The sequence below is a fragment of the Esox lucius genome, chromosome 7 (genome assembly GCF_011004845.1).
Source record: "Esox lucius isolate fEsoLuc1 chromosome 7, fEsoLuc1.pri, whole genome shotgun sequence".
Taxonomy (NCBI): domain Eukaryota; kingdom Metazoa; phylum Chordata; class Actinopteri; order Esociformes; family Esocidae; genus Esox; species Esox lucius.
In genome coordinates, this window is record NC_047575.1 from 19484311 (window position 1) to 19612015 (window position 127705).

At 41.9% G+C, this 127705-nt stretch overlaps 9 protein-coding genes across 12 annotated transcripts; 4 read left to right on the plus strand and 5 right to left on the minus strand.

The window, feature by feature from the left end:
- Positions 1 to 208: 208 nt before the first annotated feature.
- Positions 209 to 38134, minus strand: nectin3b (nectin cell adhesion molecule 3b). The gene is made up of 7 exons (XM_020047985.2): positions 38107 to 38134; positions 37671 to 37721; positions 8344 to 8691; positions 5538 to 5837; positions 5260 to 5377; positions 5020 to 5171; positions 209 to 2743 (listed from the first exon to the last, which is right to left on the minus strand). The coding sequence occupies exons 1-7, from the start codon at positions 38132 to 38134 to the stop codon at positions 2058 to 2060; spliced, it is 1683 nt and encodes a 560-aa protein (XP_019903544.1). The 3' UTR covers positions 209 to 2057.
- A 7862-nt stretch (positions 38135 to 45996) lies between these two features.
- On the minus strand, positions 45997 to 55271 carry diablob (diablo, IAP-binding mitochondrial protein b). The gene is given in 6 exon segments (NM_001304015.2): positions 45997 to 46435; positions 48279 to 48375; positions 49001 to 49111; positions 52831 to 52956; positions 54762 to 54897; positions 55223 to 55271. Coding segments are annotated over 6 exon segments (705 nt in total). The 5' UTR covers positions 55264 to 55271; the 3' UTR covers positions 45997 to 46241.
- Positions 55272 to 77517: 22246 nt separating this feature from the next.
- LOC105006236 (odorant receptor 131-2-like) lies at positions 77518 to 78471 on the plus strand. Its single transcript, XM_010864671.2, has one exon. The coding sequence runs from the start codon at positions 77518 to 77520 to the stop codon at positions 78469 to 78471; it is 954 nt and encodes a 317-aa protein (XP_010862973.2).
- Positions 78472 to 80337: 1866 nt separating this feature from the next.
- LOC109615917 (odorant receptor 131-2-like) lies at positions 80338 to 81237 on the plus strand. Its single transcript, XM_020047986.2, has one exon. The coding sequence runs from the start codon at positions 80338 to 80340 to the stop codon at positions 81235 to 81237; it is 900 nt and encodes a 299-aa protein (XP_019903545.2).
- A 152-nt stretch (positions 81238 to 81389) lies between these two features.
- ppme1 (protein phosphatase methylesterase 1) lies at positions 81390 to 88644 on the minus strand. The gene is made up of 14 exons (XM_010864666.4): positions 88393 to 88644; positions 87568 to 87661; positions 87022 to 87114; positions 86803 to 86860; positions 86653 to 86704; positions 86028 to 86182; positions 85820 to 85910; positions 85658 to 85723; positions 85046 to 85169; positions 83237 to 83363; positions 83090 to 83134; positions 82902 to 82966; positions 82665 to 82732; positions 81390 to 82404 (listed from the first exon to the last, which is right to left on the minus strand). Exons 1-14 carry the CDS (start codon positions 88482 to 88484, stop codon positions 82401 to 82403), a joined length of 1134 nt encoding a protein of 377 aa, XP_010862968.2. The 5' UTR covers positions 88485 to 88644; the 3' UTR covers positions 81390 to 82400.
- A 13751-nt stretch (positions 88645 to 102395) lies between these two features.
- On the plus strand, positions 102396 to 105689 carry LOC105006230 (mitochondrial uncoupling protein 2). Of its 3 annotated transcripts, none has more exons than XM_010864663.4 (8): positions 102396 to 102844; positions 103177 to 103285; positions 103531 to 103681; positions 103810 to 104011; positions 104120 to 104317; positions 104429 to 104530; positions 104619 to 104799; positions 104915 to 105689. In XM_010864663.4, exons 3-8 carry the CDS (start codon positions 103556 to 103558, stop codon positions 105027 to 105029), a joined length of 924 nt encoding a protein of 307 aa, XP_010862965.1. In that variant the 5' UTR covers positions 102396 to 102844; positions 103177 to 103285; positions 103531 to 103555; the 3' UTR covers positions 105030 to 105689. The 3 variants fall into 3 exon arrangements, with proteins under 3 accessions (XP_010862965.1, XP_010862966.1, XP_019904072.1); XM_020048513.3 differs by having other exon boundaries at positions 102397 to 102844; positions 103177 to 103299; XM_010864664.4 differs by lacking the exon at positions 103177 to 103285.
- A 3310-nt stretch (positions 105690 to 108999) lies between these two features.
- LOC105006232 (mitochondrial uncoupling protein 2) lies at positions 109000 to 115898 on the plus strand. Its single transcript, XM_010864665.4, has 8 exons — positions 109000 to 109119; positions 109222 to 109375; positions 109940 to 110135; positions 111610 to 111826; positions 111927 to 112124; positions 115059 to 115160; positions 115248 to 115428; positions 115600 to 115898. The coding sequence occupies exons 3-8, from the start codon at positions 110010 to 110012 to the stop codon at positions 115697 to 115699; spliced, it is 924 nt and encodes a 307-aa protein (XP_010862967.1). The 5' UTR covers positions 109000 to 109119; positions 109222 to 109375; positions 109940 to 110009; the 3' UTR covers positions 115700 to 115898.
- A 42-nt stretch (positions 115899 to 115940) lies between these two features.
- Positions 115941 to 118076, minus strand: dnajb13 (DnaJ heat shock protein family (Hsp40) member B13). The gene is made up of 8 exons (XM_010864660.3): positions 117894 to 118076; positions 117663 to 117766; positions 117406 to 117567; positions 117157 to 117311; positions 116805 to 116918; positions 116537 to 116650; positions 116367 to 116443; positions 115941 to 116115 (listed from the first exon to the last, which is right to left on the minus strand). The coding sequence occupies exons 1-8, from the start codon at positions 117959 to 117961 to the stop codon at positions 115953 to 115955; spliced, it is 957 nt and encodes a 318-aa protein (XP_010862962.2). The 5' UTR covers positions 117962 to 118076; the 3' UTR covers positions 115941 to 115952.
- Positions 118077 to 119161: 1085 nt separating this feature from the next.
- mrpl48 (mitochondrial ribosomal protein L48) lies at positions 119162 to 124978 on the minus strand. 2 transcript variants are annotated; one of them, NM_001303995.1, is given in 9 exon segments: positions 119164 to 119330; positions 119333 to 119399; positions 120125 to 120214; positions 123717 to 123819; positions 123976 to 124145; positions 124241 to 124329; positions 124465 to 124493; positions 124619 to 124677; positions 124792 to 124945. In NM_001303995.1, coding segments are annotated over 9 exon segments (660 nt in total). In that variant the 5' UTR covers positions 124813 to 124945; the 3' UTR covers positions 119164 to 119298.
- Between the last annotated feature and the right edge of the window lie 2727 nt (positions 124979 to 127705).

Here is a 127705-nt window from a genome sequence, read left to right on the forward strand (position 1 = left end):
TGTGATAGCGGCAGGGGCGTGATTGAGACGAGCGGGAGCTTGCTCACTCTACATGTGCACACGGATTCAACACAGCTCCCGCTGTACAGTGAGGGAGCTAACGATGATGTCACCTTGAAGTGCACAGAGAGGAGAATTATCCTTTTGGGAATGCAGTAGCTGGCGGAGGGGCTTCGTGTAAGAGCTCAGATCAGTCAGGATAAGCAACTCACAGAAAAAAGGTGCTTTATTTAAAACAAAGAATCTCAAAAAAGATTTCCAAAACAATGCATGTTGTCATTGATGATACAGCATGTGATTTTTATTTTCTCTTGCATTAAAACATTTTTTTTTTAAAGATACATTAGTTCATCCCCTACGTACAAAACAAGCATGAGATGAACACGACATGACAATGCTTGAGAGGAGAAAAGTCAAATGCGATTGAAGTTAGACCTTGGTGAGGTGATGGGGTAATCTACTCCTCATGTTTAGACTTTGTACAAAGAAAACCTAAAATCTGGTAATCCCTTGAAAAAATGAAAAACAATGTAGGAACTGCACCGTACGATAATATCATATTTTAGCTCAGGATAGCTTTGTTCAGGTGTTTTGCAACCACGACGCTGCAAATGTCATTCAAGGTGTGAGCAAAGAAAATGCTACTGTCAAACTTCTTGGCTAAAAAAACATGAGACAGAGAACAGGATGTGACAAAGAGAATCACAATATAGGGAAGAAAAAAAAAACTCATCATTCAGTGAACCTAAGAGACCTTGCACTTCTGTCAGCAAGAATAACAATGTTATCATACTGTCTTTTTTAATGACTTCACTAGTCACTTTACTGCTCTTCTGGGATAAGGCACCGTTTCATAACTGAACCCAGAACAGTGAGAGAGGACTTCTCACTAGACAACAGAGAACATGATCATTCTCTATTTACTTCACAGTATCACAGATGAAATAACAAAACTCAAGTAGAACTATTATGCCCCATTCACCTTTACCAGATGGCTTTCCAAATGGAAAGGCCCTATAAACAGTATGCTGTTACTATGGGCATTTCAGATATATTTCACATAACAACAAATAGAAAAGCACAAATAAATAGACGAGACGGTGCTCATACAGAACGCATGGGGCTCCTGAACATATCGTACATCCATTCCCACATCTGGGAACAGGGAGCTCTAGTCTCATATTTTTCCAAATCTCCGTATGAAAATGTGATACACAAGGAATACTTTGTTTTACCTAGTTAGTTATCATTACTGCTAGTGTTTCCACACCAACACAGAACATTGCAGACATAGTTCTACCAATGACATCTTGCTGCAATGACAGCATACAATGCTATCTGACAACACTAGTGACATCTAATGCTATCTGACAACACTAATAAGTTGGCAATGGCACCAATAATACACTTCCACACAGATACGAAGAAAAGGACATAACATTCAAATTTGATGTGTATTCATGCTATCAACTTACTGCAACAAATAATTCCCTGTGTGCCAGAAATCTGCCTATCCATTTCCCCTTGTGTACAAAACAAATGTATTTTCTTCAAAACGCTTAACAGAAAGTGGATACTAGACAGGTTATTAGAAATATCAAACTCTACAAGAAGTAAAAGAAATTCATCGGATTCTCTTAAAAGTATTTGACTTAATTTCAAGAATTGTGAACTGAAATAGCGCAGGAGGGCCTTCTTTGCATGCTTGCAATCAAAACAATACCAGAAGGCAGGCCTAGCAGAGTGTGTGTGCACGCAGTGAGCGGTGACCCAACCCTACATTAACCAGTTAACACAAAGTTGTCCTCTAGTGCAGAAGGAAAGCAGGGCCACAGAGTGACGGGGCCTCCACACATCTTCCACGAGAACCAGCACCCTGTTACCAAATGACAAACAGTGTTGGAAAAAAAGAGAGGGATCCACATGTCCAGACTGACGACAGCGTCAGGGGAAGACGGACAGAGTGGCAGAACGTTCTCGATTCCTCTGGTGATTGGTGCACTGTGGTCTCCTCCCCGTTCCCAGCAGTCTGCTGTCAGCGCAGCGCTCCTACGGCCTCAGACGTACCACTCCCGGCGTGAGATCACTGAGCCGTCCGTATGGGAAACGTAGTCCCCCTCAGCGCCGCTCTCGTAGCAGTCATCCGACAGGTAGGGGGAGCCGTTACTGAGGGGGCGTGACGGGGCGGTGTATCTGGCGCGGCCCGTCTGGTGGGGGCTGGGGTAGCCGTGCAGGTGTTCGTGACCGAGGTGATCGCCGTTCCTCAGCGCCCTCGTGCGGCCACCCGGCTCTCTGTGGTTGCTGACGACCGCCGGCGGCGTCTGATGCATGTGGAGGCGCTCGCGGTCTCGCTCGTGGTTGCGCTCGCGGTCGCCCCATTCTTCGCGGTCCTTGTCCACGTAGACGGCGTTGGCAGGCTTCGGGGAGTGAAGACGGGGCTGTGGGGGTGGAGCCTTCTGCATGTCCGAAGGCCCTATGTACTGCTTAGTGTAGTAGTCCCCGCGGAAAGTCTGCCGTTGTCGTAGGTAACAGACCCCGCCCAGCACCAGCAGCAGCAGGAGGAACATGGCTCCTCCCACAGCCCCACCCACGATGGTGCCAAGGTGGTTGTCAGGCGGCAGGGCAGCAAGGGTGGGGGAGGTGAAGTGGACCCGTCGCTTGTCTCCCACAGAGGTGGAGGAGGAGGCAGAACCCGTTAAAACAGGAGCAGGGGAGGTGGAAGGCATGGAGGTGGTGGGAGGATCTAATGGAGGGAAGCGGAGGGAGGAGAGGGGGGCGGGTAGAGGGGTCAGGGAGGGAGGGATGTACAGACAGACAGAAAAGTAGAGAATGTCAATGCCAACTACATCAGCATATTACTGAAAGGGGATAGGTTGACATGAAAAAACTATCAACATTTCTACATCTAAAACGACAAGCTGATAACAGCTTCAGGTCTGCGTCGACTTGATGTTGTCGGAACACAGTATGTGGTTGTTAGGTCTGGAAAACATAGGAAAGGCTGAGGAATGTTGATGTTACTAGTCCAGGATCCAGAAAGGGCTGAACAAGAACTACAGTAAGTCTTCTACAAAACACTTCTTTTAAAACCCTCACCAATTAAAAGTCAATGCTGACTGGCTTATATGAAGTGGCATGAGATGTTCATAATCCCTACTTGACAACTGGAGGCACTGCATGAGAGACACACAGTCAGCAGTCAGCCAGTCATGGAGGCTCTACATAATTGTCCTGACCTGGAACATCTATGCAAGAAGGAAGAGAAGACATTCCAGATGGCACAGATCTACGGTTGATGGCCAGTCACATGATCAGAGGTGGAACTATCAGAGGGGATGACTACTGAGGTGTAGACAGTCAGAACCAATGGAGGGGATGACTACTGGGGTGTAGAAAGTAAGGACCAATGGAGGGGATGACTACTGGGGTGTAGAGAGTCAGGACTAATTGAGGGGATGACTACTGAGTAGACAGTGACAGGTACAGGGAAGGTAAAGACATGGGCAATCCAGACCAACGCTTCTTCACAAGTCAGCCAGTCAGAGAGTTTGAACCACGGTTGTGGGTCCTCCCGGTATATGACCATGTGTTAATGGCTAATCCAAATCTTCACACGATGCTTATTATGTTCACGAGGCCAGACAAACCACAATCAACAGCTTAGCATCACAGAAGGGACATGATGTCACGTCTTCTGCTCAATCTGCTCTCCTCATTCCATCTGGAGGATTTCTGTCCCCTCGTGCCGAGTCAGGATTTCCCCGTTGAGGTTGTGATTGGGCTAGGACTGACTGATGTGTCTGTTGCCTGTGTGAAAGTGTTGTTGTTCCGACAGGTAGATAACTGGCCACTCTGGTCCTAGTTCCCAGTTACAGGTCAGACGCCTGTAGAGACATCAGACCCTGACGTCAAACCGGATGAAGTCAAACCGGATGAAGTCAAACCGGATGACGTCATGGACCCCACCATATCACTTGAATCAGATTAATTATGCGAAACCATGCAGAGACGCTGCATAAACGTGTGGGCGCACGCACGCGCACCCACGCACACGCACACAGCCAGAGGCACGCACAGAGAACACACACACACAGTACAAAACCACAGATCTCCTCTCAGAGGGAAAAGCAAAAAGGTTAAATAAATAATGAAGAAGAGTTGAAAAGAGCTGCTGAATGTTTTATGAATCTGGGACATGATCATCTCTCAGTCAAGGCTGCAGGCTTCTGCCTTTCACCGCCTGACAGAGAGAGAGACAGCGAGAGAGAGAGAGCGAGAGAGAGAGACAGAGAGAGACACAGAGAGAGACAGAGAGACACAGAGAGAGACAGAGAGAGACAGAGAGAGACAGAGAGAGACAGAGAGAGACACAGATAGATAGAGAGAGCATAAGAAAGAGAAAGAGACAGAACACAAAGAGAGTTCAGAGAGACAACAGAGAGACAGAGTAAAAGAGAGGGAGAGCAAGTGAGAGAGTACAGTAGACAAAGCTTCATTTAGGAAGAGCTGAGAGGTTGATGGGTGGAAAACAGGGGAGGGGATGGCCTGGCAAACAGCCAGGGAAAGACAGAGGGGTGAATGAGTGGACTGAGAAAAGGTGTTGGAGACGAACGGACAGATGGGATTTCCAGATAACCAGGCAGCTCTCCCTCTTTCTCTGGCTGAACATCTGGATACCTAATCACAACTAATCAGGCCCAAATTAAAACTCTTACACTGGAGTACCAGAAATAATCTGCACTAATACTCTCATTCAAAGCCCGACAAGCTGGGCTATGGAATTATGGAATGCAATAAAACGTGTGTTGTCTGAGCGGTTTCAAATCTACTGTAAGAACAACATAAAAAGCAGGACGCCACGTCTTTAGCAGCGCAGGACACTCCGGCCTCATCTCTACGTTATTAAGTGGATGCTGAAAGCTTCCCAGCAAGGATCCGTTTAAACGCCTCCCTCGGAGGTCCAGGGAGCCGGCACGTGGAACAGCTGTGTGCACAGTGGTCAGGGTTTCTCCCGCTCACCATTAACGCGGACGCGCAGGTCCTTAAAGCGTAGGCTGATGTCGTTGGCGACCTCACACCTGTAGACACCAGAGTCATTCCGCTGCAGGGGCCTCAGAAACAGCAGCGTGTTGTTGACATCGTCCACCCCCTCCGGCATGTCCCGGTCGAGCCTGGGATGATGACGCCAAGGACACAGTCAGACATAACCTCCCATCCGTACATGCGGAGAAGCGGCGAGCGGCGGACAAGCCCACAAACCTGATCCATTTGAAGTGGCGGGCCGGCGGGTTGGCATTGGCTTTGCAGGTCAGCTGGACGTTCTCCCGGCCGACGTACCAGTCCCCGTCGTAGCCGAGCACCGTGATGTCTGGGGCGTCTGCGCACAACAGAGGAAACACACATGACTGGCCCGGCCCATATCGCCCCGGCCCACCCAAAACCTCTGGTAGAACGAATGATTCCAACTGAATGAAACACGACTCCTCCGGGAGGGAATGAACAGGATACGGCCGTGTGCAGGAGACCGACAGACTCACACTGCACGTTGAGCTGGTAGGGGATCCTGAACTGGGTGTTCAGGGCGGGGTGGCGCACCACGCAGGTCAGCGTGTGGCCCTGGACGTGACGAGTGGGCTGCCACAGGTAGCGCACCTGGGTGCTGGTGGTGCCGTTGGCCTCTTCCTGCAGCGTCACCTCCGATTGGCCAAACAGGTCCGTCTCCCAGGAGACCTCAGCGGGGGGGCGGGCCCGCTCAGCGATGCAGGTGGCCACTACGGTTTCATTGCCCTCGTCGATTAGAGCCATCGACCCGGCCGACACGTACACCTTGGGCTCCACTGAGAGAGAGGAGGACAGACAGGGAGGAGACGGGATGAGGAAACGGGATGAGTGTTTAGTCACAGTTCCACTACCCTGTAGGGAAGTAGCCCTGTTTCTGAGGACGCTCTGGGAGAGGTGCCAACCAACACCCCCCCCCCCCCCCCCCCCCCCCCATTCCAGGCATTCATTCACCAAGGTCTTGTTCCCGCCTCTTTCCATCTCCCTCGTCTCTCCTGTCCTACTACGTAGCAGCAGCTCAGGGACTTTAACCTTTCAAACAGGGTGTGCCATGGCCTGGAATAATAAATCCATCTAACCCTGACCCCTGTTCCCCACTCTCTGGGGCACTCTTTAAAATTCTGGGGCACAGACGTGCGCACACACAGTACATTCCTCTCACTCCAATTATAGAAGCATGTTCCTATCCAGCAATTCCTTGTTCCCATTCCTTCAGCCTCTTAAATGTACCCAACTACTCATCAACTTTTATACTGTCATACTGTTTTACCTTACTGCCAGGCCACATCATCCACTGTCATACTGTTTTACCTAACTGCAAGGCCACATCATCCACTGTCATACTGTTTTACCTAACTGCAAGGCCCCATAATCCACTGTCATACTGTTTTACCTAACTGCAAGGCCACATCATCCACTGTCATACTGTTTTACCTAACTGCAAGGCCCCATAATCCACTGTCATACTGTTTTACCTAACTGCAAGGCCACATCATCCACTGTCATACTGTTTTACCTTACTGCAAGGCCCCATAATCAACTGTCATACTGTTTTATCTAACTGCAAGGCCCCATAATCTACAGTCATACTGTTTTACCTAACTGCAAGGCCACATCATCCACTGTCATACTGTTTTACCTAACTGCAAGGCCCCATAATCCACTGTCATACTGTTTTACCTAACTGCAAGGCCCCATAATCCACTGTCATACAGTTTTACCTAACTGCAAGGCCCCATCATCCACTGTCATAATGTTTTACCTAACTGCAAGGCCCCATAATCCACTGTCATACTGTTTTACCTAACTGCAAGGCCACATCATCCACTGTCATACTGTTTTACCTTACTGCAAGGCCCCATAATCAACTGTCATACTGTTTTACCTAACTGCAAGGCCACATCACCCACTGTCATACTGTTTTACCTAACTGCAAGGCCACATCATCCACTGTCATACTGTTTTACCTAACTGTAAGGCCACATCACCCACTGTCATACTGTTTTACCTAACTGCAAGGCCACATCATCCTGTCATACTGTTTTACCTAACTGCAAGGCCACATCATCCACTGTCATACTGTTTTACCTAACTGTAAGGCCACATCACCCACTGTCATACTGTTTTACCTAACTGCAAGGCCCCATAATCCACTGTCATAATGTTTTACCTAACTGCAAGGCCCCATAATCCACTGTCATACTGTTTTACCTAACTGCAAGGCCACATCATCCACTGTCATACTGTTTTACCTTACTGCAAGGCCCCATAATCAACTGTCATACTGTTTTACCTAACTGCAAGGCCACATCACCCACTGTCATACTGTTTTACCTAACTGCAAGGCCACATCATCCTGTCATACTGTTTTACCTAACTGCAAGGCCATTTTCATCATGTGTCATTCTGTTTACATCACAGCAGGGCCCCATCATCACCTAACCTTTGCCCTTCCCTCCTCCTGCTCTTCCTCTCCCCTCCTCCTGCTCTTCCTCTCCCCTCCTCCTGCTCTTCCTCTCCCCTCCTCCTGCTCTTCCTCTCCCCTCCTCCTGCTCTTCCTCTCCCCTCCTCCTGCTCTTCCTCTCCCCTCCTACAACTGTCCCTCTGGCCCAGTGACGTGAGAAGGATGTCTCCCTCATAATATAGTTATACATTATTAATTCAAGGCACTTTTCTAAGACACATCATTATACCATTTCAGAAACATACACGCACACTATCAACCCATTCCCATTCACACGCACGCACACTATCAACCCCTTCACACGCACGCACACTATCAACCCCTTCACACGCACGCACACTATCAACCCCTTCACACGCACGCACACTATCAACCCCTTCACACGCACGCACACTATCAACCCCTTCACACGCACGCACACAATCAACCCCTTCACACGCACGCACACTATCAACCCCTTCACACGCACGCACACTATCAACCCCTTCACACGCACGCACACTATCAACCCCTTCACACGCACGCACACTATCAACCCCTTCACACGCACGCACACTATCAACCCCTTCACACGCACGCACACTATCAACCCCTTCACACGCACGCACACTATCAACCCCTTCACACGCACGCACACAATCAACCCCTTCACACGCACGCACACTATCAACCCCTTCACACGCACGCACACTATCAACCCCTTCACACGCACGCACACAATCAACCCATACCCATTCATACGCACGCACGCTATCAACCCATACCCATACATGCACACTCTCCACACACACGTGCTCACACACACGCACGCACCACCTTACCGAGCACGCTGACCGTGGTGGAGGCCTGTGTGTTTCCCAGGGGGAAGGTGGCCACTTTGCAGGTGTACACTCCAATGTCTGCGAAGCCCACGTCCTCCAGAATGACGGTGGCATCATGGGAGGACGGTGAGCGGAAGGACAGGCGCCGTGTGTACTCCGCGTTGACGGAGATGCCAAACACAGGGTTGTACACCGCCAGCGTCAACGGGCCGGTGGACAGCTGCCGTTCCCAGGTACTCTGGGTGAGACTAAGGTTGGCGCCCACCTCCACGTTACAGGCCAACGTCACATTCTTCCCCAACACAGCACTCACCTTCCGGGGCACAATTACCTGACTTCCCCACGCCCCTGGAGAAAGGACGAGGGAGGGGTGAGATGAAGAGAAAACAATTAGTTTTACTAGCAACTACCATGTCATTCAAATCAATTCGGAAGTAGGAAAAAGGTATCATCAGAATAGTTCTAACTGGGCTGTAAACCAGAAACCTGTAAGCAGGTCCGCAAATGCAGAGGGCCGTAAATGCAATATGACAGCTGATGACGACAAAAAATGGCAAAATGAGGCCAACCTTCAAGGAAGACACTAAAGAACCTAGCAAAACAACAACTGCAGTATGTCTGCAAAACACACGCACGCGCCACTGTGGCTGGCATACTTTGTGTTAAGTTCTTAACGCAGGGGCTTCCTGTCAACAATTGACTCAAGGTGACCTCATCCATGGGATATCTTCACTTGGACTCAAGGTGACCTCATCCACTAGTTCTTTTCAATTCCAGTGTGCCATCAAAAGATAATCAGACTCCACTTTTCTGGGGAACAATCAATAAACATCAATCATGCCTGGTGTGTTTGTGTGTGTGTGTGTGTGTGTGTGTGTGTGTGTGTCTGTGTGTTGTGGGTGTATGCGTATGTGTGCGGGTGGTCGGGTGAGAGACAGCATTCTGTGAACAGAATTTAGTTGAAAGAGCATTGACGTCAGCTCTGCTAAAACATTTCCAAACCAAACAAGCTTAGTCGATGCCATCTAACTAAGCATTTACAGACATGTGGACAGTTGCTCATGAATCCACAGCAACAGCAGGAATGGTTCTCCGTCGACTTCATACACAGGCCAGTGTGTGTGTGTTCTGAAGAGCAGAGGGTATTCTGCTACAATAGTTGCCTGCCCTACTCCTGACCTGAATACAGGAATTAAAAGCAGACCTTTGTGAAACCTCCCTGTCTGTGTCCAATCAGAACTCCTCCCTAAAGTTTCCACTCTAGTCACTACATGGCCCGTCCACACTGTCCACACACACACACACACACACACACACACACACACGACATTAAGATCAGTAGTGCTCTAGGGACCTAGGGGTTAGAAGGAGGAAGGGAGGAGAAAGACGGAGACAGAAACCAGGAGGAAGTGAAGAGGAGACGGGGAGGAGATCTGCCAATATGATGAAAGTGCTAGTGGAGAAGAAACAGGCTGAAGGACAGAGGAGCATATGAAACACAGATGAGAGGAAACTAATGGATCTCTAAGACATTCTCCTGGGAAAGAGATCCAGTAAAAGGAATGGTGGCCACAGATAGATGCATAAATGAGAAACATCATAATACCAGCATGCTGCACCCCCCCCCCCCCCCCGCCCCACAGCCCCCTCAACCACATCACTAATTACAACAAGCTGCCAGTGGGAAGACGTCATTGTAAAATTAAAACCCGCCACATTGCTTGGCAACAGAGTCCAAACATTCCGCTTGTTGTTGTCGTGCCAACAACCATCCCAGCCAATCTACAGCCCCCACCCCAACAGAAAACATAAGCCGTTTTCTAAGTAGCCCAATGAAGGCCTGAGTACAGAGGGTGACATGAGAATGACAGCATAGAGAGGAGCAAAAAAAACATCAAGAGGACATGGACATTTTAAGGAAGCAACTTTTACTGAAGATTATTTGACCTGCCTGATTCAGGGAAGAACGCTCCCACTGCAGAACTGTGAACTGCAATGAGCACAGTTTAGTTTTGAAGCTTACCGTCTATAACACTGAGTTTACTGTTAGACATCTGTTGACTCTTGTTAAGCATGTCAATGATCACAGGCAGCTGCGTCACCTTCTGGTGGTGTCATTGGTTAGCAGGCTGACAGTGATGGAGGTAGAGAGTAACATATAGCGACTGCATTCCCAGCCAGGACTTGCAATAATTCACTCCAAACAGGAGACAGGGTTTTAATGAGGGGACAGACAGTGGGCCAACAGGATGTGTGTTCTAATGAGGGGACAGACTGCGGGCCAACAGGACATGGGTTCTAATGAGGGGACAAGCAGTGGGCCAACAGGACATGGGTTCTGATGAGGGGACAAGCAGTGGGCCAACAGGACATGGGTTCTGATGAGGGGACAAGCAGTGGGCCAACAGGATGTGGGTTCTAATTTGGGGACAGAGTGGGCCAAAAGGACGTGGGTTCTAATGAGGGGCAGACCGTGGCCCTACAGGACATGGGTTCTAATGAGGAGACGGACAGTGAGCTTGCTGCAGAACAGAGGCATTCTCTGTGGTCTAGGATAGGGCTGTGTGGGTGCTGCTCAGTACTGGAACTTTAAGATGGTGATTTTTATCATGGGATGAAGCAGGTTAAATTGCCATAGATATTAATAACCACATCACTACAGATCCGCTCGATCAAAGCTTTCATGTACTGTTATTTTAAGGCTCCTCTCAGAAGCATAGAGAAGGGGAGAAAACAAAGACATGACCTTCAATATAATCACCAAGCTAACCATCAGCAGAAACAGAAAGACCTCGCCCCGGAACACCAGCTGAAATAAACAGTCAAAGTATTGAAATGCCATTTTGTACTGTATCAAAATGAATCCACCACGAAGAATAGCTAACAGCTACACAAAGAAAAACTACAGTAGTGCCTGACACACACCCACTTATCCTCTCTCCCTCAAACCCCCCACGTCTCTCTAGCTCTCTCTCTCCTGGCAGCAAGAACACATTGTTCCCAGAGGAGACTCCAGGGCTCAGTCTTCCCTTCGTCAGCGGTACCTTCACACGCACCACGCATGTTGCAGCAGGTGTGTGGCTGGCTGGCTCTCAGTGTTCCAGTGGGAAGGAACTATGGAGAGCTCATGGCTGTGATGGTCGGTTTGGATCAGGAAGTGGGCCTGTGACATGCAGACATTCTGGCGTCATCACAATACTTTCGTGACTGTAGGTTATGGCACAGAGTTGACTCAGTAACCCCTGGTTGATGATTACACATGAACCAGGCACCTAATCACACACATCATGTCAACTATCATATGCAAGTAGACAGTTAAGAGTCATTAGGAGTCATATCAAACGGGTGTCATTAGTTAACGGTATCACTACGGTGAAGAAAAGGGGCGAGTGGCAGTCAGTGTGGTGTGATGAACATGGAGACATGATTGGTAAACCACTTCTGCCAGTGTGGAAAGCAGGTGTTCTTGACAGACTGGGATTTAACATGTGAGCATGTCAAACAGTAACCACACACAGTTCTGAACATGAAACAGAAGGTTTAGTCATTGCCGTGTAGAAGGAAGTGGATGCTTTTACACACCAGGTCAAAGGTTAGATCATTACTGTTAACCCAGTAGCAGCGCTATGGGTATCACATTTCAGAATCACACACACACCTCAGCTGCCTGTGTTCTGAGCAGGAATGCACCAGGAACTAAAATAGCAGCCTCCTGTTTGGGGGAGGAGAAAGGAGGAGAAATCCCCACTGTCCGAAGGTGGTGGACTATGTCCGGGGGAGGAGGAAGGGGACATTCCCCACAGGCCTCCAATACCAGATAGGAGAACCTCTCTCTGCTGGGCAATGGAGGAACCAGGCCTGCTAATGCCAAGGTTATGCCAAGGCTGTAATAACTCAGGGTTCATACTGTGGTAGCTAGCTAGCGCTTTGCTAATGGGGTCATAATGCCTTCCTAATGTTGTAATAACAACTTGCGGTAACAAAAGGAAAACCATGACATAATGTCTAAAAGGTTGGTCCTTCTGAGGTAAAACTGCCAGGGGAGAAATGAGTCATCCTCACAATAAATGTTGGACTGAAGATGCCCAATCAACCCATATAGAGAAGAGTACTGTATGTCCAATTCACAGTCCTTTAATGGAATGTCAGGACTCTGCCAAGACAACACGCCTAAAAGCACACAATGCTAAGCCCATATTAGACAATGGACTCACTCAAAGGACACAAAAGTGTTAAAGCATTGTCTGGCAAAACAGAAAGTGGAAAGAAAATCCCCTTTCAAAGACCATTCCCAGTTCCCATAAACTCTCACAGAGACACAAACACTGAAATATTCTGTGGAAAAATTTTGTGCCAAAGGATAGTCAGACAAATATGTTCGCTCTGTGAAGAGTTTAAAGGAAGAGTATGACCTAAAATTGTGATGGGGTGAATTCCCTTGGTGTCTGATTGCCAATAGTGCCATTTGACCTACGATGTCACAAAAAGAGATTCTTAACTTACCTCCCAGCCTTAAGGTAGCATCCTTAAATTTGTCCAAATTCATAAAATGAAAACATGCGACCCAATCTAGCAAAAGCTGCACAGCAAGCATGGAATTGAAATCACTTCAAATTGCGTTGGGTAGCGTCATCTACCTAAAAAAAATAATAATGATAAGATGGATAAAAGAACAACGCATGCGCCGATACCAGTTTTGAGTATCTGAACTTTGAGTATCAGCCTACACAGAGTACTGATCCGATACTGTCATGTTAAAAGAACATTTTCCACAACACAATTGTTTGCCATACAACGTTATTAACAACTTTCTCAAAATGTAAGAATATCGAAGTTACACCATTATAACAATAAAATCTTATTAATTAAAAGATACTCCAAGGTAGAGCAAGTCATTTGTGTAAATTCTAAAGCAATGTTGAATGGGAAAGTGGATATGTATTGAACAAATAGTCACTGCAAGGAAAACTAGGCATGTGACAATTTCAACAGTACAAAGGCATCACATTACACACAGACAGCAGTCAGTTAGATAGTTAGCTCATTTGCAATCTAAGGAGGCAATTACATAAAGGTAATTTTTATTTTAGGCTATGACAAAAATTCATAGCCTACAGTGGAATTCTCCAAAATGGTCAATATATGCAGTACCAAGGCAATGGCGTATAGAGCAGGGGGATAGGAGGAGGCTGTCAGTGGTATAATCAAAGCCCTGATCTAACAAAGTGGTTTATTCTTGAAATTTCCAAAGAAAATAGACCAAGTTTTCAACAAAAAAATGTATCGGCCTCCGTGTAATTGTTTTCCACTGAGCAACAGATACTGTAGCTACAGGGAAAATAGTGCCAGTTTGGAGTAATCAAATTCCAGCAGTTATTTCTGCAGTATGCAATAATAAAAAAATTAATACAGTGCTAGAATGACATAGATTGGAGTGAGAGTTTCCACTTGCAATGCAGCTTTTACTAGATTTGGCTGGGTGGTTTCGGTTCATAAATTTGGTCGATGCTAACTATAGGCAGGGAAAGAGGGGAAAAAACTGCGTATCATGGAATATGACACCATGGGCAAAACAACCCCAGGTAAGGCGAATTTCAACCAAATATTATTTTAGGTTGAACTATCCCTTTAAATAGCAAGAAAGAAAATGCTCTGTCCGTGTCTGTATAAGAGTTTTAAGACTGAGGCAAACGCAACATCCATCTCTGTAAAGGACGTTTAAAAAGTGAGAAAGCAGACGGTCTCTGTAAAGATAGTTTAAAGATTGAAGGGGAACAAAACAAAGTTTACTGGTAGGGGGACAAAACAATGCACAACTCAAAGTTTGATGATTAACCCAGGCAAAGGTCTCCACTAATGAGGAAGGCTTTTTCATATATTTCTCCATCTGATTCCTGCTTCAAACAGCAGTAGGTAGTGCATAAAGCCCTGGCACTGTGTGTGTGTCTGGGGAGGGGGGTTGGTGAAAAGCGGGGGGAGGCCCCTTGTGGATAATTACATCTTTCTCTTACCTTCCGCTTCCACATTCAGATCGGTTTCATCTAATACACACCGATTGCACACACACACACGCACGCACATACACGCACCTAACATTAATGACTCACATCTATTTAAGACAACATTTCTAGTTGAAATCCAAAGCTAGTCTAAATGTGAATAAATAAATGGGCTCGTACAGAGAAATTACAAATGTGGCACAACACCAGTCAGCATTATGTAGGTCTGACAGATTCCTTCCACCACACTGACTCCCTCCCTCAAACCGACCTACAACAGGCTTGGTTGGCAAGGCTGACAATAGTGACGGATTCAATGTGAGTAAAAAAAGCTGAACATAACTTGAACTAGTAATAATATTTCAAGACCCAAGGATCTGAGCATCTCGGTTCTGTGAGAATGAGATGTTTGGAACTGGGGCTACTCCTGATCCACACCACCCACTGAGAAACATTTTCCTTCTCAATTTTCAGTTTTGTTTGTACATTTCAAATACAGTATTATTGTAACCATCCTTGGAGCCTCCAGAAAGAATTGTTATAAAGAGTTATTTCCTCTGCGTGTTAAGCAATACAGTATGTCCATCCTCCTCCTCTGACTTGGCCTTATGTTTAACTGGAGAACTCCTAGAATCTCATAATCTGTAATAAACGGAGTACAGGCAACCCCTCTACAATCTGTTCCAGCATACGTGGTAAAACACACTAACATGCTGTGTACACAGACCTGATACCAGGCTTTAGGCTAGTCCTACGGTGCCATGAGCTCATTAAAGCCTTCCAGAGCCTGGGCAGACACAAAGAGGGTCAGGAAGGAGAGGGAACCCCCCCACCCCCCTTGTCCTGATGGTCAGCCCCCGTCCGATTCTCAGTGTCATTAACTGACTGCAAAGAAACAACACAGGGAATGAACAAACACTGCAGGACATGAAATCACAGAGGAGCGCCACATAGTGCTCCAATAGAAACAGCTGAGCCGTGGGAGTGTCATAACTAAATAAAAAAAATGTATAAAAGACTAACAAATGTTACCAAGTTCAGTGCATTCATAATTGATGGGTGGCTGTTATGGAACAGTGTGTTCTCCACACACATTGGCTGTGACACACAGGAGGACACTGTACTCAGCCCATCAGCAGGACAGTACTCATCCGTCAGGTCTTCTAGTTGCCCTGACAAATAGGCTCAACCCTAAACAGTTTGGCCTACCAGCCACTTGCTTTCCAAACACATTCCCTTAGCAGTGATCATCTACACTCACATACTGTAGCCATAACTCCTATATGAACAAGCGGGATCTGAAGTACCTCATGTCCTGTTAGGGAGTTGTGTGGAGAAGCCATTCACAAAACTGTCCACAGAGCCCGGTTAGAGTAGTGAATGACAGTTGTCTCCAGGTCTAAAGTCTACAGAAACCTTGATGAAAAAGGTTCTCTGGAACATACACTTATGGAACATAAGTGGATTTTTCTATCCCTCCTCCCTGGCATGTTGTGTTGACTAAGAAGGTACATGAAGAGGAGAGGCAAGGCCAGTGGGGCCAGGCAGTCTAAAGTATTCTCCTCAGCAAGACTGTGGAGGGAGGCCAGGGTGAAGAAGTCACTGACTACAGCCCAGCATCAGACCAACGCCCCACTGATGCATAATACATTACAAATTATGTTACGGGCCATCGGCATTGCAGGTCGTGTACAAGGAGTGTGACACGGTGTGAAAACGTGTGTCATGTATAAAGAAAAACATTGTGCACAATATACATACTGGCAGTTTAAAACTGCAAGCAAACTATCTAAAAGAACAGTTAAATAACCTTTTCATAAACCATCACACAACGGGCGTATAGAGACCGGTGGGTTCCAAACATTTATCAAAAGAATAGACACCCATAATGCCATTAAAACACCACCCGAAAGATAACTATAGATATTCATCAATGGTGACTTCCAACGGATGTGCCTATGGGGCTTGTGTGACTAAAATCAGGCATTTTTATGCATACAAGCATTATATTCCGTTCATATTTCCAGTTTCAGAACAGTTCCTATGCAATATCTACAGGAGGTCCTGGCTAATACATTTGTTAGATAACATATTGAGCTCCTTGGCCACATACCAGTGGTGGGTTTGGCAGGAAATTAGAATGCATGAGCAAAAAAAGATCCCTATAGCTACTGGAAAATATGGAGACGGACCTGAGAATAGGGTAGTCAAAAGTGCATGTCTTATTTCACAGAGTAAAAACATGTAATTCATGGGATTTGTTACATCATATTATACTCTGGCTTGCCTAAACAAATAGTTAAATATTATGCAACTCCTATTAGGTATACATTTTGTATTAATGATCAATGAGTCAAATGTTAGACGTTTAATTAGATTTTCATTGACCGAATACTGTGTTGGTCAATCTTAAAAACGCAGAATTAAATCAATTTCAATCACACATTCTAACAAAATGAGCCATTTGACATCTTTTCAGCTCATAACTCTGTAAATGTACTGGTTTCAAAAAGACTACAACTGTGATGGGGAAGTGCTTCCTGCTTCGGCCCAACATGGCGGAGATTACCCATGAGATCTGTTCTAGCTACATAAGGGGACCATCTCTACCAGGAAAACAAAACAGGAAACGGCAATGAAACATGAAAAATTCTAATAAGTACTCACAGAAAACCCTATAGGCATGATCAATGTTAGAGTTTCAAAGATAGATAGTCTTAAAAGGCTTATATTATGGTCTTCCAGTATTTCTATCATATTTACACACTGTCAATTTGTTAGGGTGGCGTATCTATGATCGCTATGAAGGCTGGATCAAGTCTAAAATAGTCCATAGGACGTCTATGATTAAGTTCTCTCAACTATTTGGACAATAAACGTAAACATTTGACACCTTTTGTGTCTAATGGGGAAGAACCATAAAAATGTTGCCTTTACATTGTAACAGTTGAAACTTGTCTATAAACATATAATAAACATGTTAACAATGACAAAAATCTATTTGTGACAATCCATTGTTGAGGAGATTGTCCCAATTATCAGAAATCCCTAAAATATTAAGGAGGCCTCTAACAACTTTCTCCATTTTATGTAACATCCATAACACTTCTAACTTCATGATGCATCATCTTCATGTCAATTCAAAGGGGTTCTTTGTAAGCAAATGTAAAATCCATGTTACATTTCTGTCACCATTCTTATCCAGAGTGACTAATCGTGAGAGCATTCATCTTAAGACAGCTAGGTTGGACAACCACCCATTTCAGTAGCTATCAGCAAATAGGAAGAAAAATATATACCTTAACTTCAATCATTGTTTAATGTGATTGTTAGTATTTAACTTTTCATTTTTGTTCATCTTTATCAACAATGTACAAACTCACTCCACAGTACAATTACATTAAAGATTATCCAGACGCAGACTCAACTGGTAGCACATTCTTTGCTCAGGATGAAGATGTCCTTTATCACATCTTCCAATTAAAATGCCTATGGAGGTCAAGAATGACATTAGTTTAAACCAACTTAAATAATACATGTCGCTTAAAGTACAAAGGCAAATCTCAGTTTTCATAACCACAAAATACATAAGCAGAAAGAGCATATACAATGCATTTTAGACATGTTAAACCAAGCAGCAAAGACATACAGTGGGGCAATAAAGTATTTAGTCAGCCACCAATTGTGCAAGTTCTCCCACTTAAAAAGATGAGGCCTGTAATTCTCATCATAGGTACACTTCAAATATGAGAGACAAAATAAGAAAAATAAATCCAGAAAATGACATTGTAGGATTTTTTATGAATTTATTGGTAAATTATGGTGGAAAATAAGTATTGGGTCAATAACAAAAGTGAATCTCAATACTTCGTTATATACCCTTTGTTGGCAATGACAGAGGTCAAACGTTTTCTATGAGTCTTCACAAGGTTTTCACACACTGTTGCTGGTATTTTGGCCCATTCCTCCATGCAGATCTCCTCTAGAGCAGTGATGTTTTGGGGTTGTCGCTGGGCAACACAGATTTTCCACTCCCTCCAAAGATTTTCTATGGGGTTGAGATCTGGTGACTGGCTAGGCCACTCCAGGACCTTGAAAAGCTTCTTACGAAGCCACTCCTTCGTTGCCCGGGCGGTGTGTTTGGGATCATTGTCATACTGAAAGACCCACGTTTAATCTTCAATGCCCTTGCTGATGGAAGGAGGTTCTCTCAATATCTCATGATACATGGCCCCATTCATTCTTTTCCTTTACACTGATCAGTCATCCTGGTCCCTTTGCAGAAAAACAGCCCCAAAGCATGATGTTTCCACCCCCATGCTTCACAGTAGGTATGGTGCAACTCAGCATTCTTTCTCCTCCAAATACGACAAGTTGAGTTTTTACCAAAAAGTAATATTTTGGTTTCATCTGACCATATGGCATTCTCCCAATCCTCTTCTGGACCATCCAAATGCTCTCTAGCAAACCTCAGACGGGCCTGGACATGTACTGGCTTAAGCAGGGGGACACGTCTGGCACTGCAGAATTTGAGTCCCTGGCGGTGGTGTGTGTTACTGATGGTAGCCTTTGTTACTTTGGTCCCAGCTCTCTGGAGGTCATTCACTAGGTCCCCCTGTGTGGTTCTGGGATTTTTGCTCACCGTTCTTGTGATCATTTTGACCCCACGGGGTGAGATCTTGCGTGGAGCCCTGGATCGAGGGAGATTATCAGAGGTCTTGTATGTTTTCCATTTTCTTATAATTGCTCCCACAGATTTCTTCACACCAAGCTGCTTACCTATTGCAGATTCAGTCTTCCCAGCCTGGTGCAGGTCTACAATTCTGTTTTGGGTGTCCTTTCACAGCTCTTTGGTCTTGGCCATAGTGGAGTTTGGAGTGTGACTGTTTGAGGTTGTGGACAGGTGTCTTTTATACTGATAAGTTCAGGTTCCATTAATACAGGTAACAAGTGGAGGACAGAGGAGCCTCTTAAAGAAGTTGTTACAGGTCTGTGAGAGCCAGAAATCTTGCTTGTTTGTATTATCAACAAAGTATTACAAATGAAAATTGTATTTGTGATTGTATTAATTTGTCCAATTACATTTGAACTCCTGAAATAAGGGCAGGGTGTATGAAAATGGTTGCAATTCTTAAACGTTTCATATGATATTTTTGTTCAACCCCTTGAATTAAAGCTGAAAGTCTGCACTTCAATTGCATCTCTGTTGTTTCATCTGAAATCCATTGTGATGGCATACAGAGTCAAAATTATTAAAATTGTGTAAGTGTCCAAATATTCCCGAACCTAACAGAAGATAAATCTTCCTTAAGGTTTTTAAAAAAGACAGTTAAAAACAAATGCATCTGGTAGTAGTTTGTCTCACTAAAATGCTTTAAGAATAAATAACAGGGATACTTCAGAAAAAGAGTCTGGCTAATTATCATCCCTATTGTCCCTATTAGCATACATGTTCTCCTCCGCAGCATCACCATCCAGCCAGAGAATCAGTTCATCTACTGGGTTGTCATCAAACCATAGAGAGTGGTCCAAAAATGATGAATTACAGAAAGTTTGTTTTAAATGGTAAATAAATTTGAAAAATACTAGGTGTATTTTCCGATTGATCAACAATTAAGAATACGAAGAACGATTATTTCTAAGAACACAGGCTATTTTCATTTATTTATTAGGCCTTACAAATGTACAAAATTAAAATTACACAACACTTAAATTATTCAAAAGATAAATCCATTAGAATTTAGTTCTCATTTTCATGATGTAACAAGGTAAAATGAGACATTATCGACCAGTTTGTGACGATCAAAGGCATGAATAGCCATACATAGGCCTAAAGCACGGCTGCTTGATAAACACGATCAATTTCAAATAATGAATAGCACATACGCTACAGCCCATTCATAGAAATAAAATGTATAGATCCAAGGATGTGTAGCCTCTCCAAGTAAAAACATCGCCCTGTAAATTCGATTAGCAGAGTAAAAGGATGATCAAAGGATGATTTACAGTAGCCTACACTGTCTTGGTGCCTCACGTGATCACACCTCCCTCTGGGGAAGATCAACTACATTGCTCCCTGTCGCCGGCCTATTAGCCACTACCGTCCATTCTTACGGCTGCTATACCGCATTCACGGAACACCCTGAACTCTCAATAATGCATCAACCGTTCCTCATCACATCTCCCCGGACCTCCCATCGTTTCGCCCACCGGATCCTCACTACTACAGCCTATAACACAGGTAAAGCCTCTAAATTTGTGAGTTTAGAATTACAAAACAATGTAATTAACGCCTATTGAGAAAAAGTTATGGGAGGAGGGTGTATGTTTCAAAATGGCATTTATTTTAATTACTAACTCAAACGCCAATTCCGTAGGCATTTGACAGTCCCAGTGTAAAGTTTGTGCTGGTTCACCCCATAACCCCTAAAACATGTACGCATGATTTAAAAGGTTTGGCTACAGGGTTTTAAATGTATTAATGTGCTGGCAGAGCAACACGATGTATCAGCATGTCTGAGAATTCTAACTGGCAGAACTCCCTCAGTTTTGATGCTAGAGACTTCCTGTTTTTTAATAGTGACTGTATCCTTATATGCAGCATTCATGCCTGGCACTGAAGAGAGGTCAAGAATCAGTGTTAAAATATCAAGACCACTGCATAACACTGAGCAGAATGGGAGGGTGTCATGTAAGAAGCCCGAACTCAAAAAGTAGCATCTGAAATGACTTCTGAGGTTTGCCAAAAAGCAAGAAAGCGGTTTTGTTGTCAGATGGGTCCAAGATAATTTTTTATTTGTGTGTGGTGCAAACCTAACCCTGCCCTTGCCTCAACACACCATCCCTAGTATTAAGTACGGTGGCGGCAGCATGCTGTGGGGATGCTTTTCATTAGTAGTGACTAGACATTTTGTTAGAATGGAAGGAAGAATGGATTGAGTAAAACACTGGAAAAAACTGCAAGAGAACCCCTTTCAATATTTTAAACTGAAACTTGGGAGACAAGCAACATATCAGCAACTAAATGTTGTTTTTTATACTTCTTACATTTGCTTAAAATGTAACTGTTCAAATACCTATGGTGAAATAAAATAGGGGGATGGAAATGTGACAGCACTGTTATTCTTAATTGGTAAAAGATAACTGTTGAAACCAACCAAAATAAAAGGTGACAGTCTGTCCTTTTGCCTCATATCTATCTTTTAACCATATTTTCAAATGGGTATAGTATACAGCAAAAATAAAAAATTTGACTTTACTGTCCCAGTACAAATGTTTTGAAGTTGTAGGCCTAGATTTCCAGTCCTCTAATCATTAAAATGTTAAATGCAAGTTTATATTTCTCCTAATTCACCAATTAAATTAAAACATATGGCATTCCAGGTGCAGCAGCATTGTTCTAGCTCTGTTCTAGCAACAAGGTTACTAGTATGGGGCTATCAGAGGGTATGGGGAAACTGTGGGTGGTGCAAATTGGCAAGCATTTCCACTTAAATAGATTTTAAGGGGCAATGTAAGATTTTTACTGTATTACTAGCATAAAAATAAGCAAAAATGAACAATATACATTTGCACTTAATGTATTGAGTTAATAAATAATAATATTTTTCTACCAAATTAAATAGAGTGACTGACATATTAACCATTTAAACCTTCTTACTTGTCTGTCTATCAGTTTGCAATGACTTGTAATCTCACAGTACAATCCTTCCCACCCTGGACTAGATTTTACTATACCGGTCTCTTTCGGTAAAAGAAGACAAGGAGACAAGTTGTGTTATCTTTTAGAGGCAGGATTCTACACAGTGCCCCTAGATTCAACCTAAAACATTTTGCATTGAAAACAAATGTTTCTATATGTGCCATCTTGTTTCAGTCTATTTGGCTCTATGCGGTTTGTGGTGAATAAACCTTTGGTCACAATTAAAACAATCCCATTTGAAATGAAAATACTTAACCAGTGCTTGACTTGGGCAGAATTTAACTGTAAAAGCTCAAATAGGTCAGAAGTATTTCAGAGTTCCAGCTCCAAACAATAAACAGTAACAATACTACCGCCACCCATAATGAGTAGTGGCATCTGCTGCATCCCAAGTAAAGCCCTGCTACAAACAGTTTGGCACTAACCTAGTCAGAACACTTCCCATTTTATTTACTGTGGCAAAGATATACTTTTCTGGGGAGATTTTCTGGGGATATCCCTGATCTCCACTTTGTTTTGCAAAAAACAAAAGGCGTTCTCCTGACCTCAGAAGTGGTATTTTGACATGGTTTAGGTATTGCTGTGAATGTCTATAACTTCTATGAATAGTGATAGAGCACACAGCAAAAAAAAAAATTTTTAAAGAGCACACAGCCAACAAAAATCTAAATCTAAGTGGGCACAACATAGATTTTAGAGAGGGTCCTCCCAGGACCCACATGGGTGGTTGTTCCTGTACAAACAGTCCTGTTGCGACAGTCCGCCCTCCCCAGAGACAGGGGAAGCATGCTTAAGATGCATCCTCCCGCTTCCCCTCTCCCTGTTCAGTCGGGGTGAAGGTCGGGTCAGAAGCAACAGCGTAGAGTAAAAAGTAGCAGAGACAGAGGGAGGCTGAAGAGAGCAGCCTTGCTGAGTTTACACTTCGGCCAATCATGACATTGTAGTGGCATTGAGCAATGGCCTGGGGATTACCAGAGAATACAAATGTGCTAGCCAGGTGTCTGTGTTAGTAATGTGATGAAATGGCATCCTGGGGACACAAAGACCCTGGGGAAACCCGGCCTGAGGGGCGAGTAGGGCAGAGATAATTCATTTCACCTGTTGTCAATTAAATGTTGTCTTGTCTCAGCCCTATTCACGCACCCTCAGGAACCCAACAGCTTTGTGCTCACTTTCGGAAGCAGTGAGGAGGGAGAACAGATGCTCCAATTTAGTAGTATCAGCTGATATTCTCCTGACTTTTTCGACTAACAAGCATAGATTCCAGAGAGCTAATTTTCCTGTTTGGTTGGAGATAGCCAGAACAGTATTAGTTTGTGTAGTTCTGATTTCCTTTGTTTTACAAAGTCCAGGAGAGGATGATTTAATTTTTCTTTGTTCATTTTGTGTGATACTCTTAGTTTTGACAAAGAAAAACAACACCAATACTTGTGGTAATATCTCTGGTGCCGTTATTTTCAGCCGTCCCGCTTTATTTCGTTTTTTGTTAATGACTATCTGAGGGTATGGGAAGTTCCAACACATTACAGTATATGTGCTTTACATATACCACCAAGATGAGCCTGGCCACATCTGACAAAAGGATCACAGAAAGGCAGAAACAACTCACGATCAACTGCAGTGGTAACTCATCTGACCATTCAACAATTCAGCCACAATAATTGCAGAGAAAAACTAACTTTTTGCCACCGTTGCAATGAATCAGACTAAGCGGGCATGTCTACCGAAGACCTAAAGCTAACTAAATTAGGCCTATTGCATTTGTGAATCTTATAGAACTAATCAAACAATACATTTGTAACATCAGTACAGCTACTTTATTATTACCTTTAACATTGACTATTTTCCCATAAACGGGTCACGCATTACCAAAAGCATCAACTTCAATTTCACTTTTTCCTGATAGGGCCCAATGGGTTATGTATCGCGATGAACGATATTAGTAAAATGTCAAAAGTGGTTGGTTAGTCAATGTTGATAGTGTCAGTTTTCATATAGAATGGCATCATCCCTTTTGCACTTGGTCAGGTTAAGATTTATTTTCAGGTTCAGGGTTTGATTGGTTTAACAAAGGTAAGCAGTGGAGTCTAATGAGTTTAACACAGGTAAGCAGCAGAGTTTAATGACTTTAGCACCGTCTGTCAGGAGCAGTTGGTTCCTGCTCTATCGCTCTGCAGCTCTCGCTTTCTGCATCTCCCCCCCCCCACTTCCCTTTCTCTCTCTCCCTTTCTCTCTAAGGCAACCACACACCCATGTTTGTTGTCTTTGGTAGCTATAGTACAACTTCACTAGGAGACTGGAGATTGTGGTGTGGTGTGTGAATCTGGGGCTTTAACTGAACAACAAAAAGATGCCCTGCATTTGGAACTGATACAATCCCCCCCCTTCAAGGGGACCACCCTGATCCCATGTCTCTAATTTTAGAGTACTGTCAAGATGCACATGGCTTAATAAGACCAACCTGGGAGATACCATATGAGAAAAGCATTATTTGAATATAAAGTATCAGCGAATTGACAGATTGCAATGATGAAATGAGTCCTGCATATGACAATAGTATTGTGCAGAAGTCGCATAAGCTTTCAGAAGCAAGCATTTTCAAAACGCAGACCCTTCAAAAATGTATTCTTTCAAATTTTAACAGTGTTCTAATTTAACAAACATGGTGCACTCCGTGCTCTAGAATTCTGTGAACATAGTTCTTTGTCTTTATAAATCAAATATTACAGTAAAAAATAGACATTTTTTAAAAAAGTATTAGTAATTTCACTGTTGACAGTGTTGATGAAATATGAACACTATAATAATGTGCATTAAATGAAATGTCAATCTCTGGACACCCATTGATCATTATTCCTTGAATGGATTGCCTTTTTGATGCATTTTGATTGGTTTCAGTTGCAAAGAATAATTGAACACTGGATGTAATTATTTGATTTAATTTGCTGTCACAGAGGCCAGAATGATAGGGGTAATTAAGCACATTCCTAATGAGGTACACCTTCCTGCAATTTTTTTAAATAAATAAATCATGTTTTGCAGTTTCATTAACAGAATGTGATTTTGATTGAAGTAAAATTCGGTTGTGTTTAGTTGTTAACAGTTCCAAACATTGGTAATTTTCTTAATAAATTTGACTAAATGGCAGCATAGGTTTCCAATATCAAAGGTTACAGGAGAGACGAGTGGGACGAAAGTAACCAACGTTAACTAATGATATGGATGCGTTACCTAGCAACAACAACACAACTCAAAGCTTCTCCCATCACAGACTCCGTACCCTGAAGAGAAAGGGACATGTAGATAAATGCATCTTGATGTAAACTGAATAAACTGAATTTTATGGCCAATACACCTGCATTTTCTGAATGCAATAGTTTTCTCTGCATTTCCATTCTTTGTTTCTGCTTAAGAAACACAGATTCCTGCATTACCACAGCCACTGTAGTGGTGGGTAGATATGGTTGTGGTTTAATACAACCACTGTAGTGGTGGGTAGATATGGTTGTGGTTTAATACAGCCACTGTAGTGGTGGGTAGATATGGTTGTGGTTTAATACAGCCACTGTAGTGGTGGGTAGATATGGTTGTGGTTTAATACAGCCACTGTAGTGGTGGGTAGATATGGTTGTGGTTTAATACAGCCACTGTAGTGGTGGGTAGATATGGTTGTGGTTTAATACAGCCACTGTAGTGGTGGGTAGATATGGTTGTGGTTTAATACAGCCACTGTAGTGGGGGGTAGATATGGTTGTGGTTTTTGACAAATTTATTATGGCTTTGTAAACTTTGGCCTGACTGGAGCCCTTCTCCCACCCTTGAAGGTGGGCAGTACATTTAAGAATACTTTTGATTATTACTTATTACAGATTAAAGTCTGGAAATTGTGGTTTGCTTACAACCAGAAAAACACTGATAGCCTGTTTTTATCAGCGAAAAGCGTACATGCTGTGTTGTGTGAGGAAATTCACAGTTTTGATAGGACATGTGAGAAGACATTATTATGGGCATTTATATAGGTAAATGGAGCAGCAGTGGGCTTTCAGCACAAGACATTACCTAGGGACTACAAGCAATGGGGCAAAGATGCAAGACCTCAACCCATTAGAGCAACTATGGGATGAGATGGAAGGGGATGTCATGAATGCACCTCAGCATGGACTACCATCTTTGTGGAACATTTCCAACATCTTATAGAAATCACACCTCAAAGAATGAATGAAGTTCAAGGCAAAGGGATTGGTTTGCAACCTGCAATGTAGACTCTGTAGTTCTACTTGTGAAGTCTTCTGTGGATGGTGGAAGACGTCATTATGGTGAGCATTCTTTTCTCATCCACTGTTGAGGTTTTCATTGAACTACCAGGTCAATTGCAATTGCTGAGCTCCTAATCATATCTGAAAAAATGAACATAAATCCTAAACTGAGCTAAGTTGCATTTATGAACAGCAGATGTTTTTCCCATCCACATTTTGTGAATATGTATTAACCTGTGTAGTTTTCAGAGGTGAACCATAAACAACCATGTTTAGAAGAAAATTAAGTTAAAAAAAATCAGGGCAGAATAGTCCACTGACAATAGATTTTGGGTTTGTTAACCTTTATTTAAATGTGTGTCAAGCAAGAGGTTGTATTTCTGTAGCACGTGATGTTGGTTCGTAAAATTAATACAATGTATTGGTAAAAATAGTCACAATATTATTTTGACAAGTATAGGCTACATTAGAATTTCCACTTAATTAAGATTTTGGAGAAAGCCTTTGTCTACATAATGACTGTTCTCATTGATTCCTACTGAGTTCAATAAAAAATGATGCTGTTTCCTCATCAGATTTGTTAAGGCCCAGTGTTCTGTGAAAGTCTGCATGCATGCAAAACATGCGTGTAGTGTGTTATGTAAGTAGATGAAATACTCCATGTGTAGAGAACATGATTTATTCAGCTTCCCTACTTTCCCTCTGGAGTTCCTGCCTGCACAGCCCAACATCCACCCAAAACTGACAAACCATTACAACAGGACAAGCCCTGCAAAGCCCAACATCCACCCAACGCTGTCTAACCGTTAGAATAGGTCAGCTCTGCACAGCCCAACAGCCACCCAACGCTGTCTAACTGTTAGAATAGGCCAGCCCCGCACAGCCCAACATCCACCCAACGCTGTCTAACTGTTAGAATAGGCCCGCTACACACAGCCAAACATCCACCCAAACCTGTCATACTGTTACAAAGGTTCAAACAAACCCCAATTCTGTTTCATAATACTTATCATCAGTACTATCAAAGACATACAAATACTTTAGAGACATTGAGAGGGTGGGTGTGGGGTCAGTAAAAGGATTGAGCTACTAATGTTTCAATTCCCAAGTCACATCAGTGCCCTCATCGATCCAAGCAATAAGCAGGCAGACATGCAGACGGAATGGGAAGGAGCCAAGACATTATAGATAGTGGCTGACTATAGATTAGAGGAGCAAAGGAAGAGAAGGAGAGTAAAGACCCAGCAGTAAGCAGTGATGTTTAAGACGGAATGTCGGCCGTAATCCCCCGCTCCCCTATGGTATTTTAACGGTTCCTCGTCTTTCCCTCTCCCACTGTTCTCATCAGTCAGAACCCAGCAGCTAACTGCCCTGTCTGGGTCACTGTGGGGGATGTCCCACCTCTTTGGACCAAGGTCACACGGTGTGTGCGTGAGAAACAGAGAGGAGCAATATGGACCCTAAACAAGAGAATGAGCATTGTTTAATCGTCACTACATATTCTACCTTTGACAAAACATAACAGACATTTCTAGGGTGTTCATCCACTGCTCAAGAACGTAGTGAAAAACAGGGCAATTCATGAGGATTTTTTTTTTTATCTAATGTTAATACAATTGACATTGTCCTATTTCATTCTCAGAATTTCTCTATAGTATTACAATTTTAATTTATTTATACTTGACCATGTTGATTCAATGAGAAACTTTATTGGTTGTGTCCATTGCTAAGTTAGACTGAGCCATTCATTGTTGCATCTCTTCCATATTTGGTGTTGTAAAATAAAGAAATCTTCTATAACATTCTAAAGTATTGCTGATCTGCAGCAGACCAGTTTTTCAGAATTACATTGAGTGGTCACCATTTCTGATGATGGGTGTGATGACATTATAATAATTTAGCAGGTGTAGAGTGAAAAGAATAAATCATCTGTAACATTAAACATACAGTTGTGCTCAAGTCTGCATACCCTCAGATAATTTGTAATATATGTACCATTTGTAAAGCAAACATTAGTGCGCAAGCAAAAAAAATCTTATTTCTTATGGGATTCATATTCAACTGTAGGTTATAACAGAATGGCACAATCATAAAACAAAACATGGCAACAAAGAAAAAAAATGAACTGACCCCTGTTCAAAAGTCTGCATACCCTTAGTTCTTAATATGTATTGCTCCCTTCAGCATCAATGACAGCGTGCAGTCTTTTGTAAAAGTTTTCTATGAGGCCCCAAATTCTTGTAGGTGGTATAGCTTCCCATTCAACTTGCCAAAATGCCTCCAGGTCATGCAAAGTCTTTGGTCGTCTTGCATGCACTGCACATTTGAGATCTCCCCAGAGTGGCTCGATGATATTAAGGTCAGGATACTGTGATGGCCACTCCAGAACCTTCACCTTTTTCTGCTGTAACTTGGCCTTGTGCTTAGGGTCACTGTCGTGCTGGACAGTCCAAGTCCAATACGTAGCTTTCGTGTAGAAGAACGCAAATTGTCTGCCAGTATTTTCTGATATCATGCCGCATTCATCTTACCATCAATTTTCACAAGATTCCATGTGCCTTTAGAGCTCACACCCCCCCAAAACATCAGTGAGCCACCACCATGCTTCATAGTGGGGATGGTATTCTGTTCACTATAGGCCTTGTTGACTCCTCTCCAAAAATAGCGCTTATGGTTGGGACCATAAAGCTCAAATATGGTCTTGTCACTCCAAATTACAGTTTGCCAGAAGCTGTGAGGCGTGTCAAGGTGTTGTCAGGCATATTGTAACCAGCTTTTTTGTGGCATTGCCACAATGAATTGAACAATTCTTCTGGCAGTTTAGGCTGAAACCTTTCTTGGTCTGCCTGACCTTGGATTGGTATCAAGAGATCCCTGAATGTTCCACTTCTTAAGTGACTGAACAGTACTGACTGGCATTTGCAAGGCTTTGGATATCTTTTTATATCCTTTTCCATCTTTATAAAGTTCCATTACCTTGTTACGCTGGTCTTTCTGCTCCCCATGGCTCAGTGCATCCACGTAAGAGCTAACAAACTGACGATTCATACACAGACACCGTTTGCATTTTAAAAAGCCACAGGTGTGGGCAATTGACATTTAATTGCCATTTTCACCCGTGTGTGTGTCACCTTGTGTGTCTGTAGCATTCAAGGGTATGTAAACTTTTGATCAGGGCCATTTGGGTGACTTCTGTTATCATTATGATTTAAAAAGGAGCCAAACAATTATGTGATAGTAAATGGCTTCATATGATCACTATCCTTGAATAAAAGGCAGTTGTTTTGCATGATCGGTCAAATTTTTAAATCAGTGCCAAAATGTCACAATTACTGCCAGGGTATGCAAACTTCTGAGCACAACTATATATCCTTTCTGTATTTATTTTTATATAAATGTTCCATGTCTTTAAGCTAATGAGGCAATCACAATCAAAGTATTTGATTGTAACACCTTACAATTGGTTGATCGGTATCAGAGCGCGAAGATCGACTTTACATGCCTTGGTTGTTGTGACTACGTTAGTACACAAATGGCAACGTACCTAGCTGAAAATGGTAGAGCAGATTATTTACTTTTTCACGTAAAGGCTCTGACGGACAATTTGTTCTATTTAGATGTGAACACAGGTTGACCATGCAGTGTTCATCAATTTGGAGGGATTGTCACTGCATAATACAGATGACGTGGAGCAGTCAGAACGCTAACATGTAACCGCATTGGGTTTAACTGACTTGACTTTTTTATGTAGCCTATACCTCCGTGGCTTAGTTGTGTTAGATTTCATTTAGCTTGACATTTAAACTGATTGCAAATTTTTTTTGTCTTGAAGGAATTCCTCTATAAACTGACACTGTATCATTTATGATAAAAAGCTTAACTGGATGATAAAAAGCTTAACTGGATCTTATTCTTGAGATAAATGCAGATTGCATCTTATACTAGACTTATGCACAGATATTATATAGGTTTCTCAGATAGCCATGAGTAGTTCGTTGACAGGCAGACCTCGATAGACACTGAGCGCTAGGATGATTGCAAATCATTCCATTTACAGTGTGCCGGTTTTTACAAAACGTCAGTGGATTACATGCCACCCCATACGGAAAAGAAATGTATTTAAATATATTTTTGCAATGCAAAATGTATGTAGAATGTATGCTGAATATGTCAAATACATTTATCTTTATTCAAAATACATTTCAGGTATCAAAATGTATTTCACCTTTTATTCTGAAATGTATTTAAAAATGTATAAATACATGTAACTATATTTAAAATACATTTCAGCTATTATTCTGAAATGTATAAATACATTTCAGTTTTGTCCAAATGTATTTCACCGTCAACAATGCTCTCATTACAATTGTAATGTATTATAGAAAATACATTACAAATTTTTTTTTGAAGCCCATATTAAAATGCATTTTCCAGCTCCTATGAAAGTAAAATGATGAAATGTAATTACCAACGTATTGATTATATCACATTTGAAACACATTTTATAGATGTGTACATTACCAAAATACATTATCTTAATCACAAAGTCTAACTACTAAAGTAAACTTGGTAATACCACTACTTGCCTCTCCTATCAACCTAATCCTGTTCGGTGTAGTGGTGAGCACTCCTGAGTGTGGAACATAAGGTTGCAGGTTTGAAACAAACCTTGCCGATTGTCTGATATATCTTTTTTTAAATTCATTAAATACATTTTTTCAGATATATTTAAGCGGCCAATTTCAAACATTTTGACATATATTTACCAAATGTATTCAGGAATCTATTTTCCAAATGTGTTCAAATATATTTAAAATACATTTCTTTTCCGCATGGGACCACCTTCCCATAGCCGCTGTCCCCCAGCTCAACCCGACAGGCTGCCCGCAAAGAACAATTAAACAAGAAACCAGGCAAGCCTAGTTCAGCCGGCCCGCATTAAAATGTGTTCATCGTGGCTGCCCTCTCAAGAATCGAATCGGGTTGCCCACGTGAAAGGCATTGGCGTTAACTAACACGCCATCGAACTGTACACGTCGGTCATTACTATAGCCTCTTTGCATTGTATTATCTCACTCATTAACATCACGCCATGTTTGAATATTTTGTTAGACACCATTAACTAGCATTAAACTGAGTAACGTTTCTTATTAAGTTTACCTTCACCACAAATAGTATCTATTAACTGTATGACTTTTGCCACTGGCAATTTTAAAAGCTTATTAGCAAGCAATGTGTCGCTAGAAGCCATTATATTGTGTTAAACTGAGTAATGTTTCTTATTAAGTTCACCTCCACCACAAATAGTATCTATGAACTTTATGGCTTTTGCCACTGGCAGTTTTAACAGCTTATTAGCCATTCCATTCCATTGCCTTGGATGGCCATCACTAACGATAACTGACTATTTGTTAAGTGAAAAGACAAGAAAATCGTGAAGCCAGCAAAGTGTTTGTCTATCCTGAACAAATCCTAATCTCCACCAGAATCATTTTACTATAGGCTTCCCATTACGTAGCTACGTAAAGATTTATCTGTCCTGAACCTCAGGCATAATGCGTTTAGACTGTTACGGGAGGCGAATGGGGGACCTGTGTCTAACCACTACGCTATTTAACAAGGGTCAGTCAGTCACCCAGTCAGTCAGTCAGTAAGATACATTCGCTGTTCTTAGCCGGCTCTGCTTACGCGGTACGGCAAAAAAAAGCACGCAAGTCAATTGTTGTTTATTACCAATCCTTTTTGAAAAGGGGACGAACCAAGGATTACAGTGAATAGAAAAATCTATTGAATGAACTCAATAAAATTATATATAAGTGAACGTACTGTAAAGCGACAAATCAAAAGTAAACTAAATCCGGATAAACATGGTCTGAGACCAAAATTATAAGAGTAGAATAATAGCCCTGCAGTATAATAAAAGATTACATAACTGCAGTGTATACACTTAACACAAAAACATTTAAAACAGCCTACATAACTCCTCCATCCCAATTAAAAGGTATACATAATTGCATTAACTGCTGCCTGTAATACCAGGCAGACTGACTCAAGAGTACACAGGCAGTGTTTACCGGTTGTAGGGAGGAAGCACACGTGAACAGTCACTTTTGTCTTACAGTGCAGACTCCAAGAAATGGTAAGAGAACTTAGGCTGCTGCAGTTTGATTTGAAATTAAAAAAGTACTTGTTTTTAATCTTGGTGCTGAGCTAGTGTTAAACAGCTAAATTCATTTTAATTGTTTCAATGAAGCCATGTAGAAGGCATGACTAAAGTACAAAACTATGAAGTGACCTCAGCCAAACTGCAGAAAAAAGGTTAAATCACTCAGCCGTGAGACAGCCTGGCAAACTCCCAAAAAATAAATCTACAGTATACTGCTTAAAAATTAAGGGAACACTTAAATCACACATTGGGTCTCCATGAACAAATTATAGTAAAGATCAAAATATGTACTGTATATTGTGTAATTCGTGGAGAACAAAATTACATAACAGTTAATGGAAACCAAAATCACCGACCGATTGAAGACTGGATTCAAATATTTAAAAAATCCAAGGCTGTTCCAACATGTGTGAATTTCATCATGGCAAATCATAACCTGACTCAATTGTGTGCATGGCCACCTTGTACCTGTATGCACTCCCAACAATGTCTCCTGATGAGACGGCGGATGGTGTCCTGGGGAGAATCTCCACCCAGACCAGGATCAGGGCATCAATGACCTCCTGGACAGTCTGTGGTGTTACTTGGCAGCATCGGGTTGCACCGATACATAATGTCCCAGAGGTTATCAATTGGATTCAAGTCAGGGGAATGTGAGGGCCAGTCAATGGCATCAATGCCTTCATCATCCAGGAACTGCCTACACACTCTGGCCATATAAGGCTGGGCATTGAGCTGCACCAGAGGAACCCAGGGCCCACAGCACCAGCGAAAGCTCTGACGATGGGTCTGAGGATTGCATCCCCGTAACCTACCCGCAGTCAGGGTACTGTTGGCAAGCAGGAGGACTGTGTGACCCTCCAAGGATATGCCTCCCCAGACCATCACTGACCCACCACCAAACCGGTCATGCTGGATGATGTTGCAGGCAGCATAACGTTCACCACGGAGTCTCCAGACTCTTTCACATCTGTCTCGTGCTCAGTATAAACCTGCACACATCTGTGAAGAGAACAAAGCACCAATGGCGGACCTGCAAATTCTGGTGTTCTCTGACTAATGCTAATCGAGCTGCACGGTGCTGGGCTGTGAGCAGAGGTCCCACTAGAGGACATTAGGCCCTCATGGAGTCCGTTTCTGACAGTTTGGTCAAAAACATGCACACTAGTAGCCATGGTGCATTATCCTGCTGGAAGTAGCCATCAGAGGATGGGTACATGGTGGTCATAAAGGGAAGGACATGGTCAGAAACAATGCTCAGGTAGGCCGTAGCATTTAAACCATGCCCATTCTCCTCTGACCTCTAGCATCAACAAGGCATTTTTGCCCACAGGACTGCCGCATACTGGATGTTTTTCCCCTTTTCACACCATTCTATGTAAACCCTAGAAATGGTTGTGCGTGAAAATCCCAGTAACTGAGCACATTGTGAAATACTCAGACCGGCCCGTATGGCACCAACAACCATGCCACGCTCAAAATTGCTTAAATCACCTTTCTTTCCCATTCTGACATTCAGTTTGGAGTTCAGGAGATTGTCTTGACCAGGACCACACCCCTAAATGCATTGAAGCAACTGCCATGTGATTGGTTGATTAGATAATTGCATTAATGAGAAATTGAACAGGTGTTCCTAATAATCCTTTAGGTGAGTGTATATCTAGATATACCTATATCTCTCTCTATATATACACACACAAACACCCACACACACTTTTTTGTATATATTTTTATATAGAAATGTTTTTATTGGGACATTTATTTATTTCCAAGGATTGGTCCTCCATACAATACACCACCTTAAACTTGACAAATGATCCCTCTGCTGACCAGTTGTACTTATTTTAATACATTTCATTGGTCGGGATTTTTAAGGCTAACATATTTGATTGGCAGATGGGACTGCATAGAAGATTTTAATGTTAGCTCATTGTTAGCTTAGAGCAAGTGAGACTTCTTAATGGGAATGTTAAAGTTTTGAACTGTATCATGTGATGACTTCAGTGAATTATGTGGGTTGATGTAGATTTCTATAATGGATCACCCTATCTTAAAAACCGGCTAAGGTACACAGGTTTTGCCCTATTGAGCCTATAGCGCATGAAACAGTGTAACCAGGCAGCTATAACATGTTAAAAAACCCTGCTTAACCAGGCATATTTTACAACATGTTGAAAAACCTTGCTTAACCAGGCAAATATTACAACATGTACCACCATTTATTATTAATGACTGAGGTCAATGACCACAGAAATACCATTTAAGTGTCTGCTGGAAAGTAATTGATCTCCCTAAAGATACTTTTATGTTTCATCAATTACTCATGGGAAGTCATCTTTAGGGTAGGCTGTACAACACAATAATCCAAGATAAGAAAGTCAATCATTTCAAAAGAGGTGAAATTATTAGTCCGGGGTTTCCCCAAACTTGGTCCAGGGTCCTGCACATTTTTGTTTATACCCAAACAGTACACATTGGATATAAATGATTAAAGCTTAATGATGATATGATTATTTGAATAAGCTGTTTAGTGCTACATCAACCCTGTGATGCCCCAGTTTGGGAAACCCTAAATTAGCCCAAACTGCACACACATACCCTTAATCCATCAATTAATACCCTCTTGTCTGAAAGCAATGCTTTCAATACCAGTGACAGGTGCTGACTATACCAAACCAATTGGACCAATTTGCCATATGTTTATTCCATCCATTGTCATGGAGGACCATCCTTTAGACAAGTGATATTCAAATCTGTCCCCCAAAGCCAGATCCACTCAGTTTTTGCATTGTAACCCCCTAATCAGGGACTTAACCTGGGACACCAGGTGGGTACAATTAGTGATGAGGTAGAACAGAAGCCCAAGTCACTGATTGGGGGTTGCAATGGAAAAATGGAGTAGACCTGGCGTTGAGGGACAGATTTGTATACCACTGCTTTAGACCATTGCTAAATCATTGTTAGCCTAGTAAATGGAGAAAGAAGTCCACAAACACACTCAATGGAATCTTAGTACTTACAGGCCCTGGATTTGGCAGATCATATTGAAAGCAATATTAATTTTAATATTAATTAAGTTTATAAACGCTAATGGGTCAATATCATCATTATTAATGATCACAGAATTCAGCTAATTTTTTTATTAATTTCTATTCTATCACAAATCACATGATTGCACTTAAATTTTCATATTGACTGAAATAATGCATGCAAAAGTGGAGAAAAAAATGCAATGTGGGATTGCATTAACATTTGAATTAAGTTAACTACACGCTTCCATAGCTACCTATCCAAAATATGAAAATTATTAAAAAATATATCTTAAGGCATTGTAAAGGCAAACAGACCTCAAATGTTAATTTCCTATGGAATATATTCCCACTCTGTTTCTAGTAAAAAGCCTGATATGCGGGCAGTGCTCTCCCGCTTTTCGGCACCAATACCGATGGTTCATTAATTGGTCAATTATCAAAATGCGCAATCTATTCGCTCTGAAGCATAAACTAAAGGTTTTTGGCAGAAATGCACATGGAACAAATTGCACTTTTACTTGAGCTCCAAGTCCATTCTTGTTGCATTTTGCCTAACATAATTTAAACCAAACTGAACATATTTCATTATTTATTTGAGACTAAATCCATTACATCCATCTATAAGAATGTACATTAAGTGTTCATGGTTCATTCAATATTGTTTTAGTTGTTATTAGGTTACTTAAAAATATATATTTATAACGATTAATCGCCAGATTATCTACTTTTTTGGTCTCCCAATAAGCAGTTCAGCGAAAAATCGGTCGAACTCTAGTAAATCTGTATGGACCCCATTTACAATTCGGAGGTTTCAATGCATCTCTTCCTATCAACAAACACGTTTTCCCCTAGGTAGTCGCACTCAAAAAAGTTTAAATTAATTTACATGTACTTCCACACAAAGGTGGCGGCAAAGTGACCTTTTTGTAGAAACGTAGTTTTATTGGAGTGCTAATAGATCGCAAAAAAACAAAAACAAATATAACATGTTTGTAGATAGCGAGCAAGGTAAGTAGCTGGAGTGCTTAGAGAGTAGACATTTGTGGAATAAAATGTATTTTTTTTGCAGCCTGCATACATTGTATGTCTTTTGTCTCTGCTTATAGAACGATGCACAAACGGGGGTCGTCAAGCGAATATCTGATGACCACCTTGGAGATAATTCGGTCGAAGCAACCACCCGCCCAACCTGTCTAGCTGGCTCGGTGAACCAATTTCAATGTTTTGGGGAGTCGAATAAGAGTGGACCACATGAGTTAGATTCGACTCCAAAAATCCTCAAATCGTTCACCCCTAACTAGACTGAGAAACAGAATACCGTACAATCTGTCTCGGACCTAGGCTACTAACAGCTAGCTTCGCAAAATAATACATACTAGTAGGATAGACAACTTAGGTGAGCCACAACAATATATTATACAGGAGCGTGATGGACGGTTCGTTAGTCTCTTTTGCGCTCTAGCCCTAATTTTAAGAACTTCACTGAAGTAGCCTATACGTTTCAGTAGTTGGATCAGACGCGTTCAGTGTGGCTAAAGAAGAACAGAGTACAGATGCTGTGACCGAATGTTGCTCTTCAAAGTTTGCCCGGCAAGAGCACTTCACTGTTGCTCCTTAGTGGTTTCCTATGTGAATGTTTCCATGGTAGCTGCGGACGGATCACATCATCCGCAGCTGCATCATTCCAGCGCTAAAGTTCTCAACAAAAGTAACCCTTCCATTGCATTGCCATGAATGGTATTTAGAAATGTAATCAAGTCAGTCTTTGTTAAAGAAACAATACAGAACAACAATATCAAATGAACAACTAAAGCATATATATTACATACTGTGTAAGACTGAGGACTGCCAAGTCAAGTAGCCTACAGACTACCCGAGTCGCACGGAAGACTGCAGGCTGCACTCTCAGAACTTCCCAAAATCTTTTAATAACTAATGTTACCGAGCTGCCATAATGCTTAACATACCTGTCAAGATGTACAGAAGAAAAATAAATACTGCATTCTGTCCTTTGACAAGCGAGTAATTCCTTAAGCAAATCAGGAACATTTTGAAAGTAGAGCCGTCTTCCACCGAACACGTTAGCCTGCCTGCTGGACTATGAAACCTCCTCAGCAACAACTCCAAATTGCAATTCGACTGTACCACTATAGCAGCGATGGGGGTGCTCACCTGATTCCAGCGATACAGCCAAATGAGAGACAATCCCTCCACCACACCATCCTAGAAAATGGTCTAATAAATAGATTACGTCATCTATCCTTATTTAAAAAAAATCATGTACATATTTCTGCTGAGGTTATAAACCCCTGCGTGCTATGTTTCTAAACGGGTGTTGATTTCCCCTGGCAAATGGTAAATAAAAATAACACAATTAATTAACTGAAAATGTATAGAGATTAAGTTGAAATTCTCTTGCATTTATCTTCACCAGGCACCCGATTTAACTTATCTTATATTTTTGGAAAGCAATACTCCTACAACCCCTTACACAAAACCAACACATCTTTGGTTAAAGGCATATCACACATTGATATATTTCAGAAAGGGTTTAATCAGACACATACATAGAATGGACAATGCAGCACCGTGAGTGTGGCACACTTGCCAGTTTGGTCGTGTCCATTCACATTCATTGGCCTATCTCTGCTCCCCAGTCTAAATGTTACTCTGTCTGTTTCCGATATGTTGACCAGTTCCCTCTGTCTGAAAGCAAGTTAACTCCAGACCAGCATCAGACATAATCCCCTGAACTACTGGTAACCCCCCACCACTACTGCTCTCCTAAAACCCAATCTGTGCGCCCTTCCCCCTGCCATTCTTTAACAACTAGAGCACCAGCCCCCACCTCCCTGCCGCCAGTCTAATTGGGGCGTACAGAAATTAACTAGCTAATCCTTGCAAACAGCAATTGTGGGGGCCACCCTGGAAACTATCCAGGTCAGTGCTTTAATTTGAGTCTCATATTGTCTTCTAGAGAGCCACCAGGGACACATTTTGCTCCCTTGCCAACCTATTCAACCACACCCTGGCACAGTGTGAGACGGGCCAGGGGTGTCTTTTTTGTGTTTGGATGTGTTCCACGTCTTTCCCTCTGATTCATAATATCAAATAAATCAATTTAAAGGGTGTCCTAGCCATTGCTAAGGATGTTAGGTACACTTTTCTGTCCAGAACCAAGGAAAAAGACAACGTCCGGGTATTGAATTCTCAGATATACGTCATAGGATTCAGAATTATATTAATAACGGGGTTAAAATGCTCAGACACTATTATTTTACTGGGGGAAATAAGAGAGCATGTGATTATCCACAACAAGGAATGCTTTAGCAACAGGCTAGAGGACAGTCAGCCAGTACTCTGATGCAATGCAGCCTTGTCCTGAGTCTTCCTGTCAGGGAGTCTGTTGGAAAGTTTTGATGATGAGAAAGAGTGGAACAGACACATGCTTTATTTGTTTCATTTAAGGACCCTTTGTGATCTATGATTATACCACACTCATGGGATTTTCAAAATACAATGATTTCAAAGTTTCCCAAAACTCTCTTACAACCCCTCAACACGGGTGACAGCCAGTGAGTGGCTGTCATAAGGAACATCTTGGCTGTCAGTGACCCCAGCAGCAGAGTCCAGGTGGCTTCGCCTCAATGTGCATGAAGGCAAAGGCCCTCATTCGGCACTGGACAAGCCCTTCTCATCTGCCAAGGATTAGATCAACTGAGACCTGAAACTCGACACTGTGTTCTATTTCAATCTACTATGACTGCTCTGGCTGTTACAAATATTCTTCTTTCTTAACTTTCACATCTCTCTGCCGTGTTTTAACCTTTTCTGCACAGTACCACTGATCTTCATTCACACAGTGGTGACATAGAATTTCACAATGTAATCATGTTTATCTTAAATAAAATTTATTTCAATATTGCATTTCCAGTGCAGTAGGTAAATTACTTGACTAGAAGATATCAAAAGAGCAGCTTGCCTTGTCAATCGAACACATCATTTCAGTTTATATGGAAGTTGTTTATGGTTGACGGAATATCAATATGTTGTCATATTTCTACTTGCCCCTCTCTCTCATAAATCTATGACCATGTACATTTAGAAACCAGACTGCAGAGCCCTCTACTCTTGATCCCCAGTGCTTAGTTTCCACAAACCACAGACAAACACATCACTCATCTGACCTTTCAATAGACCGGTCTTTACTGTGTGTGTTCATATAGTATTTTTGTTAATTGAAAGCTTTGAAATAAAAAATGTTTGGTTTCACATTGGTTATATGGTAAATAAGCCATTAGTTTCCTGACCAGTAAAACAGCTTCTTTAACGTCTGATAACATTGCCTTACTGTAGCTGAGAATATTTAGACAGTATTTTGTTTGCATGGTGGTTCTGAGAAAGTTTTACTCTGGTTCCATACACATTTTTCTGGGAGGTTTTATTAACACTTTAGTAAGATAAAATATAGTATATTTGGAGGTTTTTGAATAACTAAAAACCTTGACTAAATGTTACATTAAGACTCTTAGTAAGCCTGTAGAGTTTGAGTAAACTTTTCTACAAGCACACATAAAATAAATGTTTAGTTTTTTTGACTCCATTCTTGTTGGTAGGAAAACCATTTGTGAAGTTGCATCTTTTGCATCTACATGTGCTGGCATTTCATCTCCATTATAGTGTTGGAACAGTTAGTGTGGACAGGCATGTTCAAAAGTTACACAAACATTAAATGAGTGTACCTAATAAACTGGCCTCTGAGTTTAAATCAAAATTAACCCTTTACTTTGGAATGTGCACCCAAATACAAGATGTTGTTGTATTAAAAATGGTTCTGAAATATTGTTACAATATATGCAAATTAGACAATATGGCTACACTGCTGATCCACATTTTCCCGAATACTATGTGGGGCTTTCATTTGAAAGAAATTACTCCTTGATTGTCAAAGATTGTTGATAAAAAAAATCTTAGAATTTTATCTAAAAACAAAAATGCATTAAAGCATTTCATTTCAAGATCAGCTTATCTAGAACACATGTAAAAGGATATCAACTCTGTCTGAAAGCAAGGACACAAAAAATTAAAGAGAAACAACATAAAGATAACAAACATTAAGATATTCCCAAGGCGTATGTTGTACAAAAATCTTTCCTAAACAAAGGTACAATCATACACTGACAGTCACCAAATTTTCCAGAAATCTGTCCCCCAGCAGGTGGAGGGGAGCTGGGCAGAACATAACAATCACCCCCTGATCAACAACAGTCCACCTGTACCGTAGAGAGTAATTTCACTATGCTCACCATCAATCCACCTGCAAACTCTAAACTGAATAAATACATTAAAACCCTTTTAACCTATTTGCATCTTGATATACTATAATGATACTGTAAATGTGCACATTTAGTATAGATATTTGTATATTTAATTTAATGAATACTGGAATGAATACAACACAGGAAGGGAGAGTGTAGGTTTCAAGCGCAGAGCTCGGCAGATGTTTATTTAAATTTTTCCCAACAACACAGTAGGAGCAGGCGGTCTTGTGGTACAGGTACAGGCAAATGGTCGCTTACACGGGATGTCAAAGTAGGCAGAGAATCCAAAGGGTCAGGCAAAGGAGTAGTCCAAAAACAGGCAGAAGGTCAGATCACTAGCTACAGTACAGAAGGAATAGGCTAATCAATGACGAGAAAACACAGGCTAGAACAGTCGGTACACAAAAACCAAAAACTATGCTAATAGGATCATCCAAAACAGGCTCAGTAGAATAGAAAAACAAAACAATTCCTCACAAAGAACTAACACAAATGGCCAGAACTAAATACTGTGCTAATGAGAGCAGGTGTGAAGAAACAAAGGTGTAAACACAGACAGTAACTGGACACAGGAGTCAAGCTGTGTTCAGGAATGACACTAGGCTGAATGCTAAAGAAACACAGTGAAAAAAGGAACTGAATTGGGCAACACATAGGGAGAAAACCTTACAAATACTTTCAGATCTTCAACCATAGCCTAATATTAAATATACAAATACCACACATGGTTTGTATACTTAATTCATTTACATATTAAACAAATGTATGCAACAACCAACTGAATTGACCCCCTGTGAAAAAGTAATTGTCAAACAACTGGTTGTGTTACTTTTAGCTACCCTTAAAACTGGTTGGGCTAATTTTGCCCCAATCTTCCGTGCAGAAGTGTTCTAACTTTTCATCAATTGTTTGTTTCAAATCCTTCCACAGCATCTGAACTGGGTTTAGGTCTGGACAATGACTCGGCTATTCCACCACTTCAAATGTGTGGCTTTTCAGCCATTCAGAAGTAGGCTTGCTTTTGTGTTTCGACTCATTGTCTTTCACTATAACTCAGGTCATGTCAGCTCACAGACACATTTTCTTTGGGAGTTCTCTGATACAGAGAAGAAATTCAAAAGTCTTCCAGGTCATGAGGCAGCAAGTGATCCTAAAAAAGTATAATGTAGTAAATCACTGGGATTTACAGTACATTTAATTTTAAAAGACTATACCTTCCCATACGTACAACATCAGTAAGGTCCCTCCCTCAAGTACTGAATTTCAAAGACAGATTCAACTACCGAGACAATATTATTTCATGGTAAGTTTTATAAAGAAGAGCATTGATTGGTAGATGGGTAACAAGTAGAAGAAATATATCAGTGGAATAACCCCTTTGGCATGTATTTGCCAAAAGGGTTATTCGTTAAAGAGTGACCAATAAGAGAGTTAAAGAGTGACCAATAAGAGGTCATATCTGTTACACAAATTCCATGGTAGCAACATAATACAATAGAACAAAATCGACAACAGAGGAAGAAAAGCGTTTGTGTAAGAACTTTCAAAAACCATAATAACCACATTTTGATGAATGATTTGTGGAGTCTGTTTAATAAAAATGTGTTGTGCTGTCCTGTGGCAACAACAAACATCCCGTCCTGCAAACACTGGTGTTCACATTGTTCTCTTTCACTGGGCACATTGTCTCTGTGTGGAATGTTGTGTAAGCCTTAAGGGCTCTTCAGGCAGGGCCAGAGAGGGCTGGAGTGTGGGTGGTATTGGCCAAGTAAAGATCTATGTAATAAGTGCAAGTCCCCCTTTCTTTGTTTTTAAAACGTCCATTCTCTGGTTCTCCTCCTCTCTATGTTTACCCATCCATCTGTCTACAAACATCTATCAGTCTGCTCTGGGAATATGGAGCATAACAAGTCTTGAAGAAAGTAGAGGGAGAAAATGGAACACTTATCGTCCAGTTTCCCAGACCAGGTTGAGTGGATTGATGGATAGATAGTGTCCTTTGAGTGTTCTTGATAACAGCAGTCTGTATTGCCAAGGAGTTTTCATTAGACAACTTTTTTTTCAGGGACACTTTTGTGTATTCTTTGAAGATTGTACACTACTCTATTCTTGCCAAGTTACTATTATAGTTCTTTAGCATTATACTCATGTTTACTCATGAGGAATCTAAACCCTTACGGAATCGCAATAACGTTAAACCCTTATGGAATCACCATCAAGGCAGCAAGACCATAGGTGTAATGCATTCAATTTAAAAGATAGGTTAGTTTCGATTCAGATGATAAACCGCACTCTAATATCATGATGAGCACTCACACAGTGGTTACGGTGTGTGGTCCAATGAACTGATTGACACCTATCATTTAACATGTTTCAACCACTTCCCTTCAACTGAACTCACACCCTTGTCTTATCATTGCAATTTCTGAGAAGAGTTGGAGACTGTGACATTAATGCAGATAGTGACATATTAATATAACCTAACGACTACAGGAAAATGTAATGCTAATTGTCTGAGAGCCTTGGTATATGAGAAGACATTACAGAAACGTTTTGTAGTCCTTAATGAGTTGGTAACTGTTTTAAAATAGCAGTGAGGCATCTCAGAGCGTTTGTAGTACGATGCCAATATACCCTGACTAAGTGATGTATCCAAAAATCACCTCCCGTGCTTTAAGACTTACATATATCATGGGTAAAGAGGGACTGATGGAGTCGTCTCTAATAAGGATTACGCATGTATAATGCAAGGTTTTCAGTTCTTGTAGATCAGTTAGTTGGTAATCGTTTGCAACATCGGCTGTGACGTTGGGAGCCCCTGAGTGTTGGCTACTGGGTGTGTTCAAAGGAAGGGGCGTGTCGAAAAGGCTCTCTTTTCATTGAGTGGGGAGAGTGGGTGTGTTCAATGGAATGGGCGTGTCGAAAGGCCTCTCTTTTCATTGAGTGGGGAGAGTGGGTGTGTTCAACGGAATGGGCGTGTCGAAAGGCCTCTCTTTTCATTGAGTGGGGAGAGTGGGTGTGTTCAACGGAATGGGCGTGTCGAAAGGCCTCTCTTTTCATTGAGTGGGGAGAGTGGGTGTGTTCAACGGAATGGGCGTGTCGAAAGGCCTCTCTTTTCCTTGAGTGGGGAGAGTGGGTGTGTTCAACGGAATGGGCGTGTCGAAAGGCCTCTCTTTTCATTGAGTGGGGAGAGTGGGTGTGTTCAACGGAATGGGCATTCTTCCAAAAGATATTCCCTCATTTTATGTTTTGATGATGGTGAGTGCTGTCTAACACATCAGTCCAAAATCTCCCATAGGTGTTAAAATGAGTTGAGATATGTTGACTGCTAAGGCCATAGCATATGTCACACAATTTTCATACTCATCAAACCATTCAGTGACCCCTCATGCCCTGTGGATGGGGGCGCTCTCATCCTGGAAGAGACCACACCCATCAGGATAGAAAGGTTTTACCAGGATAAAGGTGATCACTCAGAATAACTGTGTAATGATTTTGCAATGCATCTATCCTTCAAGTGGACACAAACCATGCAAGGAAAGTCCCCCCCCACCCCACATCATCACAGAGCCTCTGCCCCCCCCTCACTGTAGTGGTCAATCATTTATACCTGCACCGTTCTCTTGGTGTACGCAGCACATGCACTGTGAGGAATATGGTGACCCTATCCCAGTGCCAATTTTTGCAACACTGAATTCTCAAATAGCCTTTATTTGTCTGTCTAATGACGAGTTTATGCACTGCACCCCTACTATAATATCCCTCTCTTGGTTTTTCTCGATGGACTGTTCTTGCTGACACTGTCTGATCACATCGTGCACTGACATTCATAGTCACCTGGGAGAGACACTCTTCTGTTTTCCTTACATATTGCAGTAATGCAGAAGCATCGAAGCATTGAATGTATCCTTTTGTACCCAATTTCCCACCCCACATACTTTTGTCTTTCCCAAAGACCTAAATGCAGATGTAACTTTAGTTACAGTTCCTATTGAAACACTAGCCAGTTGAGCTGTCTTTGTGACTGATAACTACCATCAGAGCCCCAACCATGAGCCCCCTTTCAAAGTAACCTAAATCCTTTCATCCTGCCGTCTTGATCCAAAATTGAGGTGAACTGGGTCTGCTCAGAATTTCTATACATGCCACAGAGCATGATAGTATGTTAATTGTTTAATTGTATCATGCAGTACACCTGCATGAAAGCCACTGCATTCTTCTGGTCCCTCCACTAATTTATTCAGGTATTACCTTTTATTGGACACCCGTCTGTAGCTGGTTAGTAGAACTTATGCTGTGTCCTTAACCCTTTGAGATCTCAGGGGATACATTCACATGCTTTGACCTCGTAGAGAACATCTGAAGGGCTAATGGCCATCAAGCTAAGTAAACCATTAACAAAAAAATACAGCCACCATGCTGACCTCTGGGGGGGGGGGGTATTTTGTTATCAATTCACACTTGCATATAAACAAAGAAGGACAAGTAACGCAAAAGGCAAAGTTAATTTGAGTGGCAGGTGAGGACAATGAGGTTTCAGTTGGAAATGGGTTAGTGTTAGACTAAGCTAAAATGCCTCACCGGCTTATCGACTTGTTGTACAGACCAATCAGCGACTCATAAGTGGCAATAAGATTAGCCTTCCATATACCCATTCCTTTCGACACACACACTCATCCATATTGGTATGCAACTAACCTTCTCAGCTCCAACCTACTACATTAGTCAATTTGAATTTGAACGCAGGACAACATAATCTATGAACATACAGCGACATCTGCTGGTGATAAAAGAGAATTTACATAAGCTGTGACACAGGGTTAAAACATTTGCATGCTGCTGTTCATACTGGGACTCAGATTCACAAAATAGTTTACTTGCTAAACGTTTGAACAAAAACAACATAACAGGCATCTAACTTTCCTGCAAACAGATGTTTCGTTGGAAACAACGTTTTGTTTTGGTTTAAAAACATTGTTACTACGTTTAGGGCTTTATTTAAATCTACAACTGAAATATAACGACTGAAAATACATTTTCCGGTGTTTGTTGCATTCATGGTAACACAGCACATCAGTATAAAATGAGAGTCACAGCTGCTCACAACCTGTTACCTTTCAGCAAACTGAATGGAACCCTGTCATGTATCATTTAAGACTGAGTGCACCAAGAACAGAGGGGTCAATTCCTTTTAATCATATGCTACTGCAATGGCATGTTAAATACACAACAATCAATCAGAAATCCTTTTTATTTACATTTGTGACAGCACGCATGATCAGACTGCAATAAAAGAAAGATGATTTAGAGAAGGCTGAAGCTGTTATCTGGAATGGCAATCTCTAATGGACTGTCCATGTGGCCCAGTACACTCACATCATAAGAACAAAATGTAGACACGCAAATGGACGTAAGCATGTAGTTAGTCCTCTCTTAGATATGCGTCTGGGATGTCGTCTTCCTCTGTGGAAGAAGGAAGCATGATCCTTTGGCTGCTCTCTGCCTTAGAGTCTGTAAGGTTCTTCTCTGCCTCCAGAGAGAGCTGTCTGATTTGCTCAACATGAGACTGCGCCACCTGGAGGCTGTTCTGAGCCATAACAGACGCCTGGTCTGCACCTAAATACAGAGAGGCACAGAGATGCACAGAGCTTTTAAAATGGAAACACCAAATTTGACTGTTGTTTAAAAATGATACTTTCACTAATCCTAACCCTAATAACCAAAATCCAACCTTGACTTCGACCACCTATGCCAAAACTTAACCTAGCCCCAATGCCTGTAATGAGTAATGCCTAACTCAAAATGGGGGCAAGAAAAAAACTGTCACATTCTGATTTACTGAAGTTTGGGGACATTTTCTGTCCCCATAATATAGTTAGGTTAGAAACCCACACACCAACACACACCATTGCAGCAAAGGCACGGAACTTCACATGGAGCACCATACTTATTTTAAAAACAGGAAAATAAGATTAACCAGTGACTTAGCTGATATTACACTGATAACAGACAGCTGCAACTAAGTTTTCCAGCACTCTTTCTGAAACGTCAAGCACACTTTCGGGAGATGAAGACATCTTAAGTTAGCTCAAGTTCAGGTTTGACAAGGCTTTAACTAATACAGGTGCATCTCAAAAAAGTAGAGTATCGTTCTGTTTCGATCTTACAGAAATGTCAACCTGAGGTCTAATCAGCTAATTTACTCAAAACACCTGCAAAGGTCTCCTAAGTATGTTAATTTATGCACTCAGTACTTGGTCGGGGCTCCTTTTGCACAAATTACTGCGGCATGGCGGCAATCAGCATGTGGCACTGCTGAGGTGTTATGGAAGCCCAGGTTGCTTTGATAGCAGCTTTCAGCTCGTCTGTGTTGTGGGGTCTGGTGTCTCACTTTCCGCTTGACAAGGTCAGGCGAGTAACCATGGGCAACAAACCAGTTACCAGTCGTTTTGGCACTGTGGGTAGGTGCCAAGTCCTGCTGGAAAAGGAAATCAACATCGCCATAAAGCTTGTCAGCAGATGGAAGTGTGAAGTGCTCTAAAATCTCCTGGTAGACAACTGTATTGACTCTGGACTTGATAAAACACAGTGTAACAACAGATGCAGATGACATGGCACCCCAAATATTCACTGACTAGAAACTTCACACTGGACTTCAAGCAACTTGGATTCTGGGCCTCTTCACTCATCCTCCAGACTCTAGAACCTTGATTTCCAAATGAAGTGCAAAACATACATTCATCTGAAGAGAGGACCTTAGACCACGGTCCAGTTATTTCTCTCCTTCACCCAGGTAAGATGCTTCTGACATTGTCTCTGGTTCAGGAATGGCTTGACACTAGGAATGTGACACTCAAGGTTGCGATCATCCCAGTTGCTTGTGCACCTTTTCCTACCACACTTTTCCCTTCTAGTCAACTTTCCATGAATATGTTTCAATACAGCACTCTGCAAAGTTCTCCAGCAATGAGGTTCTGTGTCTTACCCTCCTCGTGGGTGTCAATGAGTCTCTTCTGGACAACTGTCAAGTCAGTAGTCTTCCACATGATTGTGGTTGTGTGTACTGAAGGCTCAGGGAGTTCATTACCTGATCAGAGCGCATCTCAGGTTGACATTTCTATATTGTAAATTGTTTATTCTAATATTTTGAGGTAGTGGATTTTTGATTTCCATGAGCTGTAAGCCGTAATCATCAAGATTGAAACAAAAAAGGGTTGAAATGTTTCACTTTGTGTAATGAATCTAGAATATGCAGGTGTCACTTTTTGATTTGAATTGCGGAAATAAAAAAACTTTTCCACAATATTTTTTTTTAGACGCACCTGTATAGCTTCCAAAATACCCATCTGGGATGCGTTGTTTGAAATCTTGTGTTGTTTGGCCTGACAAGTACTTTCAATGAATAAGACTGATATCACAAAAAGACTTGCACCCAGTCTAGCTGCATGGAATACAGTACCTGCGTCGTATGCTGCTTCAGCTGCCAGTTTGGAGAGGTTGACGGCCATCATCCAGTTAGACTCAAACCTCTCGACGTCCTTCCTCAAATTACTCAACTAGACAAAGACCGCAGGAGATGACAAGACTATGGTTATATATATCAGGTAAAACAAATACCTGCAAAACAATACCTTGATTTCCATTTCTGTGATGTTAACTGTAATACTGTGGGTGAATGTTGACAGGAAAAAAAGGTCTCAGCTACATTCATCCGGCAATGCGGACCAAGCTCCTGCTTCAGTTGTACAGGGACCTGACAGCCCTTAGCAAAGGACCCAGGACCCCATATTCCCGAAGCACCCCCCACAAGATGCCGTGAGGGACACAGTCGAATGCCTTCTCCAAATCCACAAAACACATGTGGATTGGTTGGGCAAACTCCCATGAACCCTCCAACACCCCGTAGAGGGTATAGAGCTGGTCCAGTGTTCCACGGCCCGGACGATAAACCACACTGTTCCTCCTGAATCCGAGGTTCTACTATCGGCCGTATTCTCCTCTCCAGAACCCTGGCATAGACTTTCCCGGTCACAAAACCATTTCCAATAAATTCAACTGATCATCTACAAATCTACATTAATGACAGGTCTTCCCACCAAATTCAGTCCAATAGCTGCCCAAAAGATGCACATAGAAGTCTTTAAGAACCCCATGACTGTAAAGACCACTGACGGCACCCACCTCATGGCGTTGGCGAACGATCACTTTCCACACGGAGTCCTCCTCCTCAGGGGTCAGCTTGCTGGCTGAGGCAACGTAGTGCTTGTGCAGGGTCACCAGTGAGTGTATAGTCTAGAATCAACATGCAAACATCAGCTAGTGAATGAAACAAGACGTAAACATACAGAAATCACCGGTGACCGATGCACTGTAGTGAACTAGAGTGAACCAAATGGTGAGGTCACAAACGGCTCACACACCTAAAGCAGCGGCATCCGGAATGAACGTCAAACCCACCGTTCCTTAAAACGAGCTCTCAGGAAGTCATTTCATAGGATGTCAGAGACAAACCACAGAACAGGAGGCTGAAGACTTCCCCGTCATAACAGCCACACATATACATTGAACGGACATGAGAACGACAAACCAAAGACTTACAGGGATTCCATCTGTCCCCATCATGCCAGGATTACAAGAAAAACCTGGCCACCTTCAAGGTCGAAATTACTAGGGAAGCATGCGGGCAAGATCATTGAGGATCACCCCCACCCACTGTTCCAAACATTATCTCACAGCAGGCCGGAAGTACAGGTCAGTCCAGTCAGGTAGTTTCGTTGCCCGTGCCCTGGACCTTATTCCAGGGCACCAAAAGCACTGGTAAAACTGTCTTAACAAGTGTTGTTAGTTGTCCATGCCTTTATTCTAGGATTTATGTTTGGCTTTGGATTCTGCTATTGGTGTTGACATGTCAACATGAGCACGGCAGAGGATGGAGCTTTATCATACAGCAAGACAAAGACTCTGAAAAGACTGCCATGGCAACTAGGGAGCTTTTCAGGGCCAAGAGTTACAATTTAAAACATAAGTACCTTTCATTTGCTAAATACGAGACTTAAGGCAGAAAGACCTCAAAACAAACAACTGAAGAATGTTGCAGAACAGGACAGGCAGTGTCACCAGAGATGCCCGTTGTGTGGTGGGGTCAATAGGTTGAATAATTCAGGTGGTTATTGCATGCAAAGGATATGCAATCAAACACTAATCTGGGGAATTTGGAGGCCAAGTCAACACATTGAACTCGTTGTTGTGTTCCTCAAAGTATTCCTGAACCATTTTTGCTTTGTGGCAGGGCGCATTATCCTGCTGAAAGAGGGCAATGCCATCAGGGAATACCTTTGCAATGAAAGGGTGCACATGGGTCTGTAACAAAGCTTAGGCAGATGGTACGTGTCAAAGTAACATCCACATGAATGGCTGGATTAAATGTTCCCCGGTGGAACATTGCCCACAGCATCACACTGCCTCCTTCCCATAGTGCATCCTGATGCCACGTGTTCTCTAGGTAAGCAACGCTCACGCACACGGCCATCCACGTGATGTAAAAGAAAACATGATTCATCAGACCAGGCCACCTTCTTCCATTGCTCCATGGTCCAGTTCTGATGCTCACATGCCCATTGTAGTCGCTTCTGGCAGTACAGAGTTCAGCATGGGCACCCTGACTGCTCCCCACGTGCATCAATGAGCCTTGGCCGCCCCATGACCCTGTCGCCGGTTCACCGCTTTTCCTTCCTTGGACCACTTTTGACAGGTACTGACCACTGCAGACCGGAAACACCCCACAAGGGCTGCAGTTTGAGATGCTCTGACCCAGTGGTCTAGCCATCACAATGTGCCCTTGTCAAGGTCGCTCAGATCCTTACACATCCCCATTATTCCTGCTTCTAACAGAAAGTTCACTCCCTAATATACCCCACCAAATGACAGGTGCCATGATAACCAGATTATCAGTGTTATTCACTTCACCTGCCAGTGGTCCTAATGTTATGGCTGATCGGTATATACACACCACACATTGTAAAAATGTAAACTTTGCATAGATTGTGTATTCTGTCTATATGTTGTCCACCATTAATAGTACCATAACAAGTACAATTTAAAGACTGAGATTAACACACCTTCAAAACCTGAGCACTAACTAATGTAGTTCCAGTTAGAGGAGCTATGTCATAATCCCTGAAAGGTCAACAAATTTGACTAAATGGCAGCCATTTGTAAGGGAGAAATCCAAACCAGTCTAATTTGAATGATTGGCAGTAGTGGTGCATTTCCCTGCACTCCTTAAATACATTTAAATTAAAAATACATTTGAAGCAGTCTCTAGAGCATGGTAGCCTTGTGGGCAACAGCATTGGGACAACAAAGCATTGCTGGTCGTAGTCCCTGAGCTGACAAGGACAAAAACCCTGTTGTTTTGTTTCCATGAGTGAGACAGTTAACCCAAATTGCTCCCATTGCTGTAAATAAGAATTTGTTCTTAGCATACCTATGTAAAATAAGAACCTGGTAGAATAACAGTAAAACTAGGGTTGCACAATATTGGAAATAACTGACATTGCGATATTTTGTTTTTCTGCGATATATATTGCAATATGAAAAAACATCAGAGCCAAAGCTCTTTTCTTCAGAAAGAGCTTCGGCTATCAACCAGACAGTCTGGAGCCTTCATTCTTCACCCGCCCCATCCTCTACAATTAAAATGTATGAAACTTATGAACATTTTTATATTTCAGAACAGGTTGCTAGGTAATAATATGTAACGGTAATAGTATAGCAATAGCAACAGTAGTAAAATAGAATGCGCAATTGGGCATAACTTACCAACAGCAAGACGCAGTCTGTGGTTAAAGCACTGCAATCTGGTCCACTTGTTCAGGGCAGCAGCCTTCACCATGTTCATTGTCTGTTGTTATACACACTAGACAACTCTCATCTAGGCCCCAATCAGCTAAAGCTTCTCTCATCCCTGTTGCGATGTTCTCACTTGTATGATCCTCTGGGAAAAATGCCTTTTCAGGTGGAAGTCCTCATTATAAAGTGTACGGTCAGACATATTTAGGGCTCCGTTGTCCAGCTGGACCACAAGTCTGTTGTTGCTGTATAATATTCCACTTGTGACAGCTCTGTTTCAACTTGTGCCTTGGATTTCTCGTAGAGCTCTGGGATGGCAACTTGAGACAGATAGTTGCGTGATGGCATTACATACTGCTTGTCAAGCGACCGGATCATGTTTTTAAAACCCTCTTTGGTAACCGTGTTAATTGGTGCCATGTCTTTGGTGACATGGTGAAATGTTATTGAATCTGTGATTTTGCTCTGCCGTTTGGAACCTTTCTTGTATGGTGTATTTGCCTTGGACGGCAATTAGATGCTTTGCACTCGTCATACTAAGATTTGTGGTGCCACCTTAAATGATCAAACAAATTGGTCGTTGCCTCGTGTTGTGGCAACAATTGCAAGGCACTCTCGACAAAGTACCTGTTTTTGGTCAACATCATCCTGTCTGTAGCCGAAATATTTCCATATAATAGATGATGCATTCATTTTTGCAACCAAATTCTCAATTTCGGCCTTTTTGCCTGTTCCTCGCTCATCATTTCGTCACGCGCAAGAGCCTGCATGTCAACCACGTGCAGCAACGAACTCCATGTTTAAAATAATTATAATAATTATAATTAACTGTGTTTCCAATAACCTATAAATCAGAGTAAATTACCTTATATCAGGCAGATATAATGCTGGTTTGCCATTAGAAAAATTTTTATATTGTAGACTGATATGTTTACCTTACTAAAACGCACGTTCTGCGATGTGACTATTGCGGATGCCTACACCGCAATGTCGATGCTGAAACCATATATTGTGCAGCCCTAGGTAAAACAAATAAAATTATGTAAAGAGACTAAATATTTCACTTCAACATGTTTTATTCTAATTCCCAATTCAGTGGCAGTAATAGTGAAATGAAGCGGGTCAACCTTTGTGACACGGTAATGTGAACAAGTGGTTACCTTGACGTACTGTGTGACCGAGTCTACAAGTGCCAGGGTGGTCTGAGAGAGAAAGGTGTTCGTGCTGTCGGTCACCAAAGAGGATGCCCTGCGTATCAAGGACCCATGTGACAGACCATCGTGTTTCTAGAAAAGAGGACAGAGGGAAAGATGGTTAGTACAATGTCTCACAACATTTGGATCTTCATGGAAGGTACAATTCCACATCACACAAACAACACACATTTTTTTGGGTGATAATCTCTTCTGATCCATAACACATCATCAATTATGTGACATATCTAAATGGCAGTTTGAAATGTCAGCATATTAATGTGCGTACCCATTTAAGAGTCCTACAAATATAGACCAGAAATGTGTTTATCTCCTGTAAAACATGTATCTAGCTCAAACCATTCAAAACATAATGCAAGCTGTTTTCTACAATCCTGTTTCCCAAAATTTTTGGATGCTGCGTAAAATGTAAATAAAACAGAAAGCAATGATGTGCATATCTGTTAAACCCTATATTCAATAGAAAACAGTACAAAGACAACATATCAATTGTTGAAATTGTTTCTTGAACCATATAAGCCCATTTTGAATGTAATGCCAGCAACACATTTCAAACAAGTTGGGACAGAGGCAACAAAAAACTGGAAAATGTGTGGAACGCTAAAAAACTCAACCTTGTGGAATATCACACAGTAAGCTCATTTAAGAAGGACTGAGGCAAAGTGGAAAACTGAGGTCTGATGAATTAAACTTTTAAAGCATTTTTGGGAACCATGGACACTACGTCCTCCAGACTTATGAGCGCACAGTTCAAAAGCCAGCATCCGTATGGGGGGGCATTAGTACACATGACATGGGTGACTTGCACATCTGTGAAGGCACCATTAAACCTGAACAATATATACAGGTTTTGAAGCAACAGATGCTGACATCCAGACAACTTTTTCCGGGAAGACCTTATTTCAGCAAGACAATGCCAAAACACATTCTGCATGTATCACAACAGCATGGCTCCATAGTAAAGGAGTCTGTCTGCTAAACTGGCCTGCCTGCAGTCCAGACCTGTCATCCACTGAAAATATGTCGCATTATGAAATAAAAAATATGACAAAGGAGACTCCAAACTGTTGAACAGTTGAAATCCTATATCAGGCAAGAATGGGAATACATTACACTTTCAAAACTATAGCAATTGGTCTCCACAGCTCCCAAATGCTTACAGAGTATTGTTGAAAGAAGAGATGTAACACAATGGTAAACATGCCCCTGTCCCAACTTATTTTAAATGTGTTGCTGGCATATAACTCTAAATGGCCAAATATTTCCAAAAACAATAACATTTCTCATTTTCTCGTCTTTTTACTATTTTCAATTAAATACAGGGATAAATTATTTGCATATCATTGCATACCATTTTTATTTGCATTTTACGCAGCGTCACAACTTTTTTGGAAACGGGGTTGTACAATGTAAAACCGCATCCTGAAACCAAGCCATTCAGCAGAGGCTGTGGCATAGTGAGCCAAAGACCTGACTGTGGGAAGCATTCTCAAAGGCACTTTTTTGCTCCATCCTATTGAACTAAAATGCTGTACTGATAAAAGGACATTAGATTAAACAGCAACTGTATTACAGTAGGGGAAAAGGGGTTTTGATTGGAAGAATGGTGCAAATAATAACACAATTAATTGATTATTCAATTTTATGATAGGGAGATTTGACAGTCACAAAACCACATTGTTTAAAGCACACTTTCACTGATCCACATTAATTTGTCACATATTTACTTATTACTATCAGGAGGATGCGTAATTTGTGGGGGGTGACATTGGTTATGTTTTGCTTTGAATAGGTACATGAAACAGATAAAGGAATCTACAGCTGGTGTACTATGCTCCAAGAATAGCACACTTGTGTGTCAAAATGTGTAAAACAACCTGTGAGAAGGGAACTGCACATAGGGCACCAATAGTAGACAGGGATAACCAGTTCTTCCGGATCGTCGTCGTCGGTAACTTCATAACTTGTCTGCGCACCAAAACCCTAGTGAACCTAACAAGGTTTGTAGCATAGCTAGATGACATAGAGAAGAAAATTTAACTCACAAAATGACATTTCCACTTCAAACGTACAATGAACTGACCATGATAACGTTCATCATTATGCAGCTATTACTGATGTTACCTATCAATATCAGTACGAGCTCGTTATAGATTCGATATAGCAAAAGAAAAACGAAACCCGGCTCTGAAATCAAAAATGTAAACACTGGCTTTGAACTTTTTGAACAGTATTAAAAAGTATTACGTGACAGCACTATTATAAAACTTATAAATAAAACAATTTAAAAAGTTCAAAATATGATGTATACTAACACCCAACTAATTCGCAAACTTACCTCAAACCCAAACAAAAACACCCTCTCCTGAATGTAGCCATCTTGGATCAGCTTCTTGTGAGCAACTTAAAAAACACTTCCGGGTCAAGATTTTGAAAATTTCTAAATAAAAGAAGTCAACGTATTAGTTCAAAACGGACAAATAATGTATTTATTGTTTAAGATAATACACCTATTAAAACATTAACAACTAATATTTGTTCGTATTTAAAAGTCATGTTAAGTATTATATGTGTCACAGTGAAAACACTGTAGGAAATGTTTATGATAATTAATGTAAGATAAAGCTGTCCAATCATGGGGAACGGTGTGCTACATCTAGCAACAGAATATTTTTCCACATCATCTTTAGCCCCAATGTAATACACTATAAAATGCTGTACATGTGATATATATTGCTTCACAGAAAGTCAGGAAGGATAAGGAGAAAGCAATTGTCTGTGGCCTCCACCTGGAAACCCATTCCCTTTTCAGGGGTTGTCTTGCTGTTGCCTCTCCAGTGCACCTGTTGTCACATTCATTTGCACCAAAACAGGGGACATTGATTCACAACTGCTTATGCTTCCTAACTGGACAGCTAGATATCCTTGAAGTTTAATTGACTTGGTTATATACTGTGATGATTGTGTTCCCTTAATTATTTTGAGCAATACATACATAATTAAGAAAAACATGGAATATTGGAATATTTGTGGAATAAAAGTGGCCATCATATTAGTGAAGTGTCCTAAACTGTAATTGTTTAAAATAATATACCTCTATGAATATTAACAGTAATTTATGTGCTCATATTTAAGAGACATTTCCATAAAATATTTTATTCATGGTAAGAAATTCTGTCAATGCAAATCAAATGGAGTACAAAATGCCTCATAGTGCAAAAAGTATTCTATGTGCTGAAGTAAATGTATCATACAAAATACAATACATTTTGTAAAGACAAAATATAATGTCGAATCATGGGGCAATGTGTGCTATCTGCCCACACACTGAGATTTCCCAGACCACTCTGACATATCATTGAGCTCAATCTGTACATCACTTTCTTGTTGCCAAAAAATGGGATTGCAGTTGTACGCAAGGGAAAAATAGAGTATCTCTGAGCTGTTAAATTGTCTGATATATGGGGCACAAAAAAAGCATATCTGGTGTGGTCTTCCAAACAGTTTGTCTAATCAATACACCATATCAGCTATATTTCATGGGTACAAACTCATTGGTAATTAGTAAAATGAATATCAAGCAATGATGTTTCTTATTTAAATGAAGCTGAAAATGTAAAGTTAAATAATGCTCATTGTGTGAGATTCAGTTTTTGCACATTTCACATATATTAGTATGTGTGGCACTCACCATTGTTTTGATGCCCAAATGTTGTAACAAGGGGAGTAATTGATATATGAAATCTAGTGGGTCATTATGCTGACCTACTTTCAGTAATACAGGTGCTGGTCATAAAATTAGAATATCATCAAAAAGTTGATTTATTTTAGTAATTCCATTCAAAAAGTGAAACTTGTATAATGTATACATTAATTTCACACAGACTGATATATTTCAAGTGTTTATTTCTTTTAATTTGATGATTTTAACTGACAACTAATGAAAACCCCAAATTCAGTATCTCAGAAAATTTGAATATTGTGAAAAGGTTCAATATTGAAGACACCTGGTGCCATACTCTACTCAGCTAATTAACCCAAAACACCTGCAAAGGCCTTTAAATGGTCTCTCAGTCTAGTTCTGTAGGCAACACAATCATGGAGAAGACTGCTGACTTGACAGCTGTCCAAAAGACGACCATTGACACCTTGTACAAGGAGGGCAAGACTCAAAAGGTCATAGCTAAAAAGGCTGGCTGTTCACAGAGCTCTGTGTCCAAGCACATTAATAGAGAGGCAAAGGGAAGGAAAAGATGTGGTAGAAAAAAGTGTACAAGCAATAGGGATAACCGCACCCTGGAGAGGATTGTGAAACAAAACCCATTCAAAAATGTGGGGGAGATTCACAAAGAGTGGATTGCAGCTGGAGTCAGTGCTTCAAGAACCACCACGCACAGACGTATGCAAGACATGGGTTTCAGCTGTAGCATTCCTTGTGTCAAGCCACTCTTGAACAAGATGATTGATATTGGGCATGAAAAGTAGCTAAATTACACAATGTATGAGAGTATTAATGATCTCTGTACGAAGGACACTAGGTAGGAAATGTGATGCCCTATTTCTGATGGTTTCCACACATCCTGTCCATACCTCCTGATAGGAGTTTTCCATCTGACTGTCATAGACTCTATGAATAGACCCATGGACCGTAGGTTGGCACATACAAGTGTGAGAAAACCTGTCTTTACCTGATGATATGCATGTATTTTAGTTCTATTGTCTTGTTAGAGGTGTGGTTCGTTATCTTGTGCTATGTGAGGTACCGTATCACAAGCAGTTGGTATCTACTACTGAGGGGCCCCACACAACCTGATAAGCTGTGGAGCCACGAAACCTAAGAGGGGACACTATTAGGCCATGTAAGGTTAGGATATAGAATACACGTATGTGATTGGAAGACAGACAGATATTGGAGGGGATGTGCTGGGGCATAAAAGACTGTGTTCACTTTGTAATCATTGGAGAGATAGAAATGAGAAATGGAAGAACATCATAGACTCATGCTGAATAAAGATGGCTCTCCCCTGACTTCCGGTTGCATTTATTTTTTTCATGGATCTAACTTGGACAGAATCTAACAAAGACACAGCGTCAGAAGCGTCTCGCCTGGGCTAAAGACAAAAAGGACTGGACTGCTGCTGAGTTATGTTCTCTGATTAAAGTACATTTTGCGTTTCCTTTGGAAATCAAGGTCCCAGAGTCTGGTGGAAGAGAGGAGAGGCACAGAATCCATGTTGCTTGAAGTCCAGTGTAAATTTCCTCAGTGATGGTTTGGGGTGCCATGTCATCTGCTGGTGTTGGTCCACTGTGTTTTCTGAGGTCCAAGGTCAACGCAGCCGTCTACCAGGAAGTTTTAGAGCACTTCATGCTTCCTGCTGCTGACCAACTTTATGGAGATGCAGATTTCATTTTCCAACAGGACTTGGCACCTCCACACAGTGCCAAAGCTACCAGTACCTGGTTTAAGGACCATGGTATCCCTGTTCTTAATTGGCCAGCAAACACGCCTGACCTTAACCCTACAGAAAATCTATGGGGTATTGTGAAGAGGAAGATGCGAAATGCCAGACCCAACAATGCAGAAGAGCTGAAGGCCACTATCATAACACCTGAGCAGTGCCACAGACTGATCGACTCCATGCCACGCCGCATTGCTGCAGTAATTCAGGCAAAAGGAGCCCCAACTAAGTATTGAGTGCTGTACGTGCTCATACTTTTCATGTTCATACTATTCAGTTGGCCAACATTTCAAAAGGTCAGGTCAGACCAAATTGGTATTGCAGGAAGAAAGTGTATACAACCGCCCTTCTTTGCCACATTTATGGGGAGGCGGAGCCAAATGCAGTGTTGAAGAAGGAGCTTTTAACAAGGACAAAAATAAAACAAAACCAAGTGCAGTGCACTACAGACAAAAGGGCTATACACCAAAAACACAGGATGGGAGAACGCAACAGTACCACAAGGATTTGCCAGGACAGGGAGAACTAAATACACAGACTAACAAGGAGAACAGAAACATGTGAGGGCAAAACACAGGTGAAAGGAATGGACTGATGAACAGGAAAGACCAAACAAGGACATGACAAACCAAGAACACACAGAAAACATGTCCAGCTGGGAACGTTACATTCTTAAACTGAAGGTTTTAATTTGTGCATGGGACACCACTAATACTAATGTCTTTGATCCTTTTTTTATTTTAATAAAACACTAAATTAAAGGTGATTTTTTTTCTTATAGAACCTCCTCAGTGCTCAGTTGCTCAGATAACCTGCACAGTAGTTCTTCAATTCACTTGAATGGTTACATTTTACAATTGCTGTTACATTTTCCTGCTTGACTATGCAAACTGACAAGGCTCTGCATTACCAATGTACTATTAGTTCTGCTCTCTAGGACTGTGCAAATATGAAAAGCACATATTTCCTTGAGATTTCCTTGAATTCACCATCAAACATAACCTGTACATGCCAACTCTGTACCAATCATCTTTACTACTAAAACTGTTCTTTACGGAGTTCACTAGCCTGTCGCATTAAATTACTTGTAGAAGCTTGGATGATACAAAAGTCTAGATCCCCTGTTGTGGCTTGTGGTTTGACAATTTTTCAGCAATGCTGCAAATACATCTCTATATTGTCGCTATTAAATACTTTCATGGCTGCATTCAACAACAATAAGTCTATTACTATTAATTTGTTACTGTAAACAGGTCCAGTATTAGAGTCATACAACAGCTTTTCTTTGTCCCTCATTGCATTAAAACTTTTAATGGGATATGTAGATTAGTTTGTGCTTTTGAACAACTTTATTGTTCATGATGTAGTTGTTGTTACGAAGTGTACAAACCAACTGTGGGACCTCAGAGACAGGTGTATTTTACTTGAAATCATGTGAAACACCGTAATTGCAAACAAGTGGATATATTTTTCACTTTGACATTATGGACCTTTTTTGGACCAGTGGCAAAAAAATCCTAATTAAATCCATTTTGATCTCCATTTTGGGGTGCTAGGAGTACTGCAGCCACCCCTAGGCTCTGCACGCCTTTATGTGATTCCAAAAGGAATTTCTAGAGCTTGATGACTAATGCTACAACATTTAGAATATAGATTGGTTTAGACTGATTTAGCACAGAAAGGTGAATAAATTGTTTAAGAAATAAAATGAATATGGGGTCTGTTTTTAGTGACTTTATTTTTAATCCATTACATTTAGTTTACTATCTGCTTAGTCCACAAAGTGTGGAGTCAAATGTAAAGTTGAATCTATGTCAGTGATCTCAACATGAGGGAATTTGGGTAGAGCGATGTCCCTGACTAGTCTGTTTTCTTTTGTTAATGGGCTCTCTTGCTTTCCTTTAGGGGTATCCCATGGGTATGCTGCAATCTCATTTTATGAATAATTGATTGACCTTCTAATTACTAATTCTAATTACTTAGGAGTATTTTTAAAGACATGCCTATTCCTAAGTAATGGCCCATCTTACTTGCTTGTTTAAGAGAAAACATGAGTAAAAGGAAATTAGTAAAAATAAATGTTTTAAGGAAAAGATTGGTGGTGTTTTTCTTTCTCCTGAAAATACTAATAATATGAACAAATGAGAAAAAAAAGACACTCATGAACAAAAGGGAGAAGAACAAATACAGGAAAAAAAAAACTATGAATTGCCACAAAATGCAACAGCGAAAGCATACAACCCTGTCCATCTTAAATCAATCACCCATTCAAAGTAAAGACAATATAGGCTATCTCAGCAGAATGAATGGCCAAGTAAAATGTCAGGTCCTGAAATATTTCCATTATTTCCCTATACTCAGATCATTTTCTTTGGACTGTTATAGGTTTAGGGTTAGTTTAGGGGTGGGGGGTATTGAGTTGTTGAGCTGATATGGAAGGACCAGGAAGCAGTGGTGGACGTGATTTCCTGATGTGCTGTAGAGGAAGGCCGCACTGACAATGAATCCTCATTCACTACGTAGTTTTTTGCTTATTACTGTTTATATTGTTTTTATTTTTGTACATGCTCATACTATGTGATTGACTAGCAGTTTTGGAAGTTGGTTCATCACTGAATACGGACATTTGCTCTGCTTCCCGGAGCACTTGCTGTGATTCCTTTGTCCTGCCACTGATTTGTTTACCAATACGCAGACGGGGAAAGAAGAGAGGTAACCGTGCCGGTATCCTATGTAGATCTCGGACGAGATACTGCAATCCGCCGTTACCGAACATTTTACTTAGAAATGTTCAATCGCTGGACAATCAAATGGACAAACTACAGGCACAGATTAACTTCTAGCAGGACATTGCGAACTGCTGCATGCTGGCCTAAAGACGCATGTCATCTGGACTACGTTACATCACAGACTAAAAATGGAGAAACAGCAATGAACACCTATGCACTATTTGAAGCGACCAACACCATTCCTTCTGGAAGGCTTGCTGAGGACCAGGATGACTGCACTCTGTCCCTAGCCGTGGCCGACGTGAGGAATAGCTTTTAAAAGAGTGAACCCTCAGAAGTCCCCAGGGCCAGATCGGTTTCCAGGCCGAGTCCTCAGGGGGTGCACCGAACAGCTAGAGGAGGTTTTCACCTCTATATTCAACCTCTCCCTGACTCTGGCTGCAGTCCCCACCTGCTTCAAGCAGACCAACCATTGTTCCTGTACTGAAGAAACCTTCCATCACCTGTCTGAATGACTACCGCCATCTAGCACTGACTTCAATCATCATGAAGCGCTTTGAGCGGGTGGTCAGAACCCACACCAACTCCAACCTTCCTGACCAATTTCTATTTGCATACCATCCTAACAGATCTACAGATGATGCCATCGCCCTCTCCCACCTGGAAAAAAGCAACACATACGTGGATGTCAGCTCAGCATTCAACACTATTGTGCCTGCTAAGCTTGTTCCTAAGCTCAGGACCCTGGGTCTTAACCCCTCCCTTTGTATTTGGATCCTGGACCTCCTGACAGGCAGACCCCAGGTGGTGAGAATGGGCAACCTCACCTCCTCTGCACTGACCCTGAGAATTGGAGCCACCCAGGGCAGCAATCTCAGTCCCCTCCTGTACTCTGTGTCCATGCATAACTGTGTGGTCACATGCAGCTCCAACATCATCCTTAAGTTTGCGAACAACACAACCATCCTGGGTCTCAGGATGAACCATGCTACATGGTACCAGGACAACAACCTCTCTCTCAACGTCTGCAAAAATAACTGGATGATCGTGGACGTCAGGAAGCAGCAGAGGGGGGATCATGCCCCCATACACATCGATGGAGCTGAAGTAGAAAGAGTCTCCGACATCAAGTTCCTCAATGTGTTCATCAAAGATTACTTCACCTGATCCATACAAGCAGACTCGGCGGTAAAAACTGCCCAAAAGTGACTATACTTAAGAAGTTTGGCATGTCTGCAAACACTCACCAGGTTTTACAGGTGCACCATTGAGAGCATCCTCTCAGGCTGCATTACTGTCTGGTATGGCAGCAGCTCCGCTGCTGATCGCAGGTCCCTCCAGAGGGTGGTGAAGTCTGCAGAGCGTGTGATAGGCTGCCATCATACTTCTGTGCAAGGCATCTCCACACACGATGCCTCAGGAAAGCACAGAACATCATAAAAGACTACAGCCACCAGGCTATGATCTGTCCACTACCAACTACTGATGCTACCGGAGTATCAGGGCACACACTTCCAGACTCACATAAGGTTTCTCAACCAGCATCACTGATCAATGATCATATTGACCACATGATTGATCACATTTTTAATTCTCTGATAACATATTTTAATGTACCATTCATAGGCATATTACACATATATTTATATTTATAATATTAAATATTTCTATCCATATTTTCCATATACCCCATTCTACACTCTTTTGAATTGCTGCTAGTTTACATTGTTATGTATATTTTTGCTTTATATATTTCTTAAAACTTACTGTGTAGATGCCGTGTGCAATCACACAAAAATGTCAATGTTCAGAATGACGCAAAGTTATTCGGTGCATTTGATAAATAAAATACTTTGAATACTGTAGTGGGGAGGAGAGATTCTGCTGGAGTGAGAGGAGTGAGTAATTGAGACATCAACACCACATTCATTGATAAAGGTAACCTAATTTAACAAATTAAACAAAAAAATTACTCTATGAAAGTCTGGTGTTGGTTTGGGCTTAACCAATTGTAGTAACATCATGTCAAGTTCAAAAGACCTATCCGAGGCCCTCAGAATAAATATTATTTATTCCATGAGTCAGAGAGGTTAACGAGCCATTTCCAAGCAATTTGAAGTATGTCACTCCACTGTCTGACGATCATCAGTGAATGGAGAAAAACTGCAGACAGGTTGTTCAACATAAATCAAACCAAAACCTGAGGGAAATATGGAACTTACAGGCCTTCTTTGTCACAATCAATGTCAAAGGTGATGAATCAACTGTCAGAAAAAGCAAAATCTACATGGGATGTCAGGAAGGAAGAAGCCTCTGCTCTTGAACTTGAATATAAAGACACAATCCACGATTGTCTTACAACATCTGGGAAAAACAACCCCAATTTGTAATAAAAACATTACAAAGGACACAAAAAAAAAGAAAATGCATACTTTTTATTCTACAAATCTTGTTCATTTAACAAAAACTGTAAAGACAAGTCAACCTCTTCATTCTGTAGCATGTGGCACCTCCATTAGTAGTCATAGGTTAGGTTTTAGTGACTATAGTAAATGTAAATGTTTCATATAGCCACTAATCAGTCTCTGACATCTATTTTGAGGTATCCTCCTTACACAACTAAGTGAGGTTTGAGGGATGTCTGACATGTACTGCCGCCTTTTTTGATAGATTTTCTAGAATGCTTTGGGCCGCTGTCTCGAAAAGATATATTGCTGAAGCTAGAACGAAAATGTGACTAATGGACACATGTTCAAGAATCTCCTGGTATACCTCAGAATCCATGGTTCCCTTGATGATGTACAGTCGATCAGGTGCACAGAAAAAGCAGCCCCAAATCTTGACATTCCAACCACCATGCTTGATTGTTGGAATAAGGTTATTTTGGTGGTAGGTAGTGTTGGGTTTTTGCCAAACATATAGGTTTTTATTGTGTGGAATTATATGAACTTATATTTCATTGGAAGTTAAATTTGGCTAGATAATGAGAACAACAGAAACGTCTGTGTTTAGATTCTCTCTCTGTAGGTCACGCTCTGCCAAACTCAGGAATGGGAATGGGGTTCACGTAGAGATATTATCCAGGCTAGGTAGACATGCCCTTCAAGGTATATACCAGCTAGCAACCATTCTTACAGTGAGATTGAGTTGATGAACGACGAGGCTACATGTATTACGATAATATTCAATATCCATCCATCTTCTTCCGCTTATCCGGGGCCAGGTCGCGGGGGCAGCAGTCTAAGCAGGGATGCCCAGACTTCCCTCTCCCCAGACACTTCCTCTAGCTCTTCCGGGGGGACACCGAGGCGTTCCCAGGCCAGCCGGGAGACATAGTCCCTCCAGCGTGTCCTAGGTCTTCCCCGGGGTCTCCTCCCGGTGGGACGGGACCGGAACACCTTCCCAGGAAGGCGTTCCGGAGGCATCCGAAAAAGATGCCCAAGCCACCTCAGCTGACCCCTCTCGATGTGGAGGAGCAGTGGCTCTACTCTGAGCTCCTCCCGGGTGACCGAGCTTCTCACCCTATCTCTAAGGGATCGCCCAGCCACCCTGCGGAGAAAACTCATTTCGGCCGCCTGTATCCGGGATCTTGTCCTTTCGGTCATGACCCAAAGCTCATGACCATAGGTGAGAGTAGGAACGTAGATTGACTGGTAAATCGAGAGCTTCGCCTTGCGGCTCAGCTCTTTCTTCACCACGACAGACCGATACATCGACTGCATTACCGATCCGTCTGTCAATCTCCCGTTCCATCCTTCCCTCACTCGTGAACAAGACCCCTAGATACTTAAACTCCTCCACTTGAGGCAGGCACTCTCCACCAACCTGAAGTGGGCAAGCCACCCTTTTCCGACTGAGGACCATGGCCTCGGATTTGGAGGTACTGATTTTCATCCCCACCGCTTCACACTCGGCTGCAAACCGTCCCAGTGCATGCTGAAGGTCCTGGTTAGAAGGGGCCAACACGACAACATCATCTGCAAAGAGCAGAGACGAAATCGTGTGGTCCCCAAACCTGACACCCTCCGGCCCCTGGCTGCGCCTAGAAATTCTGTCCATAAAAATTACAAACAGAACCGGTGACAAAGGGCAGCCCTGCCGGAGTCCAACATGCACTGGGAACAAATCTGACTTACTGCCGGCAATGCGGACCAAGCTCCTGCTTCGGTTGTATAGGGACCTGACAGCCCTTAGCAAAGGACCCAGGACCCCATATTCCCCAAGCACCCTCCACAAGATGCCGCGAGGTACACAGTCGAATGCCTTCTCCAAATCCACAAAACACATGTGGATTGGTTGGGCAAACTCCCATGAACCCTCCAACACCCCGTAGAGGGTATAGAGCTGGTCCAGTGTTCCACGGCCCGGACGAAAACCACACTGTTCCTCCTGAATCCGAGGTTCTACTATCGGCCGTATTCTCCTCTCCAGAACCCTGGCATAGACTTTCCCGGGCAGGCTGAGAAGTGTGATCCCCCTATAGTTGGAACACACCCTCCGGTCCCCCTTCTTAAAAAGAGGGACCACCACCCCGGTCTGCCATCCCAGAGGCACTGTCCCCGACCGCCACGCGATGTTGCACAGGCGTGTCAACCAAGACACCCCCACAACATCCAGAGACTTGAGGTACTCAGGGCGGATCTCATCCACCCCCGTTGCCTTGCCACCGAGGAGTTTCTTGACCACCTCTGTGACTTCAGCCCGGGTGATGGACGAGTCCACCTCTGAGCCCTCATCCTCTGCTTCCTCAATGGAAGACATGTCAGCGGGATTGAGGAGATCCTCGAAGTACTCCTTCCACCGCCCAACGACATCCTCAGTTGAGGTCAACAGCTGCCCACCTCTACTGTAAACAGCGTTGGTAGGGCACTGTTTCCCTCTCCTGAGGCGCCGGATGGTTTGCCAGAATCTCTTCGAGGCCAGCCGATAGTCCTTCTCCATGGCCTCACCGAACTCCTCCCAGGCCCGAGTTTTTGCCTCCACAACCACCCGGGCTGCAGCCCGCTTGGCCTGTCGGTACCCGTCAGCTGCCTCAGGAGTCCCACAAGCCAACCAGGCCTGATAGGACTCCTTCTTCAGCTTGACGGCATCCCTTACTTCCGGTGTCCACCACCGGGTTCGGGGATTGCCGCCTCGACAGGCACCGGAGACCTTACGGCCACAGCTCCGAGCGGCCGCTTCGACAATGGCGGTGGAGAACATGGTCCACTCGGACTCAATATCTCCAACCTCCCTCGGGATCCAGTCGAAGCTCTGCCGGAGGTGGGAGTTAAAGATCTCTCTGACAGGAGACTCGGCCAGACGTTCCCAGCAGACCCTTACAGTACGCTTGGGCCTGCCGAGTCTGTCCAGCTTCCTCCCCCGCCATCGGATCCAACTCACCACCAGGTGGTGATCAGTTGACAGCTCCGCCCCTCTCTTCACCCGAGTGTCCAAGACATACGGCCGCAGGTCAGATGAGACGACAACAAAGTCAATCATCGACCTGCGGCCTAGGGTGTCCTGGTGCCACGTGCACTGATGGACACCCTTATGCTTGAACATGGTGTTCGTTATGGACAAACTGTGACTAGCACAGAAGTCCAATAACTGAACACCACTCGGGTTCAGATCAGGGGGGCCGTTCCTCCCAATCACGCCCCTCCAGGTGTCACTGTCGTTGCCCACGTGGGCGTTGAAGTCCCCCAGTAGAACAATAGAGTCCCCAGTCTGAGCACTTTCCAGCACCCCTCCCAGAGACTCCAAGAAGGTCGGGTACTCTGCACTGCCGTTCGGCCCGTAGGCACAAACAACAGTGAGAGACCTATCCCCGACCCGTAGGCGCAGGGAAACGACCCTCTCGTTCACCGGGGTAAACTCCAACACATGGCGGCAGAGCTGGGGAGCTATGAGCAAACCCACACCAGCCCGCCGCCTCTCACCATGGGCAACTCCAGAGTGGTGAAGAGTCCATCCTCTCTCAAGGAGTGTGGTTCCAGAGCCCAAGCCGTGCGTAGAGGTGATCCCGACTACCTCTAATCGGAACCTCTCAACCTCACGCACTAACTCAGGCTCCTTCCCCGCCAGCGAGGTGACATTCCACGTCCCTAGAGCCAGTTTCCGTGTCCAGAGATCGGGTTGTCTAGGCCCCTGCCTTCGACTGCCGCCCGATCCTCTTTGCACCGGCCCCTTATGGTCCCTCCTGTGGGTGGTGAGCCCACGGGAGGGCGGCCCCACGTCACCCGTTCGGGCTGAGCCCGGCCGGGCCCCATGGGGGAAGGCCCGGCCACCAGGCGCTCGCATTCGAGCCCCAACCCCGGGCCTGGCTCCGGGGTGGGGCCCCGGCTGCGCCATACCGGGCGCCGTCACGGTACTCAAAATTTTATTCTTCATTAAGGGGTTTTGAACCGCTCTTAGTCTGACCCGTCGCCTAAGACCTGTTTGCCTTGGGAGACCCTACCAGGGGCATATAGCCCCAGACAACATAGCTCCTAGGGTCACTCGGGTACTCAAACCCCTCCACCACGTTAAGGTGGCAGTTCTTGGAGGGTAATATTCAATAAACACATTGAATTGCTTTCTGCCTTGAATCTTGACGGGTGCGTGCTAAACCAAAGTGACCAATATACGAAAACGCCAATATTCTTACAAGTGTGACCAAAAAGTTCAATTTCGAAATTCTCTCTCCAGATAATAGACTGAGTAAACTTCTTGTTTTTCCAGGTGGTCTCAGGACCACTGCAGTGTTTTATCTTTTGACAGCGCAGGCTCCATGAATTTCAGTTCAAGTCAGTGTTCTTATTGTTGAAGCATACACAGTGACCTGAAATGCAGCAAGCAAGCTGTGCAAATCTCCAGATGTTATGTTTAGGTTGACATTAACCTGATCTAATATTTTTTGTGGTGGGTTAGTCTATTTTTAATAACAAGGAAAATATGTGAAATTAAGTGAATAGTGTCACAAACAGGGTGGTGTAGTGCAGTGTTGCATGGACAAGGAACCAGGTGCAGGCAGGGGTAGTCGGTGTTGATACTTTAATTTATAAGAAATAAACAAAACACCAAGCACAAAACACACAAAGCAAAGGGCTGACTAAAGCAGCAAAAACGACAATAAGAAATGACACAAGTACTTACAAATACCGGCAACACACACGACATCCAAACACGACAAGAACAATGAGCCACAATGTGGGGAGCAGAGGGGAAACATATATATACACATACAAACGATTCAAATTGGGACCTGGTGTGAAGGATTGAAAACATGTGACAGTCCGGGATGTGTTCGTGAGAATATGGGAACTTGTGGAAATATGGCACGGTGGCGCTGCTGCTCACCGCACCATGACAGTACCCCCCCCCCAAAGGCCCGGCCACCGGACGGGCCAAGACGAACCCCAGCCCAAGGGAGGGGGGGCGGGGCAGCACAGTACCCCCATCGGCACAAACCCGCCGAGGGGGCGGAACAGCCGAGACTAACCAGGGTGGCGGAGCCGTCGGGACAGGCCGGGGAGGCAGAACCGGCCGAAGATCAGGAGCCGGCGGAGGGTCAGGAGCCGGGAGAGCCGACGGAGGGTCGGTGGCCGGCGGAGGGTCAGAGGCCGGGAGAGCCGACGGAGGGTCGGTGGCCGACGGAGGGTCAGAGGCCGGGAGAGCCGACGGAGGGTCGGTGGCCGGCGGAGGGTCGGTAGCCGGCGGAGGGTCGGTAGCCGGGAGAGCCGACGGAGGGTCGGTGGCCGGCGGAGGGTCGGTAGCCGGCGGAGGGTCGGTAGCCGGCGGAGGGTCGGTAGCCGGGAGAGCCGACGGAGGGTCGGTGGCCGACGGAGGGTCGGTGGCCGGGAGAGCCGACGGAGGGTCGGTGGCCGGGAGAGCCGACGGAGGGTCGGTGGCCGGAAGAGCCGAAGGAGGGTCGGTGGCCGGAAGAGCCGAAGGAGGCGCCGGGGCGGCCGGGACAGGAGGGCGGTGGCAGCCAAACCCCGGCAAGCTCAGGCGGTGCAGGCCACTCCTCCTCGGCCTCAGGCGGTGCAGGCCACTCCTCCTCGGCCTCAGGCGGTGCAGGCCACTCCTCCTCGGCCTCAGGCGGTGCAGGCCACTCCTCCTCGGCCTCAGGCGGTGCAGGCCACTCCTCCTCGGCCTCAGGCGGTGCAGGCCACTCCTCCTCGGCCTCAGGCGGTGCAGGCCACTCCTCCTCGGCCTCAGGCGGTGCAGGCCACTCCTCCTCGGCCTCAGGCGGTGCAGGCCACTCCTCCTCGGCCTCAGGCGGTGCAGGCCACTCCTCCTCGGCCTCAGGCGGTGCAGGCTGCTGCCACTGGCAGGAAGGAGGCGCTGGCTGCTGCTCCAATGCAGCAGGGGGCGCTGACTGCCGCTGCTGGCAGGTAGGAGGCGCTGGCTGCTGCTCCAATGCAGCAGGGGGCGCTGACTGCCGCTGCTGGCAGGTAGGAGGCGCTGGCTGCTGCTCCAATGCAGCAGGGGGCGCTGACTGCCGCTGCTGGCAGGTAGGAGGCGCTGGCTGCTGCTCCAAAGCAGCAGTGGGCAATCGGCGCCGTGGCGCAGGGACAGGGGCAGCGGAAGGCCGCGGAGCAGGAAGCGGTGTGCGCCTAATTGCCAGCCTACAGCCTGGCCAGCCTGCACGGGGTCGAGGAGGCACCGGACATAGAGGGGGCGCCGTCGGGACTTCCCCCGGGCACCCACTCAGCCCCTCCCTAAAATTTTCCTGGGGGGACCTCGGGCTGAGCTTTGGGCACCTTGCCCTCTTCTGTGCTTTCCCAGACGAAGGGAAGATGTCCCTCCGCAGACGGAATGGGTACCGGGCCAGCAGCTCCTTTGTGCTGGTGATGGCCCGTTGTCTGCACGCCTCCGCGAGTACACGCTCGACACGCTCCACCGTAAAGGGAGCTTCCCGCTCCATGTCTCGGTAGAGGAACGTGCCGAGCATGCATGAGAGGAGGCGGCGATTCCATAGGTGGTCCTCCTCCGTCATAGCCTGCGGGTTCCAGATTAGGTGGCTCATTCTGTCACAAACAGGGTGGTGTAGTGCAGTGTTGCATGGACAAGGAACCAGGTGCAGGCAGGGGTAGTCGGTGTTGATACTTTAATTTATAAGAAATAAACAAAACACCAAGCACAAAACACACAAAGCAAAGGGCTGACTAAAGCAGCAAAAACGACAATAAGAAATGACACAAGTACTTACAAATACCGGCAACACACACGACATCCAAACACGACAAGAACAATGAGCCACAATGTGGGGAGCAGAGGGGAAACATATATATACACATACAAACGATTCAAATTGGGACCTGGTGTGAAGGATTGAAAACATGTGACAGTCCGGGATGTGTTCGTGAGAATATGGGAACTTGTGGAAATATGGCACGGTGGCGCTGCTGCTCACCGCACCATGACAAATAGAGTGCCCTCCATAATTATTACCCTTCTTGTTTGAGCAGAGGTAAGCAGAAAAGGCTATGAAATTTTTTTATTTAATCTGGTCTTACACTGAAAATGAAAGAAATCTAACCTTTTACAATATGTTAATAAGAAAGACATTAGTTTATTAGTGTACAGAAATCCAAGTGTCACAAATATTGGCGCAACTAGACTTTACTATTCAGGTTGATCTGTCATCTGAATGGAGTCACTGATGAGAATGTGTGTGAATACAATGTAGTGGGGAGACTCAATAAAAGTGGCCCTGCTAGTCAAAAATAATCTGCTGTTCAAAAGTTTGAGGTCACTTTCCTGGTTTCCCATGAAAACATGCATGAAATTTGTTTGAATAGGGAAAATAGCAAAATGATTAGGAAATATTGTCATTGACAAGGTTAGATTTTTAACTGAAATAAGTTTAATTCAAACTTTGCTTTCAACAAACTATCCTCCATTTGCGGCAATTACAGCCTTACATACGTTTGGCATTCTATTTGTCAATTTTGTTGAAGTAATCTGAAGTAATCATGCTTCCTGAAGCACCTCCCAGAAATTGGATTGACTTGATGGGCACTACTAATACGGTCAAGCTGCTCCCACAGCAGCTCAATAGGGTTGAGATCCGGTGACTGTGCTGGCCACTCCATTGTAGACAGAATACAGGCTGACCACTTCTTCCCCTAAATAGTTCTTGCATACAGTAGTTTGGAGCTGTGCTTTGGGTCATTGTCCTGCTGTAGGAGGAAATCTTTTTATTGGCCAGTCTGAGATATGTCTTTTTCTTTGTAACTCTGCCTACAAGGCCAGCATCCCAGACTCACCTCTTCACTGTTGACATTGAGACTGGTGTTTTAAAGGTACTATTTAATGTTAATGAAGCTGCCAGTTGAGGACCTGTGAGGCATTAGATTTCTTGTTTGATTTGTCAAACTAGACACTCTAATGTATTTGTCTCCTTGCTGAGTTCTGCACCGGAGCCTCCTACTGCTCCTTTTATTCTGGTTAGAGACAGTTTGTGCTGTTCTGTGAATTGAGTAGTACACAGCGTTGCATGAGATCTTCAGTTTCTTGCATGTAATAGCTTTAATTTCCCAGAACAAGAATAGACTGACGACTTACGGAAGAAAGTTATTTGTTTCTAGACATGTTTCTGAGCCTGTAATCGAACCCACAATTGCTGATGCTCCAGATACTTGTCTAAAGGCCAGTTTTATTGCTTCTTCATCAGTACAACCATTTTCAGCTGTGCTGACATAATAACATCATCGATCATTTAGCCTTTCACAATTATAAACATGTACAGTGGGGAGAACACTGTACATGTTTATACACTGTATTTGATACAATGCCGATTTCGCACGTTTTCCCACTTACAAAGCATCTAGAAGTCTGTATTTTTTATCATAGGTAATCTTCAACTGTGAGTGACTGAATCTAAAACAGAAATCCAGAACATCAGAAAAGCAGAACTTAATATTTGGTACAGAAATCTTTGTTTGCAATTACAGAGATCATACGTTTCCTGTAGTTCTTGACCAGGTTTGCACACACTGCAGCAGGGATTTTGGCCCACTCCTCCATACAGACCTTCTCCAGATCCTTCAGGTTTCAGGGCTGTCGCTGGGCAATATGGACTTTCAGCTCCCTCCAAAGATTTTCTATTGGGTTCAGGTCGGGAGACTGGCTAGGCCACTCCAGGACTTTGAGATGCTTCTTACGGAGCCACTCCTTAGTTGCCCTGGCTGTGTGTTGGGTCGTTGTTATGCTGGAAGACCCAGCCATGACCCATCTTCAATGCTCTTACTGAGGGAAGGAGGTTGTTGGCCAAGATCCCGCGATACATGGCCCCATCCATCCTCCCCTCAATACGGTGCAGTCATCCTGTCCCCTTTGCAGAAAAGCATCCCCAAAGAATGATGTTTCCACCCCCATGCATCACGGTTGGGATGGTGTTCTTGGGGTTGAACTCATCCTTCTTCCTCCTCCAAACACGGCGAGTGGAGTTTAGACCAAAAAGCTCTATTTTTGTCTCATCAAACCACATGACCTTCTCCCATTCCTCCTCTGGATCGTCCAGATGGTCATTGGCAAACTTCAGACGGGCCTGGACATGTGCTGGCTTGAGCAGGGGGACGTTGCATGCACTGCAGGATTTTAATCCATGACGGCGTAGTGTGTTACTAATGGTTTTCTTTGAGGCTGTGGTCCCAGTTCTCTTCAGGTCATTGACCAGGTCCTGCCGTGTAGTTCTGGGCTGATCCCTCACCTTCCTCATGATCATTGATGCCACACGAAGTGAGATCTTGCATGGAGCCCCAGACTGAGGGAGATTGATCATCTTGAACTTCTTCCATTTTCTAATAATGGCACCAACAGTTGTTGCCTTCTCACCAAGCTGCATGCCTATTGTCCTGTAACCCATGCCAGCCTTGTGCAGGTCTACAATTTTATCCCTGATGTCCTTACACAGCTCTCTGGTCTTGGCCATTGTGGAGAGGTTGGAGTCTGTTTGATTGAGTGTGTCCTGTGTGGACAGGTGTCTTTTATACAGGTAACGAGTTCAAACAGGTGCAGTTAATACAGGTAATGAGTGGAGAACAGGAGGGCTTCTAAAAGAAAAACTAACAGGTCTGTGAGAACCGGAATTCTTACTGGTTGGTAGGTGATCAAATACTTATATAATGCAATGCAAATTTATCATTTAAAAAATGGAAATTAATTATTTAAAAATCGTACAATGTGATTTTCTGTTTTTTTTTTTTATTCCGTCTCTCACAGTTGAATTTCTACCGATGATAAAACTTACAGACCTCTACATGCTTTGTAAGTTGGGAAACCTGAAAAATCAGCAGTGTATCAAATACTTGTTCTCCCCACTGTATTAGCAGACACAACGTGCCATTGGAACACAGTACTGATGGTTACTGATAATGGGCCTTAGCAGGCACTGCCTTAGCTAATAATTTTATTCAGAGCTAACCAAAGTGCTAGCTAATTTTGCAAATTTCGTCAGGTGGTTTTGAGGCTGGCCAGACACAAGCAATGAGTAGCCAAGTAGCTAGCGTTAGGTACATAGCTACATTGTCGTAGCTATTACTAAATTATAATGTAATATATATGTATAATGTAATTACTGTACATTAAGTTAAGTACCTTGCTATCAATCCTTGGCTGCGTATTATATATATACCGAGCTAGTTACCTGTGCTTAATTTGTAAATCGAGAAATCCCGGAAACACATTGGGGAGCAAGAGACATGGATCAAGTTAGCAAATCCACAGGAATAGCACATCGGTAGTGCAAATAGTGGACCAAAAAAAGTTACATCTTTTACAATCTTGTCAGGCAGATTTAAGGCTAAAAGAAACTGCAGCAAAATAGGCAACTTTATGAACTCTCTGCCAAATGCTTCTAGTGGAATGTTTACATTAAGGTGACCAGATGTCTGAAATGAAAACCGGGGACATTTCCAGTTTGGCGGTCAATATATCATTAATGTAACCCTAGGTCACTGTAGCAAGCAGGTCCGGGGCCCATAACAGGCAAGCAGTTACACAAAAAGCAAATAATTACAAAAGGTCACATTTATTATTTGGTTCAATAAATAGAAAGAGAAAGTTGGCTTCCAGTGTCTCAATTCAAAAAACAGAAAATAAATAAACTATACAAAAACCATCTCTCCACCTACAACAAAATCAATCTCCCTACAAAAACAGTGGCAAACATTCATACAGCCACCTATAAACAAAAACACATCTCCCAGCCTACCTCCAACATACTACAATTCAACACCTCAAAAATTCAACAGGAACACCAACTATAATATACATCAGTTCCTCTCAGACAAAACATAGAGCATGTGTTCAAGTCACCAACGACCATAATTTATACATTCACTCATTATTTACAGCACACAGGTTAGCAGTTTTCATAAACTGGGACACAGCTACAAGATCTTAAAACCTAACGTACATTGGAAACTTGGACCTGGCCCTACCCAGCCTGTTTGCTCTGCCTTTCACCCACACTCTTGTCTGAACTCCAACCATCAATCTACACTCACCTAAAGGATTATTAGGAACACCATACTAATACTGTGTTTGACCCCCTTTCGCCTTCAGGACTGCCTTAATTCTACGTGGCATTGATTCAACAAGGTGCTGAAAGCATTCTTTAGAAATATTGGCCCATATTGATAGGATAGCATCTTGCAGTTGATGGAGATTTGTGAGATGCACATCCAGGGCACGAAGCTCCCATTCCACCACATCTCCCGTTCCACCACAGTCAGTTTTTGGATGGCGTGCTCAAGACAATTTCACAGTTTCATATTCTCTTAATTTCTTAATAATGGACTTTACTGTGCTCAGGGGGATATTTAATGTCTTGTAAATGTTTAAATGTTTATATTCTACCCCAAATTGGGGAATTTGAAGAAAACCTATTCCGGTTTTGCTTTGAATGGTCTTTTGTTTCCATGTTCTTGTTTTGGTTAGGAATTGTACAAACCAACCGTGTGACCCCAGTGACAGATAAAATGTGGAAAAGTCCAAGGGGGTGAATAACCTTGAGAGACACTGTATATATTTTATGGAATTAGCCTATACAGGGTCATAAAATAAGAAGCTTTTTGTGACTGACTTAAAATGTTCTACTACATGTAAATACTGTATTCAGTAAACAGGGTATATTATGGTTAAAACTGCATTTTAAGATACAAATCCACATCCATTGGATCATAAAAAAGTAATACTGAGGATATCATGACTTTGTTTGTGTCTCTGAGCCCTAACAGAGGTCAGCTGTCCCAGAGCAGCAGAAGAGCTCAGGGGTCTACCAGCAAACACAATCACATTAATGATGTAAATATTGACTCTACGAATTAATGATGACACAAAGGATTAGAGGTTTAGTCATCACATTAAATATGAATGTGTGTTTTAATGATAGGGCATGTGAGAGGGTCAGAGGAGAGCTCTCTCCCTCCTCCTACAGCCAGAGCCAGCTCTAGGCTTAAGAGACATAAGCCGTCGCTTAGGGCCCCAGACCGCCAGGGAGCCCCATACCGAAACGAGAGAGGAGGCACCAAATCAAATTCTGCTTAGGGCCTTCAAAAGGTTAGAGCTGGCACTGCTCACAGCACACACACACGCACACACACACACTAGAAGATTAAAAGACTACAACTTTGTGATCTTTTACCTTCTTAGCAGCATAATTATTTTAATATGATTGACCTAACCCTTAAGGGTTGTGAGCATACAGAAGGAAAGAAGTCCAAGTTTATTCATGCAAAAATAGAGTTTGGTAGCATGGGCAGAGCCATTGAGGCTGTCTGTCTGCATTAAGGAAGTACATTTTCTTTTCTAATGTTTGCAGAAAGCGTTAAGTTAATATTTCATTGTATTGCCATCTACAGTGCTAGACCCCTAAATCAAAAAAGGCATCTTGAAGGCATTCACAAACCGTAGCAGTCAGTTTGAAGTAGACAATGCTCTGATCATTGGTTGATCAATTACATGTCATAGAAATCCCCTCACAGTTCACTACTTTAATGGTGAAAAACCTCACGGACACTTAACACCATGGGCGCTAATGATAGAGTAGTTGGAATACCTAATAATTCCCACAATACAGACAGAGGCTCTACATTTTTACATTGGATGATGTATTGCATATCATACAAATAATACATATTTCTCTGAATAAAATATAAAAATAAACATTAAATAAATATGAGAGATTAATTAATTATGGGACTCATAGATCCTTCACAAAGTGGGCCTCAGTAAATGGTGTCAAGAAAGGAACACTGAATAAAAGTCTGAAAGAAAGTCACACACAAATTCACATTTTACTAATTCAGCCTCTTACCATTTACTTCAATAAAAATAACTATTTTAAAGACGCAAACAGGTCTTTAACTGCCTGTCTTTATCAGAACAGAAGCAGTGACCTCTGGCTTAGAGCTGAGAAAATAACCAATGAGGCCGTTTAGGGATTCTTTCACAATAAGGACAATACCCTTTTGTTCCCCCTAATTATTTGTTCTTAATACGAACAATATTTTACATATTTATTTTCATGGAACAAGGTATCAGTTATCACAACATTCAAGAGAAAACATGGTCATATTTTTCTAAAAACCTATTTTTGCTTTGTCATTATAGAGTATTGTGTGAAGATTGAAGAGGGACATTTTTTTATTAAATCCATTTTAGAAGAAGGCTGTAATGAGACAAAATGTGGAAAAAGAGAAGTAGTCTGAAAACTTTCAGAAAGCATTGTTTCAAAATAGCATGTATTTTCTCAATGGGCCCTTCAAAAAACTTAAATTGTATTTCTCCTTATAAAATTCCACTAAATGACATTGTATTTAATTAAGATCAGTTAATGCAACTAAAATATTTTAACTATAAAGTTTCCCTATCTGTCTTGATAAGTCTCTGACCTAATGAATCTCCTTAGTGAGGTAATTTTACATAACTTTAACTCCCTCACAAATGGACTCCAGAGGTTTTTATAATTTCAGCCAGTAGTTTTGTGTGTTGGATGATGTTAGTCATCAGCAAGGGGCAGTATAACAGCTCACACTTAAAAGGGAGGCAGTAACATACGGACCTGGCAGGAAGAGACCCACAGAGAACCCCTTTTTCACTGGAAGCTGCAAGGTGAATCATTTCTTATTTTGGACCGCCTATTGATTCCTTGTAACATGTTGTGTACAAGTTGATAAATGCTTATTGATTTTGATTTTTGGTTTTGAAATAAATATCACTTTGAGTTTAATTAGTTACAGAGAAAAGATCAGCAGACAGTATTCCCATTTTACTGGGCCCCTGTAGTGAGACTGTAGAATTCAGGTGTCACAGCAAGATATATAATTATTATCAGGTACAGCTGCTTATGTTAGAGTTTGAAAAGAAAGTTTACGTCAACAGAAATCACCTATGACATGCGTACATATCAATGTTGAGCTCTCTTCCCATCCTGGTTCCATGTTCCTCCAGCAGCTGCCCAAATGGCCAACATGTCTGGGCCCCTGGGTCTGGCTGTTGTGCATATGCAGTCTATTCGCCTGGTCATCACAGAGGAGCGTATCTTCAAGATGTTCCTGGTGCTGGGAACCCACCTGCTGTTCCTCAACATTAATCTGGCCATGATGTTCACCCTGTGGATGAAGCCCTCATTCCGCAACACCACCCGCTACATCCTGTTTGCCCACATGCTGTTCAATGACAGCCTTCACCTGGCCATGGGCATGCTTCTCTACACGCTGGGGGCCTTGTACGTGTTAGTGGTGCGCGTTGCCTGCGCCTTCATGGTGTTGCTGTCTAGCAGCACATTCACCAACGCACCCCTCAACCTGGCCGTTATGTCTCTGGAGAGGTACACGGCCATCTGCTTCCCGCTGCGCCACAGCGAGCTAGCCACGACCGGGAGGACCCGGCAGGCTGTGGTTCTGGTGTGGGCCCTGGGCATTGTCAACGTGCTAATTGATGTGTGTGCTCTCTTCCTCGCAGGGCCGTCCTTCTTCTTGTCACCAGCTGTGTGCACCCTTGAGCAGCTGCACACAGCTGGGTGGCAGCAGGAGAAAGGGACGGCCCTGAATACACTGCTGTTCGTGGCGGTGGCGGCTGTGCTGATCTACACCTACGTGGCCATCGTTATGGAAGCCCGGTCAGCCTCATCCTCTGACCCTAGATCGGCCAGGCGGGCCCTGCATACTGTGCTGCTGCATGTGCTCCAGCTGGGCCTGTGTCTCATGTCTTTCCTGTATGTGGAGCTGGAGGCCCTGCTGGCTAAGTTGCCTCCAGCCGTTTTTGTGCAGCTACGCTTCGTGAACTTCTTTGTGGTGCTGATCCTTCCACGCTGCCTAAGTTCCATCATCTACGGCCTGAGGGACGAGGCTTTCAGAGCAGCCTTATGGCAACACTTCACCTGCCGCTCTGTTAGGAGGGTAGGGCTCTCCACTAAAAACTAACACACGCATGCATGCTAAACATCGTTCACGTGTGTTGAAACATGATGAATGAATGATTACATTTGGACTGCGGAAGATCAGAATTAGGGTGCACTTGATATTTACTGATCATTTCAAAAATGTTTTGATTAACAAAAGTTCTTCAAGACTGTTGTCATTAAAAACATTTCATTGGCCTGGGCTACCGGCTGCTGTTTCTGCAAAAACTCTGTTTTATCTTTCCCCTATGTCTCTGTCAATAAATTTAATAACATTTTAATTTAGATAGCAAGTAAATCAGTCACACTTATGAGGTTTTTCAATTTCCTGTAATTAATATCCAACAATGAAGTTTGTGTTTGTGCCTCTTCATTGCACTCAAAAGACAATGATGAGAACACTTTAATTCATGACAGTGAATAAAGAGAATAGAAGCAATCTAATTCATTTGAAATAGTTCATAGAAGTTTGTTTTTATTTTCACATAATGTATGCAACCTTTATTCTCTGGAATAAACATTAACATTAAGAATACACATTAGAATAAGCATTAAAAAATGTCTGTTAACTTTAACAGAAAAAACATAGAAGGTGCATTAATGGATAATAGGATAGGTCACTGCAGTGGATCAGAAAACAATGGAGAGGCTCAGACAATTCTTGTATTTAATTTTTTTTGGGTGCTTTTTCCTACCCATACATGAAAGTTTCTCTAACGTTTTGTGCCAGGGATCAGCAAAGCATGGCGTGCTTTCTCAGGACACCACTTGCATGCAAAGCATATTGACCCAATTTTTTTTATTGCAAATAAATCTGATTATAACTTCATGACTTCTACTACCCTAACATACTGAATTGTAGTCATAACATAGTCCATCATAGTCCCAACTGAAAACATAGTCCATCATAGTCCCAACTGAAAACATAGTCATAACGTAGTCCATCAAGCAATTTCATTTTATATTTAGTGCACATAAGGGTTATGGTCAAAATTATTTTACTTGTACTAATATAATGTTAATAAAAACTCCCAAATACATATGTACGAGATATTTCTGTTTCTCATTTTGGCACACATTACATTTCTATTTCTCATTTTGGCACCCATTTCTAAAGTGTTTCACTTTAAGGTATTGTGGGTAGATACATGACAAGAATATGGAGATAATCAAGGGGTCTGAATACTGTATAGACACTGTATATTCTCACACTGGTTACAGGAACATGACAGCGAGTTCAGTTGACCAAATAGAACATCTTAGGGATGAGATGGTCTGGGCTGTTTGTAACCTGAATCCAACCTGTATCACCATCCAACTTACTGTACGATGCAAATGCATTTGGACAATGTAGAATCCATGTTCTGAAGAATTTAGGCTGTTCTAGATGTAAAGTGTTTTAAATACTTTCACAAAATTAGAATGGTGAAAAATTCATAATGGTGGACTGGTTTATGTTCCTATTGCTCTCACGTGTGTACTCAACAGATGTATCCAAAAAAAACATGTATCTTAGGGCCACTGGTATCATGATGTCACTGTCCTCAGTTCATTTATAAAGGCAGAGCTCAACAGCACAACCCCAATCTGAGGTAAAGGTAGTGCCCATAGTTGTACTGAACACAAAGGTTTGTATTTGAAATTACAATGTACAGATATCTACAAATTAATTGTTAGAACTTAATATGCCACCGATGAATATCAATATACAAATAACAACACACATAACCAAAGTGTTAGCACTTTGAAAACTGTTAATGAAATTCTTATTTTTAGTTGCTTGTAATATGTTCTTCCTCTTTTCCTTTTAAAGGTGTTGAGCATGGCATTAACCAACGAAACCTCTCAGGATAATTTTTTGGGTTATGAACAGATGATAATATTCACGATGAATGAGAGAACCATCGTTAAAATGACTGTGGCAATCCTGTTGGCAGTATTGTTGATGTACATCAATTGTGTGATGATTTTTTCCATGACTAGCAGGGCCACGTTTATGGAAACTTCACGCTACATTTTATTCACGCATATGCTGGTCAATGACTCCATGCAGATGCTGGTCAGCTGCCTTCTGTATGTGTTTGCTTTGGTTTACCTACGTTTGGTTAAGGTTGTCTGTGGTCTGTTTGTCATGTTTAGCTGTGGCATGTCTCGTGTTACACCACTTAATCTGGCTGTGATGTCTCTAGAACGGTATGCTGCCATCTGCCTGCCTCTCCGACACAGCGAAATAGCCACACCTAAAAGAACTGGCATTGCCATTGCTGTCATCTGGTTCATCACATTTATAAATCCTATAATTGATATGCTTTATTCTACAGAAAAGGATGCTGGCTTTTTTGTTACTCCAATATTTTGCACACAGCAGAAGTTATTCATTGCGTTGTGGCAGATGAAGATGTTTGAAGGGATCAATGCTTTTTGGTTTGTAGCAGTGTCTCTCATCATCATTTACACATACATCGCAATAAGTGTAGCAGCCTTGTCTGCTTCTTCTGACAGAATTAAAGCAAGTAAGGCTCACAGGACAGTACTGCTTCACATGGTTCAGTTGGGTCTTTGTCTCTGCTCTCTCCTCTATGCACCCATAGAAAATGCACTGGCCAGTGCTGGCAGTACTGCTCTTTTTGTTAACTTGAGGTACATGAACTTTCTCTTCCTCATCATCATCCAAAAATGTCTGACACCCCTCATCTACGGGCTGAGAGATGACGCTATACGACCCCTGTTCTTACAACACTTACCTTGCAACACTAGAAAGATCAAACATGCTGTGATGGTAAAATAAAAGAGAAGGTGGAATAAAAACCTTTGAGCTGGATCACCTGCTCTGTCAAGGACATCATCCATTGTTGTGTACACAGAATACTCCATAATGGGTGAGTTTACAATGGCAATATACTGTGCATGTAAACACAAATAAAACCTCTGGAGAAGGGCTCTTTTAAATTTTTAATCATAATCCTTCAAATCCAACAATAACCACATTTCCATCCACAGTTCATACACAAGAAAATGAAAAACATCACAACAGATAAACAGGATTTTTTCTGTAAAATATGTCGAGACAATTTCATCGACATTTTAGGATAGTTTTGTGTCTTTAAAATAATATATGCAAGAAATGGCATTGGAAATGCATTTATGCACAAATATTGACCATATAACAATATGAAATGTAAAACAGCATGCCGCTTGTTAAGCTACAGAATAATGAAAGTTCATGGGGCTTGATGTTCCTTCCTAACCTATTCTGGTGACACAAATATTGATGTGTGGCTGCCTTTTGACAATGATAAATAAATATCCTCTTTATGTCTGATGTTGGCTAGTACACATGCCAAGATCTGAGTAGCCATATCTATCATTTAAAATTTTCTGTGACAACTATTGGTAGAGCTGGAAATACAATAGAAAAACAGACTTTTGATTTTTATTCTGTACTTGAAAGCTTAAGTGAAAATGAAACGTTTGTGCATGTCATCACTTTAATTTGCAAAATTCAGGTGGAAACAACTACTTGCAAGAAAATATGCAAACATGGATAGAACACTTGCATGAAAACTTGTCACCAACTGGATGGAAACCAAGCTAATGTTAAACACAGCACAAGTTAACGCAGTCGCTCAAAAATGAAAAGAATAAAAACTATAAGAATCACAAGAAAAAAATGGATGTAGGATGGCCTGAAAAACAGAAGGCAAAGGAATTAGTGCCAAAAGATCTAAATGTACATGTCTCAAAGTAATATTACAAATAATAATAATTCAGTACAAAAGCTTATTTAAAATTAGGAAACCGAAGTGATGACGTTTTTGCAGTTGTATAGTACTCATGTTTTTTTTCATGATTATTGATCTATTTTCTCCCAGTTGGGAATAATTAGCAGGAGATTGTGTACATGATTCTCCAGGGCACTCCACCAAGAGCGCTGTTTGGATCCTATTCCCGTTAGCTGTTACAACAAAAAAAGGTATAAAATAAAAAGTTTACATTTTTCTAATTTGCCACCAAAAAGCATAGCTGGTAATAGAGCAGACTGTATCATGTTGGCAGGAGGCATTATAAAACCTTAAATACTTTACTTCAAATGCATAATTAAACAGTCCAGATAAGCAATTCATGCTTAAGCAAGTCTAACACTGAGATCAGGTCATTATTAAGAAACATTGTCAAATTAACCAACTGTTACTATGCAAGTCAAATCAGTCTCACCAAAGGTAACCCTCCTTGAAGTCAGTGAATTTATGACGGACCATGAATGAGGCCAGAGCATCTGCTACCTATGAAAACAAGCACAATTATGAATTCATCAAGAATAATATTTTACATTAAATATTACCTTCATGCTGACATTAACCTCTACTACCACAATGAAATGAGAAACAGATGAGCACCAGGACAGTGAGTTTAGTCTCACAGCCTCATATCCAAAAGGGAAAGCCCACTCACTTTTTCAGGCGCATCCTCATGGACTGCATGGCCACACTGAGGGAGCACCTGCATCTGGAACTTCCCTGTACACAAACAGAACCCACATGTTTAGGTGGATTTGGAGGACGCAACCACAAACCAGTCGCAATAAAGGACCCAACTGAAAACAACCAACATAACACACATCGATCTGAGGCAACACTTACCTTGCATCTGTCCAATTGTGAGATCTTTGTCAAGCCTGTCCACGCCTGTAAAGTGCAAACATTTTATAAACACGTGCTCCGGTCCAGTGTTAAAGAGAAAGGTATTTTTTTGCATTGAAAACACAATTTAAAGTAATTGAATCTCACCTGCAAGCAGGAGTAGCTTTGGCACAGGGCAGGATAGGAAGAGAGAAGACAGGCCACTGAACCAGCCCTCCCAGTACTTCTCGGTCTTTGACAGATCAACCTGCCAGGTATAGACGCTCTCCTTCACCTGGAGGTCAAGATACAGTTCATCTTGTACACACTACACCAGACTCAGTAAATTACACAAATTGCCCCAAAATGACTTATGCACCTGGATGTACAGAGCCCACCAGAATGACGTACAGCACCCTCCAGAAAATATGTACAGAGCCCTCCAGAATGATTGGCCTCTTTGGTAAAGATGAGCCACAAAAGGCTATGAAATGGTTTTTTGTTAAGCTTTTGTGTTCATCAGCTTAATTTTAGTGACAAAATGAGAGAAATAAAACATTAAGTGTAAAGCAATTCACAGAAATGTTAAATCAATAAAACAAATATATATATACACACTAGACTTAATTATAAAAATGTAGAATTTTGACAACAGTAGAAGTTTTGTCTGGCAAGATGCCTGAAAAGCTTGTCTTAGAAAGGCCATGGAGATTGATTCCCAGACGCAGACAGATTGGGCTGTGACCACCGGTCCACATAGGTGCATGTTTGGCGTGTATATACAGTACCAGTCATAAGTTTTGACTCAGTCATTCAAGGGTATTTCCTTAGTTTTACAGTTTCCCACATTGTAGAATAATTCATCAAAACCATGAAATAACACGAATGTAATCATGTAGTAACCAAAAAGTTTTCAAAATACATTTCAAATTGTAGATTCTTCAAATAGCCACCTTTTGCCTTGATGGCAGCTTTTCACAGTCTTGGTATTCTCTCAAACAGCTTTGAGGTAGTCACCTGGAACGCTTTCCAATAAAGGTGTGGTTTCTTAAAAAAAATGATTGGTGGAATGATTCCTTCTTAATGCGTTTGAGTCAATCAGTCTATGTTGTTAATCAGGTAGGGTTGGTATACAGAAGACCATCATTGTCTGTACTATAGTAGTCCATATTAGGGCAAGAACAGCTCAATTAAAACTGGCTCATTTTTTTCAGCTGAGAGATCCTGAGACCCAGAGTCACCACTGCTGCAGAGGATAAATTAATTGGAGTTACCAGCTTGAGCTATCGGCAATTAACAGTCTCGTTGTGAGACGCAGAGTGGGTGAACGGATGATCTCCGAATGTGTGGTATCAACCGTGAAGCATGGAGGAGGAAGTGTGATGGTGTGGGAATGCATTACTGGTGACAGTCTGTGACTTATTATCACTTCAAGGCAAACTCTACCAGCATGGGAACCACAGAATTCTGCAATACACCATTCCATCCGGTTGGCACTTTTGTCTTTCAACAGAACAAGAACCACTTCTAAGCTGTGTAATTATTTGACCAAGAAAGAGAATGATGGTGCGGTATCAGATGACCTGGTCACAAATCACCTGACCTCAACCCAATTAAGACGGTTTGGGATGTGTTGGAGCGCAGAGCGAAAGAAAAGCATTCAACAAGTGCTCAGCATATGTGGGAAATCCTTCAAGACTGTTGGAAAAGCATTCCAGGTAACTACCTTATAAAGCTGGTTGAGTGGAAATCTATCAACTAGTCAAAGTGTGACTACTTCGCAGAATCTAAAATACAAATGTATTTTGATTTGTTTAAAACTTTTTTTATTACCTGGTTCCATATTTTTTACTTCATAGTTTTGATGTCTTCATTATTACTCTACAATGTAGAAAAGAGCAAAAATAAAGAAATACCCTTGAATGACTAGGCTTGTCCAAACTTTTGACTGGTACTGTATGTATATCTCCTCCCAACCTCTTGGTCATCTTCCTTCTTTCTTTTGTGGTTGGATTCTCCTTCCTCATCTTCCTCCTCCTCTTCAATGATGCCTTCACCAATGCTCTTAGAGATACTTGAACTGTTGAGGGGTTCCTCAAATCTATGGATGCAAAAACCTGTTTAGTTATCGGTCAATAACACCCACATAGATCTTAAAGAGGATGGATTTAACAATAGCATGGCTTAGTTTTTCATATTGCCTCAAACATAAACGTTTTAAATATCCACAACCATCCATTTAAGACACGGCTGTTGTTCGGATTTTGATTTCAGAAACAGAATTTGAGTCAAATGCAGGCAATGAATTCTGGTTGAGTTAAGAATTCAAAGAAGACATTAATAATAACACATTTAAAAATACCACATTTCCCAAGAATAACCACATTCACATAAGCACAGAAAATAAATACCCTAACAAAGCAATGAAATGGTTAGTGAGATTTTAAATACAATATTTCATTTTCGTATTCAAACAATACCCATAAATAAAAATATATAATATGTTAGGAAAAATAGTTTAACGAGCCCTGTTTATTCTAATGTTATAGGTCACTGGCCTCAGAGTCTGTAGTTCAGGTCCAGACTTACTTTTTGACTTGGCCTCCCATGGAAACCCGGGCAGACTCTATGTTTCGAATCTGTCCACTCTTCACACTAATGAGACAAGATCAGAGAACATGTCTTGGATTATGCTCTGTTGGTTAGGCATTTGTTTAGTATCTTTACACTTTTACATGGATGGCATCAAACCTCCACTCAATTGCATTCTCCACAGACTTAAAGGTCTTGGGTCGACTCCTGAGGAAATTCTGCATACTGTTCAAGGCATCCATTGCGGTGCCTCAATAAAAGAACAATAGAAATTTGATTAGCTATGCAGTCTAACTGTGGACTGCATCTAGATCATAAAATGTCACACTTTTAGGATAAAAAAAAATATATAACATTTCATATCCACCTTCTACAACATCAATGACACAGAGGCCAAGTAATGAAGGCACATGGTTGGCTGCTGCAGTGTGAACTGCGATAGCTCCACCCATGCTGTGACCTATCATCATGATTGGAGGTGGGTTTTCACCATAGAGTGCTTCAACCACTTTGCCAATGTCCCTGGTGGAGAAAAGAGAAAAACCAACATCAATCAAGCAGCTACACAAATAACATATGAACTTGTGTAACATAAAACCGCCTTATTCAGCAACTCAAACGCATCCAACATGACACACAATGCCTGCCCCTAAGGGTCCAGAGCAGACATTTAAGAGAGAGGTTGATGCATCTCACAATATGACTGTCAAATTGGAAATGTATTTTTAAATCTCGCCTGACTCATGGGCATTAATAACATTTCTGATAATTATTTTGACCTTGGCATGATGTCACTACACACCCATGTAGTGATAACGATTATACACCTGCTCTGGTTTGGTTATGGAAGGCTGGACCCTCACAAGTTACGGTCTCATGATTTCAGCATTCTTGGTCCTCCCATGCCAGCTCAACACCCCCCAACACTGGAAATTATCAGAGCCTAATTTGGAAATATTTTCAGCCCACAATTTCCTGACCTGACAACTTACTTGGCCATTGTTTCTGCTGAGAGATCCTCTGAATTCTTTACTTTGGTGTCACCTGTGTGAAAGGCAAAAAGATAAAATGAATGCCTACTGAGAAACCCCGAAAATGAGGTGGTCAGCTCAACTGTGTTATCATGAGAAACACTCACTCACCATGGGCCCTGAGGTCCATAGCCACGACCCTACAGTGAATTCTGCTGTAGATTACCGCCTGCGAACACAAACCCACTCTGTGTTAAACGTTAACTCGAGAAAGAAATCAGTGTCAATTTGAGTGATAAGGAGGGTGACAAACAGACTGCAGTACCTGTGATGGCAGAGTTATTAAAAAAAGGATGCATGCTCACTGTGGTATTTGATAGTTTTACTCACAGTAAACACAGCCCAGGAGAGAGCAGAGTGGCCCCCTCCATGGAGCAGGAGCAACACTGGACCATGCTGGCCACTGCTGTAGATTCTGAATGTGTGCAGAGATGTCAAGGAATAGAGTCTGATGCACAGAATCAGGACTTAAAGGGGTACTTACTGATTTTGGCAATGCAGCCCTTTATCAATTCCCTCAGATTGTGGTGAAAGCATGGACTTCTTTTGTAAGTCAACATACAGTTGGAAGGAAACTGCTCAATTGTTATTTGCTAACTAGCACTATGGCATGATAAAAAGTGATAGTGCAATGACTAGAAAATATAGACGTGCATATGATAGTATTAGCTTGCAAAATTCTCTCTAACCTTGCGACTGGACACAAAGACAGTATACATTAGGCTCTGTGAAAGTAAATAACTTAGAAGTATGCCTTTAAACATTACACTGTATGCCAGGATTCCTTTTCAGTGTTTACAAGGCATGATATATCATTAATGTTTCAATGTGTAGAAGAGCAGGTAGCAAGCCTTTAGGATATGCAGTAAAGGATATATCTTTGCCATTATCGTTTTCCACTTCTACATCTTCCATTGTTTCATAGTATTGACTCCAGGACAGAGGGGAGAAGTCTCTCTTCCGTCCAGGTCTGTGTCAGGTAGGGAAATAGAAAAATATTTAAGTCCTATACTTTCCCCTACCTCAAAGTACTCTCAGGAGTAGGCCTATGTATATGAATTGCACGTCAGTGGATTACATGAAAATGTTTACTGAACATAAAGCATTCCGTCCTCATTCTATAACAAGCCTACTGGTTCAATAATTACAATTAAGAAATGTGGAATTACGTAAAAAGCGTACAAGCCGAGTTGGGTTGAACAGCATATACGAGGGGCGTACTCGTCATGCTAAATGAGATGTTTTAGTTGGACCCTATGGTAGTTCCCCGTTTTTGGTCCAATAACAGATACGGAGCACTGTACCTCTGCGTTAATGAAACGCTTCGCAAATATGACGTTTTGTTTGGCAGAATGAAGTTGGATATTGCACTCGCAAACTTGAATGAAATAACAAAATCTAAAGGTGTGAACGGTTTACGTCAATATAGTATTAGCTACTATGATTGAATAACCTTACCCGCTAGTTTAGTACCTGTATAATGCCAGATAGAGCTAGCAATCTAACTAGCTTGATATGGCTAGTAATGTCGTGAATGTAGCTAGATAGCCAACTCAACCACAAAAGTTCATCAGAGGCTGTACTTTGTCTTATTATGTGCATTCTCAGGTTCAACAGAACCACCAGCAGCTAACTTGCTACAAGAGCCAGACATTTATAACATAACCTCGTCAACCCTCGAAACTAGAGCAGTGAACTCACCCCATCCTCATTTTAGACCCCGACTGCAAGCCTCCGCCTCCTGGCACGGGAGGTCTGGAGGCTAACAAATTCAGATGCAACTGTTTCTCCATGCAGCCGAACGCCAGGCCAATGCCGTTCAGTCAACTACCAGACTTTCCCCTCTTTCGGATCATACGGTCTTTCACCAACGGGTACCTATTTCGCAGCTATAAATTGAAAACTGCATATTCAGATCTCTCACTACACAACCCACTTGCCACATTGCACTCTGGGATATGTCTGCATACTCTACATTATTGTCAACTAAACCATCGATATACATTCATAGAAATACTACATTTCCCAGAAAACATGAAGTGACATCGTAGAAACGTAGTACCTTGGTTAAAGATTACGTAATCCTTTAGGGCCAGTTTCGCGGACATAGATTTATTAAAAAAAGGATTAAACAAATCAAACTCACGCTAGGTTTAATCTGTGTGAGTGGAATCTGTCCTTAATGCTACGATTGCCAAGCAGCTACAATAATAAAACACATCTTTAACACAAATGTGTCATGATTATTGGTGTGTTTCATACGTTGACCAGACGTCCTTTTTAATGGCCTGTCCCCGGCGAGTGTAAGTCACCAGTTAAACCCTGTGAATCTATTTAATTTATCCGCTGTGTTGTCGCTTTCCCACTCTCACTTCTCGATTTAGCAAAGATGGTACATTAAAGTTACCACCCCCCCCCCCCAATAAAAAGGAGGACAAGGATATGACTTTTAAAATCATTTAACCCACCATGGGCAATGCTGAAGTCGCTGTTGCAAACTGTACAGCGTGCAAGACTGTCATTATTTTTTACTCTTATAAGACAGAGGTACACTTTCTCGTATAGACATTCATATGATATGAATAGGAGTCTAGCTGGAAAATAAATTGGGAGTTGGAGCTCTTGTTTCTGCTTTTGTATTTTGAGCGAGAGCGGAGGAAACAACTGACAGTGGATGACTGTGAAGCCTTCAGGAATGACCTGATGGTGACAACAACCTCGGTGCCTGGATGCAAATGGAATACAGCCCGAAGAACAAACTACGTCTCTCATTGAACGGTCTAACTGAGGAGTTCATGGTCACCCATGCAAGAGAGGTGCAGCAATATAGAGACTCCACTAACACCAGAGTCTCCAAGGCTGGCTTTGAAGTGAGGACTGGGAGGAAGTGCAGGAGGCTGTGGACCAGGCAGAATTACAACTGCGGCACAGTGTTCTGGTTGGACCAGTATCACCTTGTCCAGGAAGTGCGAGCAGGAGTGGAGGAAGTTCGCTCCAGCAAGATAGTGGGGATGCAGCAACAGGGCGTGTGCACCAGGTTGGAGCTTTGGAGAGAAAGACAATCTTGCCCTGAGCTCTGGAAGCTCTGGATGTTTTCCCAGCCCAATCGACCTGTATGCTTGGGGTTGGCGGAGACTCCAGCATGCCCCCTGTGTTGTAGAAAAGGACCACATAAACATATCCACAGCTGTTGCCTTGAGGGGGACCATAATGCTGGTGGCACGATCAGGTCCTGAAAGCAGTAGCCGATTCCATCTACATTGGGATCAGCAAAACTAAATATCAGTGTCCAGCAGGACAGACAGTTGTATTTATCAAGGCATGGGGGAAACCAGACGCTCAGGCAAGGGGGTCAGGCGGGATCCTCGTCACTGCACGGGATTGGTAGCTGAAATTTGACCTGGAGAAGCAGCTCAATTTCCCAGAAACCTTCACAGTGACCACATTAAACAGCGGAAAGCTCTGAAACCTCCCATCCATTATTCTCAGAGTTTCTAAAAAGTATTGCAATGTAACATATTCACTAAAACATTTGCACTTAAAAGGGTTATAATTAAGGGTTAAAATGAAGAGACCAGTACAGATTGAATGCTTCTGTTCCTCACTCAGAACTTTCCTTGTGAACTTTTTTGGAAAGGAAAGAAAAGGTGCAGTGGTCTCTTAATTTTCCGGAGCTGTATATATTCACAAAATTCTATGATAATTTGTCTGCGTGTTTCCAAGGAGCACAATGGTATTTGTTGTGGACAAATGAATGTAAGTTGACTAGCTTTGTTTCATTTTATTTGTGTTTTCTGACCGTCTCTATATTAACTGAGAAAGTTTGATATTTGTAAACTAGAAAAAAATATTGTTGAAAAGATACTTGTTCCAACTAATAAAGAATATCCGTAATTTCAACAAAGTTCCAGTAGAGGGCAATCAAGGAGATATATCAGAGCTCACCTACAGATCGGTAACCCAGTAGAGATCCTAATAAAAGAGATATTTGAGCTCACCTAAGACCAGTAACCTGTAGAGCTCTAAGCAGAGATGGATTTTTTTGTGTGATATAGAATATTATTCAACAAGGAACAAGGAGCAAAATATGTGCTCCCAGTTCCCCTCAACACTGCCCATATCCTCTACTGTATGGTAACTTAGGAGACATTATGTTTATAAAAGTTTAAGGTTAAGGTTTGTTTAATTCACGTGACAGAGAATGCAAAAGTTGTGGTTAGGATACTTCCTCCAACTGATTACTTGACAAGTGGTGGTTAGGGTGTGTTGAGCAGTAAGCACAGATGTGTGTGCTTTTTCATGCTTTATACTGGTGTCATGCTGAAGAGCTCCTATAAAGGAGGAAGTGTCTTAAATAGGACATTCTGTACTTTACATCTTGACCTGGTTTGTTGTTCCGTTTTGATATCATACAGAAAATGAACTGAGAGGCTTATGAAATCAGAGATTTGCATAGAACAAACATTAATGTTCTCTGAGAAACCAATTTTACTGTATAATCAGCATTTTCTTATTTCTCTCCTGGATTTATGTACAGTGCTCTTTCGAGGCCTACCAGGTTATTTGCAATTGCTGAGCTCACCAGCGCATTCCTTCTTTTTAATGAAGTTCCAAACAGTTGTTTTTGGTAAGCTAAACGTTTTGGCTATGCTTTTTTATGGAAGTTGTCAGATTTTACAACTTCATAAAGATTTCCTGGACTTTCTTTGACACCGCATTGCTTCACATGCTGACAGAAAACAAAGCAAAAGCCTTGAATCAAGATGATTGAATTGATTTAAAATGTGATGATACAAATACTTCCTGCCCAAATGCAACCATTATTGCATGACAACCCTTTACTGAATCAAACAGAGCCATGGGAAGCAGGGGTAGATGTGGCAGTCCCCTGACATAGTCTCAGCAACCCTGACGAGATTCCAGTTTCAGTTTCTGTCCGCCACCATTGTGTAGGCATTGTCCATTTGTCAGTTGTCAAGACGTGCACCTCTTCGGCCAAGCACAAGTTTGTGTCGGCCCTCCGTTTCATACAGCTAGGTCCAGAAATATTTGGACAACATTTTCATAATTTTGGTTCTGTATAGCATCACAATGGATTTGAAATGAAACAACCGAGATGTAATTGAAGTGCAGACTTTCAGTTGTAATTCAAGGGGCTAATTAAAAGTATCGTATGAAACGTTTAGGAATTGCAACCACTCAAATGTAATTGGACAAATTAACACAATCATCAATAAAATTTTCATTTTTAATACTTTGTCGAGAATCCTTTGCATGCAATGACAACTTGAAGTCTGGAACACATGGACATCAGGCAATGTTGGGTTTCCTCCTTTGTGATGCTTTCCCAGGCCTTTACTGCAGCTGTCTTCAGTTGTTGTTTGTTCGTTGTTTGTTTCTGCCTTAAGTTTTGTCTTCAGCAAGTTTTTATCAAATTAATAGTTCATGTAAAAAAATATCATGTAAAAACAAGAATTGAATTTATGTAACTGGTTTGACCTAACATTAATTCACTAATCACATGAAATATTAATAATCTTCAGAAAGAAGATTCTGCAACTAATTAACTAGGATTTGACAAAATATCTATAATTGCATCCTGACTTGAACATTCACTTCTGACCTCAGTCTCACTCTGAAGGCGGCAGCAGTGTTCAGTGAGGTGCATGTGAAATGATGAGCTGTGATTGGGAAATGAAAGCAGCAGTGTTCAGTGAGGTGCATGGGAAATTATGAGCTGTGATTGGAAGATGAAAGCAGCAGTGTTCAGTGAGGTGCAAAGGAAATGATGAGCTGTGATTGGGAAATGAAAACAGCAGTGTTCAGTGAAGTGCATGGGAAATGATGAGCTGTGATTGGAAAATGAAAGCAGCATTGTTCAGTGAGGTGCAATGGAAATGATGAGCTGTGATTGGGAAATGAAAACAGCAGTGTTCAGTGAGGTGCATGGGAAATGATGAGTTGTGATTGGAAAATGAAAGCAGCAGTGTTCAGTGAGGTGCATGGGAAATGATGAGCTGTGATTGGGAAATGAAAGCAGCAGTGTTCAGTGAGGTGCAATAGAAATGATGAGCTGTGATTGGGAAATAAAAGCAGCAGTGTTCAGTGAGGTGCATGGGAAATGATGAGCTGTGATTGGGAAATGAAAGCAGCAGTGTTCAGTGAGGTGCATGGGAAATGATGAGCTGTGATTGGGAAATGAAAGCAGCAGTGTTCAGTGAGGTGCAATGGAAATGATGAGCTGTGATTGGGAAATAAAAGCAGCAGTGTTCAGTGAGGTGCATGGGAAATGATGAGCTGTGATTGGGAAATGAAAGCAGCAGTGTTCAGTGAGGTGCATGGGAAATGATGAGCTGTGATTGGGAAATGAAAGCAGCAGTGTTCAGTGAGGTGCAATGGAAATGATGAGCTGTGATTGGGAAATGAAAGCAGCAGTGTTCAGTGAGGTGCATGGGATATGATGAGCTGTGATTGGGAAATGAAAGCAGCAGTGTTCAGTGAGGTGCATGGGAAATTATGAGCTGTGATTGGGAAATGAAAGCAGCAGTGTTCAGTGAGGTGCATGGGAAATGATGAGCTGTGATTGGGAAATGAAAACAGCAGTGTTCAGTGAGGTGCATGGGATATGATGAGCTGTGATTGGGAAATAAAAGCAGCAGTGTTCAGTGAGGTGCATGGGATATGATGAGCTGTGATTGGGAAATGAAAGTAGCAGTGTTCAGTGAGGTGCATGGGAAATGATGAGCTGTGATTGGGAAATGAAAGCAGCAGTGTTCAGTGAGGTGCATGGAATATGATGCGCTGTGATTGGGAAATGAAAGCAGCAGTGTTCAGTGAAGTGCATGGGATATGATGAGCTGTGATTGGGAAATGAAAGCAGCAGTGTTCAGTGAGGTGCATGGGAAATGATGAGCTGTGATTGGGAAATAAAAGCAGCAGTGTTCAGTGAGGTGCAAAGGAAATGATGAGCTGTGATTGGGAAAAGAAAGCAGCATTGTTCAGTGAGGTGCATGGGAAATGACGAGCTGTGATTGGGAAATAAATGTGGGGTGACCTGTAATACCACAAGTAACAAGGTCTGGGCAAACAGACTTCCTGTTCAGGGAGGCTGAAACAGCTAAATCTGAGCTTGGCTTTCTAGCGCCAATTAATAAAAATTCATCAGTTTCAACATTTGACATAAATCTCAACACTCTAGCTTCCTCAAGAAACCTTCAGGAGTATCAATAAAACTGGAAAAAATGCCCCATCAACGTTGGGAAACTGTAAATTGCCCTTAAATTCCTTGAATAACTAAATAAACTGAGAGAGCTAGTGGTGGTGGGGAAGAAGGAAGATCATAATGCTTGAATTTAAGTCTCTGATTCCCGGAGGGATGGAACAAGTTACGCCACTATGGGTGTGCCCTCAAACACTTTAATCCAATAATTAATGTACACAAAAGCTGAGCTCCTGGAAGTGCCGTCACCCAGGTGTATGACACTGGTATGACACCGAACAAGGAGTCATACCAGTTATACAGCATATTATAGTTTTAATACCACCAATCCTGAAGCTGGCACAACAGACAATAAACAAGTCTGTATAGTTAAGCTGATCCAAGGGGCAATACAGTGTGTTCCACAGGGATCTTGTGCACCACCTAAACATCCTCAGTCAGATGTGATTGTGGATGACAAGACACTCAGGATTCAGCCCAGACCCTTAATGTTGACATAACCCAAAGAAGAAGTACTGCATTGCAGGGCAGTCATGGGCTGAGTGGACACAACACAGGGCCATTCAAATGGTGCACTGTGACGGCTCTATCTGGGCTCATCTCACTGCTGTGTCATTTTTGGAATTGCATGAAAAGACCCAGGACTGAAGCCAGGAAGCCCAAGCTTAACAACGTCGCAGCCCTCTTCTAGCAGGCTGGACATCCAGACAAAATAAGTTGACATAGATTTAAGGCGATGTACAACTCCCTGCAACATAAATCTCCACCATAACCAATCCCTTTCCCACTGCCCAAGTTATCAATTATCCACTAGTGGAATAAATGGGTACTCTGCAAAATAACAGTGGCCTTTTGGTGTTACATGCCATTGTCAAACACTTGGGCAAGGAGGTGGCTTCGTCCCACCACTAAAAGTATAGTTACATATTAGCTAATGTTAAGTTTGGGAAAGTTATTTTGCCTGACAGAAAAGTTCATCACATTGAATTGCGTTAGAATTTGGAAAGAAATGACGTTCCTCGTCTACAAAGTCTTGTGTATAATCTCTATGGACTCTACTTATCATCCCAGAGTTAATATGTGATCCTCGCTAACAACAAAGTGGTTAAAATATTTTTCCCAAGTACTGCCACTAAGAAAACAGAGCAGTCCATCTTTTTTCATTAACTTTAATGATCTGAAAATAACAGAACTTGTCTCCTCCTTGTCGTCCCTTACACAACAAAACCGGAATAGTACTACCTAATCCAGGGTGGTTTAGGGTGGGAAGGATTGTACTGCGAGTGTCTAAAGTCAATGCAAACACATCTATGGACCGGCAAGAAAGTTTAAATGGAGAATATCTCAGGCACTCTGAAAATATTTGTAGAAAAAAGATGACTTGAATCATTAACTTAACTGCAGATGTCTACTGGTCCTATGCTAGTAGTACAGTAAGCAATGGACCCTTTAAACAATAAGGATGTTCATAAACTTTCTTTTCTGTTTATAAATGACAGATATATGTTTCTAAACTGTTTGTTAACTGTTTACTCACTGCATTTGTGTGGGTTGCAACCCAGGTGTGTACAATGCCTTAGTGCCCAACCTGTGCTATCATTGTACCAGGAGGATTGGAAACGAATGTGGAGAGAACCTCCCGACTACATGTCCTCTTACCCAAAAAAGACTAGAGGGTCAATAGCAGCACCAGGGAGGGTGGGTGGGGGTTGTTGTAAACATGATATGGGCTGTGTGGGAACTTTACTTGGTATATTGGGAAATCTCCAGGGAACTGGGCGGGTGCAACTCAATGACGTCACTCAGGAGCGAGGAGATACTCATGCTATGCGCTTAGCTTACAACCTTGTGCGTGGAAAGGTCTGACCAGAGGAACATAGTCTGGTACGACTAGAATAAAACTGATGAACGTTGGCCTTCTTTTTGAAACATGTTGTCTAGTCTACTCTGCAGACATCCTTGTTGTCTAGTCTACTCTGCAGACATCCTTGTTGTCTAGTCTACTCTGCAGACATCCTTGTGGTCTAGTCTACTCTGACCTCCTTATTGTGTAGTCTACTCTGCAGACATCCTTGTTGTCTAGTCTACTCTGCAGACATCCTTGTTGTCTAGTTTACTCTGCAGAGATCTTTATTGTCTAGTCTACTCTGCAGAGATCCTTATTGTCTAGTCTACTCTGCAGACATCCTTGTGGTCTAGTCTACTCTGCAGACATGCTTGTTGTCTAGTCTACTCTGCAGACATCCTTGTTGTCTAGTCTACTCTGCAGCTCTTTATCTCTCTCTCATCTCTGTCGCTTTCTATCTCTCTAAGATACCTGCCAAAAACTGACCAGACCTTTTTTTCTTTGTGTCACAGTTATATTTGCGCTACACTGAGGCAGTGGCCTGTAATCTGATCCTAGATTTTTCAGAAGTTTCCATGAGCCTCTAACTCAGCTCTTTCTGTAAACAACTTACAGAACATGTACACACAGTGACGGTCCTCCAGGTTTGGAAATATTTGGACTTACTTTCTGGTTTGCACTGGGGCACCTAAAACCGTCTAGCTGAAATATAGCCCAAAGCTCACGGTCAGATCGGATCAGTTATAGCCATAGAGGGTTCAAGTGAACATATTTGATTGTGTTATATGACAAATGCATTATGATCAGTGGAGGCTTCACAAACACACCCCCTCACTCAACCACACAACCATCTAAACATTACCATCACACACTGGGTCATAGCGCTACTAACCTCAGAAGAATGTACTGACTGATTTAGTTCTAATGATGCAGGAAGGATCTCCCCTAAGCCAGAGTGTCTGGTGGTAATGTAAGCCAGTCATAGTGGAGACCTGGACCACATGCCTGTTTGGAGACTTGGGCACACGCCTGTTTGCTCTGTGGTGATGTTTTTCCCGTTGGGGTCCGTTACTCACTTTAACAGGCACGTGTCGTCTGTCTGTGTGAGCAAACAGTGTTCATTAGAATACCTTTTTTTAATTTCAGCACATGCCTCTTGAAAGGTCTGTGTACAGCACAGTTTCAGGACGTTTTGTATCACTGGAATAATCTAAATGAATGAAGTTCTAGAAGCTCTGTTTTGAAAACATAACTTGTCAAAAATTGGCATAGAAGTGTTGAGTATGGGAACAGAATAAACATACAGACAAATAATAAGACTTTGTACTTTTTCAATAATTTTAACACCTTGGCCTACCCACTCACGCCAGTGATAATACTTTTTAACAGCCTAACATAACCTCTTATCCCAGGTATTATGTATTTTAACCTAGGCCCTGGAGTAATCTCTTGCCACTGTGATAATGTTTTGCATGACTTACTTTACAGCATGTAGAACATATTTGTGTAGAACATATTTGTATGTTGTGGTTTCATAACTCTATCTTTTTAGGGAATCCCAGGTGGCATTACATGAAAGGCATTACATGCAGTTACCTGATAAATAAAGTTCCATTTAAATTAAACTACAGTTGTATTTTTCCAGGGCAGCCTGTATTTCTCCTGAGGTTACCTGTGGGTTTTTCTTTGTATCCCGAACAATTCTTCTGGCAGTTTTGGCTGAAATCGTTCTTGGTCTACCTGACCTTTGCTTGGTATCAAGATATCCACACATTTTCACCTTGTGTGTCTGTAACGAGGCCAAACATTCAAGGGTATGTAAACTTTTGATCAGGGCCATTTGGGGGATTTCTGTTATCATTATGATTTAAAAAGGAGCCAAACAACTATGTGATAATAAATGTGAGGTCCCAAAATGTTAGGATAAGTAGGGAAGATAGGGCCTGGAAAAATGTTTTCATTTGCACTCATCATATTTTGCATGACCTCTAATTAAATCTGATCATGTAAAAATTGTTAGAAGTATGTTTCAGACACTCATCTCCATGTACTCTGGTTTTGTCCCATCATTGGATTTATTTTATAAAAAAGGTTGTAAGCATTCTCTCAGTCATGTTTGATGTTACCAGTCCTTAATCCTAGAACACTTTCTGTACTACACTACATTGACGAAGACAAACTATGTGTATTATCCTTTCCTCAATAAGCAGTTCCTAAAAATGTTTTTTCATAAACAGAACTAATGTCTCAACAAGCCTACACACAGACTTATCTGGCAACTATTATTTTTGATTCTCTCAGGTAATTAGTCTTTCCAAGTTAATTTAACATAGTACATTCCAACTAACTGATTTCAAGCAACATACTACCTGGCACACAATGTACGAAACATGTCTGGGACGGATGCTTGTTTACCAGACAGTGTGTATAAAGGTCATAGGATCCGTCAAGGCAACCGGTTCCAACCAGAGAGTGACGACAGGCGGGTAGGTGTCAGCTGCTCTTTAGCACCTCCCCTGTAAGGTGCTCCAGTGTGCCCAAATGACAAGGCACTGAGAACTGTGGCAATGTCTTTTGGAGCTCAAGTAAATCTGTGTAGAGGTGTGTTCGAATGCTGTTGTTTGACATCACTTCCTCCACATGCACTGCAGTTCAGCCTCATTTTCTTCACTCTAAATGAATAACAATTCTCATCTTACTTCACACACACGCACACGCACACGCACACACGTGCACACACACACACACCCACACACACAGTATACACATACACGTGTACACAAATTAACTGAGCAGATTTTTTTCCCAAAGCTGCTGATTAGCTACTTGGATTAGCTAAAGGGTTTATGAAGAAATCATTTCACACAGTACTATGACTAAATGGCAAAGCTTTATGCAACATGAATTAGCTGAATCTATTTGAGTCCCAAAGAAAAGGTCAGGCATTCGTTGTGCTGGCCTGGGATGGACTCTGGGTGTTGAGGCTGACAACTCATTCAATTCACATTTTGTCACCATTTAAGTGGATTTAATGTATTCTGTTCCTTTATCATGTCAACAACTAGCAGAATCTTCACACAATAATAATTGTGGGTATGTGGACATTTACTTAGCTAATAGGGGCAATTTTGATTCTGATTGAGCTGGTATCAACTATGCTAAGTGAAAGAACATAGAAATTAACCTATTTCCCTGATATTGTCAGTGTCCAATTCAAACTTCATAAGAGGAAATGAGGGAATGCTTGCAGCTCTAAACTCAGTTATGAATTAAATTATATCACATAGTCCTTGGATTTTTAAGTAAAATAAATCATAAAAAAATGGAAAACATTTATAAATTAAAATAATTCTGTCTTGTAAATGTTAGAGGCAGCATTCTACACAGTGCCCCTTTAAGTATGTTAAGTATCATAAGGGGTTTCTGAAGCTCAAACTGGTCTTGTCAAAGCTCCAAATCTTTCTCCTGAGGTACAGTATGATCATCATGTGCTAGTTCATTTGTCTATCTGACGATCCAGGAAAGTCTGAACTACTTGTGTAGCAGCAGGCAACACAACAGGTAAAACGGGTTGGTTGGGGCACTAGAACACACCAGTGCAGGGTTCCCAATAACAGGAACATAAAAATAATATGATAGACATGGTAAAAGGTCTGATGTACGCTGAAGACTTGGACCTCGGCTTACCGTGGCAGATCACCTGGAAGCATGAGAAGATCTCTGGACCTTTTTACCTCTCCATTCTTTATTCCTTAAGAAATCACTCCATGTGGCTCACTAAACCTTCCTGTTGTGATATAGTTCTTAGCCATATGGTTGAATTCAGATGCCCTGAAAACAGATGTATGGATTGGATCTCATCTCCATCTGTCAGTTTTTCCATCTGCCATGTCAACAGAACCCACTGCTGGATATGAACTAAACTTAATATTACAATCCATGAAACTGCCTATGAATTGAAGAACCCTAAAAAAGTGTGAGTTGTTTTAAATAGAGTATTAGTGATTTGAATACTATTATAAGCATACTCCTTTTTCATTTATTTGTAGTTTGTATATAATATCAACTACATCTAGGAATATAACATATCACCCAAACATTTTTAAGACAGAGATTATTTTATGAATTATAAAAAGTGTGAAAAATAAAATAATAATATTAATTAAATAAAAGAACTAGCAGATAAAAATGTAATAAAATATATATATAGAATATGTACCGTTGTGCTCAAACGTTAGCATACCCTTGGAGAATTGGTAATATATGTACCATTTGTAAAGAAAACAAGAGGGAGCAGGCAAAACAGGTCTTTTATTTCTTATTGGATTCACATTCAACAGTAGGTCATAACAGAATGGCACAATCATAAAACAAAACATGGCAACAAAGAAAAAAATGAAATGACCCCATTTCAAAATCTGCACACCCATAGTTCTTAATAATGTGTATTGCCCCCTTTGGCATCAATGACAGCGTGCAGTTTTTTGTAATAGTTGTTTATGAGGCCATGAATTCTTGCAGGTGGTATAGATGTCTATTTGTCTTGGCAAACTGCCTCCAGGTCATGCAAAGTCTTTGGTCATCTTGCATGAACCGCATGTTTGACATCTCCCCAGAGTGGCTCGATGATATTAAGGTCAGGAGACTGTGATGGCCACTCCAGAACCTTCATCTTTTTCTGCTGTAACCACTGGAGGGTCAACTTGGCCTTGTGCTTAGGGTCACTGTCGTGCTGGAAAGTCGAAGAGCAACCCATGCACAGCTTTCGTGCAGAATAATGCAAATTGTCTGCCAGTATTTTCTGATAAAATGCTGCATTCATCTTGCCATCAATTTTCTAAATATTCCCCATGCATTTAGAGCTCACATCCCCCCAAAACATCAGTGAGCCACCACTATGCTTCACAGTGTGGATGGTATTCTGTTCACTATAGGCCTTGTTGACCACTCTCAAAACATAGAGCTTATGGTTGTGACCATAAAGCTCTATTTTGGTCTCGTCACTCCAAATTACAGTGTGCCAGAAGCTGTGAGGCGTGTCAAGGTGTTGTCGGGCATATTGTAACCAGGCTTTTTTGCGGCATTGGCGCAGTAAAGTCTTTTTTCTGGCAACTCAACCATGCAGCTCATTTTTGTTCAAGTATTGTCGTATTGTGCTCCTTGAAACAACCACATTGTATTTTTCCAGAGCAGCCTGTATTTCACCAGAGGTTACCTGTGGGTTTTTCTTTGTATCCTGAACAATTCTTCTGGCAGTTTTGGCTGAAATCTTTCTTGATCTACCTGACCTTGGCTTGATATCAAGAGATCCCAGCATTTTCCACTCCTTAATTAGTGATTGAACAATACTGACTGGCATTTGCAAAGGCTTTGGATATCTTTTTATATCCTTTCCATCTTTATAAAGTTCCATTACATTGTTACGCAGGTCTTTTGACAGTTATTTTCTGCTCCCCATTGCTCAGTATCTAGCCTGCTTAGTAAGAGCTAAAATCCACATGAGAGATAACAAACTCATTGACTATTTATACACAGGCACTAACTGCAATTAAATAGCCACAGGTGTAGGACATACACCTATAATTGCAATTTTCATCTGTGTGTGTCACCTTGTGTGACTGTAACAAGGCCAAACATTCAAGGGTATGTAAACTTTTGCTCAGGGCCATTTGGGTGATTTCTGTTATCATGATTTAAAAAGGAGCCAAACAACTATGTGATCATAAATGGCTTCATATGATCACTCTCCTTAAATAAAAGACAGTTTTTAGCATGATCATTCATATTTTCAAAATCAATGCCAAAATGTCAGAATTTCTGCCAGGGTATGCAAACTTATGAGCACAACTGTACATTGAACTATAATGATAATAAAGTAAACTAAATTTATAATTTAATAATGTACAGCATAATTTGATTAAAGGGAAGGGTTGGCCAACAGACAGAGGTGTGTCTTATGGCCTGCTTTTTAATCCATGACTGTCTGTAAAGCCATGAAGCTGTCAGGAAGGGAGTTCCTATGCAACCAGGTTATTGTGAGTTTTTATTTTTCCCCCTCAAAGATTACAGTTGGTTTTTCAATTGAATTATTCACGTTATAGGTCACATTAAAGGTGGAAAAGGTTCTGACATGATTTATCTTTGTCTCATTCTTTTACATCACAAGAACCTGGCATTTTAACAGGGGTATGTAGACTTTTTATATCCACTGTATACTCATCTCATGGAATGACCCTTCTGCCCTTACTGAATTTGGTATGGAGACAAGCCCCACTGCCTGATTGGCTAGTCTCTTAATTATTATGTATTCTCTGACCAATGACATTTAAGTTTGTAAATTAATATCTGTTGAAGAGATGACAGATGAGGTGCCCATTTTGTTCTCATCAGGCAAAATGAACTCAGCACATGAGTTATTAACACCAATACAGAATGCTGAATTATCTCATTAAAACAAATCCCAGATTATACATTGTCACAAAATTACATTTATGAATGTCAATTGTATTTTAAAATGGCCAATTTTAAGTATATTTTAAGAGCTCAGAGCAGCTATTAAATCTGAAATAAGAATATTACAAAGTTTTTAAAATCTTCATTTGTCAAGTTGCATTATATTGCTTGTTAGATGTATGTCTTGTAGGCCTCTTATTGTTCATGTGTAACTTGCAATGCAATACGTATATGAAACTTTTTGTAGAAAGCATTTTCTACAAATTAATGAAATAACTTTAATTAAAACCTGTCCTTCATAAGCTCAAAACTCTACTCTGCGTACAGTAACTGGTAGAGATTGTGATAAAAGGGCAGATAGAGTAAACAACAACCCAAGAAGAGTACTAGCTGAAGTTGTTGTCCCACCATAAAGATTGGAGATAAACATAGCATGGAGTGACTACGCAACTTGACAGCATGCCTGAGCTGCAACATGGAAAGCCAGTCTATAAATTGAGAAGCCTCTTAGTTAAAGTGCAGTAACCTCAAAAAGCAAGCAGTAGTGCACAACTACAGGATTAACAAACTGAGGATTAATTTTTTCTTTTTGCCATCATATACTGGATTAGAATATTCATACAACATATTTTCAGGTAAATATAACTGCTTTTATTTATGAAATTAAATGGTGACCATGGACTCCTTGAGTCTATACTCTTATAGCCCAATGTGATAGGAGTAGGTTTGTGTCATTTTGTTTTAAATGTCACTCAGGTAGTTGTGTTCAGTTTGTTTGAATTTAAATAGAAGTAGTAAATGTAGTTCTACTTGATAGAAATATTAGGAAAACATTTACCTATGGTAGGACCAGGTAACTAATTAGTCATTTTATGTTGCAATAGAAAAGTCCTATTTCATGCAAGGTAAAGTCATACATTACCACCCCTATTATAGTCAGTAATTATTGATGATTTTTTATTCGTAGGTAGTGGCATGCTACTGGTAGATTTTCATGGACCAAGGCATCCATTAAGAAACCCTCTCCAAATAAAACATTCTCCTGTGGAAGAAACTTGAAGATTCTCGTCAATATTGTTAGTATTCTCAGGTACAAAACCTTTTGAGAGTGAAGCTGAAGTTTATGATGGTTGTTAATATAAACAACCTTGGATTGCAGTTTCTCTTCAAATACCTATGAAATGGAATTGATTGTTGATATGTTAGCTGTCGTCTGTCTTGTTTTTATTAAAATAACTGTAATTTGATAATAACAAAAAAATACACTCTGTGTCTTCAGGAAGCGACAAAGTTACTCAGCTGATTGATCCTTGTTTTTTAGAGCTCAAGCTATTTCTGGGACAGCTATGGTTGCAATAAAACCCAAAGACCTTGCACCAACGACGCCTGTCAAGTTCATTGGTGCAGGCACAGCAGCTTGCATCGCTGACCTTGTGACCTTCCCCTTGGATACGGCCAAAGTCAGGCTACAGGTGAGAGGCAAGAACGGATGAGGGGCTAAGGCATCTTTGATAAAAACTTGTCCGGAAATCTTCACAAATCAGTTCAAACTGATAAATCTCCACCATTCAGATTTCAGCATCCCTACTTTCCATTCCAGATCCAAGGAGAGAATCAGTCAGGGCATAAGTCGGTGCGGTACCGGGGTGTGTTTGGCACCATCACCACCATGGTGCGTACAGAGGGGGCCAGAAGCCTCTACAACGGCCTGGTAGCAGGACTCCAGAGGCAGATGAGCTTCGCCTCTGTCCGTATTGGTCTCTACGACTCCATGAAGCAGTTCTACGCTCGTGGCTCTGACCGTGGGTTTTACTGGCTTCATAAAAGCATATTATCCTCTGTCTTGACTTCCAAATTATACCCTTCATTTATTGGGGACCCATAACTAACATGTACCCACCTTTTTCTAGAGGCGGGCATCGTTACTCGACTTATGGCAGGTTGCACCACCGGAGCAATGGCTGTGATGTTCGCTCAGCCCACAGATGTGGTCAAAGTGCGTTTTCAGGCTCAAGCGCGTCTGGCTGACGGTGTGAAGCGATATAATGGCACCATGGACGCCTACCGGACCATCGCCAGAGATGAAGGAGTGCGAGGCCTGTGGAAAGGTGGGTAGCAACTCTACCAATTAGGAAGGAAAAGGAAGGGGAAACTCATATTGAATGTGATAGAGAATAATGAGAACGAAACTAACTTGAATCTGTGTTTCTCTGAACCAGGCTGCATGCCAAACATTACACGCAATGCCATTGTGAACTGTTCCGAGCTGGTCACCTACGACATCATCAAGGAACTCATATTGAAGTATGACCTAATGACAGGTGAGGTTACTGAATAGTTTTGACCTGGAACTATATTATTTAGTGTATTATATTGCTTCGTAATGTGCTGTATGTAATCTTTCTCCAGACAACCTTCCATGCCACTTTACGGCTGCGCTCGGTGCAGGGTTCTGTACCACAGTTGTGGCATCGCCTGTGGACGTGGTCAAGACCAGATTCATGAACTCATCGTCAGGCCAGTACAGAAGTGCAATCAACTGTGCCTACACTATGCTGACTATGGAGGGGACAACAGCCTTCTACAAAGGGTATGAGTTCGATTATTAAGGCTCACTAGAAAACGTTTTGAATGGAATGTCCCTAGATTACAAAGACAGCAGTCTGTTACACAGCTGAAACAGCATCTCCTCTACTCTGTCACAGGTTTGTGCCCTCTTTCCTGCGACTGGGATCCTGGAACATTGTGATGTTTGTGTCTTATGAGCAGATTAAGCGGGGTATGATGAAAGCCGAGACCTCCTGGGAGTCACCATTCTGATTGTTGTTCTGCCACAACAGTTTGTTTATTTCTCTCATGCTTCTCTGGTCTGAGCCTGGCTGGCCAAAAGGCATAGGCTTCACCACGACAATAGAGATCACACCTGTTCTCTGTCAGAGTTCCATGAAATGCTTCTAACAGTGGAGACCGAAGTGGGAGCACCCAAGCAAAAGGCGTGACAGAGCCAGAACTGTTCCAGTAGCAAATGTCCTGTGAAATTAACACTTAGATATTAGTGGCTTCAGTTGGTTTAGCGGTGTGGGTTCGGGTCCAGCCCGCTGCTCTTTCAACAAAAACTACTCTTAGTCTTTCCACACTTTCCTGTCAAATAAAGCATATAAATGCTTGACAAATATATTTTTCAAAAGAAAATATTAGAATGGAGCAATAGACCTTTCCTCTGAGTCCCCTTCCATCTTGTCCTTTGATTGTGTCAAGAAATGTTTACAGTCCTGCAATTATAATTATGTTTATGCTTATGTTGAAATTCTTTTTATTCCTATGCATTCTTTGTTAACTTTTTTTTTAATAAGATGTGAAAGCTTTGTTTATTGCTGGTCAATAACTCATGATGAGGATATGAATAATGTATATTCCAATTAAGTGCAATATATTATTTGTACCAAAAAAGTTCATTAAAATAAAGCTTCCATTTTTTAATTAGGCTGGCTATTTCTGTCAAAAACTAAAGTCTAAATAGAAAAAAGTGCAGACTAATGAAATAAATACCAAAATATATGTTTCTCTTTTTAAGGCATACATCTTGGTAAATGTTAGGATTATCCATGAAACAATTAATAATGTGTTGTATGTTGTAATGTTGTATGTGTTTACTGTACAGTGCATTCAAAATTTTCCTTCTGGAAAAAACAAATTCAATTCAATTGACGAAGTTCTTTGTGTTTTTTCTAATATTCAAGATATATTTTTGATATACTGATGATAAATACACACTAGAAATACATTTCACCAGTCTCTCATAGTAATTAAAGCTAAACTACTTAGGGCCAGTTTGCAGACACAGTCTAGGATTTAAAAAAACAAGTGCAATGGAGTTTACTATTGAACGTGATTTTATAGTCTTTGACTAAGCTTAATCCGTGTCTACGAAACCAGCCCTTAGTGTTTAGTGACTCCCTTAATGAGCTTGACATGATGAATAGTTAATTCCCAGATGACGGCTCAGAACTCATTTTTGGATTACTTCAACCTTCCAAAAAAGGTCTGAGTCATTTCTTTACAATTTTCTTCATCCACTCCTTTCTGCTTTTCTCCTCAATCTTATCAACTCCAACTCACAAAGCAGGCAATGCACTACATGGAATCTTTATTAGATTCCAACTAATTTCACCACTACCAAAAAAGTGTTAAAGAAATCCAAATTTATATTTTAGATTATTTGAAGGAGTTCCCACATACAGGTGCATCTCAAAAAATGTGAAAATCATGGAAAAATTCATTATTTTCCGTCATTCTAATCAAAATGTGACACCTTTATATATTCTAGATTCATTACACATAGTGCAACCTTTCAAGCCATTTTTGTTTCAATGCTGATGATTACGGCTTACAGCTCATGGAAATCGAAAATCCAGTATCTCAAAAGATTAGAATAAAAACTTTATAATACAGAAATGTCGAGCTGAGAAGAGCTTTAATTAACTAATTACCTCAAAATACCTGCTAAATATGTTAGTTTGTGCACTCAGTACTTGGTCGGGGCTACATTTGCACAAATTACTGCATCAATGCGGCGTGGCATGGAGGCAATCTGCCTGTGGTGTTATGGAAGCCCAGGTTGCTTTGATAGCAGCCTCCAGCTCGTCTGTATTGTTGGGACTGGAATATCTTATTTACCTCTTGACAATACCCCATATATTCTCTATGGGGTTCAGATCAGGTGAGTTGGCTGGCCAATCAAGCAAAGTAAAACCATGGGCAGCAAACCAGTTACCAGTCGTTTTGGCACTGTGGGCAGGTGCCAAATCTTGCTGGAAAAGGAAATCAGCGTCTTTATAAAGCTTGTCAGCAGATAGAAGTGTGAAGTGCTCTAAAATCTCCTGGTAGATGGCTGCATTGACTCTGGACTTGATAAAACACAGAGTAACAACACCAGCAGATTACATGGCATCCCAAATCATCACTGACTATGAGAAATTCACACTGGACTTTAAGCAACTTGGATTCTGTGCCTCTTCACTCTTCCTCCAGACTATGGTACCTTGATTTCCAAATGAAATGTAAAATGTACTTTCAATCTGTAGAGAGGACTTTGGACCACTGAGCAATGATCCAGTTTTTTTTCTCCTTTGACTGGATAAAACACTTCTGACGTTGTCTCTGGTTCAGGAGGGGCTTTACATTAGGAATGTGTCACTTGTAACCCATTTTCTGGACACATCTGTGCATGGTGGCTTTAGATGCACTGACTCCAGCCCCAGTCCACTCCTTGTGAAGCTTCCCCAAGTTCTTGAATTGGCTTTGCTTGACAATCCTCTCAAGGCTGCGGTCATCCCTGGTGCTTTTCCATGTATATGCTTTGTTACAGCACTCTGCAAATAGCCAGCCTTTTCAGCAATGACCTGTGGCTTACCCTCCTCTTGGAGGGTGTCACTGAGTGTCTTCTGGACAACTATCAAGTCAGCAGTCTTCCCCATGATTGTCACTGTGTGTACTGAACCAGATTGAGAGATTGAAGGCTCAGGGAGTTAATTAGATGATTAGAGCTCTTCTCAGGTCAACATTTCTGTATTGTAAATATTTAGTCTAATATTTTGAAATACTGGATTTCTGATTTCCATTAGCTGTAAGCCACAATCATCAACATTGAAACAAAATGGCTTGAAATGTTTCACTTAATGTGTAAGGGATATAGAATATATGACTTGATTAGAATTACGGGGGGAAATAAAACTTTCCACAATATTCACATTTTTTTACTTCTAATTTTAGGCAAACATTGTTCTGGTTGTTTTTTTAGGCTATAGCGCAATCTGGGATAGGCTAATTTAATGGAACATGCCTTATTAACACATACATTTTGATGCACTTAGTTTTGTCAGTTCCTGCACTTATTTTAACCGAAGTCAAGCGCTGGATTTAAGACTCCTAAAGAAAGTGTTTTACATTGTCAGATAAAGGTCACCTTATCCCCCAACAACGTGTTCCACCCACTGTGTGCCAGAACACTCAGCTGGGACTGTGAGGTGCTAATGAAATTACACCGGCGATACATCTGCGTTCGGGAAATGTATGCAGTACATTTCCAGACCGCAGATTAATTTACCGAGCGTCTTTAAGCAGGCACACATTTGGGTCATGGCGGTGTGCTTGAGAAGTCAATTGGTCAAGAGTGTTGGACCAGTAAATGAAAAGTCGCTGGATCTAATCCACGACCGAGAAGGGAAAAAAAATAGGTTTTTCTGTCCATGAGTGAAACAGTTAAGACAAATTGCTCCTAGGTTGTTGGTGTAAGTAAGAATGTTTTCTTAGCAAACGTACTTGTTAATATAACAGTTAAACACATGTTAATTGAAATATATTCAGGAACAATTATAATATATGAAATTAAACCATCATGTTTATGCAACCACGTGGACGGCAATTGAAATACCCAATCACATCATACAGTGAACGTGAGAACAGGGCGGGGGGGGTTTGGCCACTGGGGTAATTCAATTCGAAACGTTGGCTACGTTTTCGTGCACGACCGGTTTGAAACATATTTCATTCTTGTTCTTGAACGATGAAACAGACTGCGTGCGTTGCTCAGTTTAGCAAGTGTAGTTTGAAGCAATGAATGCCATTTTTAAAAGGCAGATTGTGCAACCACTTCCTTTTTAAACTGGTTGTTCAGAACGTCACAATTTCCGTTAAACTGAACGTTTTTTGTACTGAACGCAGGCCAGCATGTGCGAACAGCAAACACAGCTGCTTTGTAATGACGTAACGGGGGTGGGGTGTAATAAAAGGCTGTTGTTTGAGAAAAGTTTAACCACTGTCTGGGTTAACAGGAAGCAGCGCTATACAGATCGCACAACAGAGTTTTACATTGTTCCCCGCCGAGCAACGGTTTCGTCTTTTATTCAAGGTAAACTTTCTGTTCATTTGAATGAAGTTAAATGTACGTTACTGCTTTGGTATGGTTTTGTTTATTACAGATGTTACAGTAACTGCAACTTGTGTTTTTCAGAATTTGTAGTATGTTTTTGGGACACATCGTTTTTGAACGTTGTTCTATGGAAGAACAAGGCAACCAAATCATAGTTGAAAGTAATTTCGACCAGAGGGACGCCTTTAGAGAATCCTGATCTCGGCTTTCGCAGTCCTGGGTCACTTGAGTGAAGGTGAGGTATTTAAGGAAATATTCTTAATTCTTTACATGAACGGGTTAATAATAAAAGTGTGATGGAAACCTTAAATATTGTGTCGTAGGCTTTTACAAATTACTTTATGTCGATTCGAATTCTTTAGTTCGTTTTAGATACTTATTTGCAGTATTCAGTAGAAGCGTAATTCCCACATGTTAGTTATCCCTGCACGCAAACAATCGAAATGTAGCTCCTTTTCAGCCTCGGTTTAACAATAGGGTAGCCTACGGCTCTTCCTTTGAGCAAGTAATTAGCATAGATTAGGCAACAGGCGGATCTGCCCTGCCGGTGGGGGTGTCTCATGGCAGTTCCGCAAAATGAAAAGATACCAAGACACTGGAATAAACCGGTATCGCCTCTCTGATAAAACACAGGGCCCCGTCTAAAACTATGGTAACAGCCTGAACCAAGCTCCTCCACTCGTTAAGCCACGAGCGTTTCTTAGTCCTTTGGCACCAAGCAGGGCCAGTGACACAGAAACCTATCAGTGACAACCCATTTAAACTTGATTTGTCAACTTAAGTGTTGTTTCCTTTACAGAATTGGGTAGAGTTCCCTGTCTCGTCTTCACATCAGTCTTCATTTTGACGTTCCATTTACTTGCAAAACAATGGTTGGATTCAAACCTGCTGACTTGCCCCCAACTGCTGCCGTCAAGTTTATTGGCGCTGGAACAGCAGCCTGCATTGCTGACCTAGTCACCTTTCCCTTGGACACTGCCAAAGTCCGGCTCCAGGTAAGCCTAGGGATTATGATGCATTGATGAATGACCACCATCATTGACATGATCGATACATGGTAGTTTCAGGGTGACTACATGACTGTCATGCTGATTTATATTTAAACTCATGCCTCTACAGTGTGGTGGTACAGCCTCATGTAGTTCAATAAGTGACCAGCTGGGTAACCTGACATGGCGGATTTCCTATTTGGCATAGTTTCCTAGATTTTCACTTGGCAAATGCTTCTATCCAGTCATATGTTCTCATTAGACAAGGTTATGGTGCATACATCTTGTTGGCCCCAAGTAGGAATTGAACCCACAACCCTGTTATTAATATTGCCATGCCCTACCTGCTGAGCTATAGGAAATCACTACATCAGTGCATGGTAATTAAACTATTAGCATGATACAACAGAATAATGTACATTGAAGAGCACCAATAAAAGGATAGTGTCAACCATAGCCTTGCATTTCACTCCGTCATATTGTGATCACGTCTTTCCAGTCCGAAGGCGATCCTTTGCATAATTAAATTCTACCTATTCTTATTTCAGCTCATGGAACCTTTAGCAAAATGTTTTTTTTCAGTGTAAATCTGAAGTGTACATCAATAACCTTGTAGGTCAAATGGTGACTGCAAGATGGTTTATAAAAAATAATAGAATAATGTAAAATGAATAAAATCATCCAATTGTTCTTGTTCTGACATTTTTAAGAATATATATAATAATCCTTATTCTACACCTGCAGAGTTGAGCTTTGGTTTCTTACCAAGTGAGCCAGTATGGCCAGTTTTATCACTGTTCAACTGGTACGGTTATTTTATGTAGATGGGGACTTGTCGTCATTGCTGAATATCAACTGAAAGTCCCTTTTAAAGGATTAGATGACATTAGGTAAAATCAATATGCCTGTTTGGTAATTCCCTATATATATATATATATATATTAAACTGATTGAAACGGGCCTGAATAAGGTGTTTACTTGATAAGGCTTACAAATTGTTTAAAGTTAGGCTTAAAAATGATAATACTTCACTAATTTCATTCTAAAAGCAACAAATGTAAATGTTTATTTGCTGTTAAATCACGAGAGTACTTGACCTGTGTGACGCAATCATGCCAAATGGGATGCTTGAGACATTTATGCACAATCACATTGGTTTTAAAGTAATCACTGTCATAGATTCTGAAGTTCACAGGTACACAACACCCGAATAACGTCACTGACTCATGGTCTTTTTTTGTAGTCACCTTTTTCTAACATTAAAACTGACTTCCCTTCTGTCTTTCAATTTTGTCCCCCTAACTTAAGCGACCCAGGATGGGATGTTAAAGCCCTTGGAATCAGCAGGCCCTGGACATTGCACCACGGACAAGTGCCTGGACTGCCCCCCCCCCCCCTTCCCCACTCAGTGTCCTAGCCGGACTGACCTCCCCTCCCTGGTGTCTGTAAAGCCTTTCCATGCCCCTTTTGTTCCGCACAGATCCAAGGAGAGGGAAAAGGTGTGGCAGCTGCGGGTCACGGCACGTCGGTGCGGTACCGGGGTGTGTTTGGCACCATCACCACCATGGTGCGTACAGAGGGGGCCAGAAGCCTCTACAACGGCCTGGTAGCAGGACTCCAGAGACAGATGAGCTTCGCCTCTGTCCGTATTGGCCTCTACGACTCTGTCAAGTCATTCTACACCAAAGGCTCAGAACGTAAGTAGGCTACACTGCATTCATATAGAAGCCCACATGTCAACCGTTTAAAATTCTTCTGAGTGTTGAACTCTGTTCTCCTTCTGCCCCATGTATTTAGATGTGGGGATTGGCAGTCGCCTGCTGGCAGGCTGCACCACTGGAGCCATGGCGGTTGCATTAGCCCAACCCACAGATGTTGTGAAGGTCCGCTTCCAGGCACAGGCTGGTTCCTCTGGGCCAAACCGGCGTTACAATGGTACCATGCAGGCATACAGGGCCATTGCCAAGGAAGAGGGCATGCGTGGTCTGTGGAGAGGTGAGTTTGCTTTATCACATGGCTCTTGTCTCTGTGGAAGGATTTGGTCTGACAGTATAGATTCTGGAAGGAATTTGTTTCCAACTATGTTGAATACATTTCAGTGTAACATGTATGGCTGTATACCCCAATACATGTTCATGCCATCACCAGTTGACTGCATAACAGCTAAAAGAAAGTGACTTGTATGTATGTGGCTAAAATTGCATTTGCTAAACCTTTAATGTGGTAAAGCTTAAAGCAGTACACCATTGTCTACAGTGTACTGCTGCTAGGGTAAAAGGTGGTTGGCACACGCAGTGGCATGAACAATGTTCCTTCAAACAGGAAGTCATGTTTGATGTATCAAAGAGCAGAGGCTGGAAAAAAAACAAGCGGGTGACTATTCTTGTTTTGTGGCTCAAGCAGCGAGACACACTAGTGAGACATTATTATAAAATGGAAGATTAGAATTTAACGGTACAGAAGAGAATTATAATTTGGATCAGAGAGCAAATCTGCTGACGGAGGCAGACACTGTTGCAATGTTAACTTTCTTGTGAAAGAATTTGCCATTCTCATGTTTGCTACAGTATATCATAAGTGAGTACACCCTTACATCTTTGCTGATATTGAACTATTTTCATGTGACAACACTGAACAAATGAGTGTACAGCTTGTGTAACAGTGAATTTGCTGTGAATTTGTTTGTCCAAACCGCTGGCAACAAAAGTACAAAAGAGTACACCACTAAGTGGAAAATGTCCAAATTGGGCCCAATTAGCCATTTTCCCTCCCTGGTGTCATGTGACTTGTTAGTGTTACAAGGTCTCAGGTGTGAATGGGGAGCAGGTGTGTTAAATTTGGTGTTATCACTCTCTCACTCCCTCATACTGGTCACTGGAAGTTCAACATGGCAAAGAACTCTCTGAGGATCTGAAATTGTTGCTCTATATAATGATGGCCTAGGCTATAAGAAGATTGCCAAGACCCTGAAACTGAGCTGCAGCACAGTGGCCAAGACCATACAGTGGTTTAACCGGACCGGTTCCACTCAGAACATGCCTTGCCATGGTCGACCAAAGAAGTTGTGTATGTGCTCCGTGTCATATCCAGAGGTTATCTTTGGGAAATGGCTGTATGAGTGCTGCCAGCATTACTGCAGAGTTTAAAGGGGTGGGGGGGGGGTGGGGGGGTCAGCATGTCAGTGTTCAAACTATACGCCGCACACTGCATCAAATTGGTTTGCATGGCTGTTGTCCCAGAAGGAAGCCTCTTCTAGAGATGATGCATGAGAGCCTGCAAACAGTTTGCTGAAGACAAGCAGACTAAGGACAGATTACTGGAACTGTGGTCTGATGAGACCAAGAAACGTATTTGGTTCAGATGGTGTCAAGCGTGTGTGGAGGCAACCAGGTGAGTAGTACAAAGACAAGTGTGTCTTGCCTACAGTCATGCATGGTGGTGGGAGTGTCATGGTCTAGGGCTGCGTGAGTGCTGCCGGCACTGGGGAGCTACAGTTCATTGAGGAAACCATGAATGCCAACATGTACTGTGACATACTGAAGCAGAGCATGATCCCCTCCCTTCGGAGACTGGGCCACAGGGCAGTATTCCAACATAATGATGACCCCAAACACACCTCCAAGACGACCACTGCCTTGCTAAAGAAGCTGAGGGTATGAGTGTTGGACTAGCCAAGCATGTGTCCAGACCTAAACCCTATTGAGCATCAGTGGGGCATTCTCAAACAGAAGGTGGCGGAGCACAAGATCTCTAACATCACCAGCTCTGTGACGTCGTCATGGAGGAGTGGAAGAGGACTGTAGTGGCAACCTGTGAAGCTCTGAACTCCATGCCCAAGACTGTAAAGGCAGTGCTGGAAAATAATGGTGGCCACACAATCTGACACTTTTGGCCCAATTTGGACATTTTCAGTTAGGGCTGTACTCACTTTTGTTGCCAGCAGTTTAGACATTAATGGCTGTGTTGTTTTGAGGGGACAGCAAATTTACACTGTTATACAAACTGTACACTCACTACTTCACATTGTAGCAAAGTGTGATTTCTTCAGTGTTGTCCCATGAAAAGAATCAAATTAACAAAAATGTGAGGGGTGTACTTGAGATACTGTACACTTAGTTAAATTTTAGTACATAATTAAAAGAATGGCATGACAACTCGCCTGGTTGGATGAGAATTTTTTTTATTGATGCACTGAATAAATTAAAGTGTGGGCCTTAAGAGAGAACTGACATCAAACCAGCAACAGCTGAGATTTCCAGGGAAAATTATTATTTTGCAGGCCTCTTAAGGGAATTATGGCATATATGGAAGTGTCTAAATCCCTTTAAGTACTTTTTAAAAAACCGTCAAAGCATGTGGCTCTTACGCAGCAACTCAACTGTTATCTACTGCAATGGCAACCTGTGGGTCTACTATGTACCAACACCACTGTCATTAGCTGTCAGTCACTGAGTAGGGTGACTAGAGTTAAAACATCCACAAGTTCAACAGCTTCTGGGAGACACTGAACCGTTTGATTTGGTTTTAGGACGTTATCCCCCTTCTGCAGTGCAGGAGCGCATTAAAGTGCCCCTGCTATTTCAGGCTCGCGCTAAATAGAATTTCAGTGTGGCTGTTTTATGAATGCTAATTTGTCAACGAACATTTTCACAAAACCACATCCTTATGAGATGCTTTGTTAAATAAATAAGCTGACTAGTGTGAGCTTAAATTAGATTGGAAAGAGCCAGATGTGACCACAGTGTAATGAGGTGTTAGTTGTCATAAGGATCCACATGTAAGTCTGCGCTACATGCATAGACAGTCCAGTGGCTTGAAGGACTTAGTCACTTATTGTTAATCTCCTTGAAAAATAATTCCTGATCTTTAACCTTTTATTGCCCATGGTTGTTCTATTGATCTCTTACTGACACTCTCGCCACTGTGCAGGTACTGGCCCAAACATTGCCCGCAATGCCATTGTGAACTGCACTGAACTGGTTACATATGACCTCATCAAAGACAGCCTTCTTAGAAACACACCCTTGACTGGTAAGCCTTGCATTGTGCAACATTACTTAACTCCCACTTCCCCCTGATAGTGATGGTTTTCTGTAACCCTTTCAAATTGCCCTACAGATGACCTCCCCTGCCACTTCACATCTGCGTTTGGTGCAGGATTTTGCACCACTGTGATTGCCTCACCCGTAGATGTGGTGAAGACGAGATACATGAACTCGGCCCTCGGCCAATACAGCAGCGCCCTGAACTGTGCTCTAGCCATGGTGACAAAGGAGGGACCCCTTGCTTTCTATAAAGGGTAAGCCATGATTTCAGTAGTTTGAGTAGTTTTCTAGACTGTTGTACAACATGACTGGGCGTGGTATGACTGGGCTTATGCACTTTCTCATTTCATCGCGACTACAGCTGTTGCTGTATGCTTTGTAACGTTTCTAATGAATGTCTGTCTTTCTCAATTCTTTCCCTACAGATTCATGCCCTCTTTCTTAAGACTGGGCTCTTGGAATGTGGTGATGTTTGTTACATATGAGCAGCTGAAACGTGCCATGATGGCAGCTTGCCACCACTAACCTAGCCATTGGCTGCATTATAGGGTGACTCTATTGATCTTTCCTATTTTATTTACTCATGTGGCCCTAGCAATTTCTGCTTTTAAATCACCTGATTACTGATGTTTCTCTGAAGTGTATTCTTGAGACTTGAAAGCTGGTCCCCCTGTAGTATCTTAACTTCTGACAATAAAATGAACATTTAACTGTTTTATGCATATTCATGTGTTGCCTTTACTTCTTGGTAAGAAACACAACCAGGTTGAATCAGAATTTATTGTTTATTTGAAGTTAGGGCTTTGTGGATATTGCTTTTCTCTTCAGCGGAAAGCTTCTGAGGGAAGTGTGTTTCAAACTGGATTATGAGGTCTCCCCTCTGGGAGGGCTCTTGGGACAGAGGCATGCCTTCTCCGGACACAACTTTTCTGTATTTAGGACTGGGTGGGTTTGGATGAATAGAACTCTTAATCAAAGCAAATTATGTAAAACCTTTCATTTCTCAGAACAGCAAGCAGTGTTAACATTCACACTATTTTGGTAAATTGACATTTTACGTGAAGAAATCTTACTACCATAGGCTTTCATTGCCAGTTATCAAGATGACTCACTGATCATGTCTACTCAAATGCTATTAAATCACTGAAAATCCATGAGGGGCCCCCAAGAAAACTGTAAAAGCACTACTCACTGCACAATGTCATTGACAGGGATATTGAGTAGCCTGCCATCCAGGGTCTCTATATCAACTGCAAATCCAGTCAAAGCCTGTGTGAGGAAAAATGTACTGTGGGCTGACAATTTTAAGCACATTAAAATGTATGCTTGAGTGACACCACCCTCCCTGTCAAAGTATCTCACCTTCACCAAAGAGATCTGGGCTGTGTAGATCAGGTCATTGTGTTGCCTTATGAATCGGGGATGGCTTTTTTGCCGCACAATGAACACAACATCTGCAGGAATGCTGTTCGGTCCCTGGGGAAAATGGCTTGTTCAAATGGCTTGTACAGTAAATCCAGCATATAGGACTCCATGACTAGACAACATGTCAGGTTTGAGGCATCTGGTGCCTGTAAACCCCATTGTTACAACCCTATCAAGTATTGCATGGGTGCTTTTATTCTGTTACCTGATCGCCCTCTTTTGGGAACTTTATCCTTGTGCCTTCATTCCATCCCGGTTTGATTACAAGGGTCAGTATTTTGTCCTTTATACTGGATGTGTGGCCGTCATCATTCATGACCTGGTTCAGAAGAAAATGTTATATTAAACTGATACTGGGGTGTTGGTTCAGTTTCTCATCTATACTGTACTCCTGTTTCCCACTGTAGGTTACAGGAAAAGCAGTTTAAAACAGATCCTGCATGGCACTGCTACAATAAATACATTTGTGGTTCAAAGGTTTTGTTTTAACTATTCAATAAGTAGGTATATGTTGACTGAGGGCCCTCAAAACTTTTGGCATTGTTATCCCATAATACCCGACGGGATATTTTTATCTTTTTGGTGCATCCGTAGAATAGGTCTTCCAGTGCCAAGTGAAGGTCTCTCTCAATGGGGGGGTCTTGTGTTTTCACACTTCCACGAAGGCCTCCAAACCCATTGATCACTTCATTACCGTCTTTTAGGTGGAAATCTGAAGAGGGGAGTAAATTACTGCATTGTTAATAAAAAAAGTGCAATGTTAACTAGTAGGGTAAAAAGTATCATGAGAATGTTATTTTTCTTACCTGCAAATGGGTTGTCACCTCCAAAAAACTGATAGAATATCTTGTTTGGATTACCATGATAGACATATCCTGATGTCCAAGCACCATGCAACCCAGATTCCGGTGGAATACCTCCTTTCAGACCCTCTTCTCCAAACTTGTCATAGATTGCCTTTTTTCGAGCTGAAAAATACATATATTTCGGCTATTCCAATGTACCAATTAATTGGTCGTTTCAATCAATGGCTTGATAAATTGGAGATTGTCAGTTTACTTACGGTCACTCAAAACATCATAGGCCTCGGCCAGTTGATTGAATTTCTCATAAGCACCCGGGTCGGTATTTGTGTGAGGATGGTACTTCAAGGCAAGTCGTCGGTATCTGGTGTAAACAATATGTACAATACTGTATTTGTAGGCTAGTTGACGTTTTTAAAAAATATGTTCGCTTGTGCTATTTGAGACAAAGTACCGTTTGCCAATGCATTTGTAACATTACTGTTACTTACGAGGTTTTAATTTCGCCATCTGATGCATTTCTATTTATCTCCAATGCTGCATAATAATCTCTCCCCATAGTTGATAAAAACCCGTGATTAATGTACGAAAAAACTATATGGCTAATTCACTCAATACAACTAGCAAAAAAACATGGGAATGTTGGTTGCTGTTTCTGGCTGGATTTGGTTGTCATGGAATTAGGACGCGGCACTAACGCTACGCCCCTTTGATGGTGTAACATATTTATGTTTTAAAGGTAATCGAAAACACGGAAGTCATAATACTATTAACATCTGTGCTGCTGTATAGAGTAAGACAACATTCCTCATTTTAAAGGCAGTGGAGGTCAGCAAGTAGAGGGAAGTTTGCTTGTTTCAGCATCCTTGCAGTACTGTTTTAAATGATCTATAAATTATTGAGTTTGCAAGCAGCCAAGTACCACATTTCCATAATACATTCTGGAAATAAAAATGGCACAAATAAGCTTCTCTGCATCAGGAGTGATGCAAACAGGATACTAGTGGAAAGATGTTCTTCAGGTAAAATAAAAGCTTTGTGTTTACACCAGTTACATTAGATCCCTTTTTAAATATGCCCTACCAACCTGGATTACGGCCTCCCCACATCAGATCACAAAAAATTTAAAATGTCACAATAAAAGTTGTGAACCGTCTTCCAAAATACAATCAGCAGTTATTACAGCCACAGCATACTAACTCAAGAGCAACATAATGAATTGAGCTTCTAGCCCTTTCATCTTATCCATGTGTTTATATGGAGAAAAGCTAAGAGCTGTCCAATCAGGCAAAATTTTAATTCATAGTCCTTAACCCCAACCAGGTTCACCAGTGGGTTTGTTTGGTATGGTCTGTTCGAAGACAGTGAACACTAAAGAAAATTGTGAGTTTGATTGTCTCAAAAGGGTGTTTTCCATAGAGACCAATGCAAAAGCAGACAGGTCTCAGCAGAGTTTATTTGCCAGTGTAGGGTAGATAACGGATGGAAAATTATTCTGCTCTGGGGTCTGATTAGATAAACTGTAATGTCTTTGCACTCTTTGGGTTGAAGACAACATTGTAAAAATGATCATGTAGATGTCAATGAAATGTAGATGGCCCATTTTTAAGTCAAATGCAGAAATGCTTGTATGTGTTGCATGAGGCAATTCACAATTCATTATACCATATTATATAGACAGAGCAACATTAAATATCCATTGTAGCACTGTCAGCCAGGCCAAGAAAAACTTTAAATACTAGAAGAATAAACCAACCAGTTGGATTTTCAATATTTTATTTGAATGAGCTAGAACAGTGATGTCTACATTCAACCGTTAACATTATTAACAAAATGTACACAGCATGACTATAGAAAAATGGACATACAGAGTCAGATAAGATGCAACTTGGAGTATTAAGACGGTAAAGCCTTTCCTTTCAATAGTTTATCTGTGCCATCAGTCCTGCCAGTTCTGGACGGGCTTTGAAACGGTCCAGGTAGTCTGCCTCTGTGTGCTGGAGGAAACAGAAAAGCACATGTGTGAAGACATTAAAAGGTTACTAGCAAATGACAAGTGTACATATCATTCCTACACCTCTTCACTGCAACCGGGGAACTGCGCCGCTGAATCTACACTGCTGAATCCTAATCTATTTTGGCAAAGGGAGTGTATGCTGGCTGACACCTGACTGAACTCTTTCTTAAAGAGGGAGAGTGCACTCCCTGCATTGTGATTCACATATGTTGAGTCAGCCAGGCTATTGAAAGTCTGCAGTCCAAGTTCAAATCTGTGTTATTGTCAGCATTTAACCACATAACCTGGCTGCAAAAAGATTTTTAGGTGGTAAGATATGTTGTTTAAACACTTAAATCATCCCGCTAATGGGAAAACAGTCATGTTTAATAGAAGAAGATTTGAGGTAATTCTGTGACTAATTTGAATAGGCACCAATGGTGTATTTTGAGGTAAAACCAATCTGAGTCACTTGGTTTTGAATGTACCTGCCAGAGAGGCTGGTGAACCAAATGGTCATTGTGTTTGTATCTAGCTATAATATAAGGAATAGTTCTTAACGTAAAGGTTTATTACTGTAAATACAATGACATGAAGAAAGATTATAGTTCCTGCACCTCCCTTGGACAATAGGTGTCCCCGATGAAAAGAATCCTATAAGAAACACTGGAACATACCCACAGCATGTGACCAATGTGCCAACATAAGTCCTAGAGACTGACTTACCTGCTTTACAGAGAGTTGAACTCCCTCTGGCTGATTCTTCAAAAGGACCTCCATAAAGATTGGGCATAATGTGGCATTTAGTTGGCTGAGCTGGAAACAAAACACATACTGTCAATGAAATTGAAACAGTCAGGGAAAAAATGGCAAATGTTGAAAATGTTTCTAGCTTCATAAATTCCTCTAAGTCATTGTTGGACTGTGTGTGTAAACCTCAGAGGTTGACCTAGAGTGAGGCTTACATCCCCAGTCTACAGGGTGCATGGATTGCTAAAAAGTATTGTTACTTGCTGTGATTTATTTTAAATTATTTTAAGAAATTACTCAAGAAAGGGTAAAAATGGATTTGGTTAGAAAACTACCAGAAGTACCAGATATACCTTTTTATTAATGTTTACACCATATGATAAACTCTGACAGTAGCAAAAACAACAACTTAGTACCATTGATTTTACATTCATAACAGATTATAAAAGTCTGCTATATTGATTTGTATGTTGCAATGACATAGTTAAATCACCAAACCTTGCATGCAAGTTGAGTCCCAAGGCTCCTGTGCTCAAATCCACGTAAAGAGTCCCTATGGCTAAGTCTGAGTTGAGTCACACCAGTTTCATCACTAATCGAGTCACAAGTGTCAGTGACTGATGTCCTAATCCAAAGGTACAAGACTGTGTCACTGGTTCCACATTACTTAAATGTTTTTACTTACAGATTAAAATATGGTGTAATGGGGTGAAAAATGTGGTCCCTAAATTATTTGCTTTTCCTTTTCCACAAAATGGAACTGTCTGTGTTCAAGTTAGCAGTGGTGTATTCATAACATCAAACAAAACAGTTTTGTCAAACAGAACAATAACGGGATGGAACTTCCTGGATTTGGCCAATATAATCTATTTTGCACCTGTCGTAGAAATGACCAGAAATTATGAAGAGAAGTTTGAATACCCAAACCTTTATTAATACAGCAATTGCAGGAAGCAGTGGTTATTTCTGACTTCTCTGCCAAGATGTGGGAAAACAGATCTGAAGTCCTGACCCTTGTTAAATAGGATCACAACAAGTCAAACTTCAATCTGCCCAGTTAGGAAGCACAAGCGATTGTTAATCAATGTCACCTGTTTAGGTGCAAATAAAAGTGACAACAGGTGCACTGGAGAGGCAACAGCAAGATGCCGCCAAGTAGCACCACAGACTGTCCAGGAGCTCACTGATGCCCTGATCCAGGTCAGGGTGGAGATTCTCCCCAGGACACCATCCACTGTGTCATCAGGAACATGCCCAGACATTGTCGGGAGCGCATACAGGCACGTGAAGGCCATACACACTACTGGGTCATGTGTTGCCATAATGAAATTCACACAAATTGGAATAGCCTGTGATTTATTTTTCTTTACTTTGATTTTTGGTGTGAGTTTGACTCCAACCCTCAATTGGTTTACATCATTTTGTTCTCAACAAATTACACAATTACACAGTGAAGATTTTGATCTTCAATATATTTTTTTCATCAAGACCTGATGTGTGATTTAAGTGTTCCCTTAATTTTTTTTGAGCAGTGTATATAGTATGCCAGATTAGTATGCAAGAAGATTAGTATGTCTCAAACTATAGCATTTCAACTATGTCTGGTGGATTTTCGAAGTATGTATCCGTCCATGCTTTTTGGGGTCATATTGACCACAACCCCTTGCACAATAAAAGGAAGGGTTTCCACTATTCCCTCGTCTTTTCACTTGACGAAAAAGTCCCCGTTATCAACAGTCACCCATACTGATAGTTATTGTATCGACGTCATTCACAAATGGAAAAAAAAAAAAAATTTGCCATAAAATGAAAGTATATAGTTTGTCTTCAGTCTCGCCAGCAATTGCTCAACTCCTAACTATTCCAAAGGGTGGAAGTAAACACAATTCTTAGAACTATTTGTGGTGGAAGTAAACTTCATAAGAAACGTTAGTCAGTTTAACACAATGCTTAATGATGTCTAGCTATATATTCAAACTGGGCGTGACGTTAACGCGTAACAAAATAATTTAATGTTGAGAAGCAATTATTACGTGCCGAGGTAGTCTGTCCCAATTGGTCCCAATAATGGCATACTAGCTTACTATTTACTAAATAGTACGTACTTCACAATCATCCGCCAAGTACGTACTTGTAGTACGTAATATGTAGTATGCAATTTGTGATCCAGCCAAGGAGTTTCTTAGCTCTTGAGACACCACCACATTTCATCAAGGGCTACATTGACTTTGCTGGATACTGAGCCATGGGGAAATCAAAAAAAATGTCAAAGGACCCGCGGGAAATGGTAGTTGAACTTTATAAATCAGGAAAAGGATGTAAAAAGTTATCCAAAAGATATGAAAACGCCAATCAGTACTGTTCAAACTATCATAGTGAAAGATAAGTGGTTCTGTTGATACCAAGCCATGGTCAAGTAGACCAACAAAGATTTCAGCCACAACTGCCAGGACAATTTGTCGGGATGCAAGAAAAACTCACAAGTAACTTCAGCTGAAATACAGGCTTCTCTGGAAAAGTGGTGGGGCTGTTTCAAGATGCACAATAAGGAGGTACTTAAACAAAAATGGGCTGCACGGTTGAGTGGCCAGAAAACAGCCCACTTACAATATGCCAAGCAGCACCTAGACAAGCCTCAACTGCTGGAACAAAGTCATTTGGAGTGATGAGACCAGCATTTAAATTCATGTTCAGAACCATAAACGCTATGTTTGAAGAGGAGTCACCTGGGCCTGACAAAGTACACCATCCCTACTGTGAAGCATTGAGGTGGATCTCTGTTGCGGGGGTGTGTGAGCTTTGGCGGCACAGCCAATTTAGTCAAAATTGATGGCAAGATGAATGCAGCATGTTATCAGAAAATACTGGAGGGTAATTTGCATTCATCAGCCTGGAAGCTGCACATGGGACACACTTGGACTTTTCAACACAACAATGATCCAAAACACAAGAAAAATTTAGGTTTTGGAGTGGTCATCAGTCTCCTGACCTCAATGTCATTGAGACACTTTGGGGAGATCTGAAATGTGCAGTTCATGCAAGACAACCAAAGAATGTATGTGACCTGGAGTCTTTTTGCCAAGAATCTTTACCACCTGAGAAAATAAAGGGCCTCATCCAGAACCATCACAAAAGACTGCTGACACAAAAGCTGACACAAATGTCAACTTTTGAATGAGGACCATCCCATTATTTTCCCTAATGCAAAGTTCTGTTTACTGATAGTGCCATTCTGTGATGCCTTATAGTTTATTTAAAACCCATTCAAATAAAAGGAATGCGTTTTGCCTGATCACTCGTTTTTTTAAGGAATGACACAGATCTTACAAGTTCTGCCAGGGTACTTAAACTTATGAGCAGAACTGTACACTGTATAATGCATTTGAACCACAAGTTCACAACCCTACAACTTCTGATTTCTCTGCCAAGATGTGGGAAAAGAGAGCCACACTTTGACAAATTGGCCAACAATTTGAACTGACCAATTTTTAAACCTAAATATTTTTGAAAACACATTATTCCCCTTTAAAACATCAGAAAACATAACCCTGACAATATTCTCCATTACCTGAACAATTCGCTCATGGGTCTTGAGGATGGCGTCTATATACATCTTAGTCCCTTGTTCCGCCATGACCATGACTTCCATGGTCTTTGTCGGCAACGCGTAGCTGAGAGTGGAAGTGTCAGTGTATCCCTTCATTAATTAATCAAATACTATTACGTAAGAGGGACAAAAATGCATTCAATTCAAGCATTGCAACAGACATTTGGACCATGACATCTCTGAGTGAAGAAGGTACAATGCATTGATGTTTAGATCTTACCTCTCAGCCACTTTCACACCTAGCCGGTTGCAGAGGTTGTGAATGTACTGCGAGTAGTGCTCAACCAGGATCATGTCATACCCAGACACTTTCACATTCAGAGTCCCATACTCTGTGTCGGTTGCCATTTTTATTGGCTTCATCTGCAATCTCTCCTTCTTTTTCTTTGGCTGAAGGCAAAATATTTTATTACAAAGTACATATGGAAACAGTGAAAGCTAGCCAGTGTTTACATATACAATTGATCTAGAAAGGCCATTCTTACTGCTTCTTTAGGTATCAAGTGCTTATATCGGCCAATCCCATGGGTAGGCATGGTCCTGTATTGTCTTTCATTGGCAAAAGTAAGAGGTCCTGTAGAAAAGTCAAACATACTGCCAACATACTATTTGGTAATAATATAAATGATAATATTACATTCTGACAAAAAACGTGCTTGGCTTTCTTGTCAATTCTAAATGTACCGAAATGTTAGTGGGGAAAACGTACCTTGAATCAGCTGCACTGACACTGACGCCCTAAAAGTAAATGTCAGAAACAGACACAATAAGTGTTAATAAGACCTGACGTGGTAATTCGTGTGTCCTGGAACAACCATCAACTGACTGCATATTAGGCCTGTGTATGCTGTTAACTAACTTACCGGAGTAACAACGCTGCTTGGTCCAAGGCACGTGAATGAAGTATGAATGAAGCCTGTAACTAGACACACACAAGCCCAGAAGGATACTGGTAAGTTTGACCTTCCTACTTGCTAGCGTAGTTTGCTACAACAATACACCTGTCAGATATTATTTACTGTCAGAAAACACATACCTTGCGGAAAATAGGATTCATTTTTCTAACGTTAGGATGACGTAATCACGTCACCAATGTCAGAATTATGTTAAAACAGAAACAAATGTGCATTCGTTTTAATAAATCCTTGGTTGTTGCACATCTACCTAATATCATCGAGAGGTTCTAAATCGCGGTTCCAGTTGGTCCATCCCACTAAAATGTAGTATAAGAACAAGAGTGATATTCTAGTTCCGCTTATACTTTTTAAACTCGAACTTGAAAATTACTTGAAATTGTTGCAACATTTTTAAAATGGTAAAGCGAAACAAACCCTAAATGTTTGTGAAAGCCTAATATATTTTATTTGAATTTGTATACTCCTGTTTGTAAAAAGTAGTGTGTTTCTCATTTCTTATATACTGTGATTTATAACATCATTGTATATTGCGGTACTTGCTATCAATAAAAAAAGAAAATCCGGTATCAAATGTATTTGCATCTCGATTTGCTAATTGATTAAATTCATTGTATCTACTAATCAAAGTTAATACTATTTAATTGTGTTTGATTAAGCCTAAAAAATATGTTACGTCAACGACGATGCAAGTTCAAAGTTCGACGCATATCTGGAAACGTGGCGTACTGGTCAAGCAACCAAGTTTTAGGGGGTGTTACATATTCTTCTGTGCTCGAAGTGACAACCCTAGGCGGCGACAAGAGTTACCATGACTAAAATGTGATAGGTTATTCTGCTCGCGTGTCAAGCTAATTAAGTTAACAGTTAGTGGCGGACTCCCCCCCCCCCCCCCCCCAATTTCTTTTAAAATAAAACAAGGCCGTTTTGCAATAAATGTTATTGCTAAATGTATGAATATTGTGTATACTGCTTTTCTCCTGTAAACAAATGCTTGGATGGTTTTGACCTCTAGCGCCTACAAGAGGAATAGTAGAAACATATTATCCTTAGCAACAAATTAGATAACAGCTAGCCACCTTGGCATTCTAGTTAACGTTATATAACGTGTATTGCCTGTCCTGTCCATGGTATAACTATAAACTTAAGGTCCCCACATGCTACGTGGATGTATACCTAACATGCTGACCAGAAATATGCATCAGCTAGTTTTTGGGGTGCTTTTTCATGTCCATATCTCATGTACTCCATTCCTAAAAAGGCAATGTCTATATTTAAGTTTTCGCCAGAGATTTATCCCAATTTCTTTGGACTGACAACTACACAAGGACTTAAACAAAATAAATCATTGCAAAGATGCCAAATCTTTTGAGTGAGTATAACTAAAATATGCCCAAAATAAACTGTTTGGGACGTACACCATTTCAAATAATGTTTGTAATATAATGAACATTTTTTCTGCCTATTTTATGGTGGAATCATACAAATATATACAGTAAGTTTGTAATGGCTGTTTTAAAAGAAAACCTAACTTTAGATTGCTGAAGCTACGGTGGCCCAGCAAGAGAGCAAGAACTCCCCTGCCCTGACTTCAAGAGTCAAAGACCTGCCACTTATACGCATAAAGAGCCCTCATTGAGGGAGCCCCTGAATTATTTCAATAACATTCAGGAGGAAGCCTCTGTCCAAGAGATAAGTATGCTCTAGGGAGAGACCCTCTGGTCTCACACTCAGAACCGAGGCAGCAGACTGCTGGGTTGGGACAGGTATGGGTGTCTGGCCACTATGAGCTCAAATCAGGTTTGATCACCTGAGAGCAACAGTCACATAGACATAAACAGTCAGACTATATGTGAATAACTCACTCCTATGTCTGGAGAAGCCAGAAATGGTGATGGCCCAAGCTGTTTTTCCTGCTGTTTTATACAGGGTGCTTCTTTGCGCTTTTCACAAATGCTTGTTTTTCACAAACGCCTTCCTTACGGGATAGGGGTAATGTGTGTGCGCTATTTGTGGGGGTTTTGGCTGTGTTTACCAGGAGCTTTTGGCTGGTATTCTATCCCTTCAGTGGTCTGATGCTTCCCGTTCAGCTTCTGGTTTGGTCCAATGACAGGATAGTGGGGGTGTATTGACAGTCATGCTGGGGCACTCTCCCCCTTACTGTTGACGGTGGCATGCTCTTTGCGGGTTGGTGCACTTGCCACTCTCTGTCACTGCGTGTAGTTTGTCTCCATGAGTTTCTTCTCCTTGGCTCTGATCTCCTTTTTCGTGGGGGCCCTTGCCCTTGCTGTTGGTCTTTCTTGTAGCAATGTGTGGTTGTGCTTGACGCATTGTGTTCGGTCCTTTTGAGCCTTTCACTGTTGTGTACTGTTGTATCTTATGGACTTTGGCTTTGGCCAGGCGTGTGAGATTTGCACATGCTTTTCGGGCCATCCGTTCTGCACCCCTGTTGTGGTTGGTGGCTCCATGATTGTGCTGTCTGGGTTTTTGTGCCTGGACGGCCGTGTTCCTAGTTGTTCTGGAGCAAGTTCTCCTTGCCTTCCACCTCTTTCCTTGCATCCATCTGCACGGTTGTGCCTCTGCATTGTCTGGATCGGACTAGGGGGTTCCGGTCCGGTGGCATTTTCGTCTTACCTAGTGCTCTCCGGGCAATATCTCGTATTTGTCTGTGGTGGGGATCAGGTGCCGTCTCTCGTGGGTGTGTGGGTGCACTCCACCAGGGCGGTGGCGGTCCCTATGTGTTCGTGGTGGGTTTATCTAGGGCTGAGATTTGCGTGGCACTCGTGTTTTTTTCCATGTGTGACCTACCAAAAGTGAACTTTGGATTATGTCTGTAACCTTCTTTCCCCGAGGGAGGGCAAGAGGTGCCGCACATTTGTATTTGTATTTGTATTCATGGATATGCTTGACGCATGCAGGTCCCCACTGTGGCATGATAAACATTTGGCATGATGAATTGTGGCATGATAAAGTTTGTTCCATGTTATGGGCGTGTTCGAATCGACAGATTAGAAATGGGAATTTTAGGGAATTAAT

What these genes read in the sequence shown, in the direction of transcription:
- nectin3b (XM_020047985.2), bottom strand. Translation starts at nt 38,134, where the DNA reads ATGAATGTGAATGGACACGACCAAACTG. An exon ending in CACCACGGTCAGCGTGCTCG is followed by an intron (nt 5,838 to 8,343) that starts GTAAGGTGGTGC and finishes CCTCTCTCTCAG; the next exon opens with TGGAGCCCAAGGTGTACGTG. An exon ending in CGCCACTTCAAATGGATCAG is followed by an intron (nt 5,172 to 5,259) that starts GTTTGTGGGCTT and finishes TCATCATCCCAG; the next exon opens with GCTCGACCGGGACATGCCGG.
- LOC105006236 (XM_010864671.2), top strand. Translation starts at nt 77,518, where the DNA reads ATGTCTGGGCCCCTGGGTCTGGCTGTTGTGCATATGCAGTCTATTCGC.
- LOC109615917 (XM_020047986.2), top strand. Translation starts at nt 80,338, where the DNA reads ATGAATGAGAGAACCATCGTTAAAATGACTGTGGCAATCCTGTTGGCA.
- ppme1 (XM_010864666.4), bottom strand. Translation starts at nt 88,484, where the DNA reads ATGGAGAAACAGTTGCATCTGAATTTGTTAGCCTCCAGACCTCCCGTG. An exon ending in GAGAATGCAATTGAGTGGAG is followed by an intron (nt 85,724 to 85,819) that starts GTTTGATGCCAT and finishes TTGTCTCATTAG; the next exon opens with TGTGAAGAGTGGACAGATTC. An exon ending in AAAGCTACTCCTGCTTGCAG is followed by an intron (nt 83,135 to 83,236) that starts GTGAGATTCAAT and finishes TGCACTTTACAG; the next exon opens with GCGTGGACAGGCTTGACAAA.
- LOC105006230 (XM_010864663.4), top strand. Translation starts at nt 103,556, where the DNA reads ATGGTTGCAATAAAACCCAAAGACCTTGCACCAACGACGCCTGTCAAG. An exon ending in CTACGCTCGTGGCTCTGACC is followed by an intron (nt 104,012 to 104,119) that starts GTGGGTTTTACT and finishes ACCTTTTTCTAG; the next exon opens with AGGCGGGCATCGTTACTCGA. An exon ending in ACAACAGCCTTCTACAAAGG is followed by an intron (nt 104,800 to 104,914) that starts GTATGAGTTCGA and finishes ACTCTGTCACAG; the next exon opens with GTTTGTGCCCTCTTTCCTGC.
- LOC105006232 (XM_010864665.4), top strand. Translation starts at nt 110,010, where the DNA reads ATGGTTGGATTCAAACCTGCTGACTTGCCCCCAACTGCTGCCGTCAAG. An exon ending in CTACACCAAAGGCTCAGAAC is followed by an intron (nt 111,827 to 111,926) that starts GTAAGTAGGCTA and finishes CCATGTATTTAG; the next exon opens with ATGTGGGGATTGGCAGTCGC. An exon ending in CCCCTTGCTTTCTATAAAGG is followed by an intron (nt 115,429 to 115,599) that starts GTAAGCCATGAT and finishes CTTTCCCTACAG; the next exon opens with ATTCATGCCCTCTTTCTTAA.
- dnajb13 (XM_010864660.3), bottom strand. Translation starts at nt 117,961, where the DNA reads ATGGGGAGAGATTATTATGCAGCATTGGAGATAAATAGAAATGCATCA. An exon ending in CTATGATGTTTTGAGTGACC is followed by an intron (nt 117,568 to 117,662) that starts GTAAGTAAACTG and finishes TGTATTTTTCAG; the next exon opens with CTCGAAAAAAGGCAATCTAT. An exon ending in AGATAAAAATATCCCGTCGG is followed by an intron (nt 116,919 to 117,156) that starts GTATTATGGGAT and finishes CTTCTGAACCAG; the next exon opens with GTCATGAATGATGACGGCCA.
- mrpl48 (XM_010864659.4), bottom strand. Translation starts at nt 124,812, where the DNA reads ATGAATCCTATTTTCCGCAAG. An exon ending in GTCAGTGCAGCTGATTCAAG is followed by an intron (nt 124,330 to 124,464) that starts GTACGTTTTCCC and finishes ACTTTTCTACAG; the next exon opens with GACCTCTTACTTTTGCCAAT. An exon ending in TTCAACTCTCTGTAAAGCAG is followed by an intron (nt 119,400 to 120,124) that starts GTAAGTCAGTCT and finishes TGTTTCCTCCAG; the next exon opens with CACACAGAGGCAGACTACCT.